A 141774-nucleotide genomic window follows, 5' to 3' on the forward strand; every position below is an offset into this window, starting at 1 on the left:
ATTAAGCTACAGGGAGTGAGTGCTGCTTTGCTGCTCAGTGACAGCATCTGCACAGAGGTTTGGTGCCTCACACTGACAGGCACCACCTTCCCTGCTCTGCCTAACTCAGCTCTCCCAATGCTTGGGAGACAAGCCCAGAGCACCCCTCTGTTTGATCTGCTCTCCTCATGGGTCTGGGAAACCAGTAAGGGGTGCAAAGAAAACAAAAAGAGGTCAGAGAAGAAGCAGAGAGAGAAAACACACACACAAAGGAATGAGGGTCTCTAGATGCCAGGTGTGGGACATCACTGCTTTGGGCATTTCCCACCCTCAGTGGCTGTCCTGCAGCAGCTCTAGTCACTAGATCAGGGGTGAGCATGGTGGGGTCACTGGGGCAGAGAGACAGTGCAAAAGCAGCACGAGCTGGTGTGATGGACTCTGTGTGACAATCCTGCCATCCCTGCATGGCTGAGGCCACAAATGCTGACTCCTCTCAGGGTTTCTGCTCAGGTCTCTTGAACACTTATTTCCAACAAGTTTCCAGCCGTGCCTCTGGCTGTGCCTTCTATCCTTTGCATGCTTGGAAGCAATTATTCCAGCCAAGTGGCACTTGTGGTTATTCACAGAGCCCAGGCAAAAACCAGAGCTGCACGTGAACTGACAGCTCTCAGAGGGGATGCTGCACCAGGGACACAAAAAGAAACAGTCTCTGCTCCTCCTGTGCCTGCTCCACTTATTCCACACGAGAGGCACAGGAGGAAGGAGAGCTGTTCCTCTGATGTTTGCCAGCGGGAGGGTGAATGGGCACGTGAAGGGCCAGGGTGACCCAAACTCTGTGAATACAGACCAGGAGGAAAGGGACAGCACGTAAAGCTGTGGGCCATGTCTGACGGCAGGGCTTTCAGGGCTCTCCAGCATCCATTGGATCTTTGTTGGATCCAGTGAGGCTGTGGTGCTGGACTCCATCCTTTGTCCAGAGGGTGATGGTGCTTGGTGCCTGACCCTGAGACAGTTTGGTAACATTGAACTTTAACCTACCCAGGAGAGGTGATGGCGTGGTTTATGCTCATGTGGATTTCTGTGGTAACATCAAATGGGAGAAAGGAACACAAAACATGGGCTTATCAGCTGAAATTCATGTTTGCTGGAGAAGTTTCCTCACTTCTGTGGGAATCCAGGGCATCCCTCTGGCTGCCCTGGAAGGTCTGGGACCCTGTCAGGGGTTCAGGTGCCCCCCTGTACAGAGCCCTGATCTCTGATCTCTGATCTCTGTCCATGGAAAAGAGTTTTCAGTCTTACAGGATGAATTACAAGCTCTGAGTGTTTGATACAAGCAGTAATTAGTGTGCACAGGTGCAAAAGTAGAATTTTAGGATTCTAGATAAGGGGTTCAAAGGGGGCAAGATGGAGGAAAATTGGGCGTGCCTTGTCCTTTTTCTTCTTCTTCATGCCCTCCATGTTTCACTGTGGTGTTGGCATTTTTCAGTTGGTTTGGGCTGGGGACACACTGTTCAACATGGGTGATGGATATTGGCTCGTTATTGTAAATATAGCACACGTAGTTTCTAGTATATAATATTTGTAACATCCCACTGAGGGGCAGAGCCCCGCACGCTGCCCTGTGAGACAGACCTGCTGCAGGTCAGAGAGAAAATATTTCAGATAAAAAGAAATAAATAACCTTGAAAACCAGCACAGACAAATTACGACTCCTTCTTTGGCAGTGGGGCTGAAAGACAGAGACTTTCTAATATCTTGGGATCATTTAAATATCACAGATCCCAACAACTTCCACATGACTGTACCAGGAATTACAGGGGGAGCCAGCTGCTGTGACACAGCTGCTCCTGGCATGGTGCCTCAAAGAGGATGGATTACTGGGACCTGGGGGACATTACTAAAAGATAGTTGTCCTGGAAGAGTTTTGTCTATCTCCAGGCTCCATACAAAGAGAACTCTCCCTTCCCAGGCAGTGTGTAACACATGTGCCCATAACAGGGCTGGGAACAGCACACACTGTCCTGTGCACCAGCCCCAGGCTCTGCTCGTGGTGGCTCTGCCACACACATGTTCTGCTGCCCTGGGTCCTTTGCCTCCTCACTTGAACTTCCAACCCCTCCTCATATCCAGGGGATAATTAATAACACATGTTTTCCTTCATCTTCATTGTAAACTGATAACCCACCAGTGTCTCTTACAGAGGAAACCCATCCTTCACCTGCCCCAAGGGCTTATCTGATACCTGCTGCTCACCTTGGTTCCACACAGGACCTGCCAGCAGGACTGTTCAAGGAGATGGTTTTCTGGTTTTTGCTGATCTGGGTCACTCATAAATTTAAATTCGAGTTAAAAGCTGTCAGCTGTTTTGCCTGATAAATACATGCACATGGGATTTGCTTTAGTTCAAGAGAAAGTAGCAATTTCTTTGACTAAAAGTTGCTTGGAAAAACTGTGGCTTACAGAAATTAGTCTTGCAACACTCCCAGCTTGGAGACCTGCTTTCTGCCCTGGTATCGCCTGGCTTTGTTATTCACCTCAGCACTCCGGAGTTAATTGCAGAGCTCACACTTTCTCTTGGCTCGTTCGCTTCCTGCTGTTTCATGATTCATTACTTGTAAATGAGTCCCTGCGGTTCCCACAAAGCTGATTCCCAGCCTCAAAAACCCCTCAGATCTGTCCTTTGGCTGAGCTTTCCCTGTTCACGCCTGTGCCTGCTACTGGGGAAACTGTCGCCGAGTTACAGGTACTAGCTGTCATTTGAAGAATAGTTTCATCTTCTTAAAAAAAAAAAAATTTTTTTTTTTTTTTTTTTTTTTGGAGGTCCCAAAGTTTCTGTTGACTTCGGGGCTGTGAAGTGAGCTCCCCGCTGGGCAACAGCTCCAGGGCAGAGCCTCGAGCCAGCTCCAGACAGGAGATGGGTATAAGAAATAAAGAGTGCAATTGCACCTCACTGTGACCCCGTATCAGTCCACTTGTGTGCAGTGTGGGTCCTGGCCACAACTGTTCCCCCTAACAAAACAGCACCAGTGCCCAGGCACAATCCAATCCTGTCTCTGGGAAGAGGAATTTAAGCATCACCTTTAGATGAACTAGAGCAGCGACTGTTGTCACCTGAGATAGACAGACGATAACCAACCCAGACCAGAAAAATGGGTTTTATTGCAGATTGCAGCAAAATTTCTGTTTCTCCTGGAACAGATGAAGCACCTACTCCAGTGCAAATGGTGAGTTCCTGTCACCCAGGGCAGCAGGACAGGCTGGGATGGGCAGGCCACTAAGAACTGGCTTCTTCTGGACCAGTCACCATGCTCTGAGTGGGAGAAGCCTCGCCAGGATTTGTGTGACTTATCCACATCAGGACAGGCACAGCCTCCTCCATGTGCTTCAAACTGAACTCTTGGAGACCCCTGTGGGTGTGGGCAGGTCCCTGAACACTGCAGCTCCTGGTCTCTAGGGCTCAATCCATCCATCCATCCATCCATCCATCCATCCATCCATCCATCCATCCATCCATCCATCCATCCCATCCATCCATCATCCATCCATCCATCCATCCATCCATCCATCCATCCATCCATCCATCCAGTCCAGGACAATAGTGCAGGGTAGGAGTGACCTTTCCCAGCTGAGGGGTTAGGACTGCTCCTGATTAATCACCAGCAACGGTGGAAGGTTAAGGATCAGTCAGAATCTTGCAACGCAACCTGGCAGTCATTTGGGGCATCTTCCCTCTTCCTGGGGGGACATTTTAAAACAATCTGCCTAACACAGGGGTATGCACAGCTTTGACAGTGAGTACCATGGATCATTGAATCCCTTCTCCTGGACTGATGGTGGGTGATGGGCTCACAGCCATGTCCTGTTCATGGACAACTGTTTCCCCCTCCGGAATGAGTCCCAGGCAGCAAGCTGGCATGACAGGAATCTTCATCTCTGGACCCCTTTTCCTTTGTAGTCAGACAATGACAATGATTTCATTTTTGTTTCACTTTCTTCCTTGTCACAAACATTTCTTTTGTCCCCTTCTTTTTTTACAAATGTTAATTTCCATCTTTGTCTTGGCTGTAGCTGTTTCAGTGCATTGTCTTCTGCCAACTGAAATGAAATCCTCCTCGATAGACAGATCTGAGAAAATTAACATCATGCTGCAATTTGGAACAAGCACAGCTGCAGCAGCTGCTCAGCTGAAGAGAAAGAGGCAGAAGAACAACAGGAGTGAAAAGCGCCTCTGACCCAGAAGAACTCTGTGGCCATACTCTGCCTGTGTTCATCAGAGTGGCATTCCTTTATGATTTGAAGCCAGTAAAAATGCCTAGGGACAACATCGGGCAGGGTTTTACATTCCTGCTGAATTTGCATCAGCTGGGGCAAGAAGAGGACTGGGAACTCTGGGCCAGTCACCTGTCTATGCAAAGATAGGTCATGGAGCACATCCTCTTGGAGTCCTTATCCAAATGTGTGCAGGATAGGGAAGTGACTACAAAGAGTTGGAATGGGTTTGCCAAGGGCAAATTGGGGCTTACAAAAAGGCTGGAATGAGTTTGGACAAGGGCCTGGAAGAACAGGACAAGAAGTGGCTTCCCACTGCCAGAGGGCAGGGTTAGATGGGATACTGGGAAGGAATTGTTCCCTGTGAGGTTTATGAGGCCTTGGCACAGGGTGCCCAGAGAAGCTGTGGCTGCCCCTGGATTCCTGGCAGTGTCCAAGACCAGGCTGGATGGGGCTCAGAGCAACCTGGGACAGTGGAAGGTGTCCATGGAATGAGATAAGCTTTAAGGTCCCTTTCAGCCCAAGCTGTTCTGTTATTCTATGAAAACACAGAGCTGCCTCTGCCTCCTTGTCCCATGACTATCCCATTGGCTTATTCCCATTCACACCAATTTGAATAAGACCAGAATGGGCCCCAAAGGGTTAGAGACAATCACGTCAAGTTTTTGGTTTAAAATGTTATAGTTCAGGAACTCAAATTTAACAGAAGTGCTGTTTTTACCTTCCGGATGCATTACATCTTACATCTCTAATGTGCACAAATGCACTGAACAGAGGTGGAAATCTCTCTGGTATTGTATGATTTTGAGAACAAAAGCTGAACATCTTCCTAGACCACCAAGCCAAATGTCAGAATGAGAGTTAATGAACAGCACAACCAACTGCAACTGCAGAACCAGGACACGAAGGAAAAAATACTTTTCAGCACTTCTGCTTCCAAAGTGAACTTTCTTCCTTGAGCTGAGCAAAACAGCACTCAGAGAAAGGCTGGCAAAAAGGGTACTGATCCCTCAAGTTTCCAGCAGCCACCACTCCAGGGATTTTGGAGGAGGTTAATGGTATTGAGTTATTTACAGGGCTGAATCCAAACGAACTAGAAAGCTCCAACTCTGGGAAGCTGACTAATAATGTTGTGGTAACCAGCAGAATGCCTCAATTAATTCCTCAATTAAATCCTCAATTAACTTATCAGATGCAGGACAGGCTGAGCTGGACAAGGCAGTTGATGCCTCAGCAGAATCCTTTGCCAGGCTGGAAGGAATGTGGAAATCATTCAGGATTAAAATTCCTCTGGCCCATCCAGTTGCCCCTGTGCAAGCACAGCAGGACCACAGCCCCAGGGTGATGGCTGGGACAAAAGCTTCCCTGATCTGCCCTCATGGCACATCCCCTCCTGCTGCTGGACTCTTAAGGACATGCTTGGCCTTATGCTAGAGAGATCAAGATGGAGAGAACAAATAAAAATGGCAAGTGCTTCCCCGTGGGGTGGGTATTGCTGAGTTCACTACTCCTTCTCTCAAACACAGGGATGGATGGCACCCGTTTATACCTGCAAACAACGCAGGTGTGCTTGTGCAGAGCTTCCCTCTCTTCCTGACCCAGCTTCTCCCACTCCTGACTGAAAGAAATAAATCCTGTTACCCCCCCCGCCCCAGGTCTGTCAGGGTTGTGCAACTTGCCTGGTGTAGGAGCCCAGCACGCTGGGACTGCCTCTCTCTTCACACCTTCAACCCCTTTGAGCTCTTCATGCTTTTGTGCCTTTCACAATGTTGGCTTCTTCTCGGCAAAGATTTGGGTTTACAACCTGCTCACACCTCACAAGGTCCCGTCTGCAGCACAGGAATGTTCAACAAAAGGAGCTGGAAGCTTTAGTTTGGCTGTAGCACAGCAGGAGAGAGCACTCAACACCTTTGACTTGAGGGTTTCTTCTGTGCTTGAGGATTTCTTCTGTAATGACTCTGTGCAAGGAAATGTTATAAACTGAGGCAGGAATTTGTAGCACAAGTGTGTGAGTATTTCTTTATTGTCAGTTAAGCAAAAACAGTATAAAAATTAGCTGTGAAGTGGCCTCTAAGTGAAAAACTCATCACATCTCCATCAGCCCAGCAGAAGTAGAGTGCAAATGGGTTTGTGTCAAGAATACAAATGGTTTTATTTCAGGAGTTTTGTTTTAATTAAATCGAAGTTGAAATTATCCCGCAATTGAATTAACTGAATGTCACTGTATTTCTCACACATTTCATAAAGATTTTAAAGAGCACTTAGAGCTGGGATTTGTGTCCTTAAGGCTGCATGCAAAATGAGCGATTTGTCCTTTTTCATGAAGTGCCTTTTGAGACATCTCACATCGGTTGTGTGACACTCTCGCTACCAACCAACAAAGCATTTATGCACTCAAAAAAGGGTTGAAATCCCTCAAGCTTTTCCCCCTTCAAAATTAGAAACTAAATGACAAAGCAGGAGGAAGAGGCCACCTGCAGAATCAGGTTCAAAGTGAAGGAGTCCAAGAAAATCAGTGGAAGGGAGTAAAAGACCTTTTGGACTGTTGTGAATCCCAGTGCACGTCCCTGCACTGTGGAGCTGTTGTGTCCCTTCAGGGTGGATTCAGGGATGTCACTGGTGGTGACAGGCTGTTCTCAGGGGCTTTGCTGCTCAGTCATACCATGAGCTGTGCTACACATGCAGTGCATGCACCCAAAATGTTTTACTCAGGGTTTTATGTTTGATCTGGCGGCTCAAAGCCCATCCAGCTCCTGAAACAACCACCTGAGTTCTGCTGATCCCCTGTTCCTGTTACCTGCTGCAGCCAGAGGCTGCTTGTTAGAGGCAAAGCTTTTTGTTGGATTTCTTTGACTGTGGACATTGACAAAAGCCCCCCACTGCACACCCCCATGGTGTGCCGGTGGAACTGCCATCTCCCCTGTGGCACAGCAGACCTGCATGTGGCTGGGGCAGAGCATGGGCTCAGCTGCCCTATAAGGTTTCCTTGCCAGCTTAGCTTCACCTCTGTAGGAGTCCATCCAGGAACCCCCCAGGGCATTCCTCCTCTCTCAGGGCTTTGTGTCAACCTGCATTTCCTTCATCCTCTCTCTGGAGCCTTTGTGTCTTTCCTCCTTTCACCGAGCTTTCCAGGAAGAGACTCACAGGAGTGACACTGTGGGACCTCATCTTTCTCAGCCAGCAATGCTGCCCTGGAAACTTTTCTGCCTGCATATTTGCTCCATACTTCTCCAACCCTCTGCTCATGCTGCTTTCCTCACACCAGTTCCTCTGTTTGCTTAGCACTTTGGCAATGGAGCTCCTTCTGCCTGTGCTGAGCTGTGCTTTGCTGCTCTCAGGCCAAGGCCAGGTCCCACAGCTCCCACACATCCCTGTGCTGTGCTGGTGGCACAGTCTCTCCTGCTGGTGATCACATATGCTCTGCTCCTAAAATGGAAGGATTCCACCTTTTTTTACAGCCAAAAAAAAAAAAAAAATCCCCAAAAATGAGGGAAAGGGACATTGGTTATGAGTCTGTGTCAGCTGTTCTGTGCATGAGAGTGATCTTCTCAGATTTGTGTTGCAGAGTGAAACATGGAGATTTGTTCTCATCCCTTAACTCTGCCAGAAATCCTATGGGATCCCCAGCAAAACACTGTGTCTTCATCCCTAGATCACAGAATTACAGAGCCATGGAATCATTTGGATAGAAAGGGAGCTGAAAGCTCATCTTGCTCCACCCTCTGCCATGGCAGGGACACCTTCCACTGTCCCAGGTTGCTCCAAGTCCCATCCAACCTGGCCTTGGGCACTTCCAGAGATGGGGCAGCCACAGCTTCTCTGGGTACCATGTGCCAGTGCCTCACCACCCTCACAGGGAAGAATTTATTCCTGATATCTCAACTAACCCTTCCCTCTATCAATTTAAAACCATTTCCCCTTTTCCTGTCACTATGTGCCTGTATAAAAAAAATATTCCTCTCTCTTTTTTCAGAGGTATCTATAAACTTTTGGGAGAACCTAACATTTTCTGAGAGCTTCCTGGCTGATCCTAGTCCCTAAAATCTACTTCTTGCACCCTGGTACCTGTTTGCAGCTCCAAACCTTCCTGTGTGGTATTGGGAAAAAGCAGCTCCCTTATGCCTTGAATAGAGCTGAGACTATTCCCAGAAGAATGGGAAGACTCAGATGTTCTCTGGTTATGCAGAATTCATCTTTGCTACCAGGCAAATGTTGAGGTCAAAGCAGAGTTCAATCATTACAAAGCAAATATTGTCAGGTTTAAAGACAGAAAAAAGAAGCATTTGAGCAGAGCTTTAAATGAACTCCAGCTGGGCTGTTTTGTGTGGTCAGTGAGCTGATGGGACACTCACAGTAGTGGCAGAGAAACAGTATTTTAAAAAATTCCAGTCTTTGACACATCCACAAAAGCATCCTGGATTAGGGACAGGTATAATTTCACATCCCCAAAGCTCCTCTGGGATTCTGGTGCTCCCTCATAGTGGTTTGCTGGTCTCCTATGGTGGGTCCCATCTGATTTTCTAGCCATGGTGGCCTCTGTGTGTGATAACCTGGACTTGACCAGATGGTTCACAGTCCCTGTGTTTGGAGAGGGCTCAGCTCTGTCCTGGTACCTGAAAATGTCCCTCATGGATCAAGGTTAAGATGTGCTGAGAGCCAAAAAGGAGCTGGGGGAACACTGACCCTGGTGTGTATTTTAATTCAAGGAAAAATGCTACAGAGAATCACATTTATTCTTTTCCCTGACTTTTCTGTTAAGAATATGAACTCAAGGAGAGATGAGACCCTTCCCCCCTGTGTGTCTGTGCAGTGCCTCACCTCCTGCCCTGGGCCTGGCACACCTGGCTGGCCTTAATGTAAACCTTGGCACACTCTGTTTATGTATGGTACGTGGCAAATAATGAGGCCAAAACCTGTTTAGCCTCTTGGCACCTCAGTGCTTTGCTGAGTGTTCCTGCCCTGCAGAACTCTTCAGGTTTGCTGAACCTGACTCTCCCTGGGTGACTGCGTTATTTTTCTAAGCACTGAGACCCTGTTCTGTGCCTGGCAGTGACATTCCTGCCCCCATGCAGGTCCCACCACAGCAATTCTGCCCATTTATCAAATGCTCAGACAGGCAACCTGCCCTGCACTTTATCACAACAGCAAAACATGTATGACTGACAAGGTCACAAGTAGCAGGGATGGTTTGGGTTTGTTTGTAGAACCTACAGGCACACCCTGACATCCCAGGGTGAAGTCATCTCAACAAATGTTCCTGCAGATCTCTCACCTGGTCCTTTCAGCTCTCTGGACCAAGCCTCTTCTTAAACACTTAGTTCACTAGCACAACCATGACTGAAGAGCAGCTCTGTGAGATAATTTTATGGTGGCTCCTTGCTGCTGCTAGACAGAAAAGGAACAATTAGTCTCCTTGGCCAATAAGAACAGAAGGTGTTACTTGACAGCAGATAAAATTTAAGACTTGAAAATACAAACTTCAGACTTGAAAACTTAAGACTTGAAAATACAAACACAAGACTTGAAAATACTTGAAAATACAAACACAACAATCAGTGAATGAAGATTTGGGCACCAGAGAAAACCTGCAGACAGTCAAGCTCACAGCATCAAAGAGGCAGGTGAAAATGGACCTATGGAAATATGACAGGCTAAAAACATTAAAGGCAGATGATTGAATGGAAAAGCCAACCAGCATGCTTCCTGTGGGTAGCAGGTCTCTTTTCCCTACACCATTCTTTTTATTGGATGACTCACTACAGCGTCCTTGTCCCAGCTTTCCCTGGTCTCTACTAGAGGCACCTTACAGGCTGCAGGGCTCACAGACCTGGCGCAGCACTGCAAATCGTTAGAAACCTAAATCTCATGGTTCATGTACAAGGGCCAGGCAGCTCTCCTGAGAGCAGAGGTAATTAAATTTTGCTCAGTCATACAGATAGAGAGAAGCAGCTCTTGATAATCCTGCCTCTTGTCCTTGCATGTCTTTGTAACACATTCCGTGGCAGCTGGCTTGGCCTCTCCAGAATGCACGAGCTGGAAATGCACTCTTGCAGAGCACTGGGGGAGCTGAGGACACTCCTTAGGCTTCAGATGATCTGTGTGGTTTCTGTCCTCAGAAAAAAGGTGTCACAGAATCACAGGATGGTTTGGGTTGGAAGGAACTTTAAAGGACATCTCATTCCAAGCCTTCTGGGCAGGGACACTTCCCCCTAGACCAGGTTATCTCCTGGCAAAACCACCACCAGCACAGTCCCCTTAGGGAAGGAAACTTCATTTGCTAAAGGAAAAAATCTCATTCTGTTTCTACAGCTTCTCCACTCATCAAATCTGCATGAGACATGAAGGCCTGCAGCCTACACCTTCACCAGGCTGGCCAAACAGTGACAGCAGCACAAGCAGCACCCACCACCCCTTCAGCAGCAGCTGGCTCTGGCAGATCTCCCTTTGCTGTGTGCAGGACTTGCAGCTCTAACTGAAACGAGGGAACCAGGACAGTGCACGCTCATCCCTCTGCTCTGGACAGTGTCATGAGTGGAGCTAAAGCCTCAGCTCCCTGTGACTCCAGGTACAGAGGGCACAGTCCCACAAGTCACCAGCAGAGTCGGTAATGAAAACAGAGAGCTCTGATGCCCAGTTCGTTGTAGATAACAAAAGACTGTCCCCAAAAGATTGGACTCCTTGACTCCATCTTACACAGGAGAAACTGAGGCACAGAACTGTGACATGATCTCTCAGGGATGAGGACTGAGAGCTGGTCTCAGTTCAGCACTCTGTCCAAGGCCAGCACTGGCTCCATCAGACAGACTTGAGAGCTTCAATCCTCATCACACACATCTTCTGCACCTGCAGAACTTTTTCTCCTCCCCCCCCCCCCCAACTTTGGTGACATGCTGTGCCATTCTCATTCACAGTCCTCCAGCCAAAACATTCCCTTCCTAGCATGGATGAGCTCTGCAGCACATCAGTGGGTTCACTACTTGCCCCCGAGGAAAAAGGCAGCTCTTCTCCATGCAGAAAAGGAAGTAGAGAGGAAGAGGCCTGAAGGTGAAACCCCCTTGCCTGAAAGAATCAAGACATGTGGAAGGATCACAATTCTTCAGTCCCAGCGGGTTTGGGATGGCACAGCAGAGACTGATGCAGAGGGGTGCTGCCAAATGCCCCCTGACACGCAGGGCACGTGTGGTGCTCCAGGATCTGGTCCTGAGAGCAGCTCCGAGATCCCCACGGGTGTCACCACAGCCTGATCGTGTGCCTTTGTCACTGCACAAACTCTTTCACTGGTCCATTCCACCATCTAGTGGAGATCTCTGAGAGGACAGAGTGCAGCGAGGTGAGAGGGCAGGAGCTGCCACGAGACACAAAACCATAGGACAACTAAAAATGGAAACGACCTCCAAGATTATCAAGCGCAACTTCTGCCTGAATCCCACCCTGTTCACAAAATGTATCATGAAGTGACATGGTTACTCATTTTTGAACACTTCCAAGGGCCAGTGTCTCCACTACTGCCCTGGGTATCCTGTGCCAATGCCTGCCCACTCTCTCAGTAAGAAATTTTTCCTAATATCCAACCTGAACCTCCTCTGGCACAACTTGAGGCCATTTCCCTTTGTTCTGTCACTCATCCCCTCAGCTGCTCCTCATCAGATTTGTGCTCCAGAGCACTGTACATGTAGTAACAGCTCTTGTTCCTACATAATTTTGTATCTTATTCAAGATCTGCCCAGATCCTTTGGTTGCTCAGGGTAACAGATGTGTTTACTTTGCACTTAGATGAAAATTTGAAGAGCGCAAGTGTAGACTAGCAAAAGAATTTGAACATTTTACACAAACCCTCTGGGTTTGTTCCATCTGCAAATGGAGGCCTCAAGGAGCCATACAGAAGGCTCACAGGGAGCATCCTGCTGTGTGGAAATGGGACTGGACAGTGCCTGACACTTGCCAGTGACTCCAGATCACCCCTGTGAAGTTTATATTAATCACGAGGTGACATCCAGTGATCAGCACACAGGGGAAACCAAACACACAACAGCTTTCCCAGTGTTTTCCAAGGCCTGACTGGCTCTGGATCCTGGCTTTGAACCACATGCTGATGGGAATTGGTTAGGAGAACCTAAAAATGGGGATGATTACAGTCACCTCTATAGAAGGAAGTCCAGTATCCTACCTCAGATAGTACACACCTGCATTACTAAGGAAGAACTTCCACCCCAAACCTGAAGAAGCCTTTCAGAAGACATTTGGATCATAGCAGGAACTATTTCATCACCACTTCAGCAGTCACAGAGTAAGAACTGAGAGTGAATCTAGAGTAGGGCAGCTGACAATCCCCTCATGCCTTTATTTTTAGCTGTCTGCAATATTCTGTACTTAAAAATCAGCCAAGATTTTGCTGCTTTTCACAGGTACACTGTGACAGTGCACTTCAGCAGCACATGAGATGATGCTCTACCTGGAGGCATTCAAGGTGAGGTTGGACAGAGCTTGGATCAACATGGGATAGTGGAAGGTGTCCCTGACCATGGCAGGGGGTGGAACAAGAGGATTTTTAAGGTTCCTTCCCACCCAAACCATTCTGGGATTCTGTGATTCCAAGTGTCCTGCCTGTCCTTGGTGATACCAGACCTCTCCTGCAAAGCCTTCTGCTGCTAACAAGGGTTGGGGTCAGGGTGGATGGGGATGGTGACAGGGATGTCCTCACCCACCCTGCTGCCACCTGGGGCATGTGCAGGGCATTTGGAGTAGGCATCAGTGAGAAGAGCAAGAGCTGACAGCCACCCAACATGACGTGAGTGAGAAGGTGCTAAGTGTACATATCAGACACCTGTGGTGATAAGCAGCGCTGGTAACAATAAAGACAATAAAGTGTTTTCTCTGCAATGCTGCAGAGAAACACCAGAAACACCCCACCAGTGTGGGGTGGCAGCCAGCCCACACTGCAGACCCCACGGGGTCTGCAAGCTCCTGGATATCCTGTCAGGAACACTCCAGTGCGGGGCCACCTTTAGCCACTTCTTTCACTGGTCACAGAGAAAAGAGTCACTGCCTGGAAATGGTATCTCAGTCTCAAAATCTTGTTGCAACAGGTCATCCTGTCACCTTCAGGAGGGACCATGTAAGAGGAGGCTGTCAATGTCCTGACTGGAATAACTGCATCTATATATATCATGCATATAATTTATGATCACTGTCATCAATATTATATACATGTAACATCACAATAAGCCTTTCCCTGTACAAATAGGCCCCTAAACTGCAAGGAAGTTCAAGTGAGTGTTTCGGGATTCCACTCTATTCATTCCTTGCATAATCCCCGTAACACATTAACATTCCCCAGAGGTATGCCAGTCCTCCCAGCAATGTTTTCCAGTTAAACTGTTTTGTTGTAAATCAAATCCTGTTAAATAAACAGAGCAGATCCATTTCATCTCATTTCACTTTTCTGAAAGGGAAATATTCAGCCTGTATTTTACTGAGAGCTGAGAACAAGGCACTGCAAGGGCAAAACTTACTGAGGGCAAAATTAAGGGTGAAACACACGTACCCACACACACCTTCACCCACTTCTGCAAAAAGCAGGTGTAATTTTGCATAACTTGAGATATTTGTGATCTGACTTTTCTGGGTCACTGTTATTCCACACCATTTAATGTTCACAATAGCTTCCACTGAGTGCAGTTCTCTCCTGAGCACCACGGGATGTCCAACCCCTGAGGCCTTTAATGAGGCACTGAGAAAAGGATTTGTGTGTGCTGAAGTTAATGCTCACATCGAGGTTACACACATCTCCACAAGAATGGACTTCCCTTGAGCTACAAGACACGTGTCTTGTGCCTCACTCATGAAATGGGAAAAGCTGGGCTGTCTAAAGGCAGTCCTGGGAGAGCTCAGCCTCCCTGTGCCTTATCAGGATGTGCCACCAGGCAGTGACAGTGACAGCCCGAGCACACACAGCCCTTGCCTGCTGTCACCCACCTCACTGCCACCAGACCCTTGGCCACCATTCTGCAGAAAAGGTGCTGGAAATGTTTTTTTTTTTTTTTTTTTTTTTTTTTTTAAATTTTCCCACTTAGGAGCTACTAATAGTACACCAGAAAACAAGAAGAGTCCTTTGTGGAGGAACATATCAACATGGCCAGGTAATCCTGAATGCTTCCTCCAAGAGGGCAGCAGGCACGGCACTCCTGTGCACTCAGTGCAGGGTCACCCTGTGCCAGCAGCGAGGGGACAGCCCCAGCCCAGGGGAGGCAAAGAGACATCTCTGCCCACAGAGCTATCAACACCCAGGGCACATGTCCAGGAGGAAATGTGCTGGCAGGACACACGGACACCAGAAAATGAGAGCAACACTGAGAGAATCCACCTCTAGTGCAGCTGAGGGAGCTGGGAAGGGGCTCAGCCTGGAGAAAAGGAGGCTCAGGGGGGACCTTGTGGCTCTGCACAGCTCCTGCCAGGAGGGGACAGCTGGGGGGGGGTCGGGCTCTGCTCCAGGGAACAGGGACAGGAGGAGAGGGAACGGCCTCAGGCTGGGCCAGGGCAGGCGCAGGGTGGACAGTGGGAATTTCTTCACTGAAAGATTGTCCTGGCCTAGACTGCTCAGGGCAGCGGTGGAGCCCCTATCCCTGGAAGCGTTCCAGAAAGGTGTGGATGTGGCACTTGGGGACATGGTGAGCAGGTGTTAGTAAGGGCCTTTCCCGCCCTCGTTCACCCCGCTATCCCAAGAGCGCTCCCGCTCTCCGTGAGGCGCTGAGGGGCGGGGCTGGGCAGAGGGCGGGGCTATCCCGGCTCCGGCCACGCCCCCGCCCTCAGGCTCTGGGCCCGCCCCCCGGTCCGCCCCGCCCCGCGCAGGCGCAGAGGCGCAGCCGGGCCTCATGCGGTTCCCAGCCGAGCCGGCCGGGAGCGGCGCCGCGCGCGCTCCGCACCTCCCGCCCGCTCCCCCCGCGCGCGCGCTGTCGGCGCGCCCGGCGGCCCCAGGTGAGGGCGGCGGGCGGGACCATCCGCGCGGCGCCGGGGGGGGCGGTGGGAGCGGGCGGGCGGTAGAGAGGGAACACGCGGGCCCGGCGGCGCGGCCACGCGGGCGGCTCGCGGCGGAGGCGGGAGTTCGCGGCGGGAGGAGCGGGCAGGGCACCGGCCCTCAGCGGCGGGCGGGGAGCGGCCCGCGGGCCGCTGTCAGGAATGGCAGCGCCCGGGGCGCGTCCCGCTCGCAGAGCCCGCGCTGAGGCGGTGCCGGTGTCTTGTCGCGTCCAGGCGCGGGGCAGATGAAGTACATCCTGGTCACGGGCGGGGTGATCTCGGGCATCGGCAAGGGGATCATCGCCAGCAGCATCGGCACCATCCTCAAGTCCTGCGGGCTGCATGTCACCTCCATCAAGATCGACCCCTACATCAACATCGACGCCGGCACCTTCTCCCCGTACGAGCACGGTGAGTGCCCCGCGTGCTCGGTGTCCGGGTCTGCCGTGGGGCGCCGGGGCTGTCTCGGCTTGCCGTGAATCAGCTCCTTTGTACGAGCCTCTGTGCCTGGTGCTGAGCCTGCCAGCGCTGCGGCCCGGCTGGTGGGGCTGCTGTGCCCGCGGCACAGATGTGCTCTGGCCTGTTCTTGCTGCTGCCTCAAGGGGTTCAGTCCCCCCCTCTGCGCTGGTCCTCTCGGTTACAGGAGGCTTTTAGTTCTGCTCGCCACTCCTAAACTTACTGTGGCAGTCAGGAAAGGAGTTTCCTTACGTTGAATTCTTCCACGTGCCTGACACGTGTGCTTGTGTGTGTTTCTGTGCCTGCAGGAGAGGTGTTTGTGCTGGATGATGGAGGGGAAGTGGACCTGGACCTCGGGAACTACGAGCGCTTCCTCGATATCCGACTCACCAAAGACAACAACCTGACCACGGGGAAGATCTACCAGTATGTCATTAACAAGGAGAGGAAGGGAGATTATCTTGGCAAAACGGTCCAAGGTGATGCAAAACTTCTTTCCTGGTGCTTAGAAGTGCATTCTGTATTTCAGTCCTGGCTGGATGCTTTTGCCTTTCATCTTTGCTTGAGGCTCTGCACCATCCTGCTTGTTTTTGGACTGTGCTGGGCTTGGGTCCAGCTGTCTAATGTACCCAGTGATAAATGTGAACAGAATTCAGACTAATACACTTTGGGGTTGTTTGTTAGCTGGTTAAAGTGGTAAATGCTTTTGTTAACTCATGTCATTAGAAAACCCAAAGAATTTGTGAGTATCAGATCTGTCCATTTCCTTTTCAACCACTCTCCACAGGTGGTTGACATTAGACTTTTACAGACAGTTAAAAACCGAGTAACTTTCTCTGCTTAGAGCAAAGAACAGTTTGTGCTTGAATCTTTCAGCTTAAAGGAAATGTTGCTTACGTGTGTTTAAATTAAAGCAGGGTTCAATTTCCTGCCAAGGCACTTGAAAATCACAGCCAAGAATAATCACTTCAAAAATGCATAGTTCTTTAAAGACTAAAATTCCTGCTCAAGCCATATGGGAAGCTGGCTAGTGACTGTCAATAATTTGCTCTCTAATGAGTTAAGAGGGAGAAACGTGTGGGGGCTTTAACCCTTGCCTGGGTTTCTTTTCCAGTTGTTCCCCACATCACAGATGCCATACAGGAATGGGTAATGAGGCAGGCACAGATTCCCGTGGATGAAGATGGCATTGAACCCCAAGTTTGTGTGATTGAGGTTTGTAACTTTTAAAAACTAGGTAGTTTTGTTTCTTGTATGCAGTATGGGTTAAAAATTCCCTTGTTAACTTCACTTACTCTATAATTTTTGAATTGCAGCCTGCAGCTGCCTCATGAGGGGCAGCCCCACAGGACCCCAGGGAACTGCTGGAGCTGTGTCAGGGGAGATCTGGGCTGCAGCTCAGGGAAAGGTTCTTCCCCCAGAGGGTGCTGGCACTGCCCAGGCTGCCCAGGGAATGGGCACGGCCCTGAGGCTGCCAGAGCTCCAGGGATGCCCAGGGTGGGGTTGTTGGGGTGTCAGGGAAAGGACAGGGGCTGCACTTGGTGGATCCCTTCCAGCTCAGGATATTCTGTGAATCAACCTACAGAATGAATTTTTTAGCTCTTGTAACTCAATATGCCAGTCTGAGTTAATTGTGCTGTGCCCTCTTCTTGGTGCGTGGAGGGAGGGGAGGTAAATCCCCTCTGGGATCAGTTGTCTTTCTTCCTCCGAGTGACCAGTTCAAGCACAGATATGCGACAGGGAATGGCACAAGTTAGTGGTGGCAGTTCTCAGCATGTTCATGGAACATTCTGCTGCCAGAAGGAGATGGAGCAGGGCAAAGGCTCTGACACTGCTGAGCTGGCTGCTGGGATATGCTAACACAGGAGAGGGAGCTTGTCACAGAGCCCGGGTCATGGTGACTTGGACTCTGCCTGCAGCTTGGGTGCCAATTTCTGTGCCAGGATCAAAGCCGAGATCTCAAGTACCAAGGAGGCACTGTCTGACAGGGCCTGGGAGGCTCCAAGTATAGTCTTGCATCTGTTCCTGCATGTGTCCACTCTGTATAGTTCCTAAAACTTAACAGAAATTTTGCTTCTCAGTGCCACCTAATGTTCATAAATCATAATTTTCACATCTAAGTCTTTTCTCTGAATAGAAAATAGAAGTCAAGCTGATGTCTCTGGAGAGGTGCTGCCCATAGGGGAAGCTGGTTTTCTTGTGGCTTTTTGATTTGTAGGGAAATTATGTACCTGGAGTACCTGGAGTAGATTGTTAGGTATATTTTCATGTCTCTAGTGTACACCTCAGGTGCTGTTTTGGCAGTAGCTGTAATTGCCAGTGTCTGTGTGTTGCCAGCTCGGGGGCACCGTGGGTGACATCGAGAGCATGCCTTTCATTGAGGCCTTCCGCCAGTTCCAGTTCAAAGCCAAAAGAGAGAATTTCTGTAACATTCACGTCAGTCTGGTTCCCCAGGTAAGGACCCAAAACATACTGGTGGTCAGAGGCTTCCTCAGTCCAAAATTTCCTAAATAGGTGTTTCTGAAATGCTGTATCTCTAAGTGCTGTTACTTTTGTATTTCTGTGTATATGTAAACTTCTGGCAGAAATGCAGAGATTATATGCTTATGTATTTAAAAAGTTTTACAGGAATTGAACAAGAATTCTTCAAAGGGTGTAAACGTGTAATAAACGCTTGGGAGTTGCAGAAATGCAGCATGAGTATCCCTTGTGTCAGACTGAACTGGATTTGACAGAGCAAATTGATAATTATGGAGTGCAGATCAGTCTTTGTTCTCTTTTCCTTTTTCCCATTCTGTCCAGGCCAGGTGATTTATAGAGAAAAAACAGAAATACAGAACATCAGGTATTTGGAGGGAGCTGTGGATAAACCTTAGGCTCTCTGTCCCTCTCCTTCCTGCACTCCAGGGGGCACGTTGGAACTTGGGTTCCTGCTGTTGCTTTCAGTCCTGGGGATTAAAATGGGCTACGTGAGGTTCATGTGAATTGTCCAAGAACTGAGTCAAAAGTTTTTATGAGATGTCTGAGACTCCTGATTAACCTGCTGAATCATTGCTGCTTATCACAATCTGATGCACCAACTGCTCTTCTCTGACCAGCCAAGCTCGACAGGGGAGCAGAAGACCAAACCCACCCAGAACAGTGTTCGTGAGCTCAGAGGTCTCGGGCTCTCTCCAGATCTGGTAAGGTTTGTGTTGCATGGCTTTGAATGTAAAAATCTGGCATGTTGCAACAGCAGTCTTGTCTAAGTAATGCTTAATTTGAGAGCTCTTGTATAGTGGTGATAAATAAGGAAAAGAAATGGAGTTGTGGGGTTTTTTTCTCAAATCACAGAGACTGCACAAAGACAGCTCTTTTTAGAGGTTTGTTTTATGAATGCCTGAGTGTTTCTGTTTGGCATCACAACCCTCATGTTGTTGCTCTGTTAGATTGTTTGCAGGTGCTCCACTCCACTGGATACCTCAGTAAAAGAAAAGATTTCCATGTTCTGTCATGTTGAACCAGAACAGGTAAGGATTGCTGTCTGTGCTTCCTTGCAGTAAATACTGGAGGTGTTTGTCAGATGCTGAGGGGAGTTTTGTGTAGTGCAGCAGTTCTAGCTCTGTGTTTTGGTAGCTGCATAATTCATTTGCTGCTTTGTCTTACCTCTCTTCCTGATACATGTTACTAAATCAATTCTTTTTGTGCCAGCACTCAGGTTTTCTTGTAAGGTGATTGGTGTAAGCTTAGAGGATTCTATGGTATCCAAGGTGATTTCTGAATCACTGTTTTGACCTTAATTACAGTTCCACATTCCTTCTGTGAACATAGAAGAATGAAATTTTCCAGTATTTAGAGGTGAAAACATTACCTTAAATTAGTTGTAAAGGATATATGACTGTACTTCATACACTGCTCTTTTCACAATATTATTCTTCTGTCCACAAATTCTTGAAGAGAGATTTCACAGGGAGGTTGAAATGGTGTTTGGGAGAAGCATTGCATCACTTGAAGGTTGTGATATGCACAAATTCCATTTTTGCATGATTCTTTCTATACTGAGACTTGTAACACATTCTAAGGTGGACCTTGGAAAATAGTCAAAAGTATGTAGACTGAGTTTTAGCACTTTCCAATCCAGCTGGAGCTGGAAAACGTTGTCTTTTTGTGAAAGACTCAGTATAACTTTGCAATCCCAGGTTCTGTCAAGTAATTTTTATTAATCTGTTCTACAGCAAGACCAAACTTGAGTCCTGCAATTTCAAGCACTGCACTGTTGGCAATAATGTTGATGTGTCATCAGTAAAATATCTATCTCTTGTTGGCTAGGAATTCAAAATAAGTTGGCTCTTGTCCCTTTCCAGGAAGTTTAATGCAGTTCTATGTAGTTGTTGCTCTGACTGCTGTTGCACTTGGATTGAGAAGTGAACAGCACTGAGGGTAAAAGAAGATGTGCAGCCAAGGAGGTTTGACTGGTGCAGTACTGAATTCTGCTTTCATTTGAGTCAGTTGAAATGAGGATTTCAAAAAGTTTTGCCAGTGTGTTTTGGATCCTTAAAGTACAGGTTCATTATTAATGGACAGGTGACAGTTGTTCTGAGCCATCTTTTCCCATTTCAGTGAACTGGAACTGTTGATATAGATTTTCCTCATTGACCTAAGAATTCTTTTCTCCTAATTGTGTAATCTCAAATTTGATGAGGGGCACCCTGTAAAGTGTATGGGGGTCACAGATTTCCCTGTGTTTCACTCAGACTGGGAGCCCTGGTTAGGAAGGAGGAAGCTGTGCCTGTGGCAGTTTGACTGTAGCTGCACTTGGGATTCTGTATCACAGGAGTCTCTCTGGAGTGTTCTTTGAACTTTGCTGAGTGCTGCTCACGTAATGTGCTGGGCAGCTGACTCTCCTGCTGCTGGGTTACTGCGTTATGGCCCTTCCCAAGGGGCTCCAGGGAGCACTAATGCCTTGGAAGTGCTGAAGAATGGCTTTTTCAAGCATAAGGAAACCAGTATTAAGCTACTGATACGTTATTCAACACGTTATTGCCCGGAAGTCTAGGTGGTCATATGGTTTTCTGCTAGGGACAGGAACTCTGAATAGCTGAGTAAAAATGATTGTACAGGCACTGGATGGCTGTGTTTTAATGGCACCCTTATTTTATGAACAGGTCATTTGTGTTCATGATGTCTCCTCTATCTACCGGGTTCCTCTGCTGTTGGAGGAGCAGGGAGTTGTGGATTACTTCAGGCACAGGCTGGACCTTCCCATCGAGAGGCAGCCCAGGAGGATGCTGATGAAGTGGAAGGAGATGGCTGACAGGTGAGCTGCACTGCTGGGCACACTGCAGCACACTTCAGGATTTCTTTTCTTGGGTTGTTGGTAGTTTGAGATGATGAGTGTTATTTCTTATTCCTCAAGTGTTCTTAGATGTTCACATTGGTTTTTTTTCTTTTGCTCAGAGCCCCTTCCAAACTTTGAGTGTTTCCAAGGTGGGGAATCCACAGCTGCTGTAGATGATCTGTGCCAGTGCCTCACCACTGTCATTGTACAAAATTTCATCCTTCTATCTAGCCTAAATCCCCCCTATTTTAGATTAAAACCATCACCACTTGTCTGGGCACAACAGACCCTCCTAAAAAGTCTGTCCTCATGTTTCACATAAATCCTCTTACTGGAAGGCTGCCATAAGGTCTCCCTGGAGCTTTTTCTTCTTCAGGCTGAGCCACCCCAATTCCCTCAGCCTTTCTCCATAAAATCCTGTGAGATAAGCTTAGTGAGATCCTTATCTTATGTTAGAAGTGTACTGTCTGAGTCAAACTCAGCTTCAAGTAATTAAAAGCTGGACAGCTCTGCCCTCCCTTTTTATTACAAAACCTCTCAGTAACATTACAAAGTGTTGAAATCCTTTTGTAGCTATATGGAGATGTCAGGAGTGTCAAAGAATATCTTTGGGAGTGCTTTCAGGCAAGTGAGACAAGTGCTAGGTACCTGTTCTGAGACTCCTTGGACACTGGGGCTTTTTCATGTGAGGAATAGACTCACAAGAGAAATAGAGAAATGGGGAAAATAGTCTTTTCAGAAAGGGCTTGAACGTCAGCTGAAGCCTTAAATATTTTTGTTCTTACAAGAAATTAATTTTCAAGATCTGGATGCTTTCCTTGATTTCTGTGCCTGACAGAAGCCAGCCCTGTCAATAACATTTCCTTATGATGGGGAATGCCCTTGTCACCAGCTGGGCTGAAGGTATTTAGCAATTCTGAGAGAAACTTTAAAAAAACTCTTGGCTGTGGCCAGGAATGCTGTGTGAGTCCTGTGCTGCCAGGTGCTGGGGATTGAAAGTGGAGGCAGCACAGCCTTAGGACTGCAGAAATGCTTTCTGTGTTTGTAGCTGCTGATACAAGCTCAGCAGCAATGTGGGAAGATACTGTGCAGTACAAACATACACCAAGCTGTGCTTTGATCCTCTCCTAGGAGTTCACTGCAGCCTTTGAATCTAATACAGCTTCCTGAAAAGGCAGTTTGGATCTGCTCAGAATGGCTTTTCATCATCAGGAGAGATGAGTTAATTTGTATGTGGCTTTCTGCAACTGTTTTCCTCAGTCATTGTTCTGGTTTTGATCTTGCTTTGATGATCCTAAATCATAATTATAATAAAAGGTCACTCTTCCAAAGACGTCAGCTCTGTTGGACACACTTAGGAGAACATAGCTGTTTGTTCCTCGGAAAGCTGAACAGAATGGAAGTGACTCCCATCCCTCTCCTGTTTCTGCTGGAATAACCTGTGTGTTCTGGTGTTCTGCAGGTACGACCGTCTGCTTGAAACATGCTCCATTGCACTGGTGGGCAAATACACCAAGTTTTCTGACTCCTATGCATCTGTCATCAAAGCCCTGGAGCACTCTGCCCTGGCCATCAACCACAAACTTGACATTAAGGTAGGGATGGGTCTGTGTGTGGGGAAAAATCTCCACCCATCCCACTTCCACCTGCAGTGCTGCCCATCCTAATTCAGATTTTCACAAACCCATAGACAGAAAGGGAGAAGTGATTCAGCCAATGAACTTCCAAATTATTCTTGCATCAAGACAGCTGTTTTGATTATAACAGCATTAAAACAGCTGTTATCAGGCCTAAACCAGCTTCAGAGCAAACCAGCCTCTCCTCCTGTGAGCTGCAGTGGCTGGAAACTCCTCAGTGCTCAGTGTTGTGTGCTGAGCTGTGACAGTAGTGGATGGATTGGAGGGGGGCACTCTCTGCTTTCATTTCTCTAACACTTGTTGCAAATGATTCTTTTTGGGGGTTGCTGCTGTTAACCTTGTGGTACTCTGGTTTTATGATGCTCCTGCCTCAGGCTTTATTGAGGTTTTCATGCTGGTTTGGATGCACAGATGCTTTCAGGGGTCTTGGTCATAGGTGAATGCTCTGAAGAGGGGAAATATGTACCTGTTGCTAGAAATTTTATTTTCATTTCAATAGACTTCTAAATGTCCAGCAGTCCCATGATGCCAGTGAGTCATGGAAATAGGTGGTTGCTTTTTAACAGTACTGATCTAGGTTAGGGTTTCCTTTCAACTTCCAGAATCAGTAGAGGTGAAAATAAGAAAAACAAGTCAGGTAAAGTGCAGACCCTGCACGTGCATCTGTGGGTATTCCCTGGCACAGCTGTGTCTGAGTGGCTCAGAAGTGAAGTGAGCTCTGTGAGCCTTGTGCAGGGAGGTCTCGTGCTGAAGAACTGATTGGTAGTTTTGCAACTTCCAAAAAACAAACAAAAAGACAAAATGGTTCCTTAAAAGGGTTAGCAGCCTGCCAGAACATCCAGAAGTTCAGAGGTACTGGAATGCTGGAGATGAGAAAATGGAAAAATTGCAGGGTTTTTTTCCATTGTCATAACACCCTTTAATTACAGCAGCCCGCGTTTCACCATAGCCTATTTCTTCTGCAATGCCTCTTGAAGGAGATGTTTATTTGATGAGAGAGGAATAATTTTTTTCCCCTCTCTCTGTGGTGATTTGTGTCTGCACAGCCCCATGTTCCCACCTTGCATTAACACCTCACATTGAACAGTACAGGCTGGGGCTCAGGGACTTGGTGTAAGTCACAGCAGTGCTGCAGGGAGGGGAGGACAGAGAAATCATGGCTTCTGTTTGTGCACCAAGAGCAGGGTGGTGAGGAAAGGAGTTTTGTTGGCTAACAGATGGGAAATCAGCCCAGAAAACCCTTAGGAAACAAACCCAGAGCTGTCCAGGAGGAATGATGGTGTCTTAATTTAATGAGAATTCAGGAGGTCCTGTACACTCTTGTGGCAATATCTCATCATCCTTTTCTTGGATTTCTTCCCAGTACATTGACTCTGCTGACTTGGAGCCAGACACTCTGCAGGAGGAGCCTGTCAGGTACCACGAGGCGTGGCAGAAGCTCTGTGGTGCTGAGTAAGTTCTGCTGTGGCCCCTTCCTTGGAGAATGTCTGATAAACCTGTTTTCAGCACACTGACAAGGCCCCAAACACCTGTCAGGGGCATTTAGGATAAGGTGTTCAATGGAGGATTGTTAAATAAGTGAGGGAGGTGGGGGAAATGATCATGCTGGTGAGGATATGCACACCTGCATGATCAGGTGAAAACAGAGGAAATCAGGAGAAATGAAAGATTCTGGTGAAGGCTGTTAAAGCCACAGTGAGAATGGAAGGTGTAAATGGGGTAACAAGTTCTTCAGAAATAAAGTGTGAGAGGGGGAAAAGCATTAGTATGCAGAGGAGTGCCAAGAATTAGCACAAAAACAAGAACAAGTGGGGTCTGTTACCCCTCAGGGCAGCAGGATTTGAGTGAGAGCAGAAGAAAGAACCTCCTGCAGAGTTTGGTGTTAGGACAACCTGACACTGTATCCAGGGGTTTCCTCCAGCATGGGCCTGGCTGGGTGATGTGTTTGCAAACATGTTTGGTGTGAGTCTCACAGCACGAACCATTTCAGCATGGTAACCTATGATAGATTTGGGATCTCTCTTTGGGAAGGTAAAATTGGCATTTATGAAATATTTCCCCCTCTTTATGTGACAGCTCATGTGAAGTCATGTGGAAACTGCTGCAGCTAGGCTTTGCCACGTGGCTACTTCAGAGCCCTTTTCAGGGGAGAGGTCTTGCAAGGCCAAGATTTTATGGGAGGGAGGTGATTTGTGGGTGTGTGGTTTGGGGCAGCCATGCTGAATGGAATCTTTTCATCCTCGTGCAGTGGAGTTCTGGTTCCTGGTGGATTTGGTGTTCGAGGGACAGAAGGCAAAATTCAAGCTATTTCCTGGGCAAGGAAACAGAAAAAACCCTTTTTAGGTGAGAAACATGTTTCATCCATAAGAAGAAATAAAGGAAAGGAAGTTGAAAAACAGCCTAACTGGTGTGCAGCAGGAGTTCCCCTGATTTTCATTGGTGTCTGGGATGAGCAGTTTTGAAGGCAGTGATCTGTACTCAGCTGAGCAGGGAATGCAGCCTCACCCCTGGTTAGCTCTGAAGTGGTCAGAGTTGGCTGGGATGTGCTGAGAAGGAGTCTGTAATGAGGGGTCAGCAGTCTGGGGATGTTTCAGATCAGGCTGTGGTGATCTTGGCACCAAGAAATACGAGACTGCATTTCAGTGAAGTGTCTGTGGTGAGAGACTCAACTGGTGTATGAGCAGAGGGGATGGGAAAGGGAGGGAAGTAAAGCTTGTCAGGACTACAGACCCCTAAGTCCCAGTGAAAGATTTGCCTCATGAAGGTTTTCCTGTGACTCAGGATACTCTGTGAGGGTGTGTGTGCTTTGCAGCATGGGCAGAGGTCCTTGTCCTGACCTGATCCATGTCCTGCCTTTCCTCCACAGGAGTCTGTTTGGGAATGCAGTTGGCAGTGGTGGAGTTTGCTCGCAGTGTCCTTGGTTGGCAAGGTAATGGCATGAAACCCTTTCTGCCTTTGGTCATTTCTTGGGTTGCTTGAGTAATACCTGGGATTTTTTTAGGTACCTCTGATTTTAAATTTTTCATAGGTAGGTTTAATTTTTTACCTAGACCTGTAAAAATCTTCTGCTAATTCAAAGTAAAGAGAGCAATTTCCTTACCCTATTTAAATAAAAATCAATGGAGTAAGTTGTGCTTCTAATGACAGAAAGCTTCCTATTGCTCAACATGAGATTGTTAGCTCCTGAATGAAACACCTTGGCAGCTAAATTCCCACTGCAGCCAGTGGGAATAAACCCAAAAAGCAATTCAGCCAGCCAGCAGTTGCAGCTCCTTCAGTGAGGGGAGTTACCTTCTGAGCCCCACTACTTGGATTGAGCAGGTCCCTGTTAACAGAACTCCCTTCAGAGAGTGCTAAATTGAGTTCTCAGCCTGACTCTTTGATTCTCTCCAGTAATGAGGGTGGGGAAAAAGGAGTTTCTCAGACCATTCTGCTCCTTTCCCCCTCCCTGCCTTTATTTCTGTATTTGAAGCTGTTGAACGTGTGTTTTTCCTGAATGAGGGTGGGTTATCCTACAAGTGCAGCCTTTGAAATTGACACTGAACAGCGCTGGCAGCCCTGTTCCTGCTGCCTGGGGTGTTGTGTGCCTGAGGGGGGGCTCAGCAGAGCTGGGGATGAGGAGCAGCTGTCCCTGGGGCAGGTCCTGGAGGTGATGCCATGGTGTGAGCCACTCAGTGTTCCTGACTGCTGAACGTTACGTTGCAGATGCGAACTCAACAGAGTTTGACCCCAAAACTTCTCATCCAGTGGTGAGTTTATGGTGATTTACTTGTGATATCCTTACTTGACTTCCCTGCACATCCCTGGGCATGATTGCCAGGGGAAGCTGTGGCTGCCCCTGGATCCCCCAGAGTGCCCAAGGCCAGGTTGGACAGGACTTGGAGCAGCCTGGGACAGTGGAAGGTGTCCCTGCATGGCAGGGGTGGCACTGGATGAGCTTTAAGGTCCCTTCCAACTCGAACTGTTGTGTGATAGCTCCAGACAGATCTGAATTCCTGGGAGCATGTGTGAAAGGCTCTGTGTTTCTGGTCCAGGGTCTGCCATAATGATTGGCTTCTGCTGTAATTTAAAATGCTACTCAAAGTGAGGAAGTTATCAGAAAACAGCTTATGATGTTACTTATCAAAGAGTGAGCAATTGTGATTTGGGTTTTTCCATAAATTTGCTTGTTTGTTTAACATGCAGTTCAGTAAACAGCACAGTATTGGTGTGTGCAATCTGTGTAAACGCTGAGGCCATTTCCTCTGTGAAAGTTCCTGAATATCCACAAACCTCCCATATGTGCTGTGCAGCCTGTACTGAACAACTCAGCCAGCTAACCTAGTTCTCTTGGTCTGCCTTGTCAAGACAGTGTTCCCTGGGCTGGTTTCCTTGGTTTTTTTGCATGACTGTTGGTGGGATTTTTTTTTTTCCTTCTGTGTGTCAGAGTCTGCCTGTTACTGTTATTCTTTCCTGATTCTCATCTCCCTCTGAATGCTTTCCACAGGTCATAGACATGCCAGAACATAATCCTGGGCAAATGGGTGGGACAATGAGGCTTGGCAAGAGGAGGACACTTTTCCAAACCAAGAATTCAATCATGAGTAAGGCACTTCTTACCTCTTCTGGAAATGTTTCCTGGAATGGCTTGCATGTGTGTGGGATGGGGAAGTGAGGCCTGGGGATGTTGGAGCATCCTTGAATGGCAGGTGTTCACAGGCTGTTCTGGTGGGGAATGGGGATCAGGGAATTTGATCCCCTGCAGAAGTGGCAGATTCTGAAAGATGCTGACAAGTGAATGTGCTAAAAGCTGTGCTCTGAGAACATCTTCCTTCTGCTGCAGGGAAGCTGTATGGAGATCACGATTTCTTGGAAGAGAGACACAGACACAGATTTGAGGTAAAAATGCTCATGTAGGTATTGAACTTTCCTGTGTAATCCAGACACCAGAGATCATGGCTTGTCTTGCTCCTGGTTTTCTAGGTCAATCCAGAGCTGAAAAAGTGTTTTGAAGAGCAAGGTCTGAAGTTTGTGGGGCAGGATGAGGAGGGAGAGCGGATGGAAGTGGTTGAGCTGGAAGGTGAGTGCTTAAGCAGTTGGTTTGTGGGTGTGGGATGGACAAGGGAAAGTGTTGGAGGGTAATGGAGCAGGTTTTCATGGGGGATCCATTCAGACTGTCTCAATTCCATCCATAAAATGATGGTAAAAATAAAATCCCATGTTGCTCTCCATTTATGGACAAAAATGGAAATGATACTTCCATCATCAGGGATTCAACATAATCAGGATTTCACCTGCAACTCAGCCACAAGCTTGAGAGACTTGACATGAATGTTTTGTTTGTTCCTCTCAGAGCATCCTTTCTTTGTTGGTGTTCAGTATCACCCCGAGTTCCTCTCCAGGCCCATCAAGCCATCACCCCCATACTTTGGGCTCCTCCTGGCATCTGCAGGGAGACTCACCCACTACCTGCAGAAGGGCTGCAGGCTCTCCCCCAGGTGGGTTTAAGACTGTCCCAGTCAGAGCTGTCACAGAACAGTGCTGCTTCCAGCAGGATAACCCAGAGCATCCTCTTGGCACAGAGCTCCTGGGGATAACTGGTATTGCACCCCTCCTTCTTTCCACTCTTTTGAAAGCTTTTGAAATCTGGTGTGTTGAGGATGATTGTGGGGCCACAGAGCTGTCCTGCACAGAGGCCTTGGCTTCAGGGAGAGGAGATCTGCAGCCTTGTGCTGTGTCAGTCAGGGTCTTTGGGGAGACTGAGGTTGGGCCTGCTCTTTTATGTGACTGGAGACCTCATGGGCTTTTCCCGACATTCCTCAGACAAGTCCCACATACAGGCTGGTCCATAAGAAACTTGTTCCTGTTGCTGGTTTAAAGAACAGGCCCTGGTGGTTGCAGCCTTTTATTTATTTTTTTTTCTGACTTCAGTATTCTTTGTTTCAGTTTGGAAAGCAAGTGGTGTTTTGGGTGGATTTAATGGTGCAGTTACTTGGTGCTGCTGTTCCCCAGTGCCTGCAATTCCCTTTGGCACTCAGGACTGTGCAACAAACACTTGGTACAGACCTGTTCTCCTCCTCACAGAGGGATTGCTGAGTGCTGACAGGCACTAAACAAAAACCAGACCAAATGCAGAGGAGAATTAGCAGTGCCTGTGTCAAACCCAGGCAAATGCAATGCCAAAAGGAAAGTGTTGCTTTGTGGGCTGAGCTGCAGTGCAGCTGCACCACGGATTCCTGTGTTGGTGCCAACATCAGAGTGGTCAGGTGTGGTCCAGAAGAGTTTCATGTGTGAGGCACTCTCATTTCAGAGCCTCCAAGGATGGAGGGATATTTTAATTCTCTGCTTTTGCACATTTGAGTTTGAAATGGCTCCTCGCAGCAGAGGAGCTGAAGTTTTCCCTGTGCTGCAGCATCCCACATTAATTTTCTGTCCTTAAAGCACTTGTGCTCCCTTAACCCCAAATCTTTTACTCCTGCAGGGACACCTACAGTGACCGGAGTGGCAGCAGCTCTCCTGACCTAGAGATAACAGAACTGAAGTTCCCTTCAGCAAATCATGACTGATTTCCTGGTAATGTTTAATGATCTCAGCCTCTTCCTTTTGGAAAAAAATTCTTGGCCAGTCTTTGCTCCTGGCAACTGAGCAAAGAGTTATTTGGTAGAAAGACCAAAGAGTTATTTGGTAGAAAGACACCATGAGATGTGCTGGTGCTCACACATGTGTTCCAGCTGTGCTGGGGGCTGGGTGCTGCCTCTGTCTGTGCAACAGCTGGGGATGGGTGTCCCCTTAGTAAAGTGGCACACAATAAAATACAAACACAAACAGAGCAATTTGGGGTTAGATTCAGATAAAAGCACTAGTGGAGCACACCTGAAAATGAGGGCAGAGCTACACAAGGGGTTCCTGGGTTTAGGAAATTCAGTATTTTGCAGTCCCTCACTGTAGTAAAAGAATATCTTGGAAGTATCCACTGTGTCCACCTCCTGGGACAGCAGATCCTGTCAGACCTAGGGCTCAAGCTCTGCTCTGTAAGGGCTGCAGGTGTTACAGGATGTGAAAACTGGATGTACACAGTCCTGGAAAGGAGAAGACACTAAAGCCTGGCACTCAGACTGCACCAGCAAAACAGGCAGACTTTATAAATTTGCATTCTCCCTCTGTGCAGTGGGTGATCATGGATGTGACATGTGGCTGGTTTGTGTGGGGGTTTTGCAGGAGTTGGGCAGCACTGGCACACACCTGTGGGGTGACAGCAGGGCTCCACTGCCGAGTGCCAGGGCACTGAAGAGGTCCAGCCCTTCCTGCCCCTTCCCTTTGTGTTACTGACACTGCCAGAGTGACCTGCAGAGGGAAAGCAGGGTCAGCCCCAGTCTGTCACAGGAGTGCTCCCCAGCCCTGGGCACAGGACTGGGGCCAGATGTGATTGCTGGGTATTGGGCTGTTCCACAACACCCAAGAGCTGAATTCTCCCTGTAAATTTTGATCCTAAAGATACTCTGAACCTTGGTCTCCCTGACAGTATTCCCTGTGTTCTCTCATGTGGCAGGAGGTGGCTTGGAGGCTGTCCCCACATGAGGCAGCTGTGGGGAGGGTAGCAGTGTCCCTGGGACTTGTCTCAGCCCAGCTCTCTTAGGGCTGCAGCACAGTGAAAATGTTGCTTTGGTGCTGGCCATGGGCAGGGGTTCAGTCCTGGCTGAGCTGTGCTGTGTGCTGTGCTGTGTGGAAGGAGCTCGTGTCCAGGGGAGCAGTTCAGTGCCTTTGGAGGTGCCACAGTGCCCCTGTGAAGCTGGCAGACACCCCCGAGCTGGGCACAGGGCTCTGGCCAGGGCCCACGTGTCAGACTCTGCCTCCAGTGCTGTGCAGTTCCAGCCTCTGGCTCTTCCCTGTCAGTAATTCCTGCTCCTTTTCTCTCTCCCTCTCCAGGTGTGTCCTTGCTGCAGAGAGGAGTCTCCATTAGGTTTTCCAGGTGTTCTTACAGCAGTAGCTTTGACACCCTCAGCTTTGGGCTTTCCTAACTTAAGGGTTTATAATTTTTGTTCTATTTCCTCGGCTCTTCTGTCCTTCCTTTATTTTCTCTATAGATCTTGGTTATTTGTGGAGTAGAGCTCACAGAGGCCCCTCCAGACTTCCTTCAGTTGAAGGTCAAAGCAAACTGGGCTGTGGGATTTGCTGTGTTGAGGGGAATCCCTGCACTGGGAAGGACGTGTACCATGGGAGTGCTTGGCATCAGGGTGCCTTGGACACTGAGAGTGGAGTTGCTTTCTCCATTCTTTCTGCTCCCTCCTCAGTCTTTACTTACTGGTGAAATTATGGATGGCACAAGATTTTGGGGGCTGGCTTAGTGTCTGAGCTGGGCTGTGCTGCAGAGAGGGCTCTGGGCAGCTTCATGCAGCCTTTTTCATTTGGTTTGTGTTTTTTTTTTTTTTTCAGGGAAAGGGGGAAGGGGATGATTTCTGGTTTGTTTCTGGTTTTTTTTCAGTAGCATTTGCAAACCTTTGGCACTGGTGCTCTTGGTGCATTCATTGTCACTGAATTTGTAACCAGGAAGATCTTCCTGGAATAGTGTTACTCTGGAACATGCTCAGCTCTGGCTGACATGTCACTGCAGGGATGTGATTAACTGGGATCAGGTGGGGTGGCAGCAGAACAAAGCTGTCAGGGAAGCCCTGACCCCAGGGGTCCACATGAGCCCTCCCTGTGCTCCTGGAGCTGCTCCAGGGCCTGGGAAACTCCGACCCCTTGCATCAAGGGGGAGGTGAGAACAGAATGAACCACTGAACCACTTCCACTTCTGCCTTGAACTGTGTCCCTGGCCTGGGACACAGCAGCTCCTGGTGCTTTTTCGTGGATTTGAAGCAGAGCCTTTTGTTGCCTTTTTGTCCACATTGGAGCCGTGTCCTGGGCTCCTGCAATGAGAGCCCTTCCTCCTCCAAGGGCTGTGTCTGAGGGAGGGGCTCACCTCCCCTCGGTGTCACCTGCCTTGGGTGGTGGCTGTTGCTGTCCAGCTCTGTGGTGCTGAGGGGCTGAACTGCCTCAGGTCCCTGCCTGCTGCTGCCATGGAACACCCTGTGTTGGCCTTTGATTGAGGGGGAAGGAAGGAAGGAAAGCGTCTCCCTTGTCTGATATTGCACACTCAGACTTCAGCAGCTCTGTGGAATTTGGGAGAGCTGCACGGTCAGACCTGGCTGGGCCACAAAACCAAACCCTGTCCCTCCACAGTGATTTCCTCCCCAGCCCCCCTTGCTTTAGTCCTCAGTTGTTTTAAATATTCCCTGTTAAGCTGCTGTGAGCCCGGAGAGCTTCGAGCATTCCTCGTGTGCCAGTTCCAGCTGTTGTGCAGGAATTCTCGAGTTGCAGTGCTCTGCTGCTGCCCAGTCCTGCCCTGGCCTGGCTGTCCTGGGGCAGGGTGAGATCTTCCCTCAGCCGCAGCACAACTGTTTTTTTTTTTTTCTCCTGAAATACTTGTTTTGGCCAAAACCATGCAACTGACTCAGTCATTAAATGCTCATTTGTAACAAACTGAATAAGGAGCCCTGAGCCTGCTCTGTTCTTGCCTGCTTGGAGGGAGGGAAGGGAAGGACTGAAGCACAAAAATGCCCAATCTTGAATTAATCCCCTCTAAGCTAGCAAAAACTTGTGAGCTGTATTCACAGTGGGTTTGGATGTGGAGCTCCAAAGTCTGAAGTTATTGAGCTTCCTTCCAGCCCTGGAGAAACCTGGGGAGCCTGGGCTGAGCCTGCAGGTTTTGCAGGGCACAAAAGGGTTTCCAGTGCCTTTGAGCTGCCCCGGGAGGGTTTGTCCCACCCCGCTCCTCCACAGCTGGGAGTGTTTCTTGCCTGGTGTGGGACACGCAGGACCAGGCCCGTGGTCAGAGCTGTGTCCCTGGGTCATGGGGTGATGTGGGGCTGTCAGTGCCACCACTCTGCTCTCCCCAGAGCAGCCTCAGCCCTGGCTCTGGGTTCAGGAACAGCTCCCCTGGGACAAGTCCTGGGAGCACCCCCACCCAAGGGCACCCTGTGCTTCCCTGGGGTGCCTCAGGGAGGATAAGATGTGCCTTGGCCTCATGAATCAACCTCCAGCCCCATCCTGGCCCTGCTCTCCCTCCCCACCGGGGAGTCAGTCCTGGGGCAGCACCCACTGCCCTCCCTGTGCTCCCCCTGCGGCCAGAGCTCAGCCCGGCGCTGCCATCACTGCTCAAACTGCGGGGAGGAACTTGGTATCCTTTTATTTATAAACAAATCAACGTAAAATAAGTGCAGAGGAAAGCACTGGCTGACCCTGCCGGGGCTGGCTCACACCGAGGGGCCCCGTGAGCAGCCGGAGCCCCCAGCCCCAGGCCGGCAGCGCAGGCTGCGCTACAGGACAGAAAGCCATTTTGCCTTTTTATTACTTTGGGGTATTTTTCTTTTTTTTTTTTTTTTTTTTTTTTTTTTGCAACATTGCCCCTTAGGGGTAAACCTGACTCAGTGCAAGAGCCTGGAGGGTTGGTCACCACAGGGGCCCGTCCTGCTGCTGGCCAGGCCCTCGAGGCTGCAGGGAGGCTGTGAGCTGCAGCTCCAGATGCAGAGGGTGAGCTGAGCACAGGAGAAGGAAGTGCTTGGAGTGGAGATTCCGTCCCAGCCCTTTGGGCACTGCAGAGGAAGCATGCTGAGCTCTGTGTGTGGGCACACACTGGGGACCATCAGCCCTGTCCTGCCAGCCCTGTCCCAGCTCAGGCCAGGCTGGTGCCAGTGATGCTCTGGGGTCTGGGCAGCCCCGAGCTGGCAGCTGCTGTCCAGGGGACACTGCGGTGACACAGCTGGTGGCTCCACTCTGACACTCCTCGTGCAGCTGCAGAAACGTGTCTGGGACCACGGGAAGCACTCAAGTGCCATCAAAAATAAATACATTAAACTGCCTGAGACCAACAGGTGCCTCGGGAAGGGCAAAGCCCTCACAGGAAGAGCAATGCCGGGACAGGTCACCACTCTGGGATGCTCTGGCCAGACCCAAAACCCTCACACATGCTGAGCTGGGACAAACCACAACTCTAGAGGAGCAGGAGTGCCCCTGGGAAGACAAACCTTAGCAGCTCTGGCTAAAAATCAGCAAGAGTTGCGAGTTCAACACAGGTAGAAAAATCATCTCATCATTTGAAAGAGACAATTCCTTAGTAAAAAAAAAAAATTTCAAATTAAAAAAAAATAAAAAAAGGCGAGAAGGATCAGCCGAGTCCTGCAGCATCCAGGCAGCCTCCAACACCAGCCCAGGCCCATCTGTGCCAGGGGCACGGCAGGCCCAGCCCCGCTCCTCAGCTCTCCCAGCTCTCTCCATGCTCCCACACGGCCTCCCCAGTCTGGAATAAATATGAAGGCTTCCACCCTCGGCCCGGTGTGCCCAGCTGGAGCCAGGTCAGGAGCTGGGGGCAGGCAGAGCCGGGTGGATGGGCTCCCTCAGTTTGGAGACAGGGCTGGCTGGTCAAGGCTCTGAGCTCGCTGTGGTGCCACAGGGCTGAGGGCAGGCTGGGGGCACCGAGCCCCTTGAGGCTGGGCAGGCTCAGTGCCCGGGGGCTGCCCCACCAGGAGCGCTGAGCCACAGTGAGAGCAGGAGGAGCTGAGGCAATCACCCAGTCCCCAGGGGCACTGCCTGGAGCTGCTCCATCCCAGGGAAGCAGGACCGTGAGCTCACGGAGAAGTGCTGGCTGGGCAGCAGGGAAGAAACCCTCCGCTTCCAACGCCCACAGCTCGAGTCTGGTGCAAAGCCCAGCTGTGCCGGGCTCCTCCTGAGCACTGTCGGGGCCTGGCCGGGGCGGGCGGGGCCCCGAGGGCCGGGCCGGGCGTCGGGAGTGTCCGTCTGCTGCGGCGGAAGGGGGTGTGTGCATGCGAACCTGTCGGCAGGTGAGCGCGGGTGGGGCGGCCGGGAGCGGAGCTTCCAGGATCCATCCTGCCACGAGTCCTCTCAGAACTTGCCTTGCTTTAGCTTGTCGATGTGGTAAGTGAGCTTCAGGGCTGGCCCCAGCTTCAGCCCCATGTACTTCATCATCATGTCGCTCCGCAGCAAGAGCAGGGCTTTCCCGTCGATCTCCTGCAAGGATCAACGACAGTGCTTTTGATGGCACCTGGGAGCCCCAGCCCTGCCTGAGCCAGGCCGGCCCAAAATGCAACAGCAGGGCTGGGTGAGAGAGCCCTGCTCAGCTGGGCTCTCTCTGGGTGAGAGAGCAGCATCCCAGTATGGACATCCCAGCAGGGACATCCCAGCAAGGACATCCCAGTATGGACATCCCAGTATGGACATCTCAGCAAGGACATCCCAGTATGGACACCCCAGTATGGACATCCCAGTATGGACATCCCAGCATGGAGACCCCAGCAGGGACATCCCAGTATGGACATCCCAGTATGGACAGCACAGGTCCATACTGACCAGCCCCACATCCACCCTGCTGCAGCCCTGGACCCATGTGTGTGATGGGAATTCTGCTGGGTGATCAACATCCAGGAGCCATTTCCAGAGGGCCAGCACATCCTGAAGGGAGGTGGGGAGGAAGGAAAAGGGAGGTTTCCCTGACAGGGGAATGACAGAGGCAGTGGCAGTGCAGGGGAGCAATGGCTCACTCCAGGGCATTGTCATCCCAGGGCAGGAGAAATCTGGCAGAGGATGAGTTGATGGTGACAGCCCTGCTGTGACACACACAGCCCTGAAGTCATGGCTGAAGATGAGGTGAAGGAACAGATCCTGAAACCCAAAGAGCCTGTGCTCTGTGACTGGATATTAGGAAAATTTTTTCCCTGAAAGGGTGGTTAGGCACTGGCACAGGCTGAAATCACCATCCCTGAAGTGTTCAAAAAAACCATGTAGATGTGGCACTTGGGAAAATGGTTTAGTGGTGGCCTTGGCAGGGCTGAGGGAATGCTGGACTGTATGACCTCAGAGGGCTTTTCCAACCTGAATGATTCTGTGGTTCTATTTCTGGAGCTTCACAGCATATTCCCAGCCACTGGCAGAGAGTGGTAGAGCTCCTCATCCCCAGTGGGGCTGATTCCAACACAGCAGCTTTCAAAGCATCTGATGCTTTACAGCAGAGCCAGATGTGTCCCTCCTGATACTAAGGAGGGGATGGATCATGAAGCTTAGAATAACCAGAAAACAGCTTTGTTCTTGGCATTTACAAGTGGAAGTCTCCCAGTCCCATGCAGCACTCCTGTCTAAGACCCAGTCCAGAGCTTTGCACTGGACAGTTTTCCAAGAAGAAAACTGTAAGTGAAACTGGCTTGTAAGTGAAAAATAAAAGTCACAACCTCAAACAACAGAAAATCCTGTCCTAACGTCAATACTCAGTTGCTTTCAGGTTGGTGAGATCTCCAGGGATCTCCAGTTCCAGGTTTGATCTGTTTTCCCCTTCCACAGATGAAAACAAAGTTCTCCTCAGGACTGACAATCCAGGGCACTTCCGTCCCTTGGCAGCTTTTCATAATTAAAACAAATATTTCTCAATTACTGGTATTTCTAAAATAGAACAAATTAAAAAAAGAAGTGTTGGGTCAGGCCAGCCCAGAGCAGGACAGTGCTGGGTGTTTGCTTCCACTGCTCTTCATGAGCACCCCCAGAACATGGACTTTATGATAAGGCAGAGGGAACACAGCTCTTGCAGGGCTCAGGACACGCAGCTGCCAAACCTGTCTTGTAGCTGGAATGCTACAAACTCCACGCTGTGTCTGCAGCTGTTTTACACTTAAGAGATGTGCACAGGGACCAGAGCCTTATGAGACTCCCTGTTACAGGAGCTGAGCAGCAATGCACTCTGTGAATCCCACTTGGAATGTGTTTCTTGCCAGAAGAAATTTGCCACGAGCTGAGTATTAGACTCCAGGAGGAGCAGAGTTTGTGTTTTCAGCACCGAGACTCACTGCAGAGGCTCTGCATGCACCCAGGCGGCCCCCAAGGGGTTCTGATGAGGATCCAAGCCTGGACAGGACACGAGCAGGATTTATGAGGATCTTTTCATTAAGCACAAAACTCCATCTGGTCTGAAGTGCTGCCGTGTTCTGACTCTCGTGGATTTTGTTTGTGTGATTTGCCCCCTCCCAGATGTAACACGCCCCCAAACACACAGCCACTGTACAGGAACCGTGGCACTCACGTGTTTTCGGAAGAGGTCAGCGTGGGGGCCCAGCTGTGGGTCTGACTCACGGATGAACTGCATCACCTCCTCCACCGTCCAGGACGAGGGGTCACGGCTGCTGAGCTGGGAGGTGTCCCGGGAGCCGAGGTACCTGTCGGACCCTGGGGATGCCAGACAGCTCCGTTACTGGGGGTCCCTGGCACCGCCCCACGGTCGCTCCCCCTCAGTCCACCACTCAGCTCCTCTCCCACAGCAGGGCAGAGACACAGCAAGGGGCATGGCCCAGGTGTGCCCCAGATTTCTGTGGCGCAGGTCTGGCACCCCAGCCTTATTCCCTCTCCTTAGGCCTGACTTTTCAGGGCAGCCTTCTATACTGAGCCCTTGTCACCTCCCTCAAGCCCCACTCCCCTTGTTTGGCCCCAGCTCCCACTCCTCCCTGTCCATGGGCAGACACTTCCCACCTCAGCAGAACAGCCCCTGCCATTCCCACATCTCTCCCCATGCACGGTTCTTCCTCCCCTTCAACACCTTTAGCACATTTAACAAGGCAAAGCTGGTTTATGTTTTCACTGGCTGCATCTTCTGATGGACTGAACCCCCAGGTGACCTCCCACTGTCCAAAAGCACAGCCTGAGCTGGCACAAGTCCTGCTCCCAGCGTGCACAGGCCCTTGTCCCAGCTCTGCCTGAAAATATCTGGGGGAGGCACCAGCAGCCTGAGCTTTTCAGAGGCTCTTACTGATGCCATGCACCTAAAATGACACTATTTGTAACCCCATGTGCTGCAATGAGCAGTTCAGCTCTCCTGCCCCTCTTCCCTCATACAGACAAGTGCCACTCATGTATCTGACCATCCTCCCAGCCCCACCAGGCAACGTTCGACTACCCAGCCATTCCCAATCCATCCTTGAGGACTCAGACACCCAGTTATCACTTGGACACAGTTCAGCTCCTGCCTGTTCCTTTCTCTCCACTGACTTCCAGGTCCACCCAGTCACCAGCCAAAGTAGAAATGTCACCTGTCCACATGCCACCTGTGCCATCACACCTAACAGACTTGGTTGGCTGTGCAGAGCCCAGCCTCTGGCACTTGCTGAAGTTAGAAAGGTGTAACTGGAGTTAGAATAGCCCTTTATTGCCCAATTTACAGCTGCAGGGCTGTTCTGAGCTCTTACCCCCAGAGCTAGGCCTGCGCAGGGCAGAGGTGCTGCCCTGGCTGAGGCTAGAGGGCTGCTGCAGGTGCCTGTATCCTGGCAGGCGAAAGTCTCTGGAGCTCCTGCTGTGGCTGGATGAATTGACAGAGTTCAAGGCAGAGTCCATGGGGTCCAGGCGAGGCTCTAAGGGCCCTGGGAGGCCATCTCCCAGGACAAAGGTTTCACCTGGAATGCACCAAGCTGCAGTTAGTGCACCCGAACGCCACGGCCCCATGCTCCCGTGCGGGGCAGAGCCGCAGCAGCGCTCGCTGGGTCCGACCCCTGGCTGGTCTCTCCCCAGCACAGGGATCAAACCAGGCACTGCCAGAGCCCTGGGATTCACCAGCTGCTAATCTGCAAATGGTGTCACCATCTGCCAGTGCCAGTCCAAGCAGTGTAGTGACAATGGTCCCAGACTGGAGCAGCAGCTCCTTTTTTCAGCTACTCTGTTCAAGCCACCAGCAGCCCTGAGGCCTGACTGCCCTGGGCCCCTCTGTGGCCAAGGGGCACCGTGGGGTAGGGCAGGGCTGTCCCCTCTGAATGCCAACGGACACAGGACTCACAGACAGGCCTGAACAGGAAGGGGAGGAGATGCTCCCCAAGGGCTCACACACTGCACGTCCTCAGCATCAGCGTGCATGGAAGGCCCTGCTGTCTGGCACTGGGATGGCAGACACATGCAGAGCAGGAGGGAGCTGTGCCATCAGGGCCAGGCAATGCTCCCACACCGTGCTGGTCCTCTGGCCCCAAAAGCAACATGCTGGTGGCGAGCTGCTCATCCCTCCCGGCCTCCTGCTGGGCTCTTTTCCAGCCTAACCACATCAGAGGCCAACTCCCCATATGGAACATGCACAGCAGGGCCTGGGCCTCTAATATCCTCCCCAGGCAGGGTATCAGAGCAATGGTGGCTTCCTCACCTTCTCCAGAAATGCCCTGAATTTGCAGCTCTCCGTGGCACTACTGGGATGGAGGGGCTGAGGAGACTGTCCAGGGTGACAGGTTGCATTGGCTGAGGCAGCAAGATCTGCCTCTGCTGTTACACCGTGACAGCTCCATTGCAGGGCCACCTTTGCATGTTTTACTAAGGCACAACTGAGTCTCAGCCCAGGTGGTCCTTGTGCCTCTTGAGTCACCCTCAAATACCTGTGTTCCTTCTGATGAAACACCTGCCAAGGAGGGAAGCAGCCCCACAGCGAGGGGCGTTGCCTGTGCGCTGCCAGCACACATGGCTGGGAGCTGCAGCTCCTCCACCAGAATCTGAGGGGCCCTGAGGGCAGCTCACAGCCCTGAGCTGCTGCCACTCCAACACCACGGCAGCTGACATGGCTGAAGAAGCCTGAGCACTGGCCCTGGGTTTCGTCCCTGGCACTTCCCAGACTCCAGGAGCAGCAGGTGAGAGCCAGCACAGCAGTGCTGTGCTGAGCTGGGATCCTGGTGAGGGTGCAGGATTTGCAGCCTGTAAGACGCAGAAGCTGCTGAAATTTTCCCAAATTCCCTGCTGAGCTGATGCTGCCATGCTCCAGTGAAGGGAAGTGCAGCTTGCCAGAGCCTGAAGTGGTTCCCAAGTGCTGCAGACGTTGGGTACCATCGAGTGGGGCAGCCTCTCCTGGCTGGCTACACCTTATTTGCTCTGGTTTCTATTAACTGTGGCACTACTGTGAGAGCTGGGATCTTCTGGTCTCGTGTCCTGCTGCCTGTGTTTGAGCAGAGATCCAGAGGCCAGTTCAGCTGGTCGAGCCCTGACCTTCCAGGGCTTCACACTGTAAGGATATGGAATGGGAACAGCCTTGTCTGGCTGTTGGCCAGCCTGGTGTGGGGTTATCACTGGGTAATTCCCACCCAGGGCTTTGCCACTCTGCACTTGAGACACTGCTGCCTTTGTTTGCTTTTAGGTTTCTGGGATGTGCCCACAAACAGTAGCACAGCCTTAAAATCTCATGTACAAACTGCTGGTGTGAAGATTGTTACCCCTGGTGACCTGTGCTGTGCTGGCCCACTTGTCACTCGCTTCCTGCATGGACAGGTGTGTTCTCACCTGCTCCGGATGCATAAAAAATGGTTTGCTGACCATGGCTATTCCTGGATAACTTCAAACCCCTCCTGCACTCCCACCATTGCATTTCAGCTCCAGACTGGATGCAAAGCAGAGCTGGCTGCCCTGGCCTGGCCTGGGAGGAGATCCCCTGCCCAGCCAGACCCACTGGTGGGTGTCACATCAGTGGGGTTCTACTGTAGCTGCTTCCAAGCAACTACATTTGGTCTCCTGTTCAACAGGACAGTTCTGTTTAAACCCCAAAACACTTTCCATTAAAGATCTGGGGAAGGGTGCTGACTGCCAGGGAAGGACAGAGGCAGGAGAGGGGTCAGCGGGCACAGCCCTCAGAGCTGTCACAGGACAGTGGCTGTGGGCATGGGATGGACCAAGTGGCGTGGGCGTGGGATGCACCAAGTGGTGCATCTCAGCCCTCCAAGGAATCCCAGCACCTTCTGAGGTGACAAAGAACTTCAGCTTGCCAGGAAGTCCAGGGACACTCACCCAGATGTGCTGGTCACACAAACACATGTGTCTGAGTGCTCCCAAAAACCCCAGAGCTCTCACAGCAGGGACTGGTGTCAGCAGAAGGAATCTGGAAAGCTCAGAGAGCACGTGCACAGGTTGCTGTCGGTGCAAGGCTCAGCATCCAAAACTCATCCTCAGAAATGACTTCACTCAACAATTAACACAGTGTCATGACAGGAATGTGCTGATGCATTCTGCAAATATGTGATCCTGTTCTCACATGGCCACGGGTGAAGCCCTGGGGCACGATGTGTTTTTGCCCAGGAGATAAAACTGAAGGCACACAGTGATCCCCAGGTTCCCTATCCCTGCACAGGTGAGGGCCTGGTTGGGCTGTAACACTGCAGCAGAGCTCGGGGCTTTGTAGCAGGTGCAAGAGGCAGTGAGGGTTTTCCTAAAAATACAAGTACACAGGGAGCTGCTCAATGAATGATACCTCAGGGCATCATTTATGAATACCTCAGGGTATTCATTCCTCAGGGAAGGAAGAAGGACATGGAGCAAGAGGGGAATGACTGCTGCCCCTGGGAATCATCTGTAGATGAGATACTTTGCAGGGCACAACTGCACTCAGGCAAGATCCAGGATCCTTCACCCTTGATAACCAGAGTGGGAGGAGGAGGTGGCTGATCCTTAGGCAGAATTCCTTACACAAACTGTTAGATTTAACTAAAGGCTGGCAGTTGGCACATCGTAGGGAAACATGCCACAATTAGTGGTGGAGAGGCAGGGAGCAGATAATTAAAGTTTAATTAAACAAATAGTGCTATAGACTCAACAGTGTCATTTTACTGCTAAAACACAGGAGTTTGGCCACAAGCACAAATGTGATTTGGACTACTCCTGAACACCCACTGCTTCCAGCAAGTGATGGGCTGTGAAGGCAGGTCCCCACTGTGCTGGGACTGCAGTGTTTCAGCAAAAAGCCACACAAACACCACTGGATGCAAGAGGAAAAACAATGTAATATGTGAAATCCCTTTGTCGTGTCTCTGTTTCTTGCCAAATGCAGAGTGAACAGAGATGTCCCACTCTTGCTCACAGCCTTCCATATGGCAAACTGGGATGTGTTCAGGAGCTGCTGTCTGAGACAGAGTTCATTCCCATGAGAAGATGTACCTTGCTCAAGAAATACTCGACATCTGGGTATTTCAGGTGCATATTCTTAAAATATATCCTCTGAAATGCAAATATTCCTGCCTGAACCTCAATTTCATGGTGGAGGAGGATGTATTCATTACAGCTTTTAGCTGTGAGATAAGAATTAATTTCTAGATGGAATTTGAAACTGCACCTCATTGCTCCCTGCTTGGACAAAGAACAGAACCAGACCAAGCTGCTGCAGGAAGGATCACCCCTCACATGCAGACACACTTCCTGCCCACTTGTCTGTCTTTTTCTGGAAGAGGCTGGAGAATTCTGGCATCCAGATGGCACAACCCATTCCAAGGCCAAGGGATAACTGAATAGACTTTGAAGCAGACTAAGAATCAATCTTGTAGAAACCTAATGAAGGCTCCTCCTTGGAATTACCCATTATGGAAGCCTTCTCTCTTCACTGACAATACAGAGTGGGCAACATTCACCACCCAACCAAGGCATCTGAACCTTTGGAGCAATCCAGTTCAAGAACAGGCTGAACACTGCATGTCCCACCTGCTGGGGGAGGAGGAGGGGCTGGGCTGTGCCAACAGTTACCCAAATGCAGTGGCTGGTGCATCAGAGGGGAATCAAGGAGACCAGCACCTGTTTGGAGTGAGAAACAGAAGCAGCCTCTGGGAACAGATTTTGACTTGTCAGTATGCTGGAATAGATGAGGCACTGCCACACACCAGCTCTGTCTTCACTTCAGCTCTGTGACAAATGTACAGTTTTAATCACTGCAGATAACAAGGCCACTAGAAACTGTCCACCAGAGAATCATGGAATGGTTTGGGTTGGGAAGGACCTCAAAGCCCATTCAGTTCCACTCCATGCCACACCTTCCACTATCCCAGGTTGCTCCAAGCCCTGTCCACCTGGCCTTGGAAACTTCCAGAGATGGGGCAGTCACAGCTGCTCCAGGCAAGTTCAGAGCAGCTGTGCTTAGAGACAGGGTCAGTGATTCTGCAGAGCACAGGACACAGTGATGGGCACAGACCAAAATCACCCACAGTGGTGCCAGGCTGGGCACTCACACCCGGGATCAGCAACCCCAGCAAAACCAGGGAAATGGGGATTCTAAAGGGACAGCAACAGAGCATGAAGCCACTGAACTGTGAGCCTGCCCAGGAGCCTCCAGCATTTTTTCAGGGATTTCAGTCACAAAGAACTGTGACTAACATGCTGGCAGATTCTACCATCCATTAATTAAAAGCCTCAGTAAGATTAAATCTTCACTCTTCATTACGAAGGGTTTGCAGTTCAGAACAAAAGTGGGAGTGTATTTATTGAAGATTACTCAGTTCAGGGAGTCCTCCAGCTACCTGGATCTTCTGGAAATCTCCCACCTCTGCATGCAAGGGTCACCTATGGATCCCACAGCTAAATAACCGAGTTCATGATAAAGTGAACTGGGCAAACTTTGCCTTTTCCTGGGAAGATGAATTCTGCTGCTGACTTGCATCCCAACTGTGAAGGGTTTTAAATGTCCCTGTGCTTAGTAAGGAATGAAAGTGGTAATTCCTGCTTCTGCACCAGTGGTATCCCGAGAGACTCTGGGACGGAGCAACAGTGCGGGATGGGAATGGTGTGGCTGAGCTGGTGGAGCCAGTGACACCCCTCAGCTGTTTTAGGGAGGCCTGTGAGGAACAAGATGAGATCCTGGGAAAGGGCAGCAAGTTCCTGGCTGCACAGCTGCACATCAGCATCTGCACAACAGGCTGCAGCAAACCCTCAGGGAAAAATCCAAAAATCCAGGGGCAGACTGACTGAGGCAGCTGGGCAGTTTGAGCACTGTTAATCCCATGCACAGCTAAACCAGAGGGAAGCTAAACCAGATTATACAGAGTGAGATGATGACTGCCAGGGTTAGAAGGAATTCCCGCTGCATTCCACATGCATCTCTGTGGGGAACCTGTCTCACCACAGAGCAGCTCATCCACTCCCCTCTGGAATACCAAGCACAACCCATGCCAGGGACAGGCAAAGCAGCTCCCTGAAGCCATGGCTCGGTTCGGCACGGCAGGTCTGGGACAGGGCGCTGGGAAGAGCCAGCTTTGGGAAGAGACACGCTGTGCTCACCTTCCAAAGGGTGACGGTCATTCTTTGGTAACTTGGGGGAGAGAGGAGCACTGTATGGAGGGGGATCTTGGGAAAAGCGCTTTGTACCCCGGCCTGGTCCCTGCAGAGAGCCGTCTAACGAACTGCTTCTGTCTAGGAAAAGAGAACAAGCCCTCTTTAGGAGTGGAGACCTCCTGGGAAATGCAGTCTTGACAGAGTCCCCTGAGCCTTGCGTGCATCGCCAGCCTGGGCACCCACCACCTGCTCAAGCTGCAACCCAGCACATCTGCAGGGCTCAACAGAGCAGAGTTTGCAGGTTTTATCAGAGAAAAAGGGTGGTGAGAAAACTAACAAAGAATCTTAGCCATGTTTTGCCATATTTCACCCAAATAGCACCTCTAATTGACTTAATTCCATTTCTCCTCATGGCTCATCCCACACAATTCCTGCTGATCCCACAGTCACCTTTCAGATGCACGTAACCCTTGGACAACTGGCAAACAAGCCTTGGATGATTTGCAACCCCTCTGTGCCATACCCAGTGCTGGATTAAACTCTACTCCAGTTTTCAATCTCCCCCCTCCGTGGAGTCCCCAGGCGCTGTCACTGCTGCTCCTCTCCAAACTCATCCCAAGGATGGGACTCTCCACACGCTGCGCAGCAGGAGGGACATTGGGATGGGCTGGGACGTCTCTGCACACACGGCGTGGATGGACAAGGAATGGAAGCACTGACACTGATGGGGACAGCAGCCAGGTAAGTGACACAGGCGTGGCAGACCCTGTCCCAGCTGAGGTGACCCTCCTGCTGCCCCCTGCCCTCACAGGCCAGCAGATGCCAGCTGGGCCCTTGCAGCCACCCTGAGCACGGGTGACACGTGAGAGCTCGCAGCGTTCCTGGGGTGGGCACAGAGGGGTGAAATGCTCCTGCAAAAATGCCAGGAGCCACGACCAGCCCGGAGCAGCCCTGACAGCTGGCACAGGAGCAGCCCTGACAGCTGGCACAGGGCAGGGACAGGTGCAGGAGGGGCAACAGGTACGGCAGGGAGCGACGGGACTGACACCAAGGGAGATGCAGAATGCCCAACAAACGGAGGTACAGGTGGGGGGAAGCACCAGATGGGCACAATTGAGTTGATTAAGGAGAAACACAAAGGTAGAGAAGGTACCTGTTCAATCAGTATCCTTCAGGGAAATGAAAGAGCCGCTTGCACTGAGGCCCTGGACTCCATAGGAGTATCACCAAAATTCACTGTAACATTGCCAGAAAAACAAATTCCATCCTCAGGACAAATCCCTCTAGGAAACACTCACTGCCCAGAGGGGGAACACATGCTCTTGGTAATGTCTCTGGATAGCCCTGTGTCAAACTGCATGGCCTTCTTCACCCAAAAGCCACAGAATCACAACACAAGGTGATGATTTACAAAGGTGTCATCAGGTTTTGGTTTGGGCTTTTTTTTTTTAAAGTGGTTGATGTTAAAAACACAGCGAGTCAGGTTATAGAAGTTAATTCTAGGAATCAGAAGTGAGGTTGGTGTAAATTAATGAGAGGATAAACCAAAAACAGAATTCTGTTTTTAAAGGACAAGTTTTAAGAAAATAAAGAAATTGAGTAACAGACAGAGCTGTACTCAGATTATCAGGAATAAAAGGAAAATGCCTTCAGTTCAAAAATGACATAAACCTCATGAATGTGTATCATCAAAGCGGAAATAATCTGAAAGGGAAGGACCCCCAGTCTCAGTGGATAAATGCTCACTTTGAGAAGGATGCTGAGAACATGCAGATTATTTACTTGTTCATCCAAGGCCCTGCTCAGCATGGAGCTGTGCACCTCAGGATGGGGAGTGCAGGGATGAAGGGAGTTTTTTAACTCATTCTGTGTTTTGAGACAGTGCAAAGGCAAAGATGGGCCCGTGTTTCAGCTACAGAAGGAACAGAGCGAGGGGACACTGTGCAGAAAGGTGAGGATTGGGAGCAAAGGAAAGAGGGCTGTCCTTGCCTCCAAATGACAGGACAGCTGGGAGGATATTTCACCTCCCCTGCCTTGGGAGGCTGGTGGGGGGAAGAGCAGCTCACCTGCTGTGCCTGGATGGTGCTGTGGGCCATCCCAAGGCCATCAGCATGGACACCTTTAGGAATAGTGACAGTCACTCACCTCATCTTGTCAGCCCACTCAGGGCTTCTAATTTAGGACAATGCACCTTGCACTGACTACACTGGCACCTCCTCCCTGGCTGCAGAGCACACCTGCACACCTGGCTCAGGTGTTGATGCATCTGTGACATCCACCTGCACTCAGTACACTTGTTTGCTGAGACATGGTAGATTTAGACTGGATTTATGGAAGAAAAGTCTTCCCTGAGGGTGGGGAGGCTGTCCAGAGAATCTGTGCCTGCCCCAGGATCCCTGGAACTGTCCAAGGCCAGGCTGGATGGGGCTTGGAGCCACCTGGGATAGTGGAAGGTGTCCCTGCCCATGGCAGGAGGTGGAACAAGATGAGCTTTAAGGTCTCTTCCAACCCAAACCATTCTGGGATTCACTTCCAGCTGCAGCCATGCTGAGCACTGAGGGCAAGGCTCTAAGGATAAAAGAAACAGGACAGGAGCCAAAATATCCATCATTGACTAAGTCAGACAACTGAATGTCCTCAAACTGGAGCCTTAAGGGTGCAGAGGAAGCCAAGAATGACAGTGCACCTGAAACTCTGTGTCTGCTGCAGTAAATTCTAATAGAACTCAGCACTGTGTTACTGAGAGTCACTTGAAATGTGGTGTCAATATTTGAAAAAAAAAAGGTGGGAAAATGATTTTTACAATAAAATGCCTATGTCTATCCTCAGCAGGACCACAAGATTTGTGGCAGGCTCTGAAGGAAAGGGCAGGAAATACATATGACACATTCTATGGCAGGTGTTCATCAGAGGAGGCCAACCCAACAGCCTCCCTGTTATGGGAAATCCTGATCTATCACATGAGGGAAGAGACATCAACCTCATATACCTGGAATTCAGCAAGATGTTACACACAGAGAGCCAGCTGAGACAGAACATGAATTACCAGGAGCCTTTTTCTATGCACAGAAATCTGATTTGAGAGGTAAAGCTGTTGGCAGCACACTGAGAAGGAACATGAGACTGGGAGCAACTGCCAGTGAATCTGCCTGAGGATCATCCTTGAGCCCAGGGTCATTTAGCACTGTAATAACTTTGGCAGAAATTTTGGAGATTTACCAATGAAATCTGCTGATGCCTTCCCATGTCAGGTCAGACAAAGCAGCATTTAAAACCAGGCAGGAAGGAGATATATATATATATATAACCAAGAACCAGCAAGGAGGAAAATCCAGCAGCTAAATCCAGATGTGCACTTGAAGCACAGTCCCATGAGCTGGTGACCTGCAGGTGACAACAGTGGATGACAAGAACGGCGTATGTGACCAGGACAGGCTGATCATCACTGTTACAAGGACACAAAGTGACTGCAGAGGCTGCAGGGACCATGGTGGTGCCAGTGCTGTGGCACCAGCTCTCCATGAGCTCCTCCCCAGAGTGCTGGGTGGCACTCTGGCTGCCCCATGAAGTTTAAGTCAAACCAACACTGTCTGAGGAGAGTGAAAAGTAGTCAAAATATGAACTCCTCTGAGGGCTACAACTACTCTGCAACTACTTCCAGAAGAAAGAGAACCAAATTAAGCTAAAAGACAATATTAAGACCAGGAGACACGGACACCAAGTTGCCCAAGAATAAATTAGGGCTGGAAATTACAACACAGTTTCTAAAATCTCAGCATAAAACCCTGGAGCAGACTTCAGTGGAAAAGCAAAATCCACAACTCCAGAGCTAATCCAAGAAACTCCGTGTGCTGTGGTGCTGCAGCAGCAGGAGCCAGGGCTCTGTGGCCCAGAGGGTCCCTCCAGTCCCGTGTTTTCAGACGGCTCCAGGTCACATCATGCTCATGCTGCTATGAACAGCAACCAGCTGCCCAGTTCCCTGCAAAGGGCTGCTCCTGATGCACAACTCAGGCTGTTTCTCCTTATTTCCATTTACTCAGTAAGGCGGAATGGCAGGACACTGCTGACCTAAGGGCTGCTGCAGACCTTCCCTCTGCCCCAAGCACACACCCCAAATCTCCATGGCACCCACAGGGGTGCTCCTGCAAAGCCAGTTTGTTCTGGGAACTCAGACCAGCTCCCAGTCCTAACCAGTGGCCGTTTACTGGAAGAACCAGCCCCATACAATACATTCCTGTACTGCAGAGGAAACAAGGCAGGACATGCAGAGCTGAAGGTGAGACCACAGCAGCCTTGACATCTGGTGTGATTTAAGGATATACAACTCCACCCTCATTCCTCCATGACCAGCTCAAACTTCCCAAAATCACCAGCACTGTTTCCCTGCCCTCACCAGAAGCCACTGTAATGTACAGATTACCACCTTCTTTCAGGTGCCTGAGAAAGGTGCTACATGAGCAGATGCCCAACAAGCTCAGACATCAGGACGAACTGCAGGACTAGGTGCTGTCACACTTCTGACTGTGGTTAATTTTTCTTTAAGTGCTGCAAACACTCTGAATCAGAGTTCAGGATAGGCAGGTCTCAGCATTGTGTCATATCTGGTGCTCTGCCTGAGTTTCCCTGAATTCTGATTTATACTTTTCCACTTTGCCCAGCAGCCCAACTCTTGGCACAGCCACCACTGACCTCTCATGGAGGCTGGAAACTCTGTGTGAGCTCATCCATGCCCAGAGCTGAGTGCTTTCCCTCCCACTCAGGTTTTACTCTCTGTCATGATGACAGGGTACTGAAACATGGGGATTTCTTCTATTTGAGGGTTCCTCAGGGGAAAGCCTCCAGTCCCAGTAACTAGTCATGCTGCTCCCGTCCTTGCATATCCTACAGCTCCTGTCCTTGCATATCCTACAGCTCCTCTCTCCTGCTGGCTCCAGCCAGGAGGCGGCAGAGGATGGGAAGATCCTCTCACTCCCTAGACTCTGCCTAAGGTGTTTTGTGAGGTGCAATGAACAGAAGCACTGTGGCATTTGGCTGTTGCTCCTACACTTCATGGTTAGCAACTTCTCCTTAAACAGTTCTTCCTAAGTGCCCATCCTTTTACATTCATACAACTTTTGCTTTTCTTGCCAGAATCGTAATTATGCAGAGGATTAACTTTGGAAAGATCTCAAACAACACCACAGCTATTTGCTGACTAGAGGGGGAAGAAAGCAAGACAGGAGAGGAGATCAGCACTTGCCAAACACCTAGAGGGTGCAGACGGCTTTGATCCTCTCCACAACTGACATTCCTAGAGCAGGAGCTCCCCCAGAAGCCCTAGACAGCCTGAGGGGCAGCCATCACCCCAGGCCTGCTGTCACTGCCCAGCACTGTGGGGGAACTACTGGCCTTGTTTTCCACTTCTACTTCAGAGCAGTTTTGCAGCCTGATAATCTGCATCTGATAATGTGGCATGAGCTGTCTTGCTGGGGTGAGCTGCTTCAATGCCATGCCAAGGAAAACAAAACCACCTCTGCCTTGGATTGCTGCATGAGCATCACCCCTGAACAGGCCACGCTGTTAGCCAGGGCTGGATGCTGCCAGCAGATCCACGGCCAGCGTGGAAACCACTCTGCTTTAATTAATTTCTAATTACAGTTTATCTGCTGCATGTTATCACTCTCCCTTCCCAAGCAGTCTTTCACCTGAATTCCTAGCTGTATGAAGTCACCATAATCAGATCACGGGAAGAGGGAAGGACTGGGGGACGAGGGGAGGAGGGAAGACAAGGAGACAGCACAGATGAACGGAAACCTACAGCGGAGATGGAAACCAAACTGACAGGCAGAAAATGCAACTGGAATCCTACACAACAAGAGCCCTGCGGGCATGTGCACGACACTGGGTGTGATGCAATGAACCCTGTGAGAGGGCTCTGGAACAGAAGCCTGCCTTCAGAGATGGAGATAAAATCTGGGTTAAGACATGGAGCACCTGGGTCCCTACAGTGCCGCCCCCGCCCCAGCTCCTACCTGGTAGATACCTGTCGTGGTCGTACTCGTGTGAGCGCTGCATGTGGCTGTTCTGAGTGAAAGGCTGGTTCCCAAAGAGGTTGTCACTGCGCAGATTGTGGCACAGCTTCTCCAGGAAGCGGAGGACGTAGGTGATACTGTTTACTGCTGGCAGGTTCAGAGTGTGCTGTTCCCGATCAAACACAGCTGGAGACAGAAACAAACAGAGCCCAACACGTGAACCCCCCGCCAAGGCGGGAGGCTACGCCCAGGGCCGCACAGCCAGCTCCTGGATCTCAGCATCGCTGGGCTGGTGAGAGCCAACAAAGCCACTGCCTTCCGCTGCCGGGGCAGGCCAGGACCAGCCTGCTGCACCCAGCACGGGGCCGGGGCGGCAGCGCCGGGGAGCCGCGTCCGAGGGCACGGAAAAGATTCCAGGAGGGGCCTGCGCTCGCAGATCCAGCTACGCACGGGCTTAAAGGAGAAATAAAACCCGGGGTATTTCTCGTCTTTCCGTGAGGAGTTGTGGAATCCCCCCTGTTGTGGCTCTTCCCAGGGCTGGGGCAGTGTGGGGGGCCGGTCGGTGGGGCAGGATTGCTGCCCAGGCTGATGCCAGGACTGAGCACTGCCTGCTCCAGCAGCTGTGCCCGCGGGCCATGGGAACTGCTCCGCTCTGAGTCAGCTGCCAGCTGTTGCTTCACTGACACAGATGTGTGGCAAGAAAGAGAAGACAGAACTCTTCTGTCTGCCCCTGGCCTGTGGCTGCAGTGAGCTTCAGGACAGACATCTTCCAATGAGAGAATTCTTGCAACAACCTCTCTGGAGGCAAAGTGCTGCGGGCCCATTCTCACCTGAGATGACCTCTCCCCCGTGGCCTTGTTTTAAGAAGGAGAAGACTGTTTTCTGATGATAAGCACAATCAATGCAGGCCTGTACTGCTTGCTGCAGGACAACAGAAGCTCGAGCTGGTCCAAAATGGTCTGGCAGCTGCTGAACTTTCTTCTTGTCTAGGTGGGGCCCAGTGCTGCCGTTCTTGTTCAAGTAAATGCAAACTGCCAAGATGAGAAATGTGTTTGCCGTTAACCCACTCAAGAAAGTAAGAAACAGATGCCTAAAATCCAACCTGAGAGATGCTGAAATTTTAAGACTGTCCAATCAGTCACAAAGTGGAATCCACCACGACTGCCTGACTGCATCCTCACAGTGGAGCCGCTTCTAGAGGGGAATCACCCCCAAAATCTTCCTGCCTCATGCTCACCTTCCAAACTGCTGCTGTTTCTCCCATGCTCTCCCCTGCAGTCAGCCTGTAAAGTGGTTTCCATGCCGGCCAGGTAAGGTGGCTGTGATGTTCAGAGGGGAAGAAGGAATGCAGCCCCCACTTTCTAGGGGTTCCCACAGTGTTTCCTTTTTAGGGAAACTGGCTTCTTTAGGTTCCTCCAAAAATGGCCAATTACATTCTAAGGAAACAGAGGGCTCAGCCCATATCCAGTGCTTGACTCAACATGTCAAAAGCAGCCTTGCATTAGACTTTCCTGGCCAGATTCATCCTCAGCTGTAGCAGTGCATACACTCTTCACTGCTGCTCCTCCTCCTCCCCTATTCCCTCCTGTCCCTGTGTGCCTTGATATCCTGGCTGGAACTGGGCAGATCACAGTCCTTCAGCACCTCCTCTGCCCCTTGTGCAGTTCCAGCAGCTGTGCCTTGCATGGTGTGGGAGAGCTCACGCTCGGGGCTCACAAGAGGTGCTGCACACCTGACTGCCCCGGGGCACAATGGACCACAAATGTATCTGGAAAGCTGTGGAGTCACCAGCATGCAGGGGAAAGGGGTCCTTGCACTCAGCATGTGGGCTTGCAATCCTCCTCCTGCATTATTTCCAACAAAAAGATAAATGAACAGCTGCTCTGGATTCACGTGCCTCTCTCAGGCCAGCCTTTCTGGAGTGGTAAGGATTGCTGGCTTACAGACTTAGGAAGAAATGGGACTCTCTCAGGGTGTTGCTGCCTGCCTGCTGCAGTTCCTAACTGTGAAATCCTGTCAAGAATGTGGTCCAAGACCCTCCTTACCTGTGGGAGCCTGCATGGCAGAGCTGGGGATTGTAGCAGCGTCCTGGGGCACAGTGCTTGTGTCTGGCTCTGGGGTACTGGTTGTTGGAGAGGTGGGTGCTGGGTTCAGCAATGTCCTAGGTTTCCTCTGCAGAAAAAGAGGAGATATTTCTCCTTTTATCCCTGCTCTCCTTTACCACCCATGATCACTACACTCTCTCCTCTGCATCCAACAGACAAGGCACTGTGGAACATGACACATTTCTGATGGTGATGACGGGGTGTCTCAAGAACCTAGTAATCAATACGTGTGTATTTTACAAACCACAACCCTGAGGAATAACAAGCCTGGAATCTGCCACCTCTGACTCACACTAACCACACACAAAGGACAGGAGAGCTTATTCTACCCTTTGGCTATCCTGTCATGCTCCCAGCATCTGCCATGCTACTCCACAGCCAATGCACTTCCAAAGACAAGGATTCTTGATGGAAATGATCTTTAGGACACAGACATTCTCTACAGCTCTGGGGCTGGGCTCTGAGGATACTCCCAGCCCACATACCCCTCTGGTCTCCTACTTGCTGCGGTCACACAGCCAGAGGCTGAGATAAAGGTGCACAAACACATGCATGCACCAACCCATGGCAGGACCTGCAGCACCTGCTGTTCACCCGCCTGCATCAGCAACAGCTTTTACCTTACTGCCAGGCTTGGGGCCTCTCTTTCTGGGGAATTTCAAAGGCTCCACTGACTTGGAGGGTGTAGGCATGGGGTGGTGGATTAGCGCTTTGGTCGTTCGACCACGCTTCTTCCCTGTTTTGCGACGCCTTTGCCCTTGTTGATGCCCCAAAACAGTCTTTGTGCTACTGTGCATGCTAGGTTTCTCCGAGTTTACTTCGGAGGCAGGTAAAGGGCTCTTTGGAATCACAACTGAAATAAAAAGAGAAAAAGCAAATGTAATTAAATCAGGTGAGAATCAGAACAAGAGCAGCCTCCATCTTTATACAGTGTCACATGGAAAATCCTGGAGAACTCCCAGACCCCCGGGTGGGGGACTGCTCTCCATGCCAGAGTAAAAACCAAACACATGGATCCCCAGCTCAGAACTCGAGCTGGGGGACACTGGGGCTTAACTTGGATAGGCTGAGCTCCAGAAGGATCATGCTTGCAGCCATACCTTCCTTCCTGAAAATAACTGGCACCTACAGCTCTTCCTTCTGCGAGTGGTGACCTGCCAATGGCCACGGAAAAGGCTCTGGGAGCATTCCTAGGAAGGGACCAGCCAAGACCTGTCTGACAGTCACAGAGTCAGTGCTGCAAACACTGGAAATCCCCTCTCAAGGCTGATGTCAAATCTGTTCTGTCCCTAAATTTCCAGCAAACTGCAGTGGAAGGGACCAGCTCCATCCTCACTGCCTGCAAGGATTACTGCTCCTGGTCCTGAGCAACAGCTCATCTCTGCTGGAACAGCTGCCTGCTCCTCCACATACTACCAGAGGGAGGTGTTCCTTCTTATCTTCTCATCCTTTCCACCACAAAAACAGGTTTCTGGTATACTTGCCCACACATCTCCTACATTTGTTCAGTCATCTTTCCCAAGCCTGCTAAAGGCCAGAGATATGCTGGCCCAGCCTAGCAGACCGGTATTTCCTTCTGTTTTAAATTACTACTAAAAAGAAACAAAACAAAATTCTGCTGCATTTTGAAAACTGCAGACTGATCTTTAGGATGTCTTTTTTCTTACATCTGGAAACCTCAACATAGGGGCAAGGAATTAGGGAAAAACACAGGCAAACACTTTTGAAATCAGGGGCTTTGTAGTTAAGGAAAAAAGTCTAAGCTAGGAAAACAGACAATAAAAGATTGATACCAGGATGGCACAACTGTAGGCATATACAGAGATTTTAAAGGTTTCTGTAATGAGGTTTTAGGAGCAGTTACTGTGAACAAGGATTTGTTCCCCTGGCACAATGAAGTTGTGGCTGCCTCTGGATCCCTGGAACTGTCCAAGGCCAGGCTGGATGGGGCTTGGAGCAACCTGGGATAGTGGAAGGTGTCCCTGCCATGACAGGGGGTTGGAATGAGATGAGTTTTAAGGTCCCTTCCAAACCAAATCACACAGTGCATCCAGGATCCAGCCTTATTCTGCTTGCCATGTGGGCATGTTTAGTTTTAATTTTATTTCCTTGCTTTTGTGCATTAGCAGTCTGTATCAGAAGCTGGGAAGAAGCACACAGTCATCAGGATCTATCTGACTTCCTGAATAAAGACTTTTTTTGTGTCAGGCAGACACAGGCAATGTGGCAGAAACAGGGTTTTACTACTTTTTGTCTGAGCTGTTAGTGTTAAAAGCAAGACTGTTTTGCTGTTAGGAAAATGAATGTGATAGCTCAGGTGCTTCTTACAGCTGATGGTACTCCAGAAGTGTCACCTGCTCCAGGTGACATCTGGCACTGAGCTGCAGGGAGGAATGGCACAGGTAAGGCAGGTGCTGATCATGGAATTGTGGGGCCTCTGGTTTCAGGTGTGCAATAACTGATCCCAGCAGAGGAATGTTTGTATCAACCTATTTATTAGAATCCCACAAGCTGACAGAACAAGGATAAACACAGGTCAAATGGAACAGGTTGCCCAGAGAATCTGTGGCTGCCCCTGGATCCCTGGCAGTGCCCAAGACCAGGCTGGATGGGGCTTGGAGCACCTGGGACAGTGGGAGGTGTCCCTGCCATGGCAGGGGTGGAATGGGATGGGCTTCATGGTCCTTTCCAGCCTACACCAATCCATGATTCCATGATTCTAAAACTCTCCATACTTCAAAGAAACTGTTAAATATCAAAGGGATGTGGAAGCCAGGGCAGGCAGCATTTCATTTGAGATCTGCACAACACTCAGTGTCTAAACCAAACTGTGCCACAATGAAGTTTCTCTAATGTGGAGGAAAAATGGAAAATTCTACAAACAAGCTGTTTGTAGAGGCAAACCCATGTTCTCAGTTTTACCAGTAACAAACCCAGAGAAATGGTGCATTTGGGAAGTTGGCATGCAGTAGGCAGAGCAGCTGGACTGCACCCTTTGCTCCCAGGCTGGGAATCACATCACTGGGAACTCATTGCCAGGAAAAAGGAGACTGCTGTCAGATGAAGTCCTGGTGCAAACTTCCACTATGTAATCTTATGTTAATAAGTGATTTCATCTTTTGGTGAAATAAATGCAAGAAAAATCTGTTGCCCATTTCAGCTGTAAAGACAGTACATGCAATAGTAATTTGCCAGGCTTGAAGAATTGGTTTTGGGATTTGGGCGATAAAATCCCATAACTGGGGGCATGCAGATCCCATGATGGGACACATCATGTCATTCAGCCACCCAGAGGAGTTCCCACTGTGCCTGTGCCCCTGGCAGCACATCCCTGGTCCCTGCTACAGCCACGGCTCCTGCAGGGTTGGAGGAACTGCCACAGCAAGGGAGGCTGTTCACTGAAACAGGCTAAATTACATCTAAATGTGCAGCCAGCTCAGGCCAGAGAGACACAGGCTGTGACCTAGATTGGTGCTGTGTATCCAGCAGTGCTGCTGAGCACAGCCCTGAGCACAGCCCTGGACAGGCACTGATGTTTTCCCTGGGGCTGATTCCATCAGACTGATGCAATGCACAGACATTTTTCTGACCCGCAGTGATTTAATGAAATGAGGTCTTATCCTCCCACGATCCAGCAGACTTGCCTGGCTTTTTGTTGGATTTGAACCAGAATCTGAGCAAACACCAGCCTGTGCTAATACATTTCTCTTGTCCTACCAGATACATCAAGAGCTCCAGAGCAGAGTCCTCCCACCCAGCTGTACCTGCACATCAATAGTGCAGCCCCCAAAACACAGGGTTACAGCTGGCCACACCCTGCCTCATCCCCAAGGCACCACTTCCAGTGACTGGATGCTTCCTAAAGGAGCCTGTAGTTTCTTTTCAGGTGTCTGTTACGTTCCTGCAGGATTTCAGCCCCTGCTGTCATGCAGAAGTGATCCAGAAACACAGGATTGCTATGCAGGGATCAGTGCCCAGCACTCAGCCCTGCCTGCACCCACCCCAGCACCCACAGAGCTCCAGAGGTGGAAACAGCTGTGCCCAGCAAGCAGGATTATCTCACAGGTCCAAGCACTGCACAAGTCTCCTTTAACTGCCAAAAGCTTCAATTTACTGCATCTTATTCTTACTGTTACTACACCTTAATTATTAAGGATCTAAAGCTATCAAAGAGTGTCCAAAGAGGGGCCACAAAGATGCTGAAGGGCCAGGAGCACACAAGGAGCAGCTGAGGTCTCTTGGTGTGTGCAGCTGGAGCAGGGCACACTGAGGGCAGAGCTCAGGGATCTGCAGCTCCTCCCGAGGGGCAGCTCCCAGCTCTGCTCTGGGACAGGGACAGCAGCCAGGGCACGGCTGGAGCTGGGCCAGGGCAGCTCAGGCTGGAGCTCAGGGAAAGGTTCTTCCCCCAGAGGGTGCTGGCACTGCCCAGGCTCCCCAGGGAATGGGCACGGCCCTGAGGCTGCCAGAGCTCCAGGGATGCCCAGGGTGGGGTTGCTGGGGGGGTCTGGGCAGGGACAGGGGCTGGGCTGGATGATCCTGGTGGGTCTTTTCCAACTCAGGATATTCTGTGATTCTATGATTCAGCTGGAAACAGAGACAGCAGCTGCCAGAGACATCCTCACCTTCTTCCTTGTACAAACCACGAAGAGGAGCCACATTTTCAGAAAATCAAGTGGAGCCTCTCTTACTTAAAAAATCAGCTCTTCCTGAGTAAAGCAGCATCTCTGTGCCACAGCTTTGTTGCTCACCTGAGCTCTGAGCAATCTAACCATCCAAAGCTGGCCTTGCTTTGGAGGAGTTGAGCCATGAAACCCTGAGATCCCTTCTGACCTGAATCTGAACCCATGGTTATTTCAGCTCATTAAGGAGACAGAAAACTAATAATAGGAAATTTTCTGCTGGCTGAACTGTCTTGTTTTGGTTCACACAGGCATCCAGGACAATGGCAGACATGGAGGAGGAGGAGGAGGCTGGCTCCTTGCTGGGCTGGCTGGGATTGGATCCATTTGGCACAGTGATAAACATCACCCTGAAGATGCAGCTCAAACACGGCTGAACTCTGAGCCAAAGAGAAGTGGGGCACCACTGATGATGTTATTCATCAATGAAGGATTAGTTTAAACAAGAGTTTTGAGCTTTCTGCAGAAACAAAGAGACTTAACAGAGAATTCCTGATTTCAGGCTCTACTTCCTAATGCCAAAATATCCTGTCAGCTGATACACAGCACCTGCAGCTGCCCACCACACTGTGACTCAAACTCTTGCTTACAGGACACTCTGCACAGTTGCCATCCACACTCTGAGGGTTAGTCAGTGCTAGGAAGCAGCATTTGTCACCCACCAGCTTATCTGAGACTTGTCACAGCTTGAAGAAGACAAAATTATGTCCTTGGGACAAGAATTACAAAGTCAAAACGTGTAGAAAAATATGGAACATAAAAGTTTGAAGTTGCAGAAAGGTTTCCTGCCCTTCTCTCATATTTACAAGGTTCATTTACCAAGAGCTGCAGGAGCACAAATCCCAAATTCCCATTTTCTGTGCCAAGGGCTCTGTACTCTCAGATGCAGCTGTAGTTCATGTGCTTCTGCCTGGAGATCTCTGCAGTGGCCCCTGCAGTGTCCTGAAGTGCAGGGGGAGATTTCTGAGCACACCACTCTTGCCCACTCCAAAGCCCTTCTGCCAGATGTCCTGCAGGCCACCCCTCCAGTGTCCTTTGGCTCACTGCCCCTTGTCCATCTTCAGCACTTCCCAGGCAGAAGCAGCACTCAAAGAGGTGGGTTAAACAGACCCAATTAAGGTAAGTCTTGTTGAGATCTGGCTGAATCCTTCCCTGCGTGAGGCATTTCAATCCTAGACATCCTGAAGGTTGGAGCTGGACAGGAACCAGAGCTCATTGCCTGTCCCAGAGTAAAATGTGAAAGCTTCAAAGCCCTGTGATTCTTCCCAAAGCAGAGACCATAATCACTGGCCACCATCAGCATGACTGGGACAGAAATACAGGTCCTGGAAAGGCTCCAGACTTGGACTGTCCTGATCTCTCAGCAGACATGGCAGACACAACACAGGACAAAGGGCTGGAGCACGGGTGGGAGACACAGGCTCCTTGCAAAGACAGGAATTAAGAACAAGACTCCAAATCCTGGAATTTAAAGGGTGACCAAGCTCCTGTCACCAAGGCTGGAATATAGTGACAAGCAGAAACAAGGTGTGGAGTGTGAAATCCTTGAAGTGTTTTGTAAAACTGTGTTTAGACCCTTTCATCCTGATGGGAAATTCTGCTCTCCCTGTGGTTGTCCTACACAAACTGTCACCTTGGACACACTTTAGGCTAACTTCACTCTGCTTCCAAATCAACAGAGGATGGTTGGGCAGAGCCACCAGCCCTGCCTGCAATCAGCAGCTCAGTCAGGCACTTTTAGACCCCTATAAATAACCTGGAACACTCTTTTTCCTTGAGGTTGTTCAATTCCATCCTGAAAGCACTTCCAGCCTGCACAGGCACAGCCCTGCACCATGTCCCAGTGAACAGGAGTGTTGTTACTGGTCAGAGATCCTGCAGAAACAAAGGGATGACCCCAGTCCTGTTCAACCAAAGAGAAGGCGGTTCCAACAGCAGGGTCCTGCTGAAACCTCCTGCCAAGACTCAGTAACACCCTGAGACACTGAAACTCTGTTTTGGGCCAGGAAGCATGGTGGAAGGAAACATCCTAAACAAAACCCAGATTCTCTGGGATATGGAATATTTAAAAATAAAACATGAGGAAAAGTCATGTTGAGAGGAAGGTCTAGACACTGAGAGTAAAGACAGGCTGGAGACCAGAGGAAACTGCTTTTCCCAGGTCAGTTCCTCTTCTCAGAGGCTCCTGCCAGCCTCAAGACATGACTCAGTAACCTCAGGTCTCTGACATGCCATGGTTCCCCACTGAGCCACAGACTTGGTGCTTGCTGAGCCACAGGCACTGTCAGCACCCCACAGCCTCTTGCAGTGCTGGGCTCCCTCACCCAAGCCCCCAAACCCCAGGTGTATTCCAGGACACACATCCAAGCTGAGCCAGGGTCAGTGCTAAGAGCCTTGGATGTGTGCTCCAAATAGCTCAAGAGATTTTTCTTGGGATCTTCCAACAGCAGCCTCAGAGGCAGCACCACCCAGGTCCAGGGCTGGTTGTGTGTTACACTCATGGATAAAAACCTGAACTCCTCTGTGTACCCTCCTTCCTCCTGCTGTTGGTGTGTAAGCTCTACCTGTGTGGTCCCCAAACCAGCCATGCCAGTGCAAAGCAATGTCACACAGCTTAATGTGTGAGCTCCAAAGCCCAGCTCAGTCCTGAAGAGACAGTAATTAATATTTTCCCATCTCCTCCAAGCAGGAATGCACAGGATCTCACCTGAGCTGTTACCCTGCCAACTACTCCTGATCAGGCTCCTCTTCCCACCACTATATTCTCACCCTGAAGAAGGAAGAGAAACCAGGCAATATCCAAAATAAAATAATAAAATACACATTACCTTTGCCCCTGGGCAGGAAACCTAGCAGCTGATCATCATCTTCCTTTGAGGAGACAAAGCAGTTAAACAACAAATCACATGGCAGCAATGGTGGCGAGAAATGAAGAACTTCATGAACTTTCTGTCCAGGGTCGGCATCTTGTAACCCCCCGGAGTCAGTGCAGCAGCCAAGGCAGGCAGCTCTGGTCCCAGGGTAACGCAGAGCTGTGAGCCCAGGGTGGATGGAGCTCCCCTTCAGCCTATTCCCATGGTAACTACCTAAAACTATTCACATTTGCTTGCTCTGCAAGCAGAGGAAGCAGCAGCCGAGCCCAGGCAGAGGGAGCAGGGTCTGGGAGCACACACAGACCTGTGCAGGCACTGACCAGTGCCCTCAGTGCCCTCACCCAGCGCCCACCAGCCTTGGCACAGTGGCAGAGGACGAGCTCTGTGTTAGCTCTGCCCTGCCTGGCTGGGCTTGGGGCTTTCTGCCAGCTGGGCTGCTGCCAAGGCAGCAATTCCAGTCCTCCAAATTCCAGAGCTGGAGCAGCTTCCAGCTCTGCCTGCCCAACCTTAACGCTTTCACCACTGCCCCTCTCCCACTGCACAGAGTCACCCCTCTCTCTGTCACAGAGCATCCAGAGGGGTGCAATAGGGGGTAGCAAGCCCATCAGGAACTCCAGAGCAACCTGGCACCAGCCAGGGCACAGCCCAAATGGAGGAATAGCACAGGCACCTTTTGAGATGCAGACACTGAGGGTTTTACCTGTTTCCCTGGGCAGGCGTGTCCCTGCTTCCCTGTGTTCAAGGTGACAGCATTTCCCTGCCCTCCAGCAGTAACACATGAAACATGGGAGCAGACTTAAGGGACACTGGTGTCTGTATGTGTGTGTGGGCAAGATCCTGTCACAGGCTGCTTTGATTGTAGCTGTCCTGTGCTGGGCCAGGAGTTGGAATTGATGATCCTTGTGGATATCTTCCAGCCCAGGATGTTCTCTGACTCTACACCCTCAGAGCAGAGCTCCAGCTCATAGCCAACACTCAGCTGAACAGAAAGTCCACTTCACCTTATATTCCTAAAAGCCCAGATATGTATTTAAGGGTAAAAAAGTCCACGTATAAGAGGTATGAAAAGACATGTAAGGTGCTGTACACAATATATGAGGAGTGGAGTAGGGATTCCTGGCCAGTGGACATTCCTGGGAGCACCCCACTGGTGTGGTGGGATGCTGAGGGAAGTTTGCTGCACACACACAGAGCTCCCCCTCCTTTGGGACAGCCACTGGGACCTGCCTCCCCCAGCAGCTGCCAGGCTGAGGTGGAGAAGCTGTGGGTGCACAGGATGAACTCTTCCACAATCTGCCTTGCTCTGTAGCCCAGCAGAGCCAACGTCCATCCCCGGCCCATGGCCAACGTGGAGAGAGGACCAGGACCCAGCACAGGCACTCCCAGAGCTACATGTCCCACATGTGGTGTGTTGGTTTGGATCCCCCAGCTCCAAAGTGTGCAGCATGCAGACAGGAGATGCCCACGAGCCCACAGCCAGCTGGCCACTGGCCACAGAGGTCTCCCAGCAGGCTGCTGCACAGCCAGCAGGCAGCAGTGGAATTACCAAGAGGGCATGCAGGCTGCTCCTCCTTGCTGTTTGACCTTCCTTTCCTTCTTTAACACACACGTGGCCTAATGAAAGCTCCATGGAGTGGCTGGCTGCTCCACCAGCTCCCTGCCCAGCCACTCCAGCTAACAAACACTGCTGGGAGTGGGAGGCCCTGGAGATGGAGAAAGACCATGCCTGTGAGAAGCCCTGCACTCCTCCACCTCTGCTGGCAGCCAGCAGCAGAGACAGATTAGAGCTGACTGGAGTTAGCAGCATTAAATAAACATGCCTGCCCTCTTTGAAGTTCTGCTTCCCTTGAACATGAGCTCATTCCACTAGGCCTCTTTTTGCTCAGCCCCAGGAAGCCACAGGGTTACTCATTCTCCATGGAGTTAACTCTTCACAGGATTCCCCAACTTCCACAAGGGCCTCACACAGCCAGTCCAGTATATGAGCACAGACCAGTTTACCACAGTAGCACTTGACTGCATGCATGTCTCTCCAGTTCTCTTTAAGAGGAATTCCCACCAGGAAAGGGAAACTGCCCGACTCCACCACATGGTCCTGCAGGCTGCAGACTGGCACATGGAGAAGGTTTATTGCAGCTCAAGGAAAGGGCAATTCCTCTGTGGTGATGCATCCTCCCACCCTGCCAAGAGCAGCACTCTCAGGTCTGGGAGGACTGTGCTCAACCCTCCACCACAGCAGGGCTGAGGAAACATGGAAGGAATTTCATTAGAGAAAGTTCCCAATACTCTGTTCTTTCGGTTTAATCCCCCAAAGTGCAAGTCAGAAATTCTTGGTCAGGAGAGGGAGCAGACAGTCACAGAGGGAGAAATAAAAGCACAAAGACAAGGCTGATCTCAACTCCCTGGCATTTTTGCACGGCTCATGCAACCCCTGCCAACCCCTGCTCTTGTCCCAGGAGTTGAAAAAAAAAAGGACAAAGAGAGCAGAAATCTGCCAGAGAGTAGGGCTGCCTCTGCCTGTGAGTGGGGAGATGTGACTTTTCAGGGGTCACTATTTTTGTACACAAGCAGGAAGTGCAGAGTGACTGCATGTGGAGACCATGGGAAAGAGAGAAGCCATCAGAGCCACCAGCCAAGGGAGAAGCACAAGCTTCCCAGGATGGCACAATGGGATCTTGTTTCTGGATAACTCACTGGCCTCTGCTCACTCGCAGCTTCAGCCCCTGGCAAGAGGAGGCTGGGGAGGAACAGAGCTGCCTGTGCTGGGGCTGAGGGTCAGACAGGCTCCCACTTCTCCTGAGAAGGCAGCTTCCACCGTGCTCCTGAAACCTTCCACCCCCAGGTCACTGCCAGGAAAGCTCCCACCAAACACAAACATGTCTTGAGCCACTTGTGCAGTACCTGAGAGGCAGCCTGGAGGTGCCTGGTGAGAGCCCCTGACTCCAGGGCACCACTGGAGGAGTCAGCCATTGCCTGAGAGGGCCCCAGTGCTCTGCACAGCCTGCAGGGCAGCAGCAGGAGGGACACAAACAACCAGCAAGAAGAGAGGGAGAGGCTGGGAACATCAAGGCAAAATGTAGAAATCCAAGATAAAGATTCAATCATCCTCAGCCAAGGGGAGCTCACAGCTTGGCTTGCACACAGCTCATGCGAGATCACCTCAGGCAATCCACCGAGACCAGCCCTGCAGCCCTGAGCACAGACCTGGCCCATGCCGGGGACACAGGGCAGCACCAGCCTGGCAGGGCAGCATGAGCTGACCCAGGACTTCCAAGAGGAACAGTCTTGTCAGAGAAATGCCTTTCCTAAGCAATCCTTCAGCTCTGGCAGAGAGGTTGTTCTCCTGCCCCTCATTTCATGCCAAGCCATGTGCAGGACTTGCCAGCCAGCAAATGCCAGAGGGATGTGCTTGGGGACAATGACAGTCCCCCTGGGCCCAAACACAACTGTGATGTGAGAAAGCTTGAGACATGTCTTGAGAATCAAACCAGCGATTGTTCAGGCCTTTGCAAGGCAGCAAGTTCCCCAGCACTGCTCCTACCCAACAATCACAGCCCTAGGAACAAGGCAGGTACAACCTGCTCCACACCTGCTTTGTCCACGTTCACAGCAAAGGCAGACCAAAAAAACTGTCCAAAGTACAAAGAGGCGCAGTCCTGCAGCTTCACAGTTCTCATTATTCCAGGCCCCCTGAGAAAAACTGCGCAGGAAAATGTGGTTCAAAGGCGCAGGAAAAACTTCAAGGAAATTCCTGGAGAGGAGCAAACCTCAGCAGCGTTGTACAGCACCATCCCTCCCCAGAGCCATCATCCTGCCCATCTTTATGGATAGCCACTCCTCAGCACCTTGGTGCCAGGCTGTTTCAGTGCTATAGGTCTGATCACCTGTACCTTTACCACGCATGAAGCAGCACAAAAACCAGACAGGGCACCCAGGTGTCCTTGCTGCCAGTCTCTGCCTGCTTGGCTGCTCTTTGAGAGCTGAGTAGAGGAGCAAGACAGCTAAAAAACAACGTGGGCCTTACCTTTTGTACCAGGGGGCTGCAGATTATCTCCAGTCAGCGAACACCAGCCTACGGGAAAGATGTCCCGGGAATCATATCGGCACCAGTAATCGAAGGCACCTCTCCAGCCATCAAATGTTATGAGGACCTCAGAACCTCTCACCTCCCCAATGGTGGCCGGGCAGATGAAGTGAGGGTTCTTCCTGTCCACTGCTTCCAGCTTCATACCTGTCTTGAAGAAGTTTTGGGAAGGAGATGGTGGTTCCTACAAGAAGAAGTGGAATATATGCTCAAAGGGGATATGGCAGTGCCTCCCCACACCAGGGCTGTGCCCTCACCAGCAAACACACCTTCACGAGCAGCTGAAGGGAGTTAGTGGGCTAGATTTGAACCCCAATAGGTGTGCACACACTGGCTGAGCTACACAGCCACTGCCCTTTAATCAAGAGGCAGCAAAGTCCACTACTCGCTGCTGGACTGAACCCAGGGAGGGGGACATTCCAGAGAGGTGCTGATGTTCCCACCTTGCATTCCCCACTTTGAGCAGCATCTGCAGCTCCAGTGAAAAACCAGTTCCTGCCTCAAGCCCGAGCCCTGCAGCCCAAGGCACTTCCTTGGCAGACCTCTGGCTACATCCTGACATTGCTATGGCACAGCTGGAGAGGACACAGGTCTGTCCTAGAGCAGCCCCGAGGCAGAGCTGTGCAATGTCACCTCCTATGGGACCGGCACATCTCTCACAAGACACCAGCTCTGAGTCTGGTGCTCTGCAGCGAAGGGGCCATTGCCAGAAGGATCTGCACAAACAGTGAAATACCTTGTGAAAAATCCGGACAGGAGCCATCTCTGCTCCATTCAGAGTCTTCAGAAGGAACATGGGCCAGGAGGAGGCATTCAGCCGGAAGCCTGAGGGGAGGGAAGTGGAGATGGAGACTTTTAGACTGTGAGGGTTGATGGATCTGGCAGCACATGCCTGCTCTGATGGGAACTCTCACAGCTGTGATCCCATACCCCCCTCCTCCCATGCTGGAGTCAGGTGGGACTTTATCCAGATATTCTGAATGCAAAGCATTTGTGTTATTGAAAAGAAACATCTGGAAACAGCTGTCTGACTGCAAAATTCACTTATCACAACAATCCCATTGACCATCCAGACAGAGCACTTTGTGCAGCATCAGTGCTGCCAGCTGCAGTGATCCTGCTGCAGGGGAGACATGAATCAGCAAGTGCACACTCAGGCTATGGAATTTCGTCCTCAACAGGGAATCACAGGTTCTGGGTGGCCTCCTCCACCTCTAGTGTGAGCTGCAGGCAAGCTAATCTGAAGAAATAGGGCTGTGACTTGGCTAGAAAACATTATAGGGAAAGATGTCAGGTTTTGGCTCAACACCTGCTGTGAAAAAAGTGGAGCAATAACAAGAGGGGGCTTATGGGAAGAAAAAAGCAATTTCACATGCTCTGAAGTATGTGGCACTGACTATGACTATACAACAAACAGAAGGCTCTGGATATCACAGAATATCTTTGCTAAACGTGCATCTTCCTTCACGCAATTTCTGCTGCTCAGCTGTGTTTGGTCTGTGGTTTGAGGGGTTTTGAAGGTAATCCTGGCACCGGACCTGGACCAAGAACATGGCAAAACTTGGCCAAGGTTGCAGCGCTCAGCACAGGTCACCTTGCCAGCCCCTGAGCTCTGTCAGATCAGCTTGGAAACCAATCCAAGTAGCCACAGCCACAGGGGATGGGAGAGCTCAGCTCTCACAGTGGCAGAGAAAACATTTTATGTGAATCACAGAGTATCTTGGGCTGGAGGAGACCCACAAGAATCAGCTAGTCCAGCCCCTGCCCCTGCCCAGACACCCCAACAACCCCACCCTGGGCATCCCTGGCAGCACTGTCCAAACACTCCTGGAGCTCTGGCAGCCTCAGGGCCGTGCCCATTCCCTGGGCAGCCTGGGCAGTGCCAGCACCTCTGGGGGAAGAACCTTTCCCTGATCTCCAGCCTGACCTGCCCTGACCCAGCTCCAGCCGTGCCCTGGCTGTTGTCCCTGGAATTATCTGTGTAAAGAAAGAGCAGTAGCAGATGTGTGCACAGGGAAAATACTACAGGAAAGAGAAAATCCTTACTGGGTTTTCTAGGCCCTTGAACTCTGCAGGCAGGAAGGACAACTGCAGCACTAGCTCAGTTACCTGTCTTCATGCTGGGTGCAAAATCATCCAGTTCCACTCCCTAGCTATGGGCAGGGACACCTTCCCTGATCCTACAATGCCAGGGCCTCACCACGCTCACAGGGAAGAATTTTTTCCTAATATCCCACCTCACCGTGCCCTCTCCTTTGGCACAAGGTTAAGTAGGTGACACAGAGCAGAGCCGGGCACACGGGGCAGCACTGCCGGCCCTGTTCCTGAGCACAGCCAGGGCTGTTTTACCTGCGCTTCGTGCCCTCTGCCGGCCACACCCGGCCACGGCACGGGAGGGAGGGAGGGACCCACCGGCACCGCGGCGTTGGAAGAGATGGGCAGCAGAGTCACTGAATGGCTGGGGTTGGAAGGGACCTTAAAGCTCATTTCATCCCAACCCCTGCATGGGCAGGGACATCTTCCACTAGACCAGGTTGTTCCAAGTCCTGTCCATCCTGGCCTTGAACATATTATTTGGGGATATGCTAACTGAGAGAGAGATTTATGAAGACACTAAAACTGTTGGGCAGCAGAATGCAAAAGCAGGTTAATTTTGCAGGAAAGAATCAGTAAATCAGCTTGCCACTGGGCTAGCGTCACAGAAAAAGGGAAGTGTTGTGTATTTAACAGAACACTGGAAGAAGTGTTAGACTGTCCAGGCTATTTATAATCTTGTAGCCAAGCAAAATTAAATAAATATAAGTATGAACAATTGCAAGTGTCCCTTCACATGAGACAGGACTTTAGTGTCTGAGAACCTTTTCAGACATTGTGTTTCCTGTCCAGGTAACCTGGTATTGAATCCTAGAATCATGAGGTAGGTTGGGTTGGAAGGGACCCTAAAGATCAATCAGTTTAATCCCTCTGTCACGGGCCAGGACACCTTCCACTATCCCAGGTTATTCCAAACCCCATCCAACCTGGCCTTGGACACTTACAGGGATGGGGCAGCCACAGCTTCTCTGGGCAACAATCCAGAGCTTGAGCTGCAACCAGGGCAAGCAGCTCACCTTGGTGCAGAGACCTCTTTCATCTACACTCTAAAGGATCTTCCTGTCCATGTGCTATGTGGAAATACAGACCTGGTGTGGTTTACAGACCTTGTGTGTATCCCAGAGTAGGCAGGGACAGGCCATGGGCCTCTGTCCCAAACACAGGTCTATAAAAGCCCCCAAGCTTTCCCCACCATCAATTTAATCCTTGCTGGACAGCTGAACTCCAGCTTACCCAGTGGAGGCTGCAGCATCCCTCCATTCTTCTCACAGTTCCCAATGGGCTGGATCTCAGCAGAGTCCACCAGCCTCCAGAAGTCGTTCTTGTTGTCGCTGCCGTCGAGGCGCAGGCGGAGCCGGGCGCCCGTCAGCCCCACCACGGTGGCGATGCACGTGGACGTGGTGTTCCGGGGGTCCTGGGCCTCCAGCTTCATACTGATCTTGAACTCGTTTGCAGGTGGAGTGTAAGACTGAAAAGAGTGGAACAGGGGCCAGTCAGAGCCAGGATTGCCAATACAGGCATGTACCAGCTCAGGCACGAAGCTTTCAGCACTAGTACTGAAACGGAGTCTGCTGAAGGCTGACAGCCCCTCCAGGCACAGCACGGAGGCACCACAGAGAACTCAGCAAGCCCTGACACGTCTCTAACAGACCCCCATCCCTCCATCCTGCATCATCTAGGCAACTAAAGCCTGTTCTCTCGGAATCACAGAATCATTAATGCTGCAAAACACCTCTAAGATCATCAACTTCAGCTGTTCCCACAGTACTGCCAAGCCCACCACTAACCCATTCCCCCTAAGCATCACAACTACATGTTTTTTGAACATTTCCAGGGGTGGGGACTCCACCAGTGCCCTGGACAGACATTTCCTTGGCCTGATCACCCTTTCAGTGAAGAAATTTTCCTGATATACAACCTGACCCTCCCCTGGCACAAGTTGAAGCTGTTTTCTCTTATCCTCTCCCTTGTTCCCTGGGAGCAGAGCCTGACCCCACCTGGCTCCATCCTCTTGTCACGGAGTTGTGCAGAGCCACAAGGTCCCCCCAAGCCTTCTTTTCTCCAGGCTGAGCCCCTTTCCAACTCCCTCAGCCACTCCTGGGGCTCCAGCCCCCTTGTTGTGAGGGGCCCAAAACTGATCCTAGGATCTGAGGCCCCAGCAGTGCCCAGTATAGGGGATTAATCCTCTCCTGGGAAGACTCACCCAGCCAACCTCAGACCCACACAGACACTGACGCTCCCCTCTGCCCAGACCCAGGTGTCCCACACTGATTCACTCCTGCACCCCCTGTATTCAGCACAACCACCTCTGGGCTCAATACCTGCTGCCCAGGGACTGCTATTCTGTCCCAACAATTGGGTGAATTCTGCTGAAAATCTCCTGACTGAGCAGGATCCACCAAAAGCTGGATCCCAGCCTACTCAGGACACTTTCTCCAAGGGCCCATGCTTGATATAGTTAATAGCACACTCGTGCTCCCAACATGCACATCTGAGAGGAAAATCTTCTGTGCTACTCTAAATGTATCTTTTTAATCTTTGCTTCAGCACTTGGATTTCTGTTAAGTCTCCAATATCCTTAAGTATCTTCCTTGCCAAACCAGGGGTCTATCCCAGGCACAGAACTCTGGGCCCCCAGTGGATCATAGCCCTTGACCTTCCTTGTTTTTACTCTCTTACCTGCTTGAAACAATGGGCAGGAGCTGGGATGGCACATGTCTCTTTCAGGTACTTCTCCCAGGTGAAGTGACCTGAGAAGTAAAAACAAGAGGATTCAAATAGGAACGGATGAGCAAAATTCTCAGCAAAAGAACTGGCCAGTCTCCTAAGCCGGCAGTTCTGCACTTCTCACAGAGGAGGTGCTCACAGGCAACATGTTTTCACCAAGAACCTCTGATGTTTGTGAGCACAGAAGATTTACAACTGCAACTGACAGGCAGAACAAAGCACAGCGCTGCCTTCGGCATCCTCCTGCCTTGGCGCTGCCGAGAAGGGGCTGCACAGAGTCAGGATAACAACCTACAACTTAATGGAAAACACCCAGCACAGATGGGAATCTGCTGAGTCCTCCAGACAACTGTCCCTTAAAAACCATTCATGAAACACATCACTCAGTCTGGGGATTGCAAACAGTCACCGTGGGCTACAAGCAGCACAGCTTGGGGGCTGGAATGAGATTATCTTTAAGGTCATTTCCAACCCAAGCCATTCTGTGATCCCATGATTCTAAATTATGGATTTAGAACAGGAATCTGCTTTGTGGTGACTGGACAGTCCCTCTGGTCCAGCACAGACACAGCCCAACTCCATGGGCCAGGGATCAGCCCAACCCCAGCAGTAAGTGGACAGGTCAGCAATTAACTTCCTGAAGTGCCATGAAGTCCACAGGACGGGCAGGGTGGGAGCAGGGATCCTCCAAACAGGGATTAACTGAGCTCAACCGAGTGCTGCTGCCAGGGGAAGTGCATTTCATCCTTCTCTGCACCTTCCTCACATACAGCAGGAAGGGTAAAAGCAATATGCCACCCAGGGAAAACTGTTATTAAATGAGGAATTAAAAGCTCCTGTGATCTGAGCAAATCATGACTTTTGCCATTTAAACTGAGCAGCTGGGAGAGGAACCTTCCAGCATGACATTCGCTTGTATTCATCCAAACAGCTCCCTGGAGACCACTGTTTTCAAGGCATTTCAAGAGCATTGGTGGCAGCACAATTAAAGTCAGCCACTGCTTCCCCGAGTCAGGCAAGTTCTTAATCAGTCTATTTTCAAAACAAAAGCTACATTAAGAGCCATTTTAGCTACTGCAGCACACACCACACCTCTGAAAATTGAGGCAGTAAGGTCAGCACACATTGCTTCAGTGCTGCCTCGTGCACAGAGGAGCCTTCATAATCTACAAGCTTCAAATAACTACAAGGAATGCTGCTTTCTCACCACCTGCCATGCAGATGACTAGTACACTGTTTAAAATGGGGAAAATGAACAGAAAAAATACAGTTTCATTGCCACAGAGGCTGAATATTGCTGTTTCCAGACTGACAGCACTCTCCATGCCCCAGAGTACTCAGCTCCATCCACTGGCACATATTTTCCTTTCAGCCACAGTCTCACACTCGGTGAATGAAGAAATTCAGTGAGTTACTGCAATGATGCTCTCACAAAACCAAAATTCTTTTGCTTTAATTGAAGATATGATTTTATACTTGGTTCTGTCAATGAAACTCTTTGTATGAATAATGTGGAGTAAACACCCAGGCAAAGCAAAGCTGGGCATTCCTGGCCTGGAAATTCATTATGCATCCCACCCCTTAACTCTGGTGGCTGATCTGGGCTCATCTCAGACTGGGGTGGCCCTTAGAGACTGTTGTCCCCAGAGCACAGAGGACACCCAGGTGACAGTACTGGGTGAGCAGTGTCAGTCTTAGCCCCAGGCCCTGAGCCAGCAGCCTGAACAGGATCAGCTGTGCTTGACAATTTTATTTAAGAAAACACAAACTCCCTTCAGCTGGTTTCAATCCACCACTATTAAAAGTTGTCATGGTTTTAATCGTTCTACTTTTCACTCCCTCCACACCAAGCCAGGCCATCCTGCTCCCTGCAGCAGCTCACCCCACTGCCGAGATCCATGCAGGCTTCTAAAAATAGTGTTTGGACATGGAACTTATTTGAGATTAATTCTAAAGCCTGCTTGGATTCAACCACTGGATGAAGACACACACAGCACTAGATCTGCAGCTTCTCTAGGACCTCAGGGAACAGCATGGAGCTGGGCCAGGGCAGGCTCAGGCTGGAGATCAGGGAAAGGTTCTTCCCCCAGAGGTGCTGGCACTGCCCAGGCTCCCCAGGGAATGGACACGGCCCCGAGGCTGTCAGAGCTCCAGGAGTGTTTGGACAGCACTGCAGGGATGCACAGAGAGGGGATTGCTGAGGGGTCTGGGCAGGGCCTGGGGCTGGACTGGCTGATCCTTGGGGTCCCTTCCAGCTCAGGATATTCCACGATTCTCTTATTCCTATGATTAAAGGTTCTGGAGATTTCTTTTGCAAAGAAAAGCAGGAGCTGCAGAAAGACTTCTAAGAAAAGACAGAGCTGATACAGCAGTGTTCCCTACCAGTCATCCCCTTACACACAGGTGGCAGGGCAAGCACAGGTAGAACCTGCACTTCTTTTTCAAGATTACCCTCAAACCAAGGTAAAACTGTAGACTGCAGTTGGAAGCTGCCATCACACCCTTAGGATGAGAGGAAATCCTGCACTTCAGGCCCTTGTCCTATGTCCCTCTCTGCCTCTCTCCAGCATATTGGATCTTCTTCACATGAAGAAGTGAGAGAAAGACACTTAAATGAGAAACACCCTGTTTTTGCAACTCTGTCTGTGAGCCAAACAAAAGCCAAGGATTGGGAATCCGTGTGACTCCCTGTGACTTGGCTGTGGAAATGCAACTGGGGTGACTGTCTGTCACTTGTGCTTGCCTTGGGAAAGTTCCTTGTTGTGTGCTCATGCCAAAGGCAGATATTACTTCCAGGCAGAGAGTCAGATTTGGGCTCTGATGTCTTAACCTCCAAAAATATTTACTCCAAACAGAACACTCCACAAACCCAAGGGGTCAAACTGCAGTAGTTGTGAACAATGCAGCTCTGCACCCTTATGTTTTGACTTTCTTCATGTTGCATTTAACATTTATCTTTTGCCCAGAATTTAAATGAAGATGGAGTTTCTGTTTATATCTTTAACTGAGGTCTGGTTTGGGCTCCATTAGCATTTTTGCTCCCAAGGGGTCATCAATCCAACTGAAACAATACATGTGTGTTTCAGGTCACATCTGTGAAGGAGAACGTGCCCTACCCAGATCAAGGCATCCCATTAAAGTCTGCAGCCCATATGTGTGGCTGCTAAGGAGCACCAAGGCAGCACATGAAAGCAGCACAGTTTGAGCCAGCTCGGTATGAAAATGAGCAGAGCATCGTCTGGGCTGGCAGATCCCTGGTGACAGTGGCTGTCCCTGAGGTCTGAGCATGGCCTCCCGAGGGGTCAGCTCTCCCACAGGCACAGCTCCTGCCTGTCCCACCCCACCCCATCCCAGGCACTTTGCTCAGCCATCAATCCAGCTGCACGTGCTCCATTGGTAACATGAGCCCCAGTGCTCTGTCCTGCTCAGTAAAATGTGACAATGTGTGAGTCAAAACTAACAGCTCTCAGACACCAGGGTGCTGTCTGCTCTGTCCTGCTCTCCTCAGAAGTGTTCCAATGCAGCTTTGACCCTAAATTCTTCCAGCCTGGATTACAGGGTGCTCTGTGCCAGAAAGATGCTGCAGTTTTACCCCCTCACTGTGCAGAATTACAGAATGGTTTGGGGTGGAAGGGACCTTGAAGCCCATTCCTTTCAACCTGCCATGGGCAGGGACACCTTCCAGTGTCCCAGGTTGCTCCAAACCTTGTCTAACCTGGCCCTGGACACTTCTAGGGATGGGACAGCCACAGCTTCTCTGGGCACACTGTGCCAGGGCCTCCCCAGCCTAACAAGGAAGAATTTCTTCTCCATAGCCCATCTAACCCTGCTCTCTGACAGTATGATGCCATTCCCGTTGGTCCTGTCACTTCAGACCCTTGTCCAAAGTCCCTCTTCAGCTCTCCTGGAGCCCCTTGAAGCACTGGAAGGAGCTCTATGGTCTCCTCAGACCTTTCTCTTCTCCAGGCCCAAGCCCTACAAGGATGTGCCCAAGCTTTGGGCAGTGATGAGCTGCTCAGAGTTTCTTGCAGGTGATCACCAATGCTGCACCATTGCACTTGTCAAAAAAAAAATCTTTTGAAATTGCAGAAGGGAGAAGGGAGGGCAAAAAAAAAAAAAAAGCAGGGAGGAAGAAGGGAGCTGTCTTACCTTGGTACTGGGAGGGAGACTCTGACGGGCGGCTGTACTTGTGCTTTTTACCATCTTTCCAGTCTATGGCTGAGACAAGAAACAGAGCATTTGTGTCAGGCACAGGAGCCAGATAATGCACCCTTCTACATTATCTGTGTTCCAGGCACTTCAGAGGAGAGCAGTGACCTCCCTGTCATGACCCCAGTAACATGGATGATTTGCCTCTATCTCTGGGGTGTGCTCCCTTGCTCTCCACAGCTTGTGCAGGTTCCTGACAGGAGGTATCTACATCTGCACCTCAGTCCCTGTTTAGCTCCCCTTCAGTGACGAGCAATAACAAAGAACAGCAAACTGCTAGAGCTCCATCATTTTAGCTATGAGAAGAAGGGCTTGAGAGGAACAAACATAACAGCCACTAAAAATGGCTCATGCGAATCTTTGGTGCAGAATGGCTCCTTGTGTATCTACTCCAGGTTATTCCACACAAGCAACCTCAACCCTTTGTGGTGACAGGGAGAGGACTTCTCTGAAAATCTGCCCAACTGCCCTCTCCACACACAACACCAGGTTTCCTTGTGTCTCTTGCAGCTCAGAAGAGAGCACAGCAAAGCAGCACCAGCTCTACAGAGCAGCTCACCTGAGCTGTGTTTGCTTATGACAGCTTTGGGTCTCAGAGCTCCAAAAAAACTGACATTCTCAAGACAGCTCTGGAAAGTGACAGAGCAAGAAGTGGGGAATGCTTATCCTGGCCTCCAGCCCTGTGCCATGGCTGAGCCAGCTCCTCAACCTGCTGCTGCCAGGCTGGGCACCCTGGAAGTGCTGCTGCACTCCAGCTCCTTTATTTTACAGACCATTTTTAGGACTACTGTAGACAGCAGCTTGGTAGTGCCCTGTGAAATGTGCCTTGCCCCCATGAAGAAGAGTTCCTTGTGAAAGGAAAGGTTTTGAAATCTCCTGACAAGTAGCTGAAAGAGGCAGGCTAAGAGCTGCTTCTAAAGTGGCCTGGGGTGTCTTGACGTGTCTGGACCTGCTTTGGGACAATCATTGTTACAATCTTCTCTTCTTGACACGTTCTTTTCAGCACAATGGACAGGACAGCACGTAGGTTTTATTGCTCTGGAAAGTGATAGAGCAAGAAGTGGGGGATGCCCACCCTGCCTCCAACAGCCTCCAGCCCAACAGAGAGATGCCAGATCAGCATCCCTTAAATGAACACCAGGGACATATGGAGTGTGGCCACAGCGTCACTAGACATGGGCCAGACAAAGAGCCTCCTTGGAGAGACATAAATGAATGAAAAGGATTGAAGGACACCCTTCCTAATAAATGCATTATCACGAGGCACAGTATTGTGCCATGTCCCTAAGAAAGCAAGAATAAAGAACATAAAGATTTAAGTCAGAAGCAAAAGAGCCCCCTGGGTGGGTAAGGCTCCCCTCAGTGCTGCAGGACAGCTCTAACAGCATCCATGCACTCAAAGGAGCTCCTCACCATACTCTGCAGGTGAAGGTACGTTTTGGTTTTAACCTTTAACATGCAAAAATCCTCATTAAGCAGGATACAAAAGCAGCAGAAAGAGAGCGAAACAAGAATTTCTGCAGACAAATAAAGAAACAGCACGAGTTCACTGCATTATTAAAAAAACAGGTAAGTAGGACAGAAACCCACATGTGCACGGTGCAGGTGTTGCCTCTGCAACCTACAGCCTGGCATTCTGAGCCCAGGTCACAGAGGCAGGCTGGCTGGAGGCTCCAGGAGCACAGAGAACAAGCTGTGAGTGAGGCTGAATCCAGCCAGCCTGGGCCTCGGCCACGCTGCTGACTAATCAACCAGCCTCCTTTATTGCCAAGCCCTCCAGCTGCCTCGCAGCAGGGTCTCCCCATTCCCTGCTCTCCTTCATTTATTTTCACTTCATTAAAGGACAAGCAGTGTTAGGAAGAGGATAATGCCACTGTAAGATGAACCACGACAGAAGCAAAGGAGACATTAAAAAAAAATAAAGGGAGGAGAGAAATCGAGCATAGAAATCTCCTGCAATAAACCTTGGGAGTGTGGAGCAGATGTGAACAAAGAGCTGTGGAGGATGCTCCATCCTCTCGCTTCTCCCTTCCCCCTCCTCCCTGATGAGATCACTCCAGTCAGACACACATGCATGGCACAGCACTAAAGGAAATCAATATTTTTGTTAAGCACAAGAAGCCAGAGCAGCTCAGCTGCAGGCAGCCTGCTTGGCTTCACCCTTTTTGTTGGGGATGCAGGACCCAGGAAGTGTGCTGTGTGAGGGGCCAAGGGACTCGTGGCAGGGTAACCTCCTGACAGATTTCCTCTCCACAAGGTAGGCTGGTTTCTGGTTTCATGCCTCATTAGAGGGGGGAGGCCTGTGCCAGCACAGGCAGTTTGCCTCATGCTGGGAGCTCTGCCAGATGGTGCCCTGGGTTTTGCAGGGCACCTTCGCTGCTGACACTGCACCCCACGAGCTGCAGAGATGGCCCAAAAAAGGGCTCTCCTCTTCCTGTCACAGGGGTGGACTGATGAACTGCTCTCTGCACATTGATTGAGACACACACAACTCTGTTTTGGGCTTCCAACCACATCCCCTCAGCTCCCACCCCACTCCCTGAGGCACTCCAGGCCACACCAGCTCACTGCAGGGCCCTTGGCTGTGCCAAGCATCACTGCTCACCTTTCTGAGGGCCTGGTTTCCGCATTCTACCACCTGTTGCTGTCCTTATCTTGGGACTGGGCTGCTCTTACAGAACTGAAGATGTCTAGGACAAAAGAAATAAAGATGAGAAAACTCCCCATTCTGGAGCACACAGTCATCTGCAGCATTAAATCATCACACAGTGGGGGGAAAAACATGCTCTGTCACCTGGGGTAGCACAGAACACACACAACTCATTTCACCCCCTGAAACGACAAGACTCTCCAATTTGTGGACAACACTAAATTCATGGCAGCAGGAGCAGCATAAAAAAGCACAAGGAGCACATGCCTGTCTCTGTGCTAACCCTATAGTGGGTCCAGAGTGTGTGGAAGGAGGGGCTGCTCCCACTCACTAACAAAGGGAGGCAGAACTGGAATTTATGAAAGAAAACACATGGACACATAACATTAACTCTGGCAAAGCAGCACAGCAATCCCCAGCTTGCCACTTACAATTCAAATTGCTTGCAGCAGTTCTGGGGAATAAGGATGAGAAATTGGACAATGACCCAGGAAATACTTTTGCTGTTAGTCCTGCCATGAGTGTCCAAGTTTTGCTGCATTTGTTTTTTCCTGGTTGGAGGAAATCTGGCTGGACTGTGCCCAACAAGCAACGGTATTTGCATTCTTGTTATAAAGAAATATTCCTGAAAATTCAGAGCTCTTGGGAGATGTGTGGTGTACAGGGACCACATGTACAGGGACCCAGTGCTCCAGCACAACCACTCTCACAGGGCAGGGCCTGCCACACCCATAAAGCCCTGCCAGAAAACATCCCAATGAATAGCTGAGCCACAAACAAGCCCTTGGGAAAGCCACGAATAGCATGTTTTGACACTCCACTAACTAATGAAAGATTAATTGTATCAATATAATTCCATTTTGTTCACAGTGGGGCAGTCAGGAGAAGGAAGCTGTCTCAGGACGCAGTACTGAGTAGCTGCTTAAAGGGTTATTTACAGATCCAACTTGGCAAGAATTTGGGGTTTTGAAAACCAGGCTTTTTCTAAATGTAAGAGAAATAGAGTTTAATTTTCTATAACAGCTCTACAAACTACAGCCTCTTTACATGTAACAGTGAGCAATACTCTGAGAAGAAAAACACTGAAGGAATATTAAATACTAAAGGAAAAAAAATCCTGGTTGTTTTTTTAATCCAAATCAAAAGGTGCACAGTAGTCACTCATTGCCTCTCTCCTAAATAGTGTGTGTGTTTGTACACACTTGTGAAAGGAGTAAGGTTTGTTTCCCTTTCAATAGCAGAAGGGAACCTACATGTGAAAGGTTATTTACAACTTTTAAAGCTTCTTTTCATAATTTTGTTCAGTCATTTTTATTAAAGACCAGCAGTCCTGGCAGGGAAAGTCCCCTAGACATAAAAATCCAGGCTGAAAGGTGTTTATATATAAAGGCACCAGACAAGCCTTCGCCATCTCTGGCTCTGCCCCTCTGCTGTCTGTGGGACTTTTCCCAAGTACCCACACACATAAATCTCATGTGTTTGGCACAGGAGTTCCTGTGCCCCTCTGAGAGCTTCTGAGAAGCTGCTTCAGCCTGAGCACCTCAGAGCCCTGCTGGCAGGGATGTGTGACCCCCTCAAAAAGAAAGAAAAAAAATTGTGACTGTGTTTGAGCTGCTCAGACAGGGTTTGTGAAAAGTTATGGCCCAATAACCCTAATGAGGCTCAGGGGAACCTTCTCACCCTCCACAACTCCCTGACAGGAGGGGGCAGACAGGTGAGGGTCAGTCTCTTCTTTGAGGGAACAAGGGACAGCTCAAGAGGAAAGGGCCTCAAGATGTGCCAGGGGAAGTTCAGGTTGGACATCAGGAAGAATCTCTTCATGGAAAGGGTTGTCAAGCATGGGAATGGGCTTCCCAGGGAGGTGGTGGTGGACTGAAGAAATGACTGGACGTGGCAGTAGTGCTCTGGTGTAGTGGACATGGTGGTGCTCAGTCTTGATGATCTTGGAGGTATTTTCCAATCTTAATGATTCTCTAATTCTGTGGTACTGATAAAGCACAGAGCTGACTGCTCGTGTCCCTCAGCCAACACTGCAGCAGGCTCTCAGCAAGAGCTCATGTCACGGAAGAGAATCAGATGGTGTAAATGTCCAATTTAAAAAAACAATAAATAAACAAATGGTGACTCTTCCCCAAAGGAGGAGACTTAAACTGCATGGGGAGTCCCACTTTGCTGAGAGCCACATAAGTGCCAGCTCAAGGACACTGCACTCTAAAATATGCTTCCCAGAAACTGCCCAAATGTGACAGCCCCAGCCTGACTCCTGCCAGCCTTCATGAGCCTCTGACACAGCTCTGCACCACCCAGATCACCTGTACATCTCACATCACAGGAGAGCAACATGTGGGTTAATCCTGCAAAATCCTACCTCAAGGAACAAAAAAATCAAAATGCTTTGTGTGCTCAGAGTCATGTAATGCCTAGAGAAGAGGCAGAGTGAAACTCCATGATGCACAGCTTCAGCTTGCCTGCCCCAGGGGCAGCTGGACCTACACAGCCACATGAGAGCCACCAGCCTTACTGCATCCCAGGGACAGGCACAGTTCCTGCCCTAGGATGCAGGGATGCCCTTCTTCAGCCACGGAGACAGGCACTGTACAATCACAATTGGGAGGGATCCACAAGGATCACCAAATCCAACTCCTGGCCTGTCACAGAAGGCCCACCCTGGGGGTGTCTGAGAGCGTTGTACACATGCTCCTGGAGTTCTGGCAGGCTTAGGGTCATGACCATTTCCTGGGGCAAGAACCTTTTCCTCATATCCAGCCTGACCCTCCCCTGACACAGCTCCAGCCACTCCTTTGGGTCCTGTCCCTAGTCACAGGGAGCACAGACCAAAGTTGCCCCTCTGCTGCCCCAGGGCTTTACTAACACAGGGCTTGGGAACTGATGATTTCCACTGACTGTAATTTAGAGTTGCCCAGAGGAACTGTAAAATCTCCACCCTTGGAGATACTCCAAACATCACCAGCTCCCTCCCTTGCCAGCCTAATCTAACCTTGTAGCTGACTCTGACTTCAAAGTCAGCCCATCTCTGCACACAGCATTGGACCAGACAACCTCCAAAAGCTCCCTCCAACCTGAAACACCCAGGGACTTTATCTCACTGACAACGGATTGCATGGCAAGAGGAATCACTCTATAGGTTTTGACAAGGCTGAAATGCCCCAGTGAGGAGAATTCAGTGCAGAGAGAAGAAAGTCAAAGGCAGAACAGACAAACCCACAGGCAACTGTGGACAGAAGCTCCACGGTACCAATGGATGCAGCCTTTACTCCATTCAGGGACTGATGATTGAAAAAATGTGAAAGTAATAAATAGCAGAAGGTACAGACTGGTATCCAAGGGGCAAAACTGGGCTACCCACAGAGACAGATCTTCCAGAATCACCTCAGGCACAAGCATGCCCCTGATGAGGACCTGTTGGCTGGATCCATGGCACAAAGGACACAGTCTAACTGTTGCATCAAATAAAGCCTTTGAGATTTCCACAGCCCAGCACACCCTGCAATGCTCCATCTCCAGAGCCTGACACTTGCACAGAGCTGCACACCAGATTTAAAACTCCCCTTGTTTTCAAAAGCTGTGTTTCTCCTGCTTGTGGAGATCAAGATAATCTCCCAAGCATGAACTACAGCATTACAGAGTGATGGTTTCCAGAATTTATAACCTGAAAGGACAGATCAATGTGCAAATTCATTTCAGCAGGATGCTACCTTAAAAACGTAAAAAGACCAACTAATTTGCTGCCTTTAGTAGCAGATGAAGTTCCTCTCCCAGAGTTTCAAACAACTTTCACTCACCGAGATATCAAAAGTGCCAAGGGCTCCACTGAACTGTCATGGGCTCTAGTTCCCCATCACTCCTACAAGACAGCAGAGTCAGTACAAACACTGCGGCATAGCAAAACCTGAAAGCAGAGAGACAAAATGAAAAAGTTTGCATTTAATTGCAGAAAGGCTAAGTTACCAGCTGCATTATTCATGTTCATATTTAATTCATTTAAAACATCCAAATTTAAATTTAAAGACAGCTGTAACAAACATTCCCACTTGCACTCGCAAAGCAGCACAGAACTTGACACAATTTAAGTTCAGCTTGCAGTGAGTACACGGGACTGCGGCTGTTAAACACCTTTGATATGAGTAAGATCACATCAACTGAGCTGATAGAAACTAGTTCAGCTTTTGTAAAATGAAACTATCACACAAAGGAGGATTGAAAAGACTAGACCTGATTAGTAATGAAAAGGAGAGAGACCACAGGAGAGGCATATAAAATAATGAGTAGCATGAAGAGAGAGAACTGGGGACTCCAAATTATCCCTTCCCAGTGCAGCAGAGCAAACCTACAAAAGTGAAAATCTCCCAAGTATTTAGCAGGGAGAAGGAACAGTTCATTGGAAATTAACAGACACGCAACTTCCTTATGGAGGAAATTATCAAGAGAAGTAAACAAGTAACCTTAGAAATGACACAGACATTGAAAAGCAAACCAGCATTTGTAAGGGTATCTAAGTATGAGACCCATGGGCCATCAGTACCCAGGCCACAAGCAAGAGCTGAATGAATGTTGGGTGCCCAGCCAAACCCTGCCCACCACACCACTGCCTCAGCTGCTGTGCTGCGCCAAAGGAAAGCTGAGCCCTTGCTCTCCTGCCAGGCTGCTGACTCTGGCTCACGGCCAGGGGCAGAACACCAGCTCAGGACATGGTTTGTTCACACCCTGGTGAGCCCTGTGCTGGGTTACACTGAGATTCACACCTCTGATGCATTTTCCTTTTTCTCAGGCAGCAGAGAGGCAGGCAGGGCTGGAAGAGCATCCCAGGGCATCCCCAGCTCCGAGCGCTGCTCTCTCCAGCGCCGCACAGCCCGCAGCAACGCTGCGGAAATGCATCTTAATCTAATTAAGCTCTCCCCCCACTGCTCTTGCCAACAGCCTCTTCCAAAAGCTCATCCCTAAGGGCAGTCAGATTCAATTTACCTGTGCCAGATTGGAAGGCAACTGCAGGGTTACAGGGGAGCCTACTCTGTAATATTCTTCCACAAAATGTGGCAACTGCAAGATCAGTAAAACAAAAATGAGAAAATGTGGATGGAAGATGCTGTCCCATCTTTCCAGACCTCATGAGATGCATGTAATCCCTTTATCTCCAAAGCCTCCGCTCCTCCGGAGCGCATAATTATGAAAAGAGTTAGAGCTGAGGCTCTTAATGTCTCTTCTAGGCACTTCTTTATTCCACTCAAGGCACCAGTCGCATCTGAATTATTTCCTGGGGTTGTTTGGACTTCCTATTGTACAAGGATGATTATGGTGAACCTTGGGATGGAATCCAAGTCGGATCTCAGCATTACCATGTTTGATTGAAAGGGAACCTGAAGGTTTGTTGACAGCGTGCCAAGCTTCAAACCTCGCTGGACAATGCCGCTGCCAGCAGGCCAGAGGCTTTCAGAGACAAGAGGAAGAAAACCACCAACAGTGAAGCTGGAAAATGGTTTTATTAGGTTGGATACATACTCCACAGATTAGGATTGGGAGAAAAAAAAAGGAAACTCTGCATATTGACAGAGGACTGTGAGAATGACGCTTCTTGGAAATCCCATGGGGCTGCCACAAGAGAATCCTGACAGTTTCTCATGATGCAAAGTGCTTTCAATCATTGATTTGTTCTCCACAAAAGCACAGGTCTGGAGCACCACGACCACTGCAGCCACTAAAAATCCCTTCCATGTAACCTTTGCTTCAGCTGAGGTTTTCTTCACAGTGATGTTTCCATCAAACACCATCAATGTTTCCAGCAGTAAAGAGCTGTCCCTTACAAATTCCCCCAGGAAATGCAAGGGCAGCACTCTAAGCTCTTGCTTGTCACGAGTGATGGCAGCACTGCCACTCCAGCCTCCCTGCTGGAATGTTTCAGCTCCATTCTGGAAGCCCCTATGTGACCATGGGTTACACAGGCACATCCAGTGGCATCCCAACCCAAGCAGAAAATTAGGCACATGAAAAGCAGATCATGTGAATTACAGAATATCCTGAGTTGAGAGGGATCTGTAAGGATCATCAATTCCAACTCTTGAGCACACACAGGACACCCCAACAAACCCAGCATGTCCCTGAGAGCATTTTCCATATGTTCCTTGAGCTTTGGCAACTTTGGAACCATGACCATTCCCTGGAAGCCCCACAACCCTCCAGGGGAAGAACCTTCTCCAAACTCGGCCTGCTTGCTCATTTAACAGCTATTTTTGCCATTTTTAATTTCTATGGTGCAGAAAGAAAAGCACTTTCAGCCTACCTGAGAAATCAGAGCACAATCTGACTCTTTTAGTTTTCACACCAGATTTGGCTCCTTAGATTTCTGCCTGACCTGTGGACACCAGAACTTTTGCTGGTCTAAACCACAGTTTTTGCTCTCAAGGCACTCTCTGATGAGCCAGCTGACTGACCCCTTTTCTGGGCAGAAGCCAAAGACCAGCTCCAAGGATTGCGCACCAGCCTTCTTGGAGCCAGACATGCAGGCAAGGAGTCCTAAACCAAAATGCCAAATGAATGCTTACGTGGAACCTGGACTAAACTCTCAGGAGTGATCAGCTTTCAAGTTTGAAAAGGTGAGTCAGAATTTATCTTAAACAATTATTTTAGTTCCTTCCACCTCCCTGTTACCATCCTCCTGACCAAGACTGGGGTTTTATTTCTCCTTGTCTGTGCAAAGTCACGTTTTTGGCAGCTCCAAACAAAGGCTGATGAAGATACAGCACCTTTGGAAGTATCTCCCCTCATCAGGTCAGGAGAGTCCTTACATTCATGCCAGGAAATATTTCTAAGTAACACTGTACAATGAATGCTGATATTTCCATCTGCAGTACTGATCCCCTTGTGTGATCTGAAATACCTGATGACTGTAAACCATTACTCCTCTTTCTACCAGAAGGATTTTCTGTCATTTCCAACATCTCTCATTCTCTGGAATTAATTTTATCCTTCTAACATGTAAGAAGTGGACTGATAAACTCCAGACTTCATGACAGGCTCCTCACAAACACATTCTTGTGTTAACACACTGAGGTGTCTCGAAGATGTGATCACAAGTAACACACTTCCTCAGCCCCTGAGCCAAGTCTCACAGGAGTACATATTTTAAAAGACAAAAACACATGAAAAACTTGGATAGACCATGTTTCTACAATGAAAATATTGATTTTATGACTTCCTTTTGAACACCTTCAGGTTGGTGGGGAGAGGAGATAACTCAGCCTCCCAGGAAATAGCAGCTGGACCACCAGACACTGCTGAGTCAAGCTCAAGAGATCACCCTCAGGGTGAGCACAAAAACCAGGCACCCGTGAGAGGAACCACCGCTGTGAGTAACGCTAGAACAGCTAGCACTGCTCATGATTGTGGAAGAAATTAAATAAAACCTTGCAGGATTTCAATAAAGATTTCCTTCCCTATCCAAAAATAACCCCAAAAAACCAACACACACACACACACACACACACACACACACAAAAAAAAAAAAAACAACCCAAAACAAAAAAAAAAAAACAAAACCAAAAAAACAAAACCAAAGAAACCCCAACAAAACCAGCATGGGCCTTGGATCAAACCAAAAACATCCTGACATGTATCACTGTGAGCAGACCTTGCTCTCCACAAAGACTGAAAAGGCTGCAATAAAGACAACATATTTGGCACACTCCAGGAAGAGGATACCCAGGCTGAAAGAAATGGAGAGATGAAAGGGCTTCAAATAAAAGACAAATAAGATAATCTGACTTGAGTCTGCTAAAGGAAGCCTCTTAACAAGATGAGTTTTCTCAATACAGACATGTTTACTGATGAGCTGGGAGTTACAGCTCTGTGGCTGCCAGTTCTGTAGTGAGGGGGGGTGAGTGCTCCAGCCCTGCAAATCCTCCTTGGAACGATGGGGTTTGACTGCTGTAGGAAGTTCACACACTGTTGAAAAATCAGAGCTTCTTCTAAGACTGGTATTGGTTTCCCACTCAAATAAAAAGAAAACAAAAACCTAAAGCCTTCCCATGCAGGGAACAGGGAGTCATGGAATGGTTTGAGTCAGAAGGGAGCTCAAAGATCCTCTTGTTCCAAGCCCCTTGACATGGGCAGGGATTCACAGCACGCAGAGCATCCTGTGCAGCTCCTCCCCAGACAGGACCATATCCAGGGCTTGGAGCCAAGGCCTGGGCTGCCTCCCATTGCCATGGACAGCGAGTGGCCCACCTTGAACTCATGCTGATGTGGCACAGACTTCAGCTAATCATACAAATCCCCTGTGGTAATTGCTGGGGGTAAGGAAGCTTCACTGTGCCCCAGAATCATTTCAGCAAATCCTTCGTGGCTGGTCCTACTGTTGAAGTCACTTTGAGGTTCTCCCTCTGAGCTGAGCAATGCCCATGTCCCACATCCCAGTGTGAAAGATGCCACCAACACCATTGCTCTCCATGACTGTTCTGAGGGAGATCTGGGAAATGCTGCAGATCTCTGCTTCTGGGTGTTAATCAGAGACATTTCTGACCTGTACCTCCACGGAGCTCTCCCAGATGCACTGTAACAAAACTCAACACAGACACCTGCTTTTTGGGCAGGTAAGGTTCCTGCTACATATAGAAAAGCAAAGGACTGATGGACTTCAGTGCTGTATGGGAAGAACATGCCAAAGCAAGGAACTGAATCTGTGTGCCCAAGGCTGCTGTTTCTAACACTGAACCATCTGTATTACAGCTATTTTGTGTCAGCAGGACTCCCATAGCTAAAAGTTAAAGTCTCCTGACTTCAGAAGAGAAATAGCCTGGGTTATAGACTGGCACAGCAGTGTACCCAATCCACTGATGACAACTGGAAGTAGAGAAGATTTATCACACATTGGGCTCTGTAGCCTGATCCTGGCATATTCTGACCATACCCTGACACCCTGGTGACTGGGAACCAGACCACAGGCCAGGTTTGCAGGTACCTGAGTTTCCTTTCACGGCAATCCCAGAACATGGAGATGTGCAGGATATGGTGCACCCCACACTCCTGTGCTGGGTCATGCCCCCCTTGCCTGGGGACAAGCTGGAGGGTGAACCTCGAGGACAGGGTTGATGCAGGGCATCCTGAGGGTGCACCAGCCTGCACAGGCATAGTGGGAAGCCTAAACTGATGCAGGCAGTAGAGAAAGTTTTGCAGCAATGTGGCTATTTCAGCCTGCACTGAGCCACATGCCAAAGCTAAGAGCTATTACTGAAAGCAGATGGCTTACAGGAGACCTTGAAATGGGATTCTGCCCAGGGCACTTACAAAGTCACCCCTCACAAAAGCACACAATAGGATGCTTCAAAGTCTTTAAATAAGAATTTAAACAGGAGTACATTAAAAACCAGTGCATGGTTTCCATATCACCCCCAGACAGGCTAGTACAGCCCCCCTTGCACAGTCAGCTGTGGCTGCTTTCCCAGACAGCAGTTACACGGGTGATGGATGTGGCCCCAGAATGGGCTCCAGTGTGTAAACTCTTCATGGGTCTCTGGTTGACACCCAGTAGATATATGTAAGTATAACATGTTTAATCAACCTTATACTTAATTCTCTACTGGACTCTATTAAAAAATAAACTCTTTATGGGATGGAAGATATGGGAGGACAATGTATTCTTATGTCCCTATGGAAGGGGAAACAGGAGGCAATCCAGAAGGAAAGGACTGACTTCCAGTTGTGTCTCTATTGGAAATGTCACAACAGACTGTGCAGTGATGCTGCAAGCAGGATGTGAGAATTCCTCAAAGAAAATTTTGCATTAACTATTTCTAGTGATGTAAGTTTGATAAAGTTTCAGCAGAACGTCCTCAGGAGACCATAAGCAGGGAAAGGCAGCTTGAGGGGGAATAAAAAACCAAAGGGATGGTAATTAGGGGACACAACAGAAATGTAAATGAGGAAAACCTTGCAAAGAGAGGGGAAGGAGACGACCCAATCCCTTAAAGTACCCTGTACCTCACAAGCACAAGAGAGGAAGGTGATCCTCAGGGAGAGAGACACAGGGCAAGGGCTTCCACTGAAATGGCAGGAAGGGAGATGAGAGCTCAGGGAGCAGAGGAGAACAAACCAGCCCTGAATAAAAGGTGAGGGACAAAATCACCACTCTCTAACGAGCTAAATACTGAGACATGGGGGATGATCATGGTTACATACACTTAAAATTGTATTTTCCTTCTGCTTTCCTTCTATAACCAACTTTAACAATTAAATGGAATGCTTAGCAATATCCCTTGGGAAAATACACGGGATGAAAACTCATCCTTAAGCCTCACATGGCATCAAAGCCATCACTGAGCATGTTACTGGAGAGCCTGAAGTGCTCACTTTCCTCATCCAGCACAAACGAATGACCTTCCATGGAGTTAAGCATTTCCTACCTTCCTGAGGTCCAGCACCAGCACGGACATGTTCCTAATGACAAAGGGAAGGAGGGAGGGGGGCACGGCTCCAGTCACACTCAAGGCTGAATCCTTCACAGATCCACATACAAATCCCTGTCCCTGACTCAACATCCATACAGCCAACCTTCCCAAACCTTCCAAATGCAACTCCCTCTGCCCTCCTGAACCTGCTCTTTCAGAGAAGGCAAGGTAAAATGATCCCTTTAATGTGTGCGTGTATATATAAAAATCTACCCTTAGAGTGACAAAACTCAGGGTCTCCCTGGCAGGAAGCACAGCCAGACTTCCCTCCAACCCTTCCAGCAGCTGATTCTTCTTATGCAAACAAAGGAAGGATGAGAAATAGTTCCTACTGATCTGCCCCATCTGCTAAAGAAATGAGAAAGATAAAACCTGCAAACCCTCAGGGTATGGAACAGAGCCACAAAACCTGGATTTACCCTTGTTGGAGCGGAAGAGGAGTCAGTCTCTGCTGCTTGGAGCGCAGAGACAGAGATAATCCAGCCCTGATAGAGGGAAAGAAGGATGTCTGGGAGAGTAAAGAAAGCCATTCCTGGTCTTCTCCAGCCCAGTCAAGGCAAAGGGCTGCCCAGGAGAAGAGCTCCCACAAACTCATTGTACCCCAAGGAAATGGTGTGCCAGGGCAGGAAACAAGCATCTTTCTTTTATTTTCTCACTCATGTAGAGAGATATTAATTCATCTGTTTCTTAGGAAAAAGAAAGGAAATTGCTGCAGTGCAACATGTCAAGAGAAACCAGAAGAGCCAGGCTCACTGAGGATGGGTATTAATTACTGCTTGCTATTTTTACCCTGCGTATAACTCTGGTCTCATCTGTGACTTAAGCAGATAAAATCCCAGTATTCAAAACCATGTATCTACTCAAATAGAAATATTCTCTACTGGGTATGAAGTCTGGATACAGAAAAAGTATAACATGCCCATCAAAATTACACTCAATTTTAATAACAAAAAAAAAAGAACAATCTAGATGTAGACAGAAATATTAGCTCAGGAGAATTACTCCCAGAGAGGAAAAATCACTAGCCAGTTCCTGCAGGATACCCTGAACAGATTCCTGTTAATTATGTAAAGAAAAAGTTGTTAGGTTGCTTTACATTCCCGAAGGGCCAAGAGTTTGGACAACTAAAAAATATACCGTGAGGCCCTTCACTGTTTTCTGTACAGCACACGGTAGACGTCAATAAAAAAACCCGAACCATGACCACAAGCAACCAAAAGTCCATCCTGCAGCTCTGCAAGTATGTTCAGTGTCTGCCAAGGAGCTAATGAAAACAAGGCACTCTTACAGACTGTATCTGCTCGACATTCGAGTACCTGCTGGACATTTTGTACAGCTTATAAAGCCGTAAAATATCACAGGGCATTTACAGATTTTCCAGCTGACAACAATATGAAATAACTGAGCAGCCCCAGAACACAGTGAGTCCTCTGCTCAGGGACAAGATAATGTTGAACAGATACCACACACACACACAGACACACACACACCTGGAGACTCTGCCAGCAGTGTGCAAGATGTGACCAAAGCTCATGGTGATGGAAAAGGAGCCAAGAGTCAAAAGCCATCCCTCAACTCCACCATAATGCTGGAACAACAGTGGGACTGCCCAGATCTACAGTGCAGGGCTTGGATAATGCCCAAGGGAAACAAATTCCTCCTGCCCTCTCCAGGCACAGCAATTCACCTTCAAGTGAGCTGCTACCTCCTGCCATGCTGGAGGAGATGTGGCATTGTACAGCCACGTAAAACCCTCCAGTGTGGGGCTGTGGCAATGACAAACGACCTCTGGAGTCATGTGACAAGGCAGGAGGTCAGCCAGCTGCCACGGTTTACTCTGCTTGTGGTAAGAGTTAAGGTGAGCAGGAAGGTGGTGGAACTGATCCCTGCTGCCCATCAGTGGCCAATATCCTCTGGATAATGTCCACTGTACATAACAAGCAGGACAGCAGTCTTCTTCTCTTGGTAGTTTGCCAGAAGAGAAGGTGAAATGTCAAAATGATGGTGTTAAAAATATAGCAATACCAGCCTGAAATCAAGCAAAGCTCCTTAATCTCAGAATAATCAGGCACTGGAGTGAACTGCTGAGGAAAGTAGGAATCACCACCACTGGAAATCTTAGAACACCCTAGAGAAACCTCTAGGAAACATTATGTATGGGTGAGCCTTCAAGGTCACTTCTAGAAACACTGAAACCACAAGACTTTCTCCGTAGGTACCTCCCTGATCACACAGCAACTGCACAATTTTAATGGACTGCAGCATTTAAGATTTGCTGTAACAAGACAGAAAAAAAAAAAAAACAACCAAAAAACCAAACAAAAAGCAACCACAGTCAGCATACAGGGAGCAGCAGTCTCTGGGCTGTGTGAACAGCCACTCAACTTATTTTTAGAAAGTAGAATTGGTACAACTTCCTCCTCGGTCCACATCAGACTCCATCAGCTCTTCTGCCTACTCTCTACTCCTTCACTTAACTAACGAGTATAGAGCAGAAATTTCTCCTTCCTTATGTATTGCAGCTGGGCAGGAAAGGCAAAAGTGGGGAGTGAGGGGCCGTGCAGCAGTGAGTGCAGGGAGGGAGCACTGTTGGGAGATGCCCAGCACACTGCAGAATTCCCCAGCTCATTCAGCCTGAGCTCAGGTAGCCACCTTCACCCTGAGCTGTCATCCCTGCAGACCAGCTGGTTTCAGGGACATTCAACTGCACTGTGGGGATGTTTTGTGCCACCCAGAGCCAGAGCCAAGCCCGGGTTCCTGCCCCAAAGTGCTGCTCGTCCATGTCCCCCACGGTGTGTACAGCCCAGCCTGGCCCCTGGCCTGGCCTGGCCTCCCCGCAGCTGTGGGGACATGGGGAGGGCAGGCAGGCCCTGGCAGCGGCCCAGGGAGGCTCCCACAGCCAGGAGGGAGCGAGGGGGAACAGGGAACACAGGCTGCCCTCCCGCTCACCGCAGACACAGCTGGATGCACATCCCACTGCTGAGGGCTCAGCATGGGGGGAGGAGGCAGGGGCTGCTCCAAACGGGAACGGAGGGAAGCCCAGGAGCAGGGACACCCTGCAGCAGTGGCACAGGGGAGGACAGAGCAGATGGAAGGCAGTCAGGTGCTGGCAGCAGGTGCTCCAGCACTGCCTTGTCCAGGCAGGCAACAGGGAGGTGACTGCAAGCAGCAGCCGATGGGACCGTGGCTCACTCAGTGAGGACAGATGGGCTTCACCCTGTGCAGCCCCTGCCAACACTGAACTCAAACACTGTTAAGTGTCCCCCAACTCCCCCCAGGCACAAACTCCATTTTTCCTGGCAGGACCTTTTCCTGGAGTCAAACATCAGCAGCACCTTGAGGAATCAGAAGGGTGTACCTACTTCCCTCCACCCCCAAGCGAACTGCAGCAGATGTCACTCCAGAAATGGGTGAACCAAACTTGTTCCCTTGTCACAATATCTAGGAGAAAGGACCTGGACCAGCGTCCAGTGAAACCTGGAAGGGCCAGGAGAGGGGAGGAATTGCAGGATATTCAGTGGGCAAATACTGAATTTTGCAAATTTCCACTGGCATCTACTCCTACAGTTTCCGTTGTTGCAAACAAACCCGAGCGAGCCACAGGGCGGTTTCTGGGCTGTTCCCACTGTGGCAGTCTGCAAAATGTACAAGCTAATTGGAGCTGGGTAACTCCAAGCACATTGGCTGGGAGGAGGCACCTTCAGCAGGAGTTTCTTGTCTGACTGGTGATAACACCATTCAATTTATAATACAAACAGAAAAACTTCTGAGCAAGAAATGGAGAGCAGCAGAAGCACAAGCTTGTGCCAAGGAAAAACAGTCCTGCCTGAATTCCCACGTCAGCTCCCTTGGGTTGGCAATGACCACATCCACTCTGCTCTGTTTCCTCATCTCCAGTGACATATTACCAACCAGGCTGTGGAGCTGCAGGGGTCACTTCCCTCTGCTGATCAAGTCAGCTCTCAGGAAGCCAAGTGTTTTAGACTCCTCTGCAGAGTCTCAGACATCACCTGTCCATCTGGCCTGTTGGATGAGGCTGCCACGCAAACAGCAGAGGCAGCAAAACAGACGTTCGTCTTTTCCTTCAGTTCTCAGCCAAATTCTTGATTTTTTGCTCAGGATGAGTCTGCATTAAAGTGTGAGATTCAGCCCAGTAAGAGCAGAGGCAGACAAAAACTCTGCTTAAATCCCTGCTAGAGAGGCAGAAACACTTGGTAGGTGCCTGAGTGAACCATGCAGACTGCAAACTGTGTATTACAGTGTCTAAATCTGCTAGAGGTGGTGTGTGTAAGAAACCTCAGTAAAAGAGTTAAGGATTACTCTGTTTTTAAGGGAAAATAGGTTTTTAAGGGTGAAAATAGAGATTTCTGGGAATTAAGTGTTTTCAGCACCAGCCAGGCTGCAGTGATGTCCCTGTACTGATCTCTCCTTCAGCTCACAATTGAAACCACCTCTGAAATGTCCTGCTAAGGGAGATTGCCACCCAGGACAGAGCACAGCTTTGCAAAGATGAGGAGGTGCTGATCTCCAGTGCTCAGGTGTCCCCACCAGACACCATTCTGACACCACTAGTTCAGGTCACTGGATTTGTTAACTCCAAGCCCAGTGAGACCTGGTGACAGATAGGGAAGATTTCTTGTGCTTCCTGCTGCCCTCAGACTTGCACTATCAGGTTAAACATAGTGCAAATGTTTTATAACAGCTTCTACTGGTAGATATTTAAGCTGGGTAAGAAAGGAATTTTGTACAACTGTATTAAACCCTGAAAAAGCATTTCCTTTAGGATTAGGCTGTGCTATCCTGCAAGTAAAGTGGGATGAAGCACTCATATCCCATCTTGGAGTGCAGGTGCTACACCCGGATGTAGTGCTGGGGTGAAGGAGGGGTCACAGTTACAGTTCTGCTACACTGACAGTTCAGTTGTGGAGATGATTTTTACCTTGGCACGTCTCTGAATTACATATATGCAGGAGATTAACCATCTCACAAGAGAAGCTGGCAGCCAGAGTCGCTGCTCTGTCCTCAGTGCATCTTCCCTCGCTTCTCAGGGACCCTTTCCTTGTCAGGAAACTTCTCAAACATAAATGGATGCATAAACGACTCAAAATCTCTTTGTCTCATAACAAAAACTGAATTGCAGTAGCAGGCAAGGAAAAGAAAAGGAGAAAACACAGGGTGGAAGATGCAAACAGTACAGCTCAAACAAGAGCCCCAAACACAGCTCCGAGCTCACGATGCTAGCACACTACTCCAGATTTGCAAACAGGAGCTCACCGAGCACGCCAAGTCCTCTATCACAAACACACAGTTAAAAGCACAAATAGGCAAACATGTGATCTGCATTCCTCGTCACAGAACAGTGCTGAGACATATCCCAAACGGGGTCATTTGGGCCCAGCTTATCAAAACTCTCTGCAAAAGCCCCACTGACACAGTCCTACCCAACTCAGCATGGCACTTTAGGTGAAGTGTGAATGGAAGCAGAACCCAAGTCAGAGACAGAGGTCAGCCAGGCTGACGTGGCCACGTGAGAAGAACAGAGAACAACTGATCTTGCTCAGCTTAGGGAGAGGGGAAAAAAGTCTTCAAATGCTTCTAACTGAGCTGCAGACATGTAGGAAGTGATGTGTGGAGTAGGGTGCTCTCCATGAGCTCTGGACATCAGAAAAATAATAGGTTTAAAGTGCAAGACACAGATTTAGATTAAACACCCCAAAAAATCTCTCTAATGATGAGGAGGCCTAAGTGTTGGCATACATCACCTGCACAGGATATGGAATTGCCAGCATGAAGAGCTTGAAAGAAGAACTATTATTACTCAGGAAGGGTTTAGAAGTCTACCTGACCTTACCCAGGATTGGGAAACAACCAGGACATCTCTGGAGGTCCCTGATGTCTGAGACTATGAAACAAAGTTTCAGACATTCCTTTAAATTAGACACAGGGCAGGGACACAGCTCCCGCAGCACTCCCGTCTAGACTGAAGCACAGCTACTTGATGAATAAGATCATCATTTAATACCCTAACAGCATCTTTTACTAATAGACACCATATTGTCCTGCAAAATTAATCAGGTTTCCACAGAAGTGCCCCAAGAAAAACAGATTATCAAGATGCAGAATTGGAGTTTGCTAAGATGTAAATACCAAACCAGGAGGACCAAGACTCAGCATATCTTTCACAAACAGAACACACTCAAAACTTTTAATTAAATAAATACTTTAAATAGCACAGAAATACCTGCATTTGCCTCGTGCCCACTGTAAGGGACTCCCTGATTTCCATCTGCATTTTCATACCATCTACTGGGCAGATCCTGAACTACCCGCCAGCACATGCAGGGCTGCATGCCACGGCAGTTTGTCCCAAGCTGAGACCCCCACGAGCCGAGTTCTGTTCTCCATATTAACACCAAGCCACACGCCAGTGCCTGAGATGAAGCACAAGGAATGAAACCACCATCCCATGCTCCCAGTATTCCTAGCAAACACATATGGACAGCACAGTCTGGCCAGCAGAAGCTGAGAGTAAGAGAGGAAGGCGACAGGAGGAGGCCCAGCCCGCAGCCGGCGCTCAGGCGCTGAACCGAGGTGGGAGAACATTTTCCCCCAATATTACTGGCTGCGAACTGCAGCGACCACATGGCTGTTCCCAGCCACTCAGTGCACGCTGTTTACTATAAACAACAACAGTAAACAGAAACTCAGCCAAAAAATCAGTGCCGGGGACCCCAGAGCTGGGTCTTCACATCCTGACGTTTCCCATAGAAATAGCTCCATGTTCAGCTGCTGAACCTAAACCATCCGAGGCCCAAGGGAGCCAAGCTGCTCAGTGCATCCCAAACTCAGGCTGCCGGCTCGGATTTGCCAGCTCTACCTTCCGTCATCCAGACTCCAAAGTGCTGCCACAGTTTTACACGGGAGCTTCAAAGAGCTTGCGGATTAAACCTGCGCGGCAGGAGCCAGCCGTCACCGGGGTTATTTTTAAACATCTCACTGTGCACGAAACGCTCAGATCTCGTCTCGCTCCCAGCTCTATCCCAGCACTCGGCTCGGGGCGGCTGCGAAGGAGGTGCAGATTTTCCCAGGCACGGTGGTGATGGGATTTCTCCGGCTGCTCCCCGGGGTCACCCCTGCTACCTCCAGCAGCAGGATCTCGCGGGGACCTGCTCGGAGCACCGGGCACCAGCTCCACACACACACTGGGGTGAAAGGAGCGTGTCACCGAGCCCCGAAGGGCTCGTGGGGGAGGAAGGGCACAAACCCCCGCGGATACAGCCACCTCCTGCAAACCTCCGGCAGCTCAGTCCCGCTTCCCCTTTCCTGCCGGGAGCGTCCGGCTGCTACCGAAACGCGCCGGGGAGCGGGGGCAGCTCCGGCCGGCCCCAGAACCACTCCGAGGCCTGGGGGCGAGGCGGTACCGCGGCTGCCCGAGGCCCTGCCCGGGGACACCCGGCAGAACAACAAAGCCCTGGAAGAAGCTTCCCTGGGAGGCACAGCCCGGCGGGGCAGCCGCGGGGCCGGGGAGCCCCGGAGCGCTGCCCAGCGGCCGGGAGGGCCGGTCCCGGACGGGCACCAGCAGGTGCGGGCGGTGACAGCCGCCCCCGGCCCGGGCACCGTGCGGTGGCGGCCGGGCCGCGCTGACAGGAGGGATGAGATTCGGGCCGGGCTACGGGCCTGACTCCCGCCCGACCCCCGCCGCGCCTCCCCGGCCGGGCCGGACCGAGCCCGGCCGAGCCGCCCGCCCCGGGCCGCCCCCTCACCTGCGCGGCCGCCGAGCGCTGGCGCTGCTCAGTCCCTCGCCGCCGCCGCCGCCGCCATGTTCGCGCTGCGCAGGGAGGCGGGGAGGGAACGGGAGGGAACGGGAAGGAGCGAAGGGGGAGCGGCGGGGGATCGGGGAGGAGGGACCGGTGGCCCGACCCGGCCCGGCCCGGCCCCGCGCCGCCCCCGCCGCCGGGACGGCTCCGGCCAGCGCCGGGACTTCGGCAGCTGATCGGCTCGGGCTCGGACAGGCTCGGCGGGGTCGGTGCGGCTCCACTCGGCTGGGCTCGGCCCGCTCGGCTGGGCTCGGCTCGGCTCCTCTCAGTTCGGCTCCGTTCGGCCCGGCCCTCACAAACCCCTCACGTCGCTGCGCCCGCTCGGGACCGTCCTCACGCAGGGACGAGGCCCCGCCTCCACCCGCACTGTGGGCGCGGGGCAGACCCGCGGTGTCCTCAGCGTGCCTGGGGAGGAACCCCTGTGCCCTCAAGGGATCCTCCAGGAACAGGACAGACCCCCACCCATGGTCTTCAGCCTGGGGAGAGCCCTCCTCGTGCCGTCTCAGGACCCTTCGGGGACAGACCCCCACTGTGAGCCCCAGCCTGGGCACAGACTCCCCTGAGCCATCCCTGGACCCTTTGGGGATGGGGACAGACCCCCACTGTGAGCCCCAGCCTTGGGATGGACCTCCCATGCCCACCCACATGGGCACAGGGCAGACCCCTACCATGATCTCCACACCTGGTGCCCCATGCCCAGCCAGGACCCTCTGGGCATAGCAGAACCCCACTGTGACCTGCTGGACCCCTGTTCCCACCAGAAACCCGCTGGGTACTGCAGACTGATGTCCATCCTTGTCTGGCTCCCCACGGGACAGCCAGGACTGGTGTGGACTCCATGCAGCACAGCCAAATGCTGGGGACAGGCAATCCCCAGATATTCCCTTTCCTCCCAGCCTGGGCAGGACCTCTCCCTGCAGTGCCATCCCAGCCAGAGACACCCCAGAGGTACAGATGTATTTGGGGGCTCAGTGTCCCCAAATACCCCCCAGACTAAGTAAGACCCCTGTGAGTCCCTAAAGGAACCCTAAAGCTAAAAGGATCCCTTGTGCCACCGTTGTACCTCATTACCTTCACGTACCATCTCCAGGTTCCATCTGCAAGCTGACGCCAAGACCATCCTTGGTCCTGTCTCCTGACCAGAGATGGATCTCACTGGGGACCTTCTCTGTCCTGTAGAACAACCAGAGCCTACACATGGTACCCCAAAACCATGCTCTGTCACCCCTTATCTTGGGAACTCCCAGGTAACAGGTGACAGTACAAGAGGAAACAGCCTCAAGTTGTGCCAGGGGAGATTTAGATTGGATATTGAGAAAAAATCTCATGGCCCAGGTATTTCAGTGGGGCAGTGGATACACCATAAAATCATGGAATGGTTTGGGTTGGAAGAGGAAAAGATGTCCCAGTGCCACCTCTTTGCCATTGGAAGGGACACTTTCCACTGTCCCAGATTGCCCCAAACGCTGTCCAACCTGGCCTTGGACACTTCCAGGGTGTTGCCCTCTCTGGGCAACATGTGTCAGGGCCTCACCACCCTCACAGGGAAGAGTTTCTTCCTAATATATTTTCCTATATTTTTTCCTTACATACCTTTAGAGTGACACAGACGTGTGACACGTCTTCTCAGGCAGAAGGCAGCTGAACAATTTCCAAAGTACTTGTAGTGACACGGCTAATGTAGGAGTCTCCCCCTGAATGATTTCTTGTTCTGGGAGATTACATGGAGGCTTGAGCGGTTTAGCTCAAAAGAAGATCAGAAGGAAACACCCCTGGTGTGGACAGGGCTTGGTGGAGTCTGGAAAGGTTGTTCCTGGAAAGCTGTGTGGCTTCCTGCAGTGAGTGGCTTTGTTATCTGTGACAGAGAGAAGGCCAAGCCGTGATTCATCTGCTCACTGCCCGCTGCCAAGCCTGGTGCCAGCCAGGGAGGCACAGGGTGGGCAAGGGCTCCGGGGTGGGACCTTCCCAGCAGTACCCAGCCATTCAGGAAGGGCTGGAACCACCTCAGCCCCTTCCTGTGTTCCTCCCTTTTCCTCTGGGGAAGTGAATGGCATCGCTCTGACGGGCTGAAGGCTGCGGTGCTCCCAAGGGACCGGAACTGATGGCTGGACTGAAGATAAGGGACACCCTGTAGGTGCTCACGCTGTCCTAGTTCAGATGCTGGGCTTGGTTCAGCATGTGCAAGGCTGAAAGTCCCACCCAAGGCCAAAGGAGCGTCTGTCTGATCAGCAGCTAACTTCTGGGATCCAGCAATTTGTCCACAGTTCTTTGACCCCCTTCTCAAGGGGAGAAAAGAAGCATTAGTACTCTCAGAGCAAAATAAACCTGTATTTGCCTGTCTCTCACCACAAAAATTATTATAAATAAAGACATATACTCCATCAAACAGGGTGGGATTTCTAATAGTGGGGGAGAAAACTCTTTGAAACTTCTCATGCTGAGAAACCTCCTCAGTGCTGCTGAGGGCTAGCACTGGCCTGGAAAACCTCTTGTTCTGAAATACTCACACTGAGGGATGGACAGTTTGACATGCTGCTGAGGGCTTCTATTTTAAGATGTGGAGTACTTGGTTGAGGTAGGACATGGAGGTATGTTTGCTTCAGCCTTGCACCTGAGCACCTTCTCTATAAATTCACAAGTATTACCAACGCTTCTCATGGGTGTCATCAACTCTGGTATTCCCTCATGTCCGCAGTAATCAGGATTTCATGAATGGAGTAAGTGCACAAGAGCTCAGAGCTGCAGGATGGAGACAGGAGCGAAATTTCTCTGTTGGCTTTAATTTGGAACGAGCAGTGGGATTTACATATGACATCCATATGAGCACCACAGGAATTCAGTTTGATTAATACTACAATGGAAACGAGCTGCAGAAAGGGTTTGCCATTTATTCTGAAGCGTTGCCAGAAAAGCTCAGCACATTTGCAGCCTGGTTTGGGCCAGCTCCCGGGGATGAACGGCTGGGAGGGAACCCCTCAGAGGGGCACTGGTGCCCTGATGCATGGGGTGTTGGACACACTGGAGCAGGACCTGCAGGAGGAGAGGTGGAGTAGGATATAAGGCAACATGACTGGGAAGAAAACCTCCTGCTGTCTTCCCTTCTCCCCTCCCTCTTTCTCCCTCATTAGCGCCTTGCAGCGATCTGGCATCGAATGTCCTCCTAGGCTGGTTCCCGCTATTTGCAGTGCTCCCATTAATGAACTTTGTTTTCTGCCACAAATTGATCCTCCGCCTGGCACGGATGAAAATCTAGAGCATGTTCTGCTTGAAAGAAAATGCCTAATGTCCCCTTGTCCACGACCTTTTTAATCCTGAATCTGATACTTCATAAAAAGGTGAATAAGAGGGCACAGGGATGGATGTAGAGGAGGAAGATCTAAAGGAACATGTGTACCCAGTATTCCTGCTTCTCTCATAGATATGTTCTTTGACCTGACATCTTTATTGGAGAGGGGAGATGGGAATCTTCTCCCCATGCCTCAAAAAGGCAGAGGAAACGGCTATTTAAAGAGATTAAAGCCCCAAACAATCAGCAGATCACTTTGCAGGGCCTGCCATAAGTTTCCTTTCCCAAAGCAATCTCATATTGAGACCAGCTGTTGAATTTGCCAGGGTCTGTCTGCCCAAAAGAGTCCATTTTTGTTCTGAAGACTTTGTGGCCTGGAAAATCACCTTTGTGAATACCAGAATGCTCTCTTGGTAGTGGGAAATGTCCTGGCCTCATGTCCCAGACATTTGCAGACAGCTCTGCCTTTCCCTGTCCAATTGCACAGAGAGCCTCTGAAAAAGGCTGCCCTCTGAAAACCCCTGTGAGCCCCCAGTATCCTCCTGAGGCAAAAGAACACATTTTCTCATCATAACACTATTTATTTCTCCCGTTTCTCATGGTTCTTTGCAACTATTTCTATCTTTTCCACATGCCAGGTGGATGCCAAGCCTGGGTCTAAAGTGCCAGGGTGTCACTGTGCCATGTCCAGGGCTTGCACCCCCTGTCCTGGTTAAATGTACCCATTTCTGTCAGTATATACAACCAAATTTAAGCTAAAACCCCTCTGTTACAGAGGCAGTCCTTGCAATTCCCTGCTTTGCTCACCCTGAATTTCTTCCCAGAGTTGCTGCTTCCTTGATCTTACCCCACCTTTGCTGCTTGGCACTTCACCAAGCCTGGGTATATATTTATCATCCTTCTGTTATTCTAATATGAAATTATTATCTAATTATTACTTAATATCAATATACAACCCATAATTATCTGATTTCAGGCTGTCACAATAGCTCAGTCCTAACTCAGCTGTTGTCTGGTATTTCCAAAGCCTGCTATACACCTCTGTCAACACTTCAAGGATGATGGTGTTTGGGTTATCTGGGTGTAGGTATAAAATATTAGTTTATTTTTAGGTATGTTGTTTAAATTTCTTGGCTAATAGCCTTGCAATGAATGTCTTGCAAGTCCTTCATCAGCTTTATGAAAAGGGATCTGGTTTCTCTGCAAAAGCGGAATTTAGGAAGTTATTGAACACTTGATTTGTTGCCGCTGTTAATAAATTTCCTGTGTCTATTAATAGACTCATATGGGTTTGAATTCCCTTTGTTCCCAGTGCCTTCTAAACATTTCCTACTGCTGCTCTTTGATCCCGCCAGCCACGAATCCTTCCCCTAATAGCTCGTTTCTTCTGTTCGTACCCTTCACAAATTACTGCACGTCTTAATCCGAGCCGACCTCTCATCCTCCCGCAGGGATTCACGGCTCCAGAGCCCTCTTTGATCCACATATCAGAAAGAAAAGCCATTCCCAGGGCAGCACAAGCTGCTCTGATGGGTCATTAGCACCGGGGCTGCTGGTGGGCTCCCAGCCAGCAGCACTGGGCTGGGGGAAGGGGCAGGGGCTCAGGGACAGAGCAGCAGGGACATGGGCACTCACTGCTCCGTGCCCAGTGTCTGTGCCTTGCTGGTGCCAGGAGAGCAGAGGGAACCTTCCCAAGGGATGTGGGAGAGTGTAAATCACCTCCCCAAATCCTGTCCTTTGACACCTGGCAAGGCTGAGCTGGGTGAAAATTTTCATCAGTTTTTGACTTTTCCATTCCCACCCAAACTTTGAAACAGTTTGAGATATTTAATTTAATTTAATTTAATTTAATTTAATTTAATTTAGGAATTCTTGTGTTCAATCCCCCTCGTGCACTTTCTCCCTTCTTTCCTTTTTGCCATTTTACCCAACACAGCACCTGCTCAGCTTCTTGAATTACTGTAAAAAATTTCAAGCGAGAGATTTTTCAGAATCATAATAAACTGTTGGACAAAGGAAGCAGCTCAAGGTATTGATTCAATTTGAGTCATCTTTTCTCAAACCACCCACTGAATTTCTGGCATTGCTTAGATTCATGGTCATCTTGTACTCACTGATCAATATAAAATATTAATATTTATGTTGCTATTTGTTTGCCCTTACTGCTCTTTGACACATACATATCAATTTGGGATCATCAATTTACTATTTCTTCCCCTTCTTTTCCAGTGAAATAGGATGGATTCCAGCTGTTCCTCTCCTTTCAATGAACTGACGATTTTGAGTATCTGAAAACAAAGTTTTACTCAGAAGTCTCCATCTCCATTCAATTTTTCTGACTACATTTTTCTCCCTAAAAAATACAGCCAATAGTTTGCAGCTCCTTCATCGACTGCTGGCTGGGCTCATCCTCCAGCAGTCCCTTCAAAACAGAATATCCCTTTAGAATGAAAAATAATATTAATTATTTTAGCTTATTGAAGGAATACATAATCAACAAACCAGATGTAGAGTCCACCTGTGACTGAAGGGTGGATGTGTCTTTCTGTGACAGGACAAGGGAGAATGGTTTCCCACTGCCAGAGGGCAGGCCTGGATGGGATCTTGGGAATTGGGAATTGTTCTCTGGAGGGTGGAGAGGGGCTGGGCTGGAATTGCCAGAGCAGCTGGGGCTGCCCCTGGATCCCTGGCAGTGCCCAAGGCCAGGCTGGATAGGGCTTGGAGCAGCCTGGGACAGTGGGAGTTGTCCCTGCCATGGCAGAGGGTGGAACCAGAGGCTGTTTAAGGTCTCTTCTAGCCCAAGCAATCTGTGGTTCTGTGATTCTATGAAATACTGCTACAGCTCAGCTGGTTTTCCTTGGAAAATCTGTCATGTTGCACTAAAGAGAGTGCAAGCCCAGTGACATCCAACATTTTCATGTTGATGCTGTGGAAAGTCTAAACCTGGGATACACAAAGGTGTCAGCTGGGAAGTTTGAGTTGTGAACCAAGAGATTTAGCAAGCCTTGAAAACTTGGAAAATCCCAAGGATCTGGGGATTTACAAAATTAAAATGGTTTGAGAAAGGAAGCCATGAATCCAGATCAGATGGTAGGAGGGATAATTGAGTTCCTGCAGCTGCACACTGGCAAAATTAATGACTTTTGGTACAGAAAGTGGCTCTGGCTGGACAGACTTTTGAGACTGGGGCTGGTGAAAACATCCCTGCTGGTCCCGGCCATGTCCCAGCAGTTCTAAGTAGCACCCTGGCAGCACTGTGGGGTAGGGAGGCTGGATACAAATCCCTGAGGAACCAGCACCACCAAGGATGTCATTATTGCTGTAAATTGGGCATGTTCAATGTCAGCTGTACCTGGCTTTGTGACAGAGCCTCTGACCAATGCCAGCACCCTGAGATGAAGGAGAGGTGCTGCTCCTCCTGGGACTGGAAATTAGAAAGACTGAGCTGTGAAGTAATTTTAGTAAACATGATAACAATAATAAAATCGACAGTAAGGTTTGCAGGTGACAAAAATCCTGAGCAGGGCAGGTTATGGCTGCCAAACCCTCGGGACCATTAAATAGCCCCAGTCCAGCCGCTGTATTTGAAGAGCCATCCACAAATCCACCCTGAGAGCCTGGAAAATGCATACTCCAAGATGAGAGACTCTGTCTCACAAAGCATCATTCAGGGCAGCTTCAGAGTCATCCTGTGTATCTGCCTGACACTGGGTTTATAAAAAGGGGAATAGCAAAGAGTCAGGAGTGACCTAGATCCTTCACACGGCGTTGGAAAAGCTATTCCAGGAACAGCACAGCAGCTCTGCTGTCAATCTCTGACAGGGCCTGTAGAAGCACAAAGAGGGCTGGAAGAAAAGCTACAAAAGTCTTCTGGGGGCTAGAAAACCTCCTTGACCTGAGGTCAAGGAGCTCTTCATGCTTGGCACAGGAAGCTGAAGGATCTTTGCCATGAATGTGTGCCCTGCTGGTGTGGAAGTACCTGCAAGATGCAATGAGATGGAGGGGCTGGGAATGAAAATGGGGGTGATGCAGAGAGGGGAGAGATGTCAGTGCCAGGGGTGGCCTGGCCAGGGCTAGAGAAACTGAGCATCTCACTCTGGGGCTCTACCCCTTCACAATGATCCTGTCTGAAAAGAGGAATTCCTGCCCCACAGCAGGGATTGTATTTAAATAGCACATACTGAGCTTCTGTTTGGATCTGCAGAAACCCTTGCCCTGCCTTTCTGGGTTTTCCTTTCTCCAAATTATTTCAGGCCTCTTCCACTGGAGGTAGAGTATGGTGGACCATGCTTTCACCTCTCCACTGGCCCTGAATTGTCTATTATATCTTTTAATGGAGCATGAGGACTGGGAGGAACCTGCACCTCAGACTGGCAGAGATCTGAGGGTTTCCATCTCACTCAAAGCATGTTCATCTTGGGGGCGATCATGGTGGATCCCACCCCTTCCAGTGGCCTTGCTGGTCCCTTTCTTCTGGCAGCTGAGTTTTACAGACTTGAAATATTCAGCTTCCCTACAGTCTTTGGGCTCAGTAGAGTGCGTTTGGGTGAGACTTGTGACTCATAAAAGTTGTAGTAGGTGGTCTCTAATCATTACTTTTGGCTTTAATTTTTGCAGTCCTGTGGGTTTTTTTTTTTTTTTTTTTGTTTTGTTTTTTTTTTTTTTTTTTGTGTGTGTGTTTTTGTTTTTTTTTTTTCAGAAATAGCCACACAGCCCATTCATATCTCCCAAATTAAATAGAATAATTTCCCATTTGCATGTGATGAGCCTCTCCCAGGTCAAGAGACATCAGTCATTCTCTCTGGGGGGTGTAAATCCTACACCCAGTGATGGTGGGAAAGCAGGGCCAGCGTTTGGTCATTCCTGTGGGGCTGGAAGTGCTTGGATTCCCCTGCAGGCTCCTTGCTCCAGCAGCACCAGTATTGGATGCTCCCACTAAGCTTCCCACTCCCTGGATCAACAGCTGGCAACCATTTCCACCTTGTCTTTACCTTTTCCTCATCACCACTTGCAGCACATCCTTGACTGCGTGCTCAGCTCAAAGCCAGTTGGAAAATCATTTTGGTGAATTAATTTATGAGTTGTTCATTAGGATTATTCACGGGTGGCCAGGCTCTGTGGGACACAGCTCCCACCCACGCAGGCACCGGGGGCCATGGGCAGATCCTGGGCTTGGAGCATTTTCCAGGGCATCCAGTGTTTTCCTGCAGATGTGTCGCTGGGTTATTCATTGCCCATCAATACACATAAAAACAGAGCCTGTGTTGGAGAAAGGGGAGGCTCCTGTGCAATCCTGCTGGGAAATGGCTCCCGGGGCTATTTCAGGACAGGAACTCAGATTCAGCTGTTCAGTATGGAAGTGGAGCTGTTTGCTTTCAAAAGTACTTTTCCTAAGGAAAGTCTCTGCTCTCCTCGGGACGCTGCCAGCATGCTGAGGAGACTTACATGAGGAGTTTTTATAATTTCCAGGGCTTTGCCTCTGCCCAAACCCCTGCCTGCAGTGGGTTGTGCTGTGCAGGGATTTTGAAGGGAAGTGGGGTTGTCCTATTCCCTGCACTTTGGCCTGTGGCACTGCCAAGGCTGCTACTAAAACATGTCCCCAGGTGCCACATCCACACATTTTTGAACACTTCCAGGGATGGTGACTCCACTAGTGCCCTGGGCAGCCTGTTCTAATGCCCAAGCACCCTTTCACTCTTTTTCCTATTATCCAATTTAAACCTCCCCTAGCACAACTTGAGGCAGTGTCCTCAGAAGGCTCGGAACGGGCCCTGATTATTTTTTAAGACCAGCTCTCTTGTTCCACTTAAATTAAAATTGCAGCATCCTGCTGCTTCCATGAGCATAAAATCCACTGGATGCATGCACAGCTGAGTGACATCATCTGATCTGATTCATGTTTTAAAATCTATAGAGTTCAAGCTTGATGCACTTATTAGCAGGCAGGTTTACAGGTGAAGTGTCATGCATCCGTCTACCAGTTTCAGGAGGGGTTAAGTGCTGCTTTATGACACAAAAGGTATTTCAGAGCATGTCTGAAGCCACCCCCTGGTTATTTAGAGGATCTCTGTGTGTTTGGGGTCTTGCCTGATAGACTTTGAGCCCTTGAGAGAGGCTGTGCCAGACTTCTCTCTCCATGGGAACTTACTTTTCTGAGACAGGAGGGACCCGGGGATGTTAATTTGCCTCTCCTAGAACATTAATTGAATTGCAGATATAAATTGATATTAGGGTAGTCTGGAAATAAGATATAAAAAGATTTCCTGGCATGGTGCTGCAGATTTTTCTCTATTAACATTTTGCAGAGAACAAAACATGGCTCACAAATACCTGCTATTAGTTTCAGTGTTTATTACAGTGTCACCAGCTGTGCCAGAGACACGAGATCTGCAGGATGCTGAACATGGAGCCTTGGAGCCTGTGCTGGCCTATGGGAGGCAGGAGAATGGGCACTGCCAGTGCCTTGAGTTCCTGCTTCTGCTTGCCAAAAATTAGGGAAATAAGCTAGATGAGCAGGAGGTGAGGGGTGCTACTGTTGTGAAAGAAGCAAAATCTCCCCTGGTCCTCCCCTGGTCCTGTTTGACCCAAATTTTGTGGTGGAGAAGACACTGGAGTAGTGTTCATGCAGTGGCTGAAAATAAAAAAAAATGCCTTTTTTTTTTTTTTTTTTTTTTTTTTTTTTAAAGAGCTCTGTCTCCTCCTTAAGGAGCAGCTCTTATTTTCAGGGCAAAATAGTGCTGAGCTGAGCTTGTGTCTGCTCGTGGCATCGTGGAGTGTGTCCAGCAGTGATTTCCCACTGATAATCCAGAAGAATGTGATGTGTCTGTGCAGGAAGGGCAGAATGGGATGAGCTCCAGGAGGAGCTCAGAGTTCAGACACTTTCCAAGGGACTGTCTGGGAGCAGCTGTGGCAGCTTAAACATGGGAAGAGAAGCACTGTGAGCAGCTAAAAACCTGGGGAATTTTGGTAAGGCAGTAGCAACAAGCCCATAACAATAATCCTAGACAGAACGATCTGCTGACGTGTAAGTTCAATCAAAATATGGGAAAAATGGAAGAGCCAAAGTAAGGCAAAACATGGGGCAAATCCAGTGGGACTTGTGAGTGTGAAAAGGGGAATAAACACATGATGCTCATGAAAAAGAGAGAGAACAACAGGTAGGAGATGAATGCCTCACAGGTGCCACGGGCCTCCATCTGCTTCCGTAGGTAGGAGACACTCTGAGCAGGCTGGAAGCACAGCTGCTCAGAGGGATGTTCCCCTGCCACAGAGCCTTCAGTTAAATGAGGGGGAAAAATGCCTGGAGAAGCTTCTCTTTTACATTTCCAATGTGACAAAATTGGCAGTGAAAAAAAGGCAGTTTTGGGGTCTTGCTTTCATCCTTTCCAGGGTAAAGTGTTTCACAGGATGGTGAAAGAGGGAGAAAACACTTAGAAGAGAAAAGGGAAACAAAAATTCCAACCTAGCACAGGATATAGCTCATTTTACAGAACTGATGGAGTTGTGATATCAGGATTTTAAAATGAAGTGCTGTTTTCCCTTCTGGGCTGCCCAGGAGGGGTGGGTGAATGCTGAGGCTGATTCTTGAAAAGCCTTGGACCTGACCATATTGGAGAAAAGGAAAAGAAGATGGATTGGAGAGTCTGAGATGGGGTACGGATGCTTATTAGGAAATAGTTTGAGTTTTTGGGACTGGACTATTTTTAGTGTCCAAGGGGGGAATCTGAGGCAGCAACTGAACCAGGCTCTCCATACGCACTCAAGGCTCTGCGTGGTGTTGTCATTTTCTTCCTGATGTACCTTTTATTGCAGAAAAGCCTCTTGGGGACATGCAGAACAGACAGACCTGAGACAAAGCCTTCAGTTCCTACTCTGTGACTGAGCTGACTGTTTTGGCCCTACAATACCCACAGGTGTGGGGTGGATGGTGTCACTTTTAACACCAGTGGTTCATTTATTGCAATCCTTCACCAGGAATGCAGAGAAGAGGTCCAGGACTGGGTTGTGCTACTGCAGCTCTTCCCAGCCTTGAGCTCCTGGCCCCCTGTGAGGTCCTGTGTACCTTCCAGGTGGATGGGCAGGCTGGAACAGAAGGACTCAGGTGCCCCAGGGGCTTTGGCCGTGTGGTCCCACCTGGTCAGCTCATGTGCCCCGTGGCACCTGCAGCACCGTGGTGCTGTGCACTCCCTGAGAGGAGGGGGTGAGGCTGTGTGAGCCCAAACCCAACTCTTCCCACCCCATGAGGCTCCAGCAAGAAGTGGCAGCAGCAACCTGCCACAGGGGGTAAAAGCTGCAGACTGCTGAGGGAGAGAGATACAGCCCATAATAACAGCAAACATCCAACTCCTGCCCCTTTATAGAGGCCATAAATCCTGACAGACCTTCTCCAGGTGACTCCTTCTTGGTGCAAGGGGAGAGCTGAGCTCTGGCTGCCCAATCCTGTCCCCCCGACAGTGCATTCACGAGGTGAAATATCTCCAAATTGCACAGCTGATCATGGCACGAATCACCAGCAACTGCTGTGGGGAAGCGTGGCTCAGGCATGGCTCAGATGGTCTTCCCTCTCCTCATTACAGGCATCCTTACAGCAGCTGAAGCCACCAGAAGCATGGGCAGGGATTCAGGCTGTTGGAGGTGGAAAAAGACACAGTTCCCAAGAATTGATCAAAAAAAAGCTCAGAAAAATAGTTTACAGTGTGTGTTGTTTCAAAACCCAGTTGGAAGCAAAGGGATGGTTGTGCACCATGCCAGTGCTGTCCTTCACTGCTCAGCATGAGCTTCCTGCTGGAAGACCTTAGATCTGATCACCTGGCCCCAAGGTCTGAGGGGGCTTCACCTCCCAGGGAGCACTGAGGTGTTCAGGCCAAGCAGCATTGTCTCTGGAGCAGAGGGACAGGGCTGGAGAAGGGCTGACATCCCTCTGAGGAGTGGGGCTCAGCTCTCCTCAGTGCACCAGCTCTCCTGCCTGCTGCCCTGGGGCACTCTGCTCACTGAAGGGTGGGTGCTTTTGAACAAACTGGGACAGGGACTGTCCAGGCTAGCTGAGTTATGGCAGCTGGGAGGGCTTGAGCCACAAGTTCCCAGCCCCAGTCCTGCCAATCTCCTGTGGTGTTTCTGAAAGGCTCCTCTGAAGGAGAGCAGCAGAACCAGGGCTGGTTTGAACCTAGGAGAGGAAGTGACCTGCTGGGCAGGGAGGGCAGTGGTGACACCAGCACTGCCAGGCCTGCTGGCTCAGGCTCCAGCTTCACCTGCAAGAACTGCCCAGAGGTACCTGTGTACCCTGCCAGAGCCTCTGCTCCCAAAGGAGCCCACCACAACCTCAGGTTAGTCGTGTGTGCTACGTCTGCAGGATCTGGGCTGTGACTGGTACCATCCTGGTGAAGATTTGTGAGCCACCAGAAGTTTAAGACACAGCTACATTTAATGCAGAGACCACTTAGAACCTTTTTTGTAGGTGTTCATAGCTGTCTGAAACACCCAGAGCTCCTCACATGCTGTCTGTGCTGTTTTGGAAAAAACAAAGGAAAACGACCATGATACTCCTGAGGATATGAGGAGACAGATATTATTTCCCCATTGTTTATTAACAACAACTTGTGCCTTCAGAAAGTTCAGCTCTGCAGCTGTAAGAGCCCACAGGAGATGCTGAGTCCCCGTCAAAGGTGTGCTGACAGGGGCATTGGAGTGGTGGCCTTTAGCCTTGGGGCAGGGGTGACCAGTGCCCAGGGGGTGTGGAAGGCGTGGGCAGTGCCAGCAGTGCAGCAGCAGCTCCTGGAGCCTCGGGAGATGCTGTACAGCAGGGCTGAGGTGACCTGGCTGGAGAGGTTCTTCCAGGATAACTTTGGAATTACAGCCTGGAGAATTGTGATTTCCTGATGGGCAAGGGAGCTTCCTCCCTACAGTGATTTCCTGAAATATGAGAGTGACTAAGAGTGGTGGGGGCTCTCCAGCCCCTGCCAAGCTTGCTGAGGCTCCTGGCAGAGGCCTGCAGGATGCTCTCCTGCCTCCCAGCTCCACCCTGCTGGTGCTGGGAGCTGGGGCTCCTCCACTGCCCGGCACTTGCCAGGCTGGCAGATGGGCACCCGTGGCTTCCAGGCTCGCTGAGTCCCCAGCAGCTTGCCACGCAGGTTGCTGCAGAGTGGGGATTGCCAGCCCGCTCCACAGCGTGCCAGATGGACCACCGGGCTGGCAGGGATCCCCTGCTCTGTGCTGGCTCCGTGCAGGCTCTCAGCATCCCCGGCTGGCCTGCTCCCCTGGGCTCTTGGCCCAGTGCTGTGGCAACCTGGGAGTGTGCTAAGCACCTGCAATGATCAGGACTTGCAGGTGCTGCCTGGCCAGGTGTGGTGCAGCAGGAAAGCTGTGAGCTCGAGGAACCCAAAACTAAATCCCATCTCTGGCACCACAGAACTCTGTGATCTGCTGCTGCACTTCTCAGGGTGCCAGAGGGGCAGGGACACTGGTGTCCCCTCACCCACTGTCAGACTGGGAGGCAGCTCAGGCCTCCTGGAGAGTTGCTGGAAGGATCTGGGCCGTATGGATATGTGTAAGGTGCTGAGCAGGGAGTGCTGGTTCCTCCAGGGCTCATGGAGGATCCCCTCGGTGCCCTGCTGAGGGGTCACCCTGTCTGTGCTCACTCTGTGCCCGTCCCTCCTGTGGCTCTGATGGTACAGCCAGCATGGCCTGGGCTGCCCTGGGACATTCATGGGGCTTTCTCCACACTCCCCCTCGCCCCGAGCACAGTCTGCCAGGCAATTCCATCCAGGAACATAAGCGAGTTATTGAAAGCCTTGCTGGCAGAAACATCGGGATCTAATTTCAGCGTGTCAGTGAAAATATTATTCTCCAGTGTGAGGGGAGAAGTGATGAAAGAACAAGAGGCTTTTTGAGATGAGTCGGGAACACCAAGTTACACCAGGACAAAAACTGAGCAGCGATTTCCCAAACCCCAAACTTCCTGCAGAAAGGATTTGGTTGTGATTAAACCATTGTTAGGAGCTTCCCTTTGGTCCAGGGTGTGATTTCTGGTCTTGGGGAAATGCAGAGGAGTCTGGCCAAGGCTGTAGCAGGAGCTGCAGGGTAACTGTTGGTTTAGGGGCTGGCTCATGCGTGGCCTTGGGCAGTCACTGGGAGCATGGCCTTGGCTGCTGGGGGTCCAGGCAGGAGAGCTGTGCTCAGGCACTGCCTGGGGAGCAGCAGGAGGGGATTGCCCTGTGCCATTGGACTGCTGGAACATGGTCAGGGCAGCCAGTGCAGGCTGGCAAAGCAGAGGCTGGATTAGTGTCTCCATCAGAGCCTCGGGGTGGGACTTGCACAGCCCCTGCCCTCATCTGCCCTGGTGCCAGCCTGACATGGCAGAGGGTGTCCTGGTTTTGTCTGGGTAGAGATAATTTTCTTCCCAGTAACTGGTACAGTTCTGCGTTTTGGAATGAGAATAATGGTGATGAAGTGATGTTTTAGCTGCTGCCGAGCTCTTCCTCTAAATCAAGGACTTTTCAGTACCCCATTCTCTGCCAGTGATGGCCAGGAGAGCTGGCCCAAACTGGCCAGAGGATATTTCACACCACAGAAATATTCCACAGTACAGCAACTGAGGGGAGTCACCTGGGGGCTGTTGATGGAAGCTGGGGGCCAGGCTGGGCAGTGGGTGGTGAGCAGTTGTATTGAGCATCACTTGTTTCTCTCAGGTTTTATTCCTCTCTCTCCTCTTTCTATTTTCATTTTCATTACTGTTACTATTATTATTATCATACTATTATTATGATATTTTACTTAATTTCAGTTATTAACCTCTTTTTATTTCAGCCCATGGGTTGTTCCTTCATTGCAGGCTGGGGTTGAATCCCATCAGAGGGACAGGACCAGCTGTCCTGCCCCAGGCAGGGAGCACAGGAGGAGCTGCTGTTTCCAGCTGCTGGTCCCTGCAAAGGCCAGGACAGTGGTGGAGGTGTTGGGACAATGCTGGAGGATCTGCTCCATGGGCAGGGGACAGCTGTGGCTGGCCATGGAGATATCACTGCCTTGTACCCTCAGCCCAGCCTGAGAGCATGACATGGGATATCCAGGGAATTCTACAGCGTGGGAGAACACAGCTTAGCTCAGTGCCCCTTGCTGCTGGAGGAAGGTGATTTTTGGCAGCAGGAAAAACACAGCACTGCCTTGGCAGTAGCAACTGGAGGAACCCTGGGGCTGGTTTCTGTGTGCCACCAGGACCATCCAAAGGCTGTACATGCATGGGTGTTCCCAAAACAAGCAGGAACAGAAAGAAGCACTGATGTCCTGAGGATCAGGGGCTTTCCCCCAAACTGAAGAGGCAAGAGTGCCCAGAGTTTGCCCAGTTTGTGGCTGGCTCTGGATTCCTGGAAGTGTCCAAAGCCAGGTTGGACAGGGCTTGGAGCAGTCTGGGCTAGTGGAAGGTGTCCCTGCCATGGCAGGGGTGGAACTGGAAGAGCTTTGAGGTCCCTTGAAGCCAAGCCGATTTCTGATCCTGTGCCTCCGTGGCAGTGGGGGTTCACGGTGGGATGAACCGTGCCCCCCAGTCTCGGGAGCAGCCTCGCAGCGGCCCCTGTGCGTTCACCGTGCCGTGAGGACCCGGGTGTGCCCTCGGGCCCCTCCGGCCCCTCGCTGTCCCCGCGGGGCTCGGGGTGGCGGTGATGGAGCCAACATCCCGTTTCCGTGGCAACCGCGGGGCCCGGCCGCGGGTCCCCACCAGGGGGCAGTGCCCGCGCGCGGATCGGGGCTGGCCGGGAGGGGCCGGGACAGGGACAGGGACAGGGACAGGGACAGGGACAGGGACAGGGACAGGGGACTGGGGGACAGGGACAGGGACAGGGGGACAGGGGGACTGGGAAAGGGACAGGGGACAGGGACAGGGGACCAAGACAGGTGGTGTCACTGCAGCCAGCCCGGCACTCGGGGACCGGTCCTAGGGCCGGACGGTGACAGAGGATGTCCCTGCAGCCATCCCAGACAGGGAGACCAGGACAGGAGGTGTCCCTGCAGTCAGCCCGGGACAGAGGGACCGGCCCCGCAGCCATCCCGGACGGGGCCACCGGCCCCACAGCCAGTCCGGCACGGACCACGAGGTCAGCCCAGCACAGAGCGACCCGGCCCTGTGCACTCGGCAGCCCGCAGTGTGGACGGGGATGCGGGCCCTGTGCCCTGCGTGGATGGGGAACTGTCTCTGCTCATCCTCGGGGCACCTGGAGCCATCCCCCACAGCGACGCCACCGGAGACACGGAGCTGCTGGGGGTGACCGACCTCCGGTGGCAGGTGTTGGTGGTGTCACCTCCAGGGCTGAGAGCCACCTTCGCCCACCCTCTGTGCCATCCGCTCCTTGGATCTCCCTTGGGCTCCTCCTGCAGTGAGGCCCGCACTGGTCTGAGCCCCACTGCCTCCCCTGGACCTTCCCTGGAACCTCCCTGTATCCAAGGTTATCAAACTGTTCTTTCAAGTGGTCAGAGTCTGGACAGGGCCATCAAATTTTTCAGGTTGGGAGAGACCTTTAAGATTGAGATCAGCTGTACTCCAGCACTGCCATGTCCCAGCACTAACCCAGGTTAGCTGCCACATCTGGATTTTTCAATTCCTCCAGGGATGGGGAATCCATCACTGCCCTGGGCAGCTGTGCCAGGGCTTGATCATCCTTTCAGAGAAGAAATTGTTTGTAATATTCAGGCTCATCCTCACTCAATAGAACTTGAGGCCATTCCCTCTCCTCCTGTCCCTGTTCCCTGGAGCAGAGCCCGACCCCCCCGGCTGTCCCCTCCTGGCAGGAGCTGTGCAGAGCCACAAGGTCCCCCCTGAGCCTCCTTTTCTCCAGGCTGAGCCCCTTCCCAGCTCCCTCAGCCTCTCCTGGGGCTCCAGCCCCTTCCCAGCTCCATTTCCTTCCCTGGACAAGCTCCAGCCGCTCCAGGTCCTTCTTGTCATGAGGGGCCCAAAACTGACCCCAGGACCATAGAGACCCCAGCAGTGCCAGCACAGGGGGATGGTCACTGCCCTGGTCCTGCTGTTACACCATGGCTGCTACAGGCCAGGTGTCACTGGCCTTCTTGGCCACCTGGGCTCATGTTCAGCCACTGCCAGCACCAGCACTCCCAGATCCTTTAGTGCCAGGCAGCTTTGCAGCCCCTCTGCCCCGAGCCTGGAGCGCTGCTGGGGCCTCTTGGTCCCGATGGTCACAAACAGGATGGTGCCTCCAAGGGCTGCCCAGGGAGCAGCTCAGGCCATCCCGAGGGAGCCAGGCCATGCTGGGGGGGCTGATTCCTCCCATGGTGGGACAAGACCCCTACTCAGTTCCCTGAATGCATCTCTGGCTCCATCCTGCCTCGGCACCAGAGCCAGCTGAACCGGTGCCAGGAGCACATCACCACCATCAGTAACATCGCTAAGACAAGCCTCTATTTGCATATTTTATAGCATTAAACATGCACTGCAGCCCACAGAACACACCACAGGGGCTTTGTGTCCCCTCAACAGCCTCTCCTCAGCCTGGTGAGGACACCAGCTGGCTCTCCCTATGGGTGACCATCCTTTCTCAAGGAAAACATCAGCAGAATCCCCCATCCCAGGTGCTCCGAGGGAGGATGGTGACTGGTAAAGTCTCCTGCTCTCAGAAAAGGGCTGTTTTGCTCTGGCAGCAGGGTGACCAGGAGCTTTCCCTGACTTCAGTCCTGTGCCTTTATAGATGCTCTGCGCAAAATTTCAACTCCCCAGCTGCTTTGCCTGGCCTGGCTGTGCTTCTCCAGTCCCATCATCTCCCAGAGCCTGGGCCTTACTGGGATGGCTGCATGACTGGGGTGTGGAGAGAAGATGGGGGATCTCTGCAGTACCTGGTGGCCTTTGGCTAGAGGAGACCTATATGGAATTCACCTGCCTGTGTGGGGGCAGTGAGGAGACTGGTGATTCAACCAGATCCTGGGTGGGTTTGAAAGAGGGAAAGTGTGTGTGTGAATTTCAGCCCTCATTTGAATGCAGCTCGGTGCCACAGCATTCCCAGGCTGAGAAGGAGTTTTCCTCGGTCTCTTGCATGGCTCTGTAGCCTCAGGCACACAAGCACAACTAGAAACATCTGTCCTCCTTTCATGCAATCAGTTTCAATCACTAATAATTATCTCTCCTCTTCCCTTTTCCTCCTCTGCTGGCTGCTGTCCTAGTGCAGTGTGGCACTACTGGAGACCAGGTACCCACCTGCTCTGTGCCAGGGCTCATGTGGCATGGGCACACCGAGCTCTGCTGCTTTTGCTGGCCAGATCTGGCCAGGGCTTAGCCTTGCTTGCTAGGCCCTGCATCCCTGGGGATTTTGTTCAAAACCCCAGCCCTATTTTGTTCAAACCCCCAGGCACAGGTGATGGGAGGATCTCGGCTCTCCTTGCTGGATAAAAGCAGTTTCCTGTGAATACAGACTGACAAGGCAAAGAACTGAGGTTCCTTACCCTTTTTCAAAGAGATTTCTGGGCAATCTCCTGGGTTTTGGGTGCCTGCACCCCTTGGAGCCCTCACTGATCTTCTCCCTCTGGAGCAGGCAGGAAAGTGAGGATGGTTTCTTGACACTGCAAGAAAACACAACCCCCAAACCACATTGTCCTTGTGGCAGCAGAGTTTGGGATGAGCACTCAGCTGGAGGTATCACCCTTTTGCTTGTGGGCAGATTTTGGTGTCAGCTGAGGGGGAAGCTCTGCAGCCTCAGCCTGGGAGCTGGGGGTCAGGTTAGAGCTGGATTTACAGTCAGTTTATTAAGTTAGCTCTGGGCTTGTTTTAAACATTGGCAAATGGTGAGCTCCTGGCTCTGAGCACCTGTGAAGATGAAACATATATATATTTACACATCTGTTATTAACCTAAAAATATAACCAAGTGGCAGATCACCTGCCTTGGTTTTCCACAGAAATGCAGGGCTTGGAGTCCTTGCAGAGAATAAAAAAGGGCTGATCCCCCCTGCAGGTTGCCAGAGCTGCCTCATGCCCAGCTTGTTGGTGCCAGTGCACCACGGAATGACCCCGTGGGATGGGCAGGGAGGAGAGACCCCCTGAGGGTGCCCAGTCCTTGTGTGGACACACAGCTCTGCCCCCAGAGCAGGACATGCAGGGTGGGTGTGGACAGGGATTTTCCTTCACATTCAACCTAAATCTCTCCCGGTGTAACTTGAGGCCATTCCCTCTCCTCCTGTCCCTGTTCCCTGGAGCAGAGCCCGACCCCCCGGCTGTCCCCTCCTGGCAGGAGCTGTGCAGAGCCACAAGGTCCCCCCTGAGCCTCCTTTTCTCCAGGCTGAGCCCCTTCCCAGCTCCCTCAGCCTCTCCTGGGGCTCCAGCCCCTTCCCAGCTCTGTTCCCTGCCCTGGACATGCTCCAGCCCCTCCAGGTCCTTCTTGTCATGAGGGGCCCAGAACTGATCCCAGGATTGGAAGTGCCTCATCAGTACCAGCACAGGGGACAGTCACTGCCCAGGTCCTGCTGTCACATCGTGGCTGCTGCAGGACAGATGCCACTGGCCTCCCTTATCTAGGGAGGAGTTTTATGGAGGACAAGGAGACTTGAAGAGGAGGAAGTGCTTGCCTCAGTGACTCTGCATTGCATTTGGTCATTAAACCAGCACATCTTGTCCCTGGCAGCCTTGGCCTGGTGGGGAGAAGCTCCCCAGGTGCTGTGAGCTCTGTGGGGGCAGTGGGTACCTGGGCACTGAGCTCAGGGACCGCTGCTCCTCCAGTACCACGGCTGTGGAGTGGCACCCTCTGCTCCCATCAGCTCACACACATCACCAGCATCGCTGCAGTTGTGGCACCAACAGGGGAGCTTGCTCTGTCAGCTGGAAACTCAGCAGACCATGAACTGCAGTGGGGGCTGAACGTGAAAGCTGTGCAGGGACCTCGGGGTTGTTCACATGCTGTAGGTTTTTATATCTGGGATTTTGCACTCGCGTCCTGAGGGACGGCCCTGACTCACACAGCATCCCTGCCCACCCCACCAGGATGAGCTGCTGGCCCTGCTGCTGCCTTGGGCGCCAGTTGAGCGTTGATGCACTGGGTGTCCCTCAGCTCTTCAAACATCTTCAGGGCACAGCAGTCTTCAGGAGAACAATGGAGGGATCTACTGAGCCCTCAGAGCAAGACCTGCTCCAAACCTACTCATCCTTGCCCCCCTAAGAACCCTCGTGCACTGCAGCCTCTCCTGCTCAGAGCCAAGCTGTGCCAAACTGGGGTTCATTCCCCCCATCAGCACCCCGGCATGGGGCATGCAGTGGGAGCCAACCTCGTGGAGGGCAAAAGGCATCCCTGAAGTTCCAGTGGCCTGTTTCATCTTAGACACTGTCCTGGCCCTCTCAGAGACCCTGCCTTGCCCTGGGGATGGTGGTGCCCCTCCACTGGGCTGAAATATCTCTGGTTTTAGGACACCACGATGAGATGAATCCCATCCCAACGCACGCGCTGAGAATGTCCAGATGGAGAATTAGCGTAGAATATCAGATGCTCCTCACGTCTTTCCAGAGAAACCTTTGAGTCATTTGCTCTGAGGCTGTGTGGGTGGGTGGGTATTTGTGCTCGTGCACGTGGGCTTGCACCTGGCTACTTGTGCAGACAGATCCCTCCCATGCCCATGAGAGCACCCCGGGCAGACCCTGAGCTGTGCCCTGCACACTGGGGCAGCTGGTGGTGCCCGCAGGGAGGGGTTTCTGGAGCCCCCCGTGCCAAGGGATCTCCTGCAGGCAGCAGCAGGCGAGGGGAGGCTCCGGCGTGGCCACCACGGCTCGGTGCTCTCCGAGCAGCGCTGGCTGAGCAGAGCAGGCTGGCAGAGACAAGATAACATGCCACGGGGAGCAAAGCTGCTTGGATCACCTCTAAAATGCCTTGTGCCATCAGACACTTATCACCTCCAATCCCCGGCTTGTCCCAGGTCACGTACCACAGCCGCTCTATTACTAATATCATTAAGACCCCTTTGCTGGCTTCTAAATAATAAGCATAGGCGGGGACACTGTGATTAATGGAGGGCTGATGGATGAAACCCCCTGTCACCATTTAATACCTGTAACAATAGATTCATTAACTAGGATTAGTTTCAGACATAAGCTTTCTATACCCATGGCTATTACTCACTCAGTTCATTAACAGGACAGCATTAGTTCTGGTACCTTTGAGCTGCAACACATCCTGCATACAAATGATGCTCGGTGCCGTAACTTTCAGGAAATCCAAAGACTGTTTATAAAAAACTGGAATCTCTTAATTCCAACCTGTCAGTGAAGGCATTTCTGCTCTCATTTTCTGCACGCTTCATTTCTGAAGGTGAAGGATGGAGGTGATGTGCCAGAACACAGCTCCCCACTCCCCAGATCCTGCCCTCAGTGGATGCCAGGGGCTGTCCAGGACCACTTGTGGGGTGAGCTCTGTGCCACCAGGCTCATTGTGGCACAGCACTGTCATTTCTCAGGAACTGGCTCCAGAGAGTTTGACATGGTGGTGATTTCCCCGTGCCACCAAATGTGCTTCAAGGGACAGGCTGGCCAGCTGGCAGTGGGCTGCTGCGTCCTCAGGATTTGTCCCCACGCAGCATCCTCCCAGGTTTGGCCAATCTGTGAGAGGAGGAAAACACTTTTATTCCCTGCCTGGTGTGTTTGTAAGCTTATTTCTGTCTCTGGCCCCTGGAGATGGGTGGTTGGACACTGCTGGGTGGGGATGTGATGGATGCAGGTGGTGGTAGATCTCTGGTGTCAGGAGAAATGTGTAACCAGGTGTCTGCAAGGGTGAGGGGGGAGGTCAAAAGGGGGGAATGTTTGCTGTCCCCATGGATTGTCCCACAGGGTAGTGCTCCAGCTGTAGTTGCCAGATGTTTGCTTAGCTGGGGATTTTGCCGTGGTGGAGCAGTGGGTGAATGGGACTTCTTGTCTCATCTTGCTTAGCAAGAGAGCAAAGCCACAGGGATACACATCTGCTTTCATTTTCCAGAGGCTCTCCTGCTGTTGGGATCCCAGGGACAGTGCCCAAGACAGGGATGACTTCTGCACTGCTCTTCAGTGGGTGGTAGCATAGGTTGGGTGGGACATCCTCTAAGTCCCTGTGCCTTGGGTGATCAGTGTTGGGATGGACTTATGTGGAGTGGCAAAATAAATATTTTCCAGTATGTCCAGATGAGTCCAAGGCAGGGAAAGTAATGCCCTGGCACTTACCAGGGAGCAAGGACATGGTGCCAGCTGCTCCCTCCTAAGGAAGAGCAGCAGGAGATCCCATTGCCTGGAGATCAGCTGTGCTCACACGCAGACTGGCTGCAGTCATGATATTCCCCTTATTGGAAAAGCCATGGAAAAATGTAAGTGTATCCAAAAATAATTGAGAGTTGAAGTCAATCTGCAGGATTTTTGTCTACTGTGGGAAGTGCCTTCTCAGTTTATCGTAATAAGTGTGATAAGTTCATTGTTACAGAAAATGCACAATATGTTTGGCCCAAAAAGCAAAATAAGGCTTTGGAGGATGCAAAAGGAAAGCTGAGTTCTTGCATTTTGATACATTTAAATCTCAGCCTCCTCCCCATTAATATGCAGTGACAAGCCGGGGGGTAGGAGCTGCGATTCTGCACATATGGAAAGATAGGAAAGATAACTCATTTCCTCCAGGAGCAGAAACAAGGGCTGGAAGAAACCACTTTGGGGTTGAGAGAGAGGAACTGGGGCAGGAGAGGGAAGGAGAAGAGGTAGTTACATTTCATAGATAATGATGTAGATGGAGTGAACAAAATGTGAGCCCTGGTAGGAGGGTGTAGGGAGGTGTCCTGGAGCAGTCAGCTGTGGGGAGTGCTCCTGGTCCACCTGTGAGTGGTGGGGAGTGTTCAGGTCCTGGAAAATGATGTGATTTTAATGTGCCGATATCCCAGCTTGGGCACAACAGCTAGGCAAGCACCACGTCCCTGGTCTGAACCTGCTGTGAGCCTTCAGCACGGCTCAGTGATGCTCCTGCTCTCTCTGGCTCGGGGTAAATGAGCCCCTGCTCCATCCCATGTGAGGCAACAGCAAAGGATTTTTCTGTACAGAAGATTTCAATGAAAATGGAGAGGAAGGATGGGAAAGGATGGAGGGAAATACATTTTTTTTTTTTCACTGCAGATTTCAGCTTTTAATCAAAACCCAGGAACAGCCTTCAACAATTTTGGCTCCTTCTGATGAAAGACTTTTAATGAAAACTGAAACCGTCCATAGGGAATAAGAGCTTAAAAAAGTAAACAATGAAGTCAATCAACCGTCCAACCAAATATGAGCCACAAACAAGTTTAATAAAACAGAGGGAAGAAGTGGTGTGAGAGCAATGGGGAGGGTGTTGGGATCCACGTCCACGACGGAGAGAGGCATGGATGAGTCGTGGTCAGCAGCTTTGGGATTGCACTGTGGGATGTGGATGCTCCCCTGGGGCTGAAGGAGAGCTCAGATCCCATCAGCATCTGCCCCGTGTGGCACTGGGGGACACTGTGAGGCACAGCTCCAGGGATAGGAGCTGTGCTGGGCAGCAGTGGGGGATGCCTGCACACCCTGCCTGCTGCATCCCTGCTGGGATGCACAGGGAGTTTCCCATCAGCCACATGCACACACAGCCCTGCATGTCCACATGCACTGGAGAGGGGGTGCAGCTCAGCTGGTTTCACCACCGAAGGGGTGGATGGCACAGCCAGTGAGTGGAGGTCACCACCCCCTTGGAGAGCAGGGATAGAATAATGGAATCACAGAGTTGTTAGGGTTGGAAAATACCAACAGTTCTCCCAGCACTGCCTGGGCCACCGTTAACCCATGTCCCCAACTGCCACATCCATATGGCTTTTAAACACTTCCAGGTGATTCCACCAGATCCATGGGCATCTTGTTCCAAGCCTGATTACTTTTTCAGTGAAGAAATTTTCCCACTGTCCACCCTGAGCCTGCCCTGGCCCAGCCTGAGGCCGTTCCCTCTCCTCCTGTCCCTGTTCCCTGGAGCAGAGCCCGACCCCCCCGGCTGTCCCCTCCTGTCAGGAGCTGTGCAGAGCCACAAGGTCCCCCCTGAGCCTCCTTTTCTCCAGGCTGAGCCCCTTCCCAGCTCCCTCAGCCTCTCCTGGGGCTCCAGTCCCTTCCCAGCTCCGTTGCCTTTTCTGGACTCATTCCAGCCCCTCCAGTCCTTCTTGTCCTGAGGGATCCAAAGCTGACCTCAGGTCTGGGGGTGCCCCAGCAGTGTCAGCACAGGGGGATGGTCACTGCCCTGGTCCTGCTGTCGCACTCTGGCTGGCACAGGCGAGGGGCCATTGGTCTTCTTGGCCACCTGGGCACACCTGGGCTCATGTTCACCCACCCAACCAGCACCCAGAGGTCTTTTTCCACCGAGCAGCTTTCCAGCCTCTCTGCCACCCAGAGTCCAGAGCACTGCCTGGGGCTCTTGTGGCCCAGGTTCAGAACCTGGCACATCAACCTGTTGAACATCACAGACTTGGCCCATCAAGGCATGGAGACAGTGAAGGAACCTCTTCCATCCTACCCCAGCAGTGCCCAGCATGCACACTTCCATGGAATGAACTGAACCCTTATTTTTGAGGCTTTGCATGAAAAATTCTCAGTCTCAAGTCCTGCCTGGCTCAAACACAGGTTCAGTTGGAAACGACAGAGGAAGAAAAGCCCTGACCCTGGTCCCAGTCCAAGAAGAGCTGAGGCAAGTCAGAAAGCAGGTCCCACCCCGGTAAGTGGCAGGTACCCTGTGTTTATGGTAATAACAATAATTTACCCTTCACTATCACCTTCCAGCTGAAGAGCATAAAGCCCTTTGCAGGCATTAATTATCATTAGCCTAATGACATGGTTGATGAAACGGAGGCTGTGAAAGCTGGAGTGATCCACCCAAGGTCCCCAGGCCCCTGCGGTGGCAGAGCCAGGCGTTACAGGCAGGCAGGGGAGCAGGGCAGGCTCTGGGCTCAGGGTGGGCCCTGGGAGCTTTGCCTTGTCTTGGGGCAGTTGGAGGTCAGCTGGATGGTTGTGTGTGTCCCACATTCCCGGGACATCCCTGCTGGCTGGGATTGCTCCAGGGCGGTGCAGTGGGTGGCTGCAGGCAGTGCAGGCAGTGCAGGCAGGGCAGGCAGGGCAGTATGGGCTGCTCCACGGGCTAGAGGAGCCCCACAGTGTTGGGGTCACAGTGCTGGGACCCTGCTGGCTGTGCCCAGGGCTGGCCACGACGACAGCACAGCCAGCTGAGGAGCTGGGGAGCTTTTCCTGGGCACTGCAGAGGTGTGGGCAGAGCTGCTGGAGCCCCCTTGGCTGCAGGGGCAGCAGGGCTGGGGCAGAACATCCACCCTGGGATGCAGAGCCCAGCTGGGCACGGGGCTGGCAGCCAGGGCTGGGGCACAGGAGCCTGTTAACAGCATGCAGAAATTTTCTTTGAAGGTGTGGAATGATTTATGGCTTATTACTGGCTGTGACAGGGTCAGCTGCCAGGCCTGGGTGATTTGGGGTTGGGGGGGTCCGGGAGGATAATGGGGACAAATTGGGGCCCGAAGGAATGTGCGCTGGCGGAGCGGGAGGAGGCGGGGGGCAGGGCAGGTGCCGCCTTCTCCTCCATTCCCAGACACAACCTGCTCTCATTATCCGGAGCCACCACAGGCGCTAACGCACACAAATATATTCTAATTTATTAGAGCTGGCAAAGATCTCTTTGCAGAGAGCGAACGTTTTATTTTTGAGGCTCAGTGGTTCAAGTGTTTGAAAGGGCAGCATTCTCTGTGCCTCCAATGTGGGGCTAATGATAATCTAAATTAGTTATTGGAAATAATTACCAAGGCTTTATTGTGCCAAACATAGCAGAGCCCTGGAGAGCAGTCGCGCTCAGACACGGCCATGCAGCTAAAAGCTTTGATGCTTCATTAATATTCAAGGGGAGTCTTTGGCTGTTTTCCCTCCTCCCCTCGCGCTGCCGCAGCTCTCTGAATGAACCCAAGGCCTCCGGTGACACCAGCGAGGGGCCTGCCGATTGAAATTAGCACTGGTACCATATCAAAGTTCACTGCTCCCCTAATCTCCAATGGAAAAGGTGGGTTTGGGAAGACGCTATCGCTCGGCACGGCGGCGAGCGCTCAGTGCCGAGACAGCTTCTCCTGGCTCCAGGCGCCTGGTTCCAGGCTGAGATAATGCTGGAGAGGAGCATCTCCAAGGTTGTCCTACACAGCTGGGTTTTATGATATAATGGACCAAACCGGCTGCATAATTAATCAGCCTATATTTTTTCCCCCTAGTAAATCTTCCTGTGATGGGCAAACAGAAGCCCTGGAGCTGTGTTTGCCTGCCAGATCCATGGTGGTGCATGTGTGCCTTTTTCTTTCTCTTCTCCCCATCTCTCTTTTGGAATAAGTGCTGTGATTTGAAAGGGACTCCAGCCCTACTCACGAGGATGAGGGGCTCTCAGGGCTGCTGTTATTTTTTGCCTGCGAAGCAGCTGCGCTCTCCCTTCCAAAAACCTTTGGGCTCCGAGCAGGACGGCAGGATGTATTTTTGGATGCGGGCTTGGCCTGGCAGGGCTCCAGGGAGAATTTCCTCTCCTTGCTCGGGATTCTGCACTAATCAACCATTCAGTTCCGGCGCCTGCGGGCAGGGCTGGGAGCAGAGGTATCGTCCATCTCGGAGATATCTCCATGCTCAGCACATCCCCGCAGAGCCCTGCGGGCTCGACCTGCCGCCGGCAGGAGCAGTGGCAGGATTCCTCTGCGAGGCTTGGGTGGAAAGAGCAAATCCTTCTGGCTGGCAAGACAGGGGACAGCTGCTGAGCCTGTTTTCCAGGCAAGCAGCACGGCAAATTGGGACAATCCAGGAATTTCACCCCCCTCTTATAATCCAGATTGTGCAATGGCTAAAAACACCATGAGCCCCATACATTTTTGAGCAAATCTGCCACACTCCAAGGCTTCTGTGCCACGCTGGGGTGCGGGGTGGGGATGGCCCCTGAGGCTGCTCCGGGTCCGTGGGGGCGGTGGGCATGAGAGGAGCTCCGGTGGCACGGCAGGATGCGGGGTGTGGTGAGTCATTCCTGCTTCCATCCCACGCCGTCTCGGTGGGTGAGTTATGGGACTTCTCCTCTGCTGAGCAGGCACAAATCATCGGGGCCTGTCAGGAGTCAGGATGAAGTGGGCTGGCTGGAGAGTCCACACTAGTCCTTTAACAAGATTGATGCTTTGCCGCTTCCCAGGTCTGAGTTCAAGAATCTATATTTTATTCCTTCCCTCCTCTCCCTTCTCCCTGCCCCATTCGCCGCGGCAGAAACGCACTCTTATAATTCCTGGTCAGGTTTGTGTGTGTGAGGTGGTAATGTGTCTCCATGGGAAGAAAAAAAATTGTTTTTAGGAAAGATTTATGTGGAATGAATTATTTAACCTCACACTCCTGGCTACCCCCATGCCTGCCCAGACTCCAGGACCAGGGAACCTTGTCTAGGCAAGCCAGGACCAAGGGATGGGCAAGTGGTGGTGCTCGGGGATCAGAGGGGACCCAGCTGGGCAGAGACCAAAGCCCCGAAGGCTCTGACAGCTGCAGGTGCCCCCTCTCCTCCCATGTGCCCCTGCCCAGCTGCCTGCCCGTCCTCCAAAGCTCCGAGAGCGGGGAGAAAACCAGATGTGAACAGCTGGTAAAACATCTGGAGTGGCCTTCTGCCAAGGCAGGACGTCACTGCCCCACCAAGGCAGGACACACTGGTGGAGCTCAAGCAGCATGACCCCGCTCTTGGCAGAACCCCAAAGTCATGAACACCCCAGCACTTGGAGCTGCCTTCCAGGACTTTGACAAATCCATGGGAGCCATGAGGCAGCCCAGGGAGAGGCTGTGCTGGGCTGGCAGAGGGACTGGGACGGGCAGGGCTGGTGTGGGAGCACTGTACTGGGTGTTACTGGTGCCTGGTGCCTGGCAGGGTCAGCAGCACGAAACCCAGCCCAGGGCTTTGCAGACCGGGACAAACTGAAAGGGAAAAAACATGTTTGTTAGATATTTTTCCCTTGCAAATTATGATTTCTGCAGGAAGTGCCTGTCTGCAGAGAATTTCCAGAAAGAGAAAAAACACACACACAGAATGGGTTTGTGCAAATTGAAAACAAAAAGCTGCCAGACGTTCCCTGCTCCTCGCTGCCCGCCCCCTCGAAGAAATATTGGCAGAAGATGGGGAAGGGAAGCCAGAAAACTTTTGAAGAAAAATATTAATGAAAACCAAACCCTTTCTGCTTCTTGTTTAATTTCCAAAGGGAAGATGAAGGGATCCCTGCCCTGCCCTCTGGACTCATGCTGACCCCGGAGTGAGGACAGGAGTGCTGCTGGCCCAGCCCTGCTGCTGCTGCTGAAGAGCCAGCCCAGAGCCCTGGAGCTGGGCACATCTGGCTCCACAGACCCCTCTCCCTTGGGACTGGGCTCCTGGAGCAGCTTCTGATCCCCGAAAGCTTTCGGGAATGGGTCCTGCCTGAGGAACTGGGTGATGTCTCATGCTGGAGAGGAGCCCCAGGGTGGTCTGCTTGAGTGAAACCCCCAAAAGGAGTCCCAGGTGTTGGCCTGTCTGGGGACATGGTGACCAGCCTGGGGACAGAGGCACTGCCAGGGTGTCCCACGGCTCCAGCCCTGCTGCACAGCAGCAGCAAGAGAGCTGGGAAGGATTTTCTTTCCAGCCACAAGCCAAGGGGACAGGGAGGAGGTCAGACATGAACATAGCAGGAGGATTTGATGGGATAATGGAGCTCACAATATTTTGCTTCCACAATGTGCTGAAGGACTCAACACCTGCTTTCTGAGGGCTCTTCCTCTGCACCCCAGGGCTGTCACCTCAACCCAGCACCGTGACAGAGGGGAGGCCACCCTGACTGCCAGCATCAGCTCCCAAAATCCCTGACTTTGGGTGTGATGTCACCTCCAGGACTGCCAGCTTGGGGGGAGGGATGGGGACAGGAGGGAATGGCAGAGGGAACTGCTGGCACTGGTGTCTGTGGTGTTAGAGCTGGATCTTGCACAGGCCACAGGGCACTGGGACCCCACAGGGCAGCAGGGCAGCAGGGTGTGGGGGCATCCTGGCATCCCACCACGGCACTGGTGGGGCAGACTGGGAGGCTGGAATGCACAGGGGGCTGTACACGGCTGCTGCTGGGTTTGTCTGGAGTGTGCTGGGAGGATGAGGCGTGTGGGAGTCCCTGCTTGTGATGAACACAGTGGTTGGACATGAGGATCTTACAGGTCTTTTCCAACCTAAAGAATTCTGTGGTTCTGTGATTCTATGAGCTCCCCAGGTGTCTCTCCCCCTCACTGTTCCTCACTGGAATTCAGCTGTTCTGGCTGGGCTCGTCCTGGGATCCCACCCAAGGCACTAACACTGCGCTGGGGTGGGACCCCCACACAGTGACCACCCCAGAGCCCCAGGAAACACCAGAGAACCTCTGCAAGTGCTGGTTTGTGGTGCCAGCCCCACGGCCTCAGCCCCCAGAGCTCCCTGAGCATTACGAGGTGCTCCAGGAGGATTACACCCCACAAGACATGCGCCGTGTGCAGTCCTGCCTGTGCCTTGTGCATCCACAACAATGCTCAAAGACTCCCACAATAATGCCTCCAGCTTTCAGTTAAAACTAATTTTAACCGGTGAACACCTGCCAAATTGATTTTACGGGTTTGACACCGGTAAATCACTTGAAATTTCAAGCCTCCACAAAATTTGCATTCTGCTATTTTCATATCTCTTGGAAATTCTCAACTTTGGCTGGTTTTACTGTGGAACTTCTTTACGAAGCAGCCCAGGGGCCAGGAGGCAAGAGGCAGGAAAATGGCAATGAGTGACTGCTGGGACACACTGAAAGGTTTGTGCTGCACTTTTGGGATTGATGTCTGGGTCTCGCTGATGCTGAATTTGAGATATTGCTTTGCCTATAGGTGAACAAATCCTGCAACTGATGGAATCTGGCTTGTGGATGGGGCTCTTTGTGGTTATCTCCCAGAATAAATGGCTCTCCTGTGTGACTGGGTGGCTCAGGGGGGCAGCTCTGCTGAGCCCTGTCTGTAATGAGCTTGGAGCCTGCACTTCACCTGTGCTGTTTTGCTCCAGAGACAAATGAAATCAGATGAAATCCACAAGTGAGTGTGATTGTCCTGACTGACAAAACCATCTCACGATGGTGGCTTCTGTGGAGATAGAATCACAGAATCCCAGAATGGTTTAGGTTGGAGAAGACTTAAACACCATCCAGTGCCACCCCTGCCATGGGCAGGGACACCTTCCACCACCCCCAAGCCCCACCCAACCTGGCCTTGGACCCTCCCAGGGATCCAGGGGCAGCCACAGCTGCTCTGGGCACCCTGTGCCAGGCCCTGCCCACCCTCACAAGGAAGAATTCCTTCCTAATATCCCAGCTAACCCTGCCCTCAGCAGTGGAAAGCCATTCCTCATTGTCCTGTCAGCTACATACCCTCACAAAAACTCTCTTCTTGTTTTTCTGATCGACCTCTTCAAGTGCTAGAAGGTCGCAGCTGGGTCACCCCAAAGCCTTTTGGTGACAGGGCTGGAATATCACTGGGATTTTGGTGAATAGCTCAATGGACTGAACAGCCACAAACCCAGGTTTTATTCCTTCTGGCTGCTGTGTTAAGTAGCTAACGGTGCTTGTGAGCAGAGCTGCTCTTGCTGCTGTTGTATAACAAGCACATAGGAAAAGGAAAATCAAAGCATCTTTAAGGTGTTCCTGGAAATGACAATGCCACTAGAGGAGGATTTTATCTCCGAGCTTTTTAATGGAATGGATATCTCACACTCCACATCCCAGCTGTTGTGTGGCTGAACACATCCAGCAGTTCCTTTCTTTTCTAAGTGGGATGCTCATGGTAAGGGTCAGAGTGGTGCAGCCTTTGCCACGTTGTCACACAGGCTCGTCCCCCTCTCCCTCACAGCCACCAGGAAAGGAAAAACAAAGATGAGGCTGAGAGAAGCTAGGAAAGCATTCTCTATTCTGGTCCCACCTCGTCCTCCCAGTGCTGCAGGTGAGGTGGGGCTGTGCCAGAGAGCATGAGAACAGGCTCAAAAGAGAAACAGCTGGACCGTGGGGTGGAGTGGGAAATACAGAACAATATTGGAAAGGAGAAAGGAGGAACTATAAAGAAACCAAAGAACTGCTCTGTAAAAAGATCTGAACAAGGATTGACACCCTCAGAAATCTCCATAGAAACCCAGGGGCAAAGGAGGAGGAAGGTAGAAGGACAGGAAATGGAGCAGAGACCTTGGTTTGGTGTCCCAAAGCCCTGGGAGCAGAAACAGGGTTGGCTGTAAAAGAGCAGATAGAGCTGGTTCTAAAGACAGAAAGACAGAGACAACAACATTAACCAGGAACCAGAGGTGGAGGTAAAAGGGGACAGGCAGAGCAGGACAGAGCAGGACAGAGCAGGACAGAGCAGGCAAGGAGGGACAGAGACAAGTGCTGGGCAGGTTCCTGCTGTCCACACCAAGTGTGTCTAGGCCAGGGTGGGGAAATGAGCAGAGAGAAGAGAGACTTGGGTGGCCTCCAGAGGAATTCTGTCGCTTTTGGTGAAGGCCAAGGAGTGAGCACCGTGGAGGTGGGGAGATGATCTGAGTGTAGGAAGAGGAAGTCACTGGAAAGGATTAGTATACAAAGGGTTGTTCTCAAATGTGTGGTTCCCCTTGTGAACTTCAGGAATGAATCTTCTGGGGCTGAAGGTGGCACAACTGGCAAGGGTCTTTATGACAAGAGGAGTCTGGGGTGAGTGTGGGGGCATGGAGGGCACTGCCCAAGCCCTTGGTACTGCCATTGGTGAGGAGGCATTTTGGGAATGGGGGAGTGACAGTGTGGAAATGAAAGTGACCCTGGCTGAGCGAGCAGAAAGATCCAAGAGTTCCATGCACTGAGATTGTGAGGAACCAGCTCTCCTCTGCCTCAGAGTCCTGGAAGAATTGGTTCACGAATCCCAGAATGCTGGAATGGTTTTGGTTAGAAGGGACCTTAAATCTCATCTTGTTGGACCCTCTGCCATGGACAGGGCACCTCCCACTGCCCCAGGTGCTCCCAGCCCCAGTGTCCAGCCTGGCCTTGGGCACTGCCAGGGATCCAGGGGCAGCCCCAGCTGCTCTGGCAATTCCAGCCCAGCCCCTCCCCACCCTGCCAGGGAACAATTCCCAATTCCCAAGATCCCATCCAGCCCTGCCCTCTGGCACTGGGAGCCATTCCCTGGCTCCTGTCCCTGCAGGCCTTGTCCCCAGTCCCTCTGCAGCTCTCCTGGAGCCCCTTCAGGCCCTGCAGGGGCTCTGAGCTCTCCCTGGAGCCTTCTCCTCTCCAGGGGAGCACCCCCAGCTCTCCCAGCCTGGCTCCAGAGGGGCTCCAGCCCTGGGGTCAGTGTAGCTGCCTCCTCTGGACTTACAGAAGTAGGACAGCCATGAGGTTGGAGGCAGTTCTTGCGAAGGAGAAGAACTGAAGCAAGAAGTCAGTCCAAGGCATGGCACCACCACCCTATAAATGCAGGGTAAATCGTCTGGCCTGAGTAATACATGAGTTTTTTGAGCCTATATTATATTGGACAACAGCTGAAGCCAGCGAGATGTATGGAGAAATAAAATGCAGCACGGGTTCTCCAAAGGCAGCTTGTCAGGGACTGAGCAATCCATGGGTTTTCTGCGTGGCGTTGTGTCTGTCTGGGTTCAAGCAACGATCGGATAAAGCACCCATGGGAAATTATTAGCTAACCCAGGGAAGATGGGATCACAGAATTAAAGTGGATAAAGAACTTGTGAAGGGTGAGTCTGCAGTGGATAATATTAAAAGGAGGTTATCAGGAGGAAGGCAGATAAGCAGTGATGTTCCCTGTGGATGGGTCTCAGGGCTGTCTCTGATAGTTTCCTTTCCTGGCCTTGGTTGCACCAGCCTGGAATCCACATCCATCGGGAGGGTGACCATGTCAGCAGGAGCAGGGCGACCAAGAAAGGAAGAGCAGAGAGCAGCGAGGAATGGGAGAGCTCCTACCTTGCCAAAAACCGACGTCAGGCAGCCCTTCCAGCCAGCAAGGGGACGGCACCTCCTCGGCTGAGAGCGCAGATAAGACCAGGCAGAAACAGTTCAAGTATTTCTGTACTGACGCCAGGAACATGAGCAATTAAATGGAAGAATTAGAAGGCCTCATCCAGGAGGAATGAGTAATCCTGGGAACTGTGGATATGGGAGAACTTATCTTCCAGAGCATAGATGGGAGAACAAGTGTTACAGATATTCTTGATCACAGTCAGATTGTTCTACCAGACAGGGACAGGGGAGGTGAGCTCAGAGTTTGTCTCGCTGAAGAGCTGGAAGAGAGAATTTGGTGCTGATGGCAACCCGAGCCTGAACGGCCGTGACCTGGTTTGGTTTCTGTGGAATGGGCTGGGGTGGACACGAATTGGGCTCTACCCAAGGCTTGGGTGTTGGCCTGCAGGCTTTGAGAGCCAAGGCAGAGCAGATAATGGTCAGGGGAGCTCAGAGAGTGAGTACAGACACGTGGTGAGCGCTGCCTGGAGCCACATCCCTGCAGGAGGAAAGGGCTGCAGGGGAGGGCTGCAGGTCCCCACCACGGACAGGCCCCAGCCAGGCACAGCTGGCAGGAAAGGGCAAGGCTGGGAGGGGAGGAAAGGTGGGACACAAGCAGGATGGGTTGAAGCTACATCAGGGGAGGTACAGGTTGGATATTAGGAAGAAATTTTTCACCGAAAGAATAATAAAGTACTGGAATTGTCTTCCCAGGGAGGTGGTGGAATCACCATTTCTGGATGTGTTTAAAAAAAGACTGGACATGGCACTTGGTGCTATAGTCTGGTTGAGGTGTTAGGGCATAGGTTGGACTTGATCTTAGAGGTCTCTTCCAACCTCATTATTCTGTGATTCTGTGATTCTGTGAAAGGCAAACCTAGATGCAGGAGATCTCTGGTTTCTGTGGGCCAGAGAGACTCAGGCAGGGGCTGCTGGGTGGCACCAGGAATATTTAGTCCTGCTGCACAGGGAGGCTGCCAAGGCTGGAAGTGGCCACTCGTGCTCAGTGCTGGTGCACTGGCAGTGCAGGTTCAAGGTTAAGATGTGACAGACACTTGGCCTTTGCTTTCCTCCTCCTGGTCCCTCTGCTCTGCTGTAGCCCCCAGACTTTCTGTACGTATTAGAGGTGAGCTCTGGGAGCTGAGGGGATGAAGGAAAGAGCTAACCTGGCCCTCATCTCTGCTCTCCAGTTGCTTGCCAAGGTTGTGAACTGGAAAGGATGAGAGGAAATGGCCTCAAGTTGCACCAGGGGAGGTTTAGATTAGATACTAGGAAAAATTTCTTCACTGAAAAGGCGGTTAGGTATTGGAACAGGCTGCCCAAGTAAGTGATGGAATCATCATCCTTGGAAATACTCAAAAGCCATGTGGATGTGGCACCTGGGGACATGGGTTAGTGGTGGATACAGTGGTGCTGGGTGATCAGTTAGACTCAACAATCTCAGAGGTTTTTCCAACCTTAATGAGGATTCCGTGGCTCTCTGACTCGGCAGCCCCCTGTTCCCTCAGGCTGTGTAACAGGGCCAGTCCTGCTGCTCCTCCAGGACTGCACCACTCTGTTGAGGCCGTGGCTGCAGAAGCTGGCACGCTTCCTGGCACGTTTCCTGGCCCATTTCCTGGCACGGTTCCCTCAGGCTGTGCCCCAGCCCCTCTGCCTGAGCCGGGCCAGCTCGGCAGCACCTGCGGCAGCCCCAGAAGGGCTGGAGAGCACAGGCTGCATGTCCAAAGCCATTAGTGCTTGGCTCCCTGCTCCCAGGCAAATGAGCCACTTAACCTGATCAGCTGAACACGTGGGCACAGCCACGGGCAGCCAGCAGAGCGTTACCTGCCTTGTCCTACACGTGGGGCTCCTGCCCGTCCAGCCCTCCCCTGATGCTGCTGTGGGGCTGGAGCAGCCCCCACACCCCGGCGGGGCAGGGATGCTCTCACCGGGCTCCATGCCTTGCCTTCCCTTCCAGCCCGATTTGGGGTTACTCCAGTCCCTTCTCCGAGCAGCTGGGGGATGGCCAGCTTTGTGCTGTGCCTGCAGAAGCGTTTCATCATCTGCTTCCTCCTCTCCACCTCCTCGTCCTGCTGCTGCTGGGCAGCACCTCTGCATGTAGGTCAGGTGGAAGGTTTTGGTTCACCTCCCGACTTCCACCACACCTTAGGTGTGTGGGCAATTACCCAGTAACTCTGCACACACCCTGTCAACTCTAATTACCCGGCAGAGGCAGCGCCAGAGCAGAGCAGCAAACTGTGTCATCCGCCCTGCAGCTGCTCTTTGCCGAGGTGTGGGCGCTGCTGGCCCAGCCCCTGCAGCTGCTGGAGCACAGCACCATCCCTCAGTGCTGGGGGATCCCCACACTGCCATGGGAGAGCTGATGGAGCTCAGGAACAAAAGGTCCACAGTGCCAAATGTCCCCTCCAGCAACGGCAGCGTGGCCCCTGTGTCCCTTCCTGCTGTGGGGACTGAGGATGCTCTGCAGGTCACGGGCTCCTTGTCCTGCCAGAGCTGCACCCTCCTGCCACCCCGAGAGCAGGGCAGCTCCAGAGCTGGCACTGTGCATGTCCCTGCATCCACAGGAAAAAGCTCTGAGGGCTGGAGCACAGGGCCCCTCCAGCCCAAACCAGCCGGGGCTCTGTAAGCAAAGCTGCACCATGAGCAGCAAACCCAGACAAATCTTCTCTCCAAACCAGCCTCCTCTGCACCACTCCCAGAACACGAGGAGCCTCGGGGTTTGCCCAGCTTACTGCACCTCACATCTCCATCTGCCTGGGCCCAGGGAGGAGCTGGCTCGTTGTCGCCCTGTTCTTTTAAAAGTTTTGAAGTTCTTCTAAAAGTTTGCTATACCTTCTAATGTTTACATATTTCTACTAGAGTTTCTCATACATGTTCATGTAAATAATGATTGTTTTACATTCTTCTTTACAAGAAGAGGGAATTAATAAACTCTTAGTTTAACCAGTGTTGTTAAAAAAGTAGCAATTTCATCCTCCAATCCACTACCACTTTTAGAATTCTGTATATTGCAAAATCAGAAATAAAGTTCCCTCCTTTTACTTCCTTTCACTCTTTTAATCTTAACATATGTGTGTGAGTTATTTCATGTCATGGTACAACAGCTCGTGCCCTCAGTGGGTCTGGTCCTGAAGCCAGACCCTCATATCCCTGCTCAGTGCCTGGCCTGGAGTCTGTCAGGAAAGGTTTGGTGGCAAGATGATCATCTGAGAGAATTCCAGGCAAAGAGTGCAGTTGTTCTGTTGCTGGTGGTGGGTAAATGAGCCCCAATGCCATTTTGATTGGATTGAAACTGGGTGTGAGGGCTGTGCATAGCTGCAGGGGAAAGGGACAGCTCAAATATTTTCTTTGTGCATTTTATAAATAAAACTTTCTTTAAAAATTGTTGCAAATTCCCCAAAAGAGTGGAGGGGAAGGGAAAAATAAAGGGAGAAATGGAAAGGCTTGTAAAACATTTCATTTCCTGTAGAACGAATGCCTTGACATGACCCAAATTCACTCCTCTCATTTCCATTTCTTGCAAGTTAAAATGCTTCTCTTTTGATTTGCCTCAGCCTGTATCTCCCCACTTCATGTGCTCTGTTGGCAGTTGGACTGAGCAATCCCCACATCCCTGCCCCAGCATCATCCCTGTGCTCCATCCCCTCAGCTCTCAGTGCCCAACTCTCTCTGTGGCTGCCCAGAGCTGGGTGCAGGGGAAGCTGCCCCATGGTGAGCCCAGAAAATCCTTCCCTGGGGGGTCCCTGGAAAGCCAATGGGGAATCTCTGTGCCCAGAGATGGGAAATGAAAGGAAGCAGTTTCCAGAGCCCCATCGGAGAAGGGCAGCTTTCCCTCGTGGGATGGGCACCATGGTGCTGAGTGGTGGGTGAGGGGGCAAGGGCCCAGCAGGCTCCATTTGCTGTGATTTGGGCAGGACTGAGCCCAGATCCTTGGGTGGGAGCATTTCTATAAATGCAAATAAATAAAGGAAGTAAATGACAGTCGTTTTGGACGTTTTCCTGTATGGAAATGCGTTTCCTTGGTAATCACATCTCTAGTATTTCTGTTTATTTTTATACATCTGTTTTCAGTTAGCCCACAGAGCTCCGTGCTGCAGCACAGTGATATCCTCAGATGTCCCTCACCTGGACATGGCAGAGGGGACAAGCATGCACGGACACCCACGTGTCACCCCCAGTGACCCCACTGCACTGGGCAGGGAGGTGCAATGCCACGGGGTCGCTGAACTGGGTTTTGTGACCCTGCCCAGCTGTTTGTGGTGTTCTGTGGCTCTCAATGACACATTTTTAATTGTGCCTGTTCAGTTCCCTGGAGGCTTTTCAACCCCTGGGGCTGGAATGATCCCTCTGGAGCCGAGGATGACCAGGACACCCCGGAGAGTTCCTGCCCTGGTGTGCCTTGGGCTGAGCAGGGTGAGGGCAGGACACCGTGCCCTGGCTTCAAGCCCAGCTGTGTCAGGGTTTCTGAGCACCCAGCCCCTGGCTGTCCCTGCCCCACGGCCAGCACACTGCCCCACTTCTGGTGCTCCACTTCTCCGGCCCCTGGGCACCACCCTGGGCTGCACAGGGAGGGTGGGGTGGTGTGGGGTGGGTGGGATGGAGGCTTGCTGTGCCCATCCCCTCATTCCCAGCGTTTTTTCCATGGTATTCCCAGCAACCTGGAAGCCACCTGACTGTTGAGCCCCTTACCTGGACCAACAGGTGGCTTTGTGGGGACCTGGAGCAGCAGGGTGGGGGATGAGGGCTTTTCCCACAGCACCAGGCTGACCTGGGGCACAGACACCATCCTGAGACACCACCTGTGACCTGGGGCAGCCAGTGGGACCAGCGTGTCTGTGCTGCCACAGTCACAGAATCACAGAATCACAGAATCCCTGGGTTGGAAGAGACCTTCCAGACCATCGAGTCCAGTCCAACCCCTCAACACAACCCTGGCACCCAGTGCCACATCCAGCCTTGTTTTAAACACACCCAGGGATGGGGACTCCACCACCTCCCCGGGCAGCCATTCCAGAACTTTATCACTCTTGCCATGAAAAACTTTTTCCTGATACCCAACCTGTATTTCCCTTGGGGCAGCTGAGGCTGTGTGCTCTGGTTCTGTCAGTTCCTGGAGAAAGAGCCCAAGCCCAGCTGGCCACAGGCACCTTTCAGGAGCTGCAGAGAGTGCTGAGGTCAGCCCTGAGTCTCCTTTTCTCCAGGCTGAGCACCCCCAGCTCCCTCAGCCGTTCCTCACAGGGTTTGTGTTCCCAGCCCCTCTCCAGCCTCGTTGCCTCCTCTGGACCCTCAACATCCTTCCCAAACTGAGGGGCCAGAACTGGACACTCAGGTGTGCCCTCAGCAGTGCCCAGCACAGGGGGACAGTGACCTCCCTGCTCCTGCTGGCCACACCACTCCTGATACCGGCCAGGAGCCATTGGCCTTTTTGGCCACCAGGGCACTCTGCTGGCACAAAAGGGTCCAAAGGGTTGGTGTGGCCCTGGTGTGACAGCACCCCACACCAAGATCCCCAGAGCCTCCAGAAATTGGCCATCTCAGGTTCCCACCAATCTGTACCGGCTGAGCATGAGCTCTTCGTGGTGCCCATGATGTCCCCTCGATGTCACCCCTGTGACAGTGCTGGGACCCTCAATGCACTGAGCTTTCCCTCATGGCCTCACTGTGTGACTGTGTTTGGAGGGGCTTTGATCTCAGTGTGTGAAGGAAGGCTCTGGATGAGCCTGGGAGCCACAGCCTGGGCTCCTCCTGGAGCACTGCTGTTCCACTGGCACTGATGTTTTCTTTCCCTCCTGACCCCAGCAATTCAGGTTTCCCAGCCCTTTTCCTCCCAACACATCACACAAAATTGAGGTGTGCCCTCCTGAGAGCCCTCAGGGGTGAGAAATCTGTGCTGGCCTTCCTTGATGGTGTTTCACCTTTGAGCCGGGCAGGCTGTGACCCCCGGGGACAATCTGGGGCACAGTGATGGCCATAAAGCACAGGACAGGGCCTCAGAGAGGGTCAGGGCTCTGCTGCCTTCAGGCTGGCACCCCCAGCCAGTGCTGGGTGAAGGACCCCACAGCAGATTTGGTCCCTGCCCTCTCCCCAGCCCACCCAGCCTTCCCTAAGGGCTGCCTTTTTGGGGGGGATGAAGAAAAGTGTGATGAACCACGTTGGGTCAGTGCCAAGAACCCAAGTTCACCTCTCTGACACTCTCCTGGGGACACCCCAATCTTTATTCAGACTTTTGTGATGCCTCAAGACAAACTGAGAGCTGAAATGCAGCTCAGAGGCTGGCTGGCATCTCAGAGAATGACTGCCGAATAAACCTTTCTGGCTTTGTTAAGGATTTCGTACAGGATTCCCCCCCAATTTAAGCTAAAAAAGAGCATCCTTAATGCCATCAGTAGCTCACGTGCCTGCTGTCACTCCGTGCTCTGTCTCCTGACAGTCACAGCACGGCAGAGAGGAATTTGCTTTGTGCACACCCCGCCCCGTAACCCCGCACAGGATCCGCATCCAGACAAACGAGGCATCACCTCTGTGGGATGAAAAAACCAGGGAACACGTGTCAGGGGAAGTGGCTGTGCCCCTACCACGCAGCACCTGAGAGAAGTCACTGCTGTGAGCATCATCCCACCCAGCACATGGCTGGAACCCAAAGAAAAAGCAGCGTTTTCTCATTCACCTAAAATTATCCGCCCACTGGAACAGGTACTACATCCTGGTGACAAACAGGAGCTGCTGCTTGGAGCACATGTTCTCCTACAAACCCAGCCTGCAGCTCAGCATCATCTGCATGGCTCCCATGTCCTCTGTGTGGCAAACCAGCTGGAAATGGCCAGGTCCGTGTGGGATGTGAGCTCTGACACTGCCTGCACACGGTGCTTCCATCGTGTTCTGCTTTTCCATTAACCCTCCAGGCCAGGGGTTATGGTTTGTGCCTTTTGCTGTGTCCCAGCCCTTGGGCCCGGTGTGTCAGACACGGCACAAGCCCTCAGTGCTGCCTCTGAGAGCTGGCAGACTCATAACCATTTTTGGATAGAAAAATATAACACTGCAAGGAAAAAAAAAAAAAAAAAACAAACCAACAAAAACCTTGGATTGCATGTAAAGAAATAAAGCAAAATGCTATTCCCCCACTCCTGCTGTCTGTGCTTAGCCTTCCAAGAAGTTCCTGTCCTCATCTGTTCGGGTATCATTTTACAGCTCGATGACAAACACAGAACTTGCCAGTTTAAACATATAGGGCTTGGTTTTGCTCTCTGGTACTCACAAGCACTTGCCTTTCCCTCCCAGGGTGGGTGGGAGAGCACTGTTAGTCCCTGCTCCCTCTCAGCCCCTGGGGAGAGGCACAGTGTCATGTTGGGGTGTTGTTCCTGAGTCCTTTCCGTGTGTCCTCCCCTCCTCTGCAGCAGAGCTGGGGGATCCACACGTGCCCACCCTCTGCTCTCTCCCTCCCACGCCGCTCCTGTCCATGGGGCTCCTCATCTCCTGCTCCCCATCTCTCGGGTGGGTTTAGGGGACCCCCAGGGAGGCAGAACCCCAGCAATGCTCAGTCCCCTTTCAGCCTCACAGACAGAGAAACCAACCCAAACCCTTGTGGTGAATAAATCACATCAACTGACGCATTAGCCATGGAAAGGCACTGGGCACACACACAGCCAGCCGGGCTGCATTTTGCAGCACCCAGCACTGCCCCAGCCCCGGGGTGCTCTGCCCAGTGGATGGGGGGGCTGCAGCACCCACATTGCCCCACTCCCCCCAGCTGCTGTCTGCTGCCCCAGGCTTCGCCTTGCCTCTGTAACTCAGCACCTGCTGGCCCACGGGGGGATGCAGCGGGCAGGACCTGCACCCTGGGGCACCAGGAGCTCTGCCTGGACCTCTGGTGTTACCCCACAGCCCCATCTCTGGGGTCTGGAGAGGAGCAGGAGCAACGAGGGCACAGCAAAGTCCATCTAATCCCAGTGATTCCGCAACAGGATCCCTGCCCATGGATGTATCAGCCCTCACGGACTGCAGGGCGTCATTCCGAGATAAGGGGCCTTAAGCTGTGACTGATTTATGTTCCCTCCCTCCTTTTCCTGCCTTTTTTTTTTTTTTTTCCAGAAGCTGAAATGCTGAGCTGCCTAAACTTTCCTCCAGCGTGTCAGACAGGACTTGCAGGGAGCTGAGCAGGATGGGCCCAAGAGTGTTTGCTGCAGGGTGACTCCACGCCCAGCCATGCTGGAGGTGCCCTGGTCCTGGTGTCCCCGTGGGACCCAGCATGGCCTCAGGGCACTGGACAACATGAACAGCCCAGATCTTCTGCCAAAAACTCAGCAAGCTCATTTTTTCCCATTAATTTGTATTTCAGTGCCCAGTACAAGCCTGCTGTGTCACATTTGCATCACCACAGTCATAGCACTGACAAGTGGATGAATTCAGTACATTTGTACTTAAAAAAGAAAAAGAATAATGAATAATCCCAGGTCTAATGACAGGGCAGGGAGAGCTGTGGGGTGGCAGCGAGGTGAGGTCCTGGCTCTTTTAGAGTGGCTGTGCCTATTTTTCTGCTCTGACTGCAGCAGGAGCTGTGCTGGCAGGATCTGTGTGACCCTTGAGCACTGGGCGATGGATCCCAGCCCCTGGCACAGCCCCACAGGCTGCACAAGGACAGCAAGGGCAGCAGTAGTTAGAGGAGGGAGCGTGTCCCTCTTCTCATCCATCTTGCTCTTCTGTGCCAGAAGAAAGTCAGACTTCCTCAGATCCTCCCGTGAGTCACTTCATAGGGAAGGAATGAGCCGGCCCTCACAGGGTTCAGGGTGAGGGTTTTGCTGAGAAGTGGGGGCTCAGAGAGCCTTTTTGGGACACATCTCATTGCCATGCTTAACGTGGAGCTACACAGAGGCACTCCTCTTCCCCCTCTCTCCTCTGCTGGACAGAAGCTGGCTGGACATCCTGCACATTCCTGGCTTTCTGCAGCGGGAATGGCCGAGCTCCTGGAGTGATCCTTGCAGGGCCATCTCCATGCCCACACCAGTGCCACAGCTCTCCTCGGGGCAGCGTGGGCAGGGCCCGGGGTGTACCCAGCAGCAGAGCCAGCACAGCCAGCCACGGCCCCGTGCCCACGCCGTGTCCCCAGCGCTGGTGGCCGGCAGGAAGCCTGGAGCACCGTCCTGCAGGTTTTGCTGGGGAGCCGGAGGAGCCCAGCCCTGCGACAGGCAGCACTCCAGGTTCCCAGCCTGCTGCAGCAGCCAAGCACTCGGATCGCTGGCACCACGCTCTCTCCTTGAATTACTCATCTTTTCCATTACGAGGCCTCCCGTACTCCAGCAATCCATCTGTTTGGTGGTGCAATTTCAGGATCATGCCTTTTGTCAGTGATGTTAATTTTGGCAGGCAGCAGCAGACGCGGCGCTGAAGCTCCCTGCTGAGGCCTCGCTGCCTTTTCCTGGGCATCTGGCAACGAGCTCGGAGGTGCCAGTGGCGATGGCAGCCTCCTCCCTGGCGTGGCCGGGGTTTTGTGCTGCTGGTGGCTCCCGGGAGTGCCGAGGGGCCTGGCAGCGTCTGCGCTCGCACACGCGCGAGAGGCGGCCGCGGGGAGCCTTGGTGCCCTGCACGCATCCAGGAGCTGCTGTCAAACTGCTCACGTTGAGCTCTCCAGCTGCAGCCCTTTGATGACCTGCCAGATCTTCTCCCATCTCCCCAGCATTTGCATGCCTCGTGTCCTGGTGCTGCTGGGAGCTCATGGACCAGCTGCAGGCGCGGGGCTCCCGGGGGATTGAGCCTCACGGCACCGCAGGGGGACCGTATACAACCAGACCCCACAGATGTGTGGCTGCACCTGATCCATCTTCAGGAGCTTTGTGAGCACCACATTAGCTGCTTGCTCCCGCTGGTTTTCCTCATCCACTCTGGAGTTCTCTGTCCCTTCAGCTCTTGGCTGCTCCCAAGCTGTGTTTCATTTCCCCCAGTGCAGCCTGTCCACAGGACCCACAGGCAGACTGTGCCCAGGACAGTGGGAAATGGCCTGGGACAGCCAGAGAGTGAGGTCAAGGAGCAGCATGGAGTGAGGCTGGAGAGCCACATCACACCCTGAGACCATGGCACAAAGACGTTGGCTCAACAGGGACCATGGGGACACCTGAGAGCAGCAGGAGTTGGCACCTGGAGTGGAGACGTCCACTCCAGTCTCGTTGGTGTCCCTCACCAGGACACAGGTGCTTTTCCCCTGGCAAGGCCCTCAGCTTTAAGCCTGACTCCTTGATCAAGAGCTTTGGTGGGCTTGCACCCAAAGTTATTGTAGGCTTGCACCCAAAATGATGCTCCTGTGAGGCTCTCTGAACTGACAAAACTGAACTCAGCAGGGAAACTGCTCCTGGAGCATCCCCCTGTGGGGCTGGGCCACGGGCCCAGGGGTGTCCCCAGGATGCTGCTCTGCAGCACCAGTTCAGTGATTCACGAGTTGTTGGGGGAGCCTGGCCCGCACTCGGCATCCACCTGCCCAGGTGCCTCCCTGGGAAAGGTCTTTGTGCTTGTGTCACCACAAAGAAATGCTTGTCCTGGGCATCACAAAAGATCACAAATAAGGAAAACCCTTTTTCGACCCATCTGAAACCTCCCCGGCAAGGCAAGGAGAAGAACCTGGCTGTCCTGTCCCAGCTGTGCCCCACACAGGGGTCAGCTCGAGCCCTTTCCATCTCCCCATGTCCCTCCCTGCTATCCCCACACTGGGATGAGCCCAGCTCTGCTGCTGCCTGTGGAGCCTCCCAGAGCTGTTCCCATGCTGCCTGCCCTGTGCAGCTGATGCCCAGCCCAGTGTGGGTTCCTGCCTGCCCTGAGCCCAGATCAGGCAGGCAGATCAGGTGTGGAGATAGAACCAGAGCCACAGAAACATTAAGGTTGGAAAAGCCCTCCTAAAGATCAGCAATTCCAACCTCTGTACAAATCCCCCCATGCCCACTAAACCACACCACAAAGTGCTGCCTCCACTTGTTTTTTGAACGCTTCCAGGGCCAGTGACCCCACCACAGCCCTGGTGATGTGACAGTGCAGTGCTGAGCCTGGGCTGAGCCTGTCTGCAGCAGGGCTCTTCCCTCCTCTGTGCATCCAGCACCTCCAGCACGGTGCCACCAGGGCTCTGCCTGTCCTCTCTAGTGATGCCAACACTCCAACACCCCTGTCCATGGCTGCTGTCTGTAAGGCTGTCCTGCATCCCAGATGCCTGACCCTCATCTCCTCCTGCACCTCCTGGCCTGTCTGGCTTCCCTTCCTCGCTGTCCCACAGGGTCTGCACAGCCCAGACCCCCACGGTGGCTGCAGACAACCCCGCAGGGGCTGGGCTGGAGCCGCGGCCCCGTGCTGGGCATGGGGGCCAGGATGCCAGGGGTGCCCTGTGCGTGCACCCACAAAGGGCCGTGTGTCCGAGGCCTGGCTGGGCTGTGTGGGGCTGTTCCCAGTGCACCGGGAGCCTGAAGGTGCCCGCTGGAGCCTGGGAGCCGCCGCACGCCCAGCTGCTGCAGTGTCACCGTGCGTGTGACAATGTGCCTGCGTCGCTCGTGTCCTTGCGTGTGTCCTGCCCCCTGCGTGCCCCGGGGTGCTCAGCCCCGCGGTGGGCACGGCGTGGGCATCTGCCTGTGGGTAAGGTACTGCATAAAAGGGGAAATGGCTGGAAAAGCTCTCCCCACTCCCATTTTAATCAGAGAAATGAAGCAGCTGTTGGAGTGAATAGACCCTGCACTAAAGCAGACGTCTTAATATCTTTTGCAGAGGAGGTGCATTGTGATTCATTCTGTGCATCTCTATTACTCAGCTTTTGATAGGGGCTTACTTGTCTCAAGTGCTTTTCATTATTGCCCTAATGCTATCTATTAACATACTGGATGGAGGCTCTTTTCTCATCTGGAGCATGCATCACTGTGCTTTTAAAGATTATGGGGCTTGCAAATACATAACACTTTACTGCCTCCCTGACATAATTCACCGGGAAAAGAAATACATGTAAATAGATAGGTAAATAGATAAGCGAGTCAGAGGGCTGGGGGAGACAGGGAGGCAGACAGACAGACAGACAGACAGAGCCCAGCACAGGGCTTGGCACACAACTAGTTCCTTTGTAATAAATGAGAAAAGAGCTGATTTCGAGGTTTATTTAAGAATTCTTGGCCGGTGTTTTGATGTCACTTGGAAAATCCTTGTTTCCGAGTTCCCAAAGCTTCTGGCCGCAGGGTGGGGGCTGTGATGGGAACAGGGGCGTGCTGGGGAGAGGGGGAAAAGGGAGAGGGCACTGATGGAGAGAGGAGCACACGTGAGCTGTGCTGGAAACCCCAGAGAGCCACAGGTGAGCATCCCCCCCCCCGAGGTGGGGCAGAGCCCTGACCCAGACCTCCCCAGCAACCTCAGCAGCACCATCTCATCTCACTGGGTCAATTGACTGCTTTAAAGACCAGTGAGGCATTTAACCACTCGGATGGGACTGATGCAGGCAGAGCTCATCAGGGGAAGATTACAGGTGTGGTTTTCTGGGTCAGGGTTATTACACACTTATCAATCATGGCTCTATTGCATGGCAGCTGATGCTGCATTTCCTGACAAGCACGATACCCACACAGACACGGGGAGCTGCAGAGCTGGGACCAGGCACTGGGATTTTTTCCCCCCTCTTTTTTTAATTCTGCAAATGGCCATACCTCAAAAAGAAAACTTCCTGCAATAAAGGAATAAATGGGAATTATAATTTAACAGCAGCACAAGTGCTTCATTCCTCAGCTCAGGATGACTTTTCCCTTCAGATTCTGTTGAACTGTGGTAAGCAATGCAATGGCACAAAAGCAAAATGAAACAGCCAGAGCTTGGCAGGACTGTAGGGTTCAGCTCAGACTTTGCATTTGCTTTCCTTATTGATTTCTCTTTTTTTTCTGGAAACCCATTTCTCTGCCCTGCACCCATGTTACAGACACCTCCAGGCCTGCAGAGAGCACAGATCCCACCTGCCTGGACTGTTCCCCAAACCTGGGGGGCTGACTGGCAGGTGATGGTCACACTGACCTTCCCCAGCACATCAGCCAGGACAGGGCATTGCTCTGCATCCCAGCAGCGCTGCATATTTGGGGCAGGATGCCTTGGGGCACAGTTTTCCTGTGCCATGGATGGGCCATCCTGGGGACAGCTCGGCACCCTGCCCCCCTCACAGCTGGCTTGCCCAGCAGCATCAGGGCTACCAGTTCAAAGAGCAGCTGAGCCACTGGGCTGCTGAGCAGCAAGGGGCCAAAGGCAGGTCCTCACCTGGCCAGAGGGATGCACAGCTGCCTGCAGCTCGGGATCCGTGGGAGCCTCCAGTCCAGAGAGCCAGGGGGATGAGCAGGAGCCCACGGAGGTGCAGGGAGGAGGTGCCAGGAGGACATGAGGTCCTGTGCCCCCACAGAGCAGGGCTGCAGCTTTGGGAACTGCTTATCCCTGCTCAGGATCGGGGCTTGGGCTGTCCCCTGCTGTCACACCAAACCAAGGCAGAGAAGGCAGAGAAGCACAGAGGGGTTTGGAAGGGACCTTGAAGGCCATCCAGGACACCTTCCACTGTCCCAGGCTGCTCCAAGCCCTGTCCAACCTGGCCTTGGGCACTTCCAGGGATCCGGGGGCAGCCACAGCTTCTCTGGGCAGCCTGTGCCAAGGCCCCAGCACCCTCACAGGGAAGGATTTCCTCCTGATATCTCATCTAACCCTAACCCTGGCCTCTTTCTGTTCCCTGGGCTTATCATCCTCTGGGCTAAACAAACTGGGGGTGTGCAGGGACACAGCCCTGGCACTAAGGTACAAGGTGGGGGTGAAGGATGTGTGTCCTGAGCTCACACAGGTCCCACGCTGGTCACCAGGTTCCCAATTCCTGTGTGGCTCAGGCAGGGGCTTAGAGAGAGCCAGCCTTTGCCACCACCATCCCCTGCTCTGCAGCATCGTGGCTTTTGCCTCCTCCCAGCCTCAGGGCTGCCAGAACCCCCTCAGGAAGCCATGTCAGCATCCCCCAAAGGTGTGTTTCCCTGGGTTCTCCCAAGGTGTGAACACAGCTTTGCTCTCTCTGATAAATAACCTACAGGATACATCACAACCTCTTACAAACTGAGACCAATGCTGGCTCCCAGCTATGATTAATCATATAAACTTGCCTAATTTTATTCTATCAGCCATCTTGTTGCTACATGCCAGATGCTTGCCCTAAATGAATAGTGTTGGAACAGCCAAGCATCAAGTTAACAGAATACCAGCAAACATTCCCGACAGCATGAGCAGTCTATAAAACCTGGCACTAAACTGTATTAGAGGAAGAGATAAGCTCTCAGAGAGGAGCTGGGAAAACTGTAGGCTTGTTTTTTTTCCAAATGGCTCCATGTAGCATGTGGTGCAGGTGTCGTAGGAGAAATCCATCCAGCTATGGAAGTATCTCTCTATCTGAAGCTGGCTATGCTATGAATCTTCTAATGGGATTAAGGCTTAATGCCCTAAATAGAATATGAAATAGTGCTTCCTCTCGCAGAGCTGCCAGCTGTCTTGCAAGCAGGGCACAGAAACTTCCACTTTTTGCAGATCAAATCAGTCACTCTCTGAATTGATGGCAAGAGCCTCATCAACAAGATATAATGTTTTAATGATGTTGTGACATGACCTGACACGCAGTGTCATTTGATGGATTCTCTGGTGTCATGGAATATTTCTGACACAGAAAAATGTAACCTCTTTCCCCTTCCAAAAAAAAAAAAAAAAAAAAAAAAAGGAGAAAAAACCAAACAAAAAAAAAAAAAAAAAAAAAAAAAGGGAGAAGAAAGGAAGGGGATGAAAAAACCGTTCATTTCTCCAGTGCTCAGATCTCTGCTGGCTCATGGTGCTCAGCAGTGCCCCAGCTCAGCCCCGCAATTGCCTCGTGCTGGAGGAGATGAATTTCCACCGTGCATTTCTGTGTCTGCCTTTCACCTCTGCATGGCACGTTATCACCTGCTAATAACATGGAACAAATAGCACGGCATTAATAACCAGCAGAAACCATTTCACCCCTATTTTCAGCTGTGAATCCTCTTCAAGTCACTTTGGTCGTTTTGAATTGTTTTTTTCTCTGCCATGA

At 51.3% G+C, this 141774-nt stretch overlaps 2 protein-coding genes across 10 annotated transcripts; one reads left to right on the plus strand and one right to left on the minus strand.

Annotated features, from left to right (window-relative positions):
- The first annotated feature begins 15145 nt into the window (after nucleotides 1–15145).
- CTPS1 (CTP synthase 1) lies at nucleotides 15146–32180 on the plus strand. The gene is made up of 19 exons (XM_053964681.1): nucleotides 15146–15222; nucleotides 15496–15672; nucleotides 16026–16196; nucleotides 16832–16932; nucleotides 18055–18171; nucleotides 18816–18899; nucleotides 19146–19226; nucleotides 20862–21013; nucleotides 22497–22629; nucleotides 24035–24123; nucleotides 24920–25014; nucleotides 25538–25600; nucleotides 26377–26420; nucleotides 27158–27254; nucleotides 27494–27549; nucleotides 27634–27730; nucleotides 28004–28148; nucleotides 29132–29223; nucleotides 30577–32180. Exons 2-18 carry the CDS (start codon nucleotides 15507–15509, stop codon nucleotides 29214–29216), a joined length of 1776 nt encoding a protein of 591 aa, XP_053820656.1. The 5' UTR covers nucleotides 15146–15222; nucleotides 15496–15506; the 3' UTR covers nucleotides 29217–29223; nucleotides 30577–32180.
- A 673-nt stretch (nucleotides 32181–32853) lies between these two features.
- SCMH1 (Scm polycomb group protein homolog 1) lies at nucleotides 32854–93722 on the minus strand. Of its 9 annotated transcripts, none has more exons than XM_053964597.1 (16): nucleotides 93375–93722; nucleotides 78958–79019; nucleotides 75110–75194; nucleotides 72445–72513; nucleotides 68248–68318; nucleotides 66802–67036; nucleotides 64211–64299; nucleotides 63415–63658; nucleotides 52459–52691; nucleotides 51779–51905; nucleotides 50564–50764; nucleotides 49734–49919; nucleotides 43729–43860; nucleotides 37929–38132; nucleotides 36773–36915; nucleotides 32854–34716 (listed from the first exon to the last, which is right to left on the minus strand). In XM_053964597.1, exons 3-16 carry the CDS (start codon nucleotides 75132–75134, stop codon nucleotides 34591–34593), a joined length of 2085 nt encoding a protein of 694 aa, XP_053820572.1. In that variant the 5' UTR covers nucleotides 75135–75194; nucleotides 78958–79019; nucleotides 93375–93722; the 3' UTR covers nucleotides 32854–34590. The 9 variants fall into 9 exon arrangements, with proteins under 9 accessions (XP_053820572.1, XP_053820573.1, XP_053820570.1 ...); XM_053964598.1 differs by having other exon boundaries at nucleotides 63415–63625; nucleotides 78958–79064; XM_053964595.1 differs by having other exon boundaries at nucleotides 78958–79064.
- Between the last annotated feature and the right edge of the window lie 48052 nt (nucleotides 93723–141774).

This window comes from Vidua chalybeata, chromosome 25 (assembly GCF_026979565.1).
Source record: "Vidua chalybeata isolate OUT-0048 chromosome 25, bVidCha1 merged haplotype, whole genome shotgun sequence".
Classification (NCBI taxonomy): domain Eukaryota; kingdom Metazoa; phylum Chordata; class Aves; order Passeriformes; family Viduidae; genus Vidua; species Vidua chalybeata.

Coding starts and splice junctions, on each gene's coding strand:
- CTPS1 (XM_053964681.1), top strand. CDS start 15,507: ATGAAGTACATCCTGGTCACGGGCGGGGTGATCTCGGGCATCGGCAAG. Junction 25,601..26,376: donor CAGTGTCCTTGGTTGGCAAG/GTAATGGCATGA, acceptor GTTACGTTGCAG/ATGCGAACTCAACAGAGTTT. Junction 27,550..27,633: donor GACACAGACACAGATTTGAG/GTAAAAATGCTC, acceptor CTGGTTTTCTAG/GTCAATCCAGAGCTGAAAAA.
- SCMH1 (XM_053964597.1), bottom strand. CDS start 75,134: ATGCGGAAACCAGGCCCTCAGAAAG. Junction 51,906..52,458: donor GCCCCAAGCCTGGCAGTAAG/GTAAAAGCTGTT, acceptor CTTTTTCTGCAG/AGGAAACCTAGGACATTGCT. Junction 34,717..36,772: donor CTGACCTCTTCCGAAAACAC/GTGAGTGCCACG, acceptor TGATCCTTGCAG/GAGATCGACGGGAAAGCCCT.